The 144,179-nt window shown below is 39.1% G+C and overlaps 1 non-coding gene and 1 pseudogene across 1 annotated transcript; one reads left to right on the top strand and one right to left on the bottom strand.

The window, feature by feature from the left end:
• Positions 1 to 31,585: 31,585 nt before the first annotated feature.
• LOC102439921 lies at positions 31,586 to 121,382 on the bottom strand (annotated as a pseudogene).
• Positions 102,934 to 103,065, top strand: LOC111823621. Its single transcript, XR_002826694.1, has one exon. It is a non-coding gene; the product is annotated as a small nucleolar RNA SNORA51 (small nucleolar RNA).
• Positions 121,383 to 144,179: the final 22,797 nt, after the last annotated feature.

Here is a 144,179-nt window from a genome sequence, read left to right as displayed (position 1 = left end):
ACAGGGAGCCCTGGCTTCTCTACTCCCAGCTGCAGTCTGGAGTCTGTTTGGGGATAATGTGATGATCTGGTGCTGCCTCCCTAGCTTTGCATGTCAGCACTGCCGAAACCCTCCTATTGCTATAGACCATCTCCCAGACTGGACCACCGCTGAGGTCAAGTTTACTCTGGGATCAGATTGCTGACTACCCAGCGTGAAGTTAAACCTCAGAGAAAAGGTTCTTATCTCTAAGTCCACAGAACTCTGGACAACTCATGTATGAGAGAAATATCGACCCATTGCCTCTGGTATGCTTCCCCACCCGGGATCAAACCCAGAACCTAGGTATGTGCTCTGACCAGGAATTAAACCTGCAACCTTTCCATGCACAGGATGACGTTTCAACTACCTGAGCCACACTGGCCAAGGCGAGTGTGCTATCTCAACTGCAATTCCAGGGAGGAGTAGAAGAGAGCTGGACAGAAATGGAAGAAAAATGTCTGAAAAATAAATCAGCAAGTTTATTTGAAGTAAAACTGAAGCTTAATAAAAAATAGTGTGCTTTTTGTTGCACCTGTGAATGATATCCTGTAGAGATCCATTAAAACTGATAAATGGTTGAGATAGTAAATTATGTTTGTATATTACACAATAAAAAATGTGGAAGGAAAAAAGAAATCAGTAAGAACTGAGACAAGTTAGGAATGGTGATTTGATAGGAGAACTTTAGTTTCTGAACATCACAAACTCAGTATGAGAATGGCTGTTCAAACAAAGAAGCCAGTTAGCATGTGTTTAAATTTTTCAATGTCAACTGCAATTAAGTTTGGATATTTCTTCCTTTAAGCTATGATAGCTTAATCAACACAGCAGGAGCAGCAAAGCAAAGGAAAAGACACTGAAAACTTGTGGTAGAGCATATTTTTGGAAATTGATACCTTCCACTGCCATCCTGTGCAATTTGCAAGCAAATGTTTTAATTGGATGAAAATCAATTAAAAATCCATTAAGGAGCTGTCTTAATATCACATCATTAAGTAATAGCAGTTGTTGATTTTTCTTAACCACAAGTGGGGAATGTGAAGAAATTGGAGTGAAGGGACATTTTGGAATGGAGTAGTTGACCTGTAAAACCTGATCTGAACTTACTATAAGTCTGTCTGGCTTGTTTGTTGTACTTTTTGGGATGTCAGTGGTGCTCGTCAGTAGGGAGAAGAAACCTGGACGAGAGAAACATGCACTTTAGTGAACAGGTGTCTTTAAATAAAGAAACGTATGGTTTTAACATGGTTTGATGAGCTGAGGGTCGCATTCCTGGAGATGAAATGGCACTTCAGGCAAAGTGTAGGCTGCCTACCTCAGAGCATCCCAATCATTAATTATGAGTAAACATCTTGTCCTCTTTCTGATAAAAGAAAAGAAGCAATTCTTCCTATTTAATGACTATATGAATTATGAAACCAAAACATTATTATGGTAGGAAAACAAATCTTTAATTTTGCCGAAACCGGTTTGGCTCAGTGGATAGAGCGTCGGCCTGCAGACTGAAGGGTCCCAGGTTCGATTCCGGTCAAGGGCATGTACCTGGGTTGCGGGCACATCCCCAGTGGGAGATGTGCAGGAGGCAGCTGATCGATGTTTCTCGCTCATCGATGTTTCTAGCTCTCTGTCTCTCTCCCTTCCTCTCTGTAAAAAATCAATAAAATATATATATTTAAAAAAAACAAAAAAAAAAACAAATCTTTAATTTTAAAGAATACAATTATTTTGTCTAATAGTTACCGTAGAAATCAATGTTTGTGTATTAACAGATGATTGACATAGTCAACAAAATCACTTCCATAAATAGCTTGCCTTTGCTGAGGGGAGTTGAAGGTAACTGTTGGCTAATATGCACTTCTTGCCTTGATCAATGCTCCCCAGTGTGTTCAGTGGAGAGGAATCGTGCCAGGTGCTGAGACGCCAGGTGAAGAAGGCAGAGACTGCCTTTGCTCTCTTCCGTCCTTAAGTGGCTGTCGGTTCATAAAGGTGAAGTGGTTGGGGCTGCAGAGGTGCTCCTAAAGTGGGCTTAATGTGGGAAGGACACAGGGAGGGACTCACTCTGGAGTAGAGTGGGAGTGGGGTCAGGGGAACAGCTCTGGCACCAGTACGTGACCCTGAGCAAATCACATTACCCATTGGGCATCTGTTCTTTCCTCTGGGAATGAATGAACTGCTCTTTGATCGGAAAGGTTTTTTCCAGCCTTCATTTATGAATGAAGGAGATGGGCTCTTTGCCCCAAGGACGGGAGTTTCTCCCAAAGCAGTTTATGTGCTAAGCAGAGGCCATATTACTGTTCCTTTTACTGTACATCTGCTGGAGCCTGTTGTACAGAGCAAGATGACAGAGTGGCTGAAATCATGGAGTATTCATTCTTTTTCCCTAGGGCCATGGTCGGCAAACTGCGGCTCGCGAGCCACATGCGGTTCTTTGGCCCCTTGAGTGTGGCTCTTCCTAAGCCTTAGGAGCACCCTAATTAAGTTAATAACAATGTACCTACCTATATGGTTTAAGTTTAAAAAATTTGGCTCTCAAAAGAAATTTCAATCGTTGTACTGTTGATATTTGGCTCTGTTGACTAATGAGTTTGCCAACCACTGCCCTAGGGAGAGAGTTATGGTTGTCCTAGATCCCTTAGGAGACACTTCAGAAAACTGAAGGCTCTTCAGTTCTGACAATTGTTCATTCAGTACAATGCATGGATAGGACCAGTGTTCTTACATATGTAAATAATCTTAACAAACTCTGACACATATGTAGCTTTATTATCTTTTCTATTATTCTGGTTTAGCATTAATGCTCTATAATCATTAGTATAACAGCTTTGAATATTACTTTCAGATTTTCAACTGTAAGCATGAAGAATAATGCATTATTTATTTGTCATGGCAATACTTTGAGCAATGCCTAAGACACTGTCAGCATTCAATACGTGATAGCTGTTCTTCTTTATCTGATTACTGAAGTTTAAAAATGTTTCAGTGTTCCGTAGGTCAAGCATCCTCTCATTATTTTGCTTTTCAAAAAACGATTGGCTGTTATCACCGAGTAGTCTCACAGATGACCTTTAGAATGTTTTTATCAAGGCCCAAAGGGAGGGAGAGAAGGGAGTACTATTGTCATCTTAAAGTACAAGTTTCCCCATTTCAGTTACCTGTTGCTGTGAAACAAGTCCCCACAACACGTGGTGCCTTAAAACAAGAACAGTCTATTATTTCTCACAATTCTCTGGCTGGGCTGGGCTCAGTTGGGCAGCTCTTCTGCTTCCTGTAGTGTCGCTGCGGTTGCTTATGTCATTATATTCCAGTGGGAGTTCTGCTGCAGCTGGGCTAGAAGGTCCAAGAAGACCTCTTTCACATGTTTGGAGCCTTAGTGCTCACTGTTGCCAAGCTGCTTTAGGTCTTCTCCATACAGCATTTCTCTTCAGCTGCATAGCTTAGACTTCCTTCTAGCATGGCAGCATGCTTCAAATGCCACAGAGGTGGGAGCCATCGGTTCTTAAAGCCTGGGCTCAGGGCTGCACAGTATACTTGCAAAACATTCTATTAGTCAAGAGGCATACACCCTCCATGGATTTGTCATGGCTGTTCTAGATCTAGTGAAGGAATGACTACGCTTGCAGTTGCATGTGCTGTTAAAAGCCAGTAAAGAAGCTCTTTTGGGAACTGGGAAGGAACCTATTCTGATATCCCACAAATGATACCAGAGAGCCACCATTACATATAGTCTCCAAGTTGTGCATAGTTCCAGCTTCCTTGCAGTTAGTCCAGAAAGCCTGGGTTTCATGTAACTGAGTCCTGCCCTCCCCTATGGAGAAGAGGTCCAAGAGCCCCTGCAAACATTAAAGAAGAACACAGGGCTCAGAGAGAGGCCGGCTTACGTTGGTATGTGACCGATCCAGAAGATGTCATCGAAGACCAGAGTATGGCTGAGATTTGTTCTCGTTATCTACGGTTAGAAGGCACTTGGGAGAAATCTGGGTTAGAAAGAGAACACATGTGGGAACAGACTTTTATGGGAATCTAAGTAAATGCTAATTCTTTACGTAACTCTCTATATATGTCTCAAGTTATAAGCCCCAAGGCCAGGAACACTGTGTTACTCTTCGTCCCAGTTCCCTGCCAAGGCCTCTGTGAGCCCCCGGGACACATCCATGTACGGCAGGCTCTTGTCAGCCAATCCTATGACTTCTAAAGTCCAAATTAATCACTTGGTTCAGGCATTCTTCCACATAAAGAATTCTGAAGTGTGCTATGGGAAGATTTTTGCTCCCCGGTCAGTCTTTTTAGGCACAATGATAAGTAGCATGTCACTATTATTTTCAAGTCGGAAGGCCCTCATCTGAAATCTTCGGAAAAAAATGTGTTCCTTCCAGGGAAATTATGAGGGTTAAGTGATAATTCAGTTTCCACTGGTACTTTGCTGGAACATAATGAATGTTAGTTTCTTTTTCTCCTTTCCAATATAACAATTTAAGAAAAAATATAATCTACAAAATGAGAATAAAGTAATAAAATTCAAAATGGCTCTTGAAGTTTATTAAAGTTGAGTACTCTCGCCTAGATACAGTGTTGAGTGTTTTGTTTAAATGTAGTTTAAATCAAGCTAAAAATCAATCCAAACAACTTTTTCAATTAATTTTGGCACAAATAGAGCTAGTTTGCTCATTATGTTATTACTGTCTGGAATCCTGTTTTCTAGTTTCATTTATGACTCTGAAAAAAGCTTTTTGGTTTGGTCTAATGTGCCCTTTGAGAACTATTAGACTTGAGTGGATTTCAGAGAAGAATTCTGTGGAAGATTTGACTATTATTTTAGGTCTGTTTTGCTCATAAAAATACATTGATGTATATTTAAATCTTTAATATATTAAAATTATGTTCACTATTTCCTAACATTTCCTTTCCTAACAGTAGATTATAATAGCAATGAAATAAAATTCTTTTAGTTTTGATGTTATAGGATTGTGCCCATTTCTTTACTTCTAGGTAGGAAAATGTAACATAATCTGAATGCAAAATTTCGATTAGCATTGTTCAGCCTGGGAAAGAATATTTTCAGCCCTTAGAGCTATCATATAGGATTATTTTTTTTTACTGAGTTCCTGATTTGTAAATGTACCAGACAACAAGAAGTAAATTATTAAAAAGATAGAAAAAGAGGATTGTTCAGCATTAATGAATTATTTTCTCTTTTTTATAGCTTATATATATTTTATTTTTTTCTAATGTTTTAAAGTTACAGTTTATATTCAATATTATTTTATATTAGTTTTAGGTGTACAGCATAGTGGTTAGACAATGATATACTATACCATTGATATAGTGGTCCCCCTGATTTTTTCAGTATCCATACATAGTTATTACTGTATTATTGGCTATATTTCCTATGCTATATTTTACATCCCCATGACTGTTTTGTAGCTACCAATCTGTACTTCTCAATCCCTTCACCTCTTCCACCCAGTCCTCTAACCCACCTTCCTTCTGGCAACCATCAGTTTGATCTCTGAATCCATGAATCTATTTCTGTTTGTTTGCTTATGTATATTGGCATTTAGATTCCACATATAAGTGAAACCATATGGTATTTGTATTTATCTGGCTGACTTTTTTCATGTAGCACAATATCATCTAGATCCATCTATGCTGTCACAAATGGTAAAATTTCATTCTTTTTATGGCAGAGTAATATTTCATTGTACATATGTACCACAGCTTTTTTATCCACTCATCTATTGATGGGCACTTGGGTTGCTTCCAGAGCCTGACTGTTGTAAATAATGCTTCAATGAGCATAGGGGTGCATATATTATTTCGAATTGATGTTTTGGATTCCGTTGGTTATATACCCAGAAGTGGAATCACTGGGTCATAAGGCAGTTCCATTTTTAATTTTTTGAGGTAACTCCATACTGCTTGCCACAGTGGCTGCACCAGTCTGCAGTCCCACCAACAGTGCATGAGGGTTCCCTTTTCTCCACATCCTCATCAGCATTTGTTTGTTAATTTATTGATGGTAGTCATTCTGACAGGGGTGAGGTGATATCTTGTTGTGGTTTTAATATGAAGTTCTCTAATGATTAGTGACATTAGCATCTTTTCATATGTTTGTTGGCTGTCTTGTATGTGCTCTTTAAAGAAGTATCTATTCAGGTCCTTTACCTATTTATAAATGGATTGTTTGTTTTTTGATGTTGAGTTGTATGAGTTCTTGATGAATTTTGGATACTAATTCCTTATTAGATGTATCATTGGCAAGTATGTTCTCCCATTCAACGGGTTGTCATTTCATTTTGTTGATGATTTCCTTTGTTGTGCAAAAACTTTTTAGTTTGATGTAGTCCCATTTGTTTATTTTTTATCCTTTTGTTTCCCTTGCCTGAGGAGATATATAAAAAAAATATTACTAAGAGAAATGTCCGAGATTTCACTGCCTATGTCTTCTTCTAAGAGTTTTATGGTTTCTAGTCTTACATTTAAGTCTTTAATCCATTTTGTTTATTCTTTTTTTAAAATATAGTTTTATTGATTTCAGAGAGGAAGGGAGAGGGAGTGAGAGATAGAAACATCAATGAGAAGAGAGAATCATTGATTGGCTGCCTCCTGCGTGCTCCCCAGCTGGGGATTGAGCCTGCAATCCGGGCATGTGCCCTTGACCAGAATCGAACCCTGGACCCTTCAGTCCTCAGGCCGACACTCTATCCACTGAGCCAAACAAGCTAGGGTTGTTTATTCTTTTCTAAAAAATTTAAATTATTTATTGTTTAAAGTATTACATAAGTCTCCTTTTTCCCCCATTGACCTCTCCCCAGCCACCCCCACTCCAAACACATGCCCTCACTCCCCAAACCCATTGTCTGTGTCCATTGGTTATGCTCATATGCATGCATTCAACTCCATTGGTTGATCTATTCTTTTATTTAAAAATGCTTTTATTGATTTTAGAGAGTGAGGGAGATATAAAACATAGATCAGCTGCCTCCTGCACACCCCCTACTGGGGATCAAGCCCACAACCTGCAACCCGAGAATGTGCCCTAACCAGGAATTAATCTGGTGACTGCTTGGTGCATGGGTTGAGTTTATTCTTGTATATGGTGTAAGGTGTTTAATGAAGCTTATTTTTAAAAATTTATAGTTGTTTCTACAGCAGTTACATTATAGGGGAAAAGGCCAAAGTTAATTCATGAATTATAAAGTCTGACAGGATGACATTGTTATTTCATAATTAGAATACTAAATGTTAAAGGTTTACAATTTTATTTAAAAGCTACTCTCTAGATTTTTAAGCCTCTAGCATTTATTTCAAGTATGAAATTTTAGCAATTTTGATATCTAGTTGAGCTGTAAATTTTTTTATACTTGCAAGTAATGTTCTTTTTCTCTCTCTCCAACTAAGCCTCTGGCAACATCGGCCTGAACAGGAATACAGCAGAAATAAATTAACTTCATGTTAAAAAAATCTCAAAGGACTTATAATACTCACAGTTGAAAAATGCATTAAAGGAAGAGATTATTTCCTTCCATTTGTAAAAAGGCTAGTTTGAAACTATGCTTTTATGAAACAATTTTAATACTCATGATGAAGGTGAAACAGTACAGTTGAATGCTGAATTTATATTCTATTAGAATATCTAGAGATTGTAAAATTACCTAATACAATCTCAGTGTTTTGCATTAAATTTCAGAAAACTTTAATGAAAAGGTCAGCAACTGCTGTCAGAAAATCTTTAAAGCACATGCAGTTTCTGTTCTGTTCTATTATCAGCTTCTTAAAGCCGTCACATTGTTTAAGTCCAGTGAAAGGATGGGAGTCGGCTGAAGTCAGAGTTGTGAAGTACGGGAGGTGAAGTTCATAGTTACTGCCCAGAACTTCCTTATTTGCTGCCCTTTGTACATTCTTGATGTGAGTACCCCCTCATCCCCATTTAATACAGTGCTCATATATAGTCCTTTATATCAACACCTGTTTGTGGATAAGACATAGCCATCAATTTATCCAAAAAAATAGCCTGGTGATTTATTGTATGTCGTTGACTGAGAAATTAAAAATCCAAGTGTTCTTTGTGGCTATCAGTGATCACAGAAGGCAGGTATCTAAAAATACAAGATTCTGTACTTTGCACCAATGTGATAGCTGCTTTCATAAGACCGTCATGAATTACTGAGCCAAAGAAAGGCCTGTGCATCACCTAGTCCAATTTCGTTATTTATGGAGGTGATGGTGGTGGTGGTTAGTGGGTGGGATGAAGTGGACCCTGAGGCCCAGAAATGATGCACTTTTCCCAGCTTCACAGTTATGGTGTCAGGGGAAGATTAAAATTCAGGCCGCTCAAACGCTAGCACAGAACTCAGCCTTGTGAAAAGCAGTGTATCATGTGCTAAGAACACAGGCTCTGGAGTTAGATCTTCCAGGTTTCATTTTGGCTCCAGTCCAGCCCTGGCTATTTATTTAAACTGTGCCTCTGTACCAGTATCAGCCTCAGTCTTATTGAGATTACATTTGCTAAATGAAGCTTAGGATAGCCTGACCTGGTGGGTACTGCATAGATATTGATAATACCACATGGCTTTCAGGAGGCTGATCTGCTCTGCATTTGACCTACATTTAGAATAATTTCAGTGGTTATTGCTTTCAGACCATGCTGCAGTGTTACATGTTTTACTTTTTCAGCCCATTAGAGAGGTGATTCCTGTTGACCTATGACTTGACCCCTGAATAAAAGGCCATTAGGGCCACCATCAGAATGAAACCTTGGGTTATTATCTCTAGTTACTTGTACATACTGAATGGAAGTTCATATAAGTCAGTACTTTAAGCATGGAGTAAAGAGTTCTTTGGAGGGATTCTTGCTGCCCGTTTCCAGGGAAACAGCCCTTTAGTTTAACTTGATATTTTCCAAGTGGACCCTATTAGTGTGGTGAAGTTTCTTTCCCAACTACTAATTGTTGCGGCTGCTGAAACAGGGACACACTCCCTAACCTGTCCTAGTATGAAGACAGGTCGAGTAGCTGGGACTAGAACTACATATTTGTTTTTTCCTATTCTGGTTGGGAGACATTTCATCTCTACATCTGTGTTAACCCATAAACTTCTTGTTTTAGGAATTATTCAAGTGTTTCCAGAAATGTAGTACTATGACTTTATCCCAATGGCTATGAGTTATAGTTGACATGGGTGCTAAATTGTTTTGATTTTGACATATCATTAAAAGATGTTCCATTGTGCCACCTCAGTGAATTACATTACTCATCTGACAGAGGAATTTTTAAAGAAATACTGCCCCCTTGTGTTGTAACATGGCATGTTATTGAATTAGAGTAAATTAGAAAGAAAAGCTGGTAAATTCTCTTTAAAATAGCACATCTCACTTAGAACGAAGGTTAAATACTGTGTACTGTGTCCAATATTTTTTACACATTAACAACTAGTAGCAGAAAAATACAGGCAGGATGCTTATTTCTGTTGTCTAGCATTAACAGGGAGCAGCATAAATGTTACAGTTTAGAAAGATTATAATCTAGTGAAATTTTTGTGCGTCTGTTTTGGTCTTCACACACCATTTTACATGGAATAACTACTACTAGAATATTAATTTATTTGTCAGAGTGCTTTACAGATGATAGAGGACTTTTGCTCATTGGCCTCATTTAGCCCTCAATAACTTCAAATTTTGATATAATTCAAATCTCTAGAAGTTGTAAAAATCACTCCCATATACCCTGGACTAGGCTTCCCTAATAGTTTGTGAACTATTTCGACCCATTCATTTTATCATTAGTACTCTCTTTCACTCGATGAGTGTGTGAATGTGTGTGCATTTGTGCATTTCATTACTATAGGTATAGAATACATTTTTTCCCCAAAACTTAGTGGCATTAAAAACCATTTATTATACAAAATGCATTCTATAGGTCAGGAATTTGGATGGGGCCCAATGGGCATGGCTTGTGTCTGCTCATTTTGTTTGGAAGACTCAAAGTCTCTAAGCTAGAATTATCTGCAGACATGTTCACTCACATGTCTGCCAGTTGATGTTGACTAAATGCTGGTAGAGATTCAGATCCTGTCCACATGGGCCTCTTCATGTGGTTGCTCTCTCTCTTTAAAAAATGGAGTCATTTCATCTTGGACTTATTCATGTCATATTTTTTTATTTTTTTCTTCTTATTTCCTTGCCTGTTTTGGATTAATTGTGTTTTAATTACACTGTTTTAAAAACTTTTCTCTGGCTATTTGGAAGTTACACACTCTATTTCTTTTCTTAGGGAGATTACCTCAAAATTTTTTGTACATACATAAGGTCGTGTATCTGTTTACAGTATTCTAACAAGGTCTAAACTTAATCTAAATAAAAACTTAAGCAGTTTTACTTTCCTGTTTTCTCTCCTACCTTCTATTACATACTAATGTTAAGATCACCTGTATTATAGAACAGATTGTCAATAATTCTGTTTGCATTATGCTTCAAAAATTATTTTGGCTATATGAAGGACATATGTTCCAAGTAACTTTTGAAGGATAGATAAAATAGACAAGCATCCCTGGCTAGTATGGCTCCGTTGGTTGGAGCATCAGCCCATACACCAAAAGGTTGCGGGTTCCAGGGCACATTTGGGAAGATAATCGATTGATGTTTCTCTCTCACATCAGTGTTTCTTTCTCTCGTCTTCTCTCTCTCAAAATCAATAAAAATCATATTCTTGGGTGAGGATTAAATAAGAAAACTTCACTATCAGTTTTCTTATAGGTAAAATTGGGGAAAAAAAACAACAACCCTAACTTTCAAGGTTGTTATAAAGATTAGAAATAATGTTAAGTCCAAAGCATGGCACAGAGTGGATATTCAATAAATGGTTATTGTTTTTATTGTCTTCTATTCTAGCTTTATTTATCCCCCCGCCCCTCAGGAAACTCTTCCAGTTACGTACTGTTCACACTGAGATAAGAGTTCATCTCTTGATAGAACACTGGCCTAGGGTGTATGTGTGTGAATGTAAAATTCTTAAAACCTGAGTCTAGAGATATGCTATTCTTCTCTAGTTTAAGAATTAAAAAATTATTAAAAAATTATAGAATTAGGGAAGGACCATGAATTCAAAAGCAATAAATCAGAGGCTTATCTTTTATATTTTCTCATGTTTAGTCATTTTAATGCATCTTCAAGATTTTTGCTTTCTACAAAATTATTATGTAACTAGTGGCCCATTGCATGAAGATTCACGCAATAGGCCTTCCTTCTCCTGGCTGCCGGCACCGGTTTTCCTCTGGCACCCGGGACCCAGGCCTTTGGTCCGGCTGCAGCAGCCAGGCTTGGCTTCTCTGCTCCGGCTGCTCCCAGTCCCTCCTTTTTTTTTTCCAGTTCCTCCAGTGGAGGCCAGGGCTGGCTGGAAGTCAGGGTCGCCCCTGGCAAACCAGGCCCCCAGCCACTCCTTGAGCGGAGTCCAGGGCCAACGGGAAGCTTGGCTTCCTCCGTCGCCAGGAGCAACCCAAGCCTCCTGCTCGCTCCAGCTCCGTGGCCACCGCCATCTTCAGTTGTCTTCAGTCTTTGCTCCATGCCTGCGTATGCAAATTAACTGCCATCTTTGTTGGGTTAATTTGCATAGTCACTCTGATTGGCTGGTGGTGTAGCGGAGTAGTGGAGTGATGGTTAATTGCATGTTTCTCTTTTATTAGTGTAGATACTTTTAATTGATCTTAATTCAACTCACTTATTTTATGTCACCTTATTTTGATCAATACTATTTCTGAAAATATAAGTATGATATGCCATGTTTTATATATATCATAATTATATATAATACTTTTCATTTTAATGGTTACTTCATATGTATAATTCATGTATACATAATAACCACTAACATAAAAATTGTTTCTTTGTATATCATCTAAAATCATATCTCAGCATATTTTATCAGTGTTATATTTACTTTGGGAGCTCTTTTTTATGAGTGCAGTGCTCATACTCTCCACATTCTGTGGTTTATTACAGGCTTGAGGACCAACTAGCTAACTCCCTCCCTCCTTTCTTGCCCATCTGCTGTTTATTCTACCATTTATTTATTCATTTCTCTACAATTTAATGCCCTGTATTATGCTAAGGATGTGAGAGTGCTCAGTGAGTAATTGTTGAATAATGAACTTGTTGCTTTTCAACAATGACCTGAAGCATCATTTCTATTTAACTTATCTTTTCTTTTTCTATTTACATTTTAGCCAGGACTTAAACATATGGAAGACAAGCAGAGATCACAGTTGTGCCATGTATACAGCATAATCAGTTTATCTGAAAATAATAAAATTCTTAGATTTGATAAAATCAAACCACTTTTTTATAGCTGAGGATATTGAGACTCAATGATGTGAAGTAATTTTCTAGAAACTTCAGAATTAATTTGTCCTAGATTTCAAACCCAGGCTACTTGACTAAGTCAATTCCAAAATATTTGGAGGTAGTTCCCATTCACCAGCTTGGAGATTAATGAGGCAAAGTTTTGTTGCCTGTTGTCCAATTCTCCTTCCTTTCTCTCCCCAACACAATTTCCACCCCCATGTGCTCATATACATGTCAGTACTCTATTTTCCACTTCACTCTTGGGAATTGAGATAGAGACTATGTAATTGCACTATAATTTGAAATAGGTAGCATAAGCTTTACTTTATTTTTCCAATTTAGGGGGTACTGCATTTGAATATTTTGCAGTTTAGTAGGATGGTCATGTATTTTGTATTTATATCATTTATATTATAGAAACACAGCACACTTTGTGGACTATAGTGAGCAAGTTTGAGTTCCATAATCAAATAAGGATTGCATTAAAACCTCCAGAAAAAAATATTTCATTGACTTTGTACTCAAAAGCTCTTTTATATAAGATGATTTATATCTGGCAAAAGAGGCCCAGTTCTGATTAAAAAGCAATCAGCTGAGAGCAGTACGCGCTTAGTGATGCTGTGTAATCTGACAAGCTGTTCCTGGCTTACCCCACTGAGCACAGTGGACAGGAATACAGTTCTCCTAGGAAGAGACAAGCTGTACTTTATTCTAATGCCAAGGACAGATTCCTGCTGTAGTTTCTAGGATAGAGAATTTAAAAAGAGGAACCATCTTTTAAATATATATATACAAAACTCCATTTCTTTCCCTGATTAACCTCAGGGTTTTTTAGTTCCCACAGAGGTCTCAACCATTGGGTTATTACTCTTTGAAAATTCAGCGGCTTACGGCCACAATTTTGAGAATATTTATGACAGGTAAACAAAATAAATTATTTCTGAAAGTAAGAATCAGGGCTACCCCTTTGCAAAACAGATGTTTGCCTTTCACATCCAGCTCCTCATTTTATGTTCACTGCTTTTGTTGTAGGCACAGGCATGGATATTTTCCTTATGGATTCATCCCTCACACACATGCATGTGCTGGTGTGTGCATAAACCCTCCTCTTCCTCCTCACCCTCTTCCTCTTTCTCCTCCACCTCCTTTTCTCTCCTCCTCTTCCTACTTTCTTCCATTTGGTTTATTGGTCCTTGCTCATTGTTTTAGGTTTCTTCTGGCCTGGAACCAGCCACTATGACCCAACCCACACAGGTTATGGTAACCCTCTGACTACCCAAGACTTACATGTATGTGCTCCCTTTCTCTGTGGCTCCTTTTCTTTTGTCAACACTTTGACAATAGAACTGTTGGGTAGCTCATCTCTTAGATGGGTGCTCTCACTTTATCCAAAGGCAGTTAGTTGATCTAAATGCACTATTACTGTCATGTGAAGGATAGAAAGCGAGGGGATTTTATCTTATTTTCTACAGCATGTGAACTTTCATATATGAATTTATGATCAACCTTGCAGACATGTGGGACATGTTAAGCAGAAAGAGAAAGGTGGGAAGGAGAGATCCCTGGACATTTGCATGGCCTGATGATGTTCCTCAAGGCACATTTTATATGTAGCCTCTGGTAACTGTGGGGTATATAACATTGCCCACCTTGAAATTTCCCTAAGAAACTGGATTAGATGTTATATCACTCATAGGAAAAGTCTCCTTTCCTCTCCTCTTCCTTCTTTTCTTTCCCCCCTTTTCTTCCTCCCACCCCCAACTCTCATTACTTTCCTACTATTTTCGAATATATATCACTGCTTATGCTTTCATTTCTTCTCTCTGGCTATGGATTAGATCTTTGAAATTCTGACGAATTTTCCAACTTTATTTTCTCAATTTCCTGTCTTCATCTTCAGCTCTTCTCTGCGACTTACTCTCTTTAAATATAAACATGTAATTTTAAATGTCTAAATTGTTCAAATTAAGCTATTTAATGTTCTGATCATGCCAAGTCAGTCTGTAATGGAATTAATATAGATAGCAAATGTAGATAATTGCAGTAAAATTATGCTTTTAATTATTTTCTTCCATAAATCTAGATAATTACATTAATGTTCCATTTCAATTGTGCTTGTAAAGGAAACATCTGATATAAACTTTAAAAATATAAGAGGCTAGATGGGCATGGACATGCCAAATTTAGGCTCACCAATTTTAGGCTCAGGGAAATAATATGTATTTTTTAATTAGCAAGAGCAGGTAATATAATTTAAATTTATACTACTAATATGTTTATCATAATATTGTTTAAAATAACATTTGAAATATTATAAGATATTTAATAATAAATAGTAAATAGAATATTTAAAATATCAAAACTTGAAGCATCCATATATGGTATTGAATGGGAGGTTAAGAAAATTATATACTTACTGTGTTGAATATAATGTTATCTTTAAATTTTTTGAGGAGTTTTTATCCTACATATGGTCCTGATGTTTGCTTTACATTTGAAATGTTTTTTTAATTAACATTCATAATGGCCTAGTAGGAAGACCAGATTGAAGTCCTAACTTACAGGGTTAAGAATTGAACAACTATTCAAATAATTGGTCAAAAATCAGGTTTTATAGTTGGAACCATCTTTTAAAAAGAGATAAAGATTGTATGCAGCAATCCATAAACAGTGATTCGAAAAACTGAAGAGGGACCACAGGTATCTTATAGAAAATGCCCTCTTGTTTCCAACATTGGTGCTTACTGTTTAGAAATAACACATTAGCCTTTGATTTTCTCTGTAACATTAAATGCATACTATGGAACACACAGATCCTATGTGTTATAGATCAGTGAGTTTTAATAAACTCATTCACTGTGTAATCTAACCATGTAACTTTAATAAGATACAGAGTATTTCCACTTTTCCAGAAACTTCCTTCACATCCCTTCTCAGGCTATCTCCACGATTGCTGAGGCAGTGGCTGCTCTGAATATTTTTACCATAAATTTTGTTTGCCTGTTCTATGATGTCATATAGGTACATTCATACAGTGTACTAGAGGCCCGGTGCACAAATTTGTGCACAGGTGGGGTCCGGCTGGCCTGCCCCAATGGGGGCCAACCAGGGGCGGGGCCTCCCTAGGGGGGAGGGGCTGAGGGAGGTTGGAGGGGGCCCGATAGGGGCCCTGATCAGGCTGGTTGGCCGCCGCAGTGTGCGTCATAACGACCAGTCATTCCAGTGGTTCCGTCATTCTGGTCGCTTGGCTTTTATATATATAGATACTCTTTTACGTCTGGTGCCTTTCACTCAGCATGCTTTTGTGTGTTTCAGTAATTAATTCCTTTTTATTGTTGAGCAGTTTTCTATTATATGAATATACTACACTTTGCTTATCCATTTGCCTGTTGATGGACATTTGGGTTGTTTTTAGCTTTGTCTACTATGAATAAAGCTGCTAAGAATATTTTTGTACAGAGATTTTTGAGGATATATATTTTCACTTGGATATATATTTAGAAGTAGATTTGCTGGATAATATAGTAAGAGCTTATTCAGCTGTAGGAGAAACTGACAAATAATTTTCCAATCAAAGCGATAGGACACCTTTAAACTCCCATCAGCAACGCAGGACAGCGCTCATCACTTGACATTTTCATCAGCATTTGGTGTTGTTAGCCCTTCTAGTAAGTGTGCAGTCATATCTTATGGTGGTTTTAACATGCATTTCCCTAATGACTAGTAAGCATTATTATCCTTTCTAATATCTTCCTTCTTGAGTGTCTAAGCATTGTCAATTTTATATCACTTTGTCCTTTGTCAAGTATATGTATAAATACTTTTTTCTAAGTCTGTGGCTAGTCTGCTCAAGTCTTACAACTTGCATTGATTAAAAAAATTTTTATTTTTTGTAATGAATAATTTATCATTTTTAATGGCTAATGTTTTCAGTGACCTGAAAAATTTTGCCTACCTCAAGATCATAAAAGATATGTGACATATTTTTAGAAGCTTTTTTATGTTTTGGTCTATAATCCATATCAATTTAATTTTTATGTGTGGTGTAGGTTAGGGGATGGGACTCTTTTTCTATAGATATCAGTTGTTCTAGCATCATTTAGTGAAAAGATTATGCTTTCCTTTAGGCACTTTTGTTGAAAATCAATTGATCATTTGCATGTGGGGTTATTTCTGTGTTACACTCTATTGAGCTGTTTGCCTAGCTTTACACCAAAATGAACTGTGTTGATTATTGTAGCTTTGAAATGAAGTAGTTTGGAAAGCAAGTAGTGAAAATCTACTTTGTTAAGATTTTTTTTGTTTTGTGGCCCAGCATAGAGTGCCATGTTCACTTGAAAAGATTATGTAGACCTTATTTGTTAGGTATCATTTAGGTTAAGCTAATGGTGTTTTTTAAAACTTTTATCCTCACTGCTTTTTAAAAAACTTGTTTTTTTTTTCTGCTAAATACCTATAGATAGATATTTGTTTTATCCATTTCATTATTATATATTGTATCTTATTGTGGTTTTAATTTTCATTTCCATAATAAATAATGATGTTGAACATTTTTCATATGCATATTGGCAATTTTTCTTCTGTATCATTGTTTTTAAGGAAAATTTTGTGTTTGTGACTGAGAAGAACCTGGTGGCCTCAATATTCTTCCTTTCTACTACTATTTTAGCTCCCTGCCATTCTTAACCAACTGTGCATTGGAGGGATGCTGCCAAAGAAATATAAAAAGAAGCGTTAGCTGATATAGAATTAATTCATAAAGCCTGAGCTGGAGAAGTTAACCTCTGTGCACAAGGTTCCCTTCCTGCATCCTGGGGAGGTTGGCTCCTACTATAGGAGGTGTGACACTATCACTGCTCTGTGTGCATCTCTGTAGAGTTCAGGTCTTAAAGTCTGCTATTCCCTTAGAATAAATCCCGTGGGAGTGGATTTTTAATCTAAAACCATGGAATGATCTCTTATATTACAAATAGCATTTTGAATTATTTTAAAATTATGGGGTTTTTTGGTATGTTTTTGGTATGGTATGTTTTTTTCATGAGAAATTTTTTTATTGGAAGATGTTAGATATATTTTAAAAGATGTACAAGGTGCTGTTGTTACAATGCGAATTAGAACTGGTGAGATGCTTTTACTACTTTCACAAGGTCAGTTTTCTCCAAATAACACTGAGCACCAGTATATGCTTTTTGTAATCTTTCCTATAACCAGATTTGCATGCACACAAACAATAAAGGCAAAAATAAAATCTATATAATTTTAATCTTTTTAGTATAGATATTTTTCTAGATATATTTATATTTTATATATATGTATATTTACATGTATATACATATACTTACTTTACTAGGTAACCTTAGGCATGTAAATCTGATATGTAGGCTTCAGTTGCTTTTTTATAAAGTAGAAGAGTAATAATCTTGTTGCACAAAATTCTTGTGACAATAAAATAAGAATATGGAATATTTATGTGATAGGGCTTATCAGGAGAGGAAGAGCTGGGCCTCTTATAAAGTCTATGGAGAGGAGAGGAGAGGAGAGGAGAGGAGAGAGGAGGAGGAGGAGGAGGAGGAGGGAAGAGGAAGAGAAGAAGGAGAAGAAAAGAAGAAGAAGAAGGAGGAGGAGGAGGAGGGTGAGGAGATGGGAAGAGAGTGAGGGAAGGAAGGAGAGGGAGAGGAAAGACAGAGAGAGAGAGGAAAGAGAGAACTCTTCGATGTCTCTTCTTATAGGAGCACCAGTTCTATCATGAGAACCCCACTTTCATGACTTTATTTTAACCTAGTTACTTCCCAAAGGCCTCACCTCCAAAAACCATCACCTTAGGGTGGGGTCGGGGTGGGACTTATTTTTGGTGGAGGAGAACACAATTCCATCCACAGCACATATGTAGCATAAAGAAAATATGAGGAAGAAGAAAACAATCATAAACAACTATAGAATATTATCTATGCATTATGCTATTTTAGAAAAATTATTTTGCTTTGAATCTATAAAATGTAAGCCATCAATTTTGGTGAAACTTAATACTTACAATTTTTAATGAAATTTCTGTAGTGATATGGTGTTGGTATATAAGATGCTTTCTTCCCTCCCTCCTGTTCAGATCAGCAGGAGATGTATATTTTTGAGAGCTAGTTTGAGCTTGTTCCGCTTGTGTATTTTATTATTTATCACGGATTTCCTCCAGTACTTTGAAGGGCTTGGTAGGTAGTGCCTTACAAATAAGATGAGTGTTGCCTCATGGCTCCATGCAGAGATGATTGGCAGGGACAGTTAATTGAACAAGACACTCCATTGTGATAAATTTGGAAAAAAGCTTTGTCCCATAAAACTCAAGGGCATGGGCCAGGTGACTATCATAGAGTTGTGTTTCTCAAAAAAGGAGCCTCAGAGGCGAATGCAAAAGCATCCTAGGACATTTGCTTAAATGATGTGAAAGAAGAGAGTATAGTTTTGGGAGGGAAATATGATTGAATTGGATTTGTTATGACAAAGTAGCAAAGGGACACTAACATAAATACAGGAGGTCTAAGAGTCTTAATTTCTATTGTGAATTTCTTATTTGTAGCTTACATGCTTAAAGTATTCATGGCAGAATGATGAATTTTATTTACTTACTTTGAAAATACTTACATTGTACTTATTCTTTGTCAGTCCCTGTTCTAAGTGATGGGATATCTTTCCCAAGCATTTAGTATCTCCTAAACCAAAGGAAAAAATTATATAAAATTAGAGGAATTGTACTTAAGAGAAAAGATAGATATTTTTCTAATAATAATGTACTCCTTCCCATCTTAAAAACTATCAGGATACCCTTAAGAAGAGGATTTTGTTCCACTTTCAAATATTGATGCACATTTAGTTAATGTGAATTAAACCATAGAGAAGAGGAGGGGGAAGGGGAGGGGGAGGAGGAGGGGGAAGGGGAGGGGAAGAGGCGGGGGATGGAGAGGGTGAACAATTGACATGAGGGCAATTCCTCCCATCATTGCCCTGGACTGGAGTTTGCTCCAGAGTGTGTTTTATGTGATCTGCTAATCTGCTGTTCCATCCTTCTCACTCAATTCCTCTGGGCATCTTGCATTGCTAGTATTATTCTACTATTTGAAGTTATGAAATTCCCATGTACCATGATCTTTCTATATAATAAAGAGGTGATATGCAAATTGACCCTCATGCCCTCGTGCCATTACAAGATGGCTGCCCCATGTTGTCACAAGATGGCCACCGCAAGATGGCTGCCCCCACTTCATCACAAGATGGTCGCCCCCACATTGTCACAAGATGGCCGGCAGGGGAGAGCAGTTGGGGGCGATCAGGACAGCAGGGGAGCAGTTAGGTGTCAATCAGGCTGGCAGGGGAGTGGTTAGGGGGTGATCAGGCTGGTAGGCAGGTGAGTGGTTAGGAGCCAGCAGTCCCGGATTGTGAGAGGGATGTCTGACTGCTGGTTTAGGCCAGATCCCACAGGGATCCCCCAAGGGGTCCCAGATTGGAGAGGGTGCAGGCTGGGCTGAGGGACACCCCCTCCAGTGTACAAATTTTGTGCACGGGGCCTCTAGTCCCCTGTATACTAGCCAACATGTTCTCCAGGTGCTCAGTCATAGAAAAAGTGGCAGGTTCCAATACTAGAAAAAGAATGGCTTTTTAGATTTAGAAAAAGCAGGTGGGTCTCCAATGTTTTACCATTTTAAAGGATTATTAAGGGTAATTTTGACAAAATGTGAGTTTTAAATTTTCAAATCTTAAAAGCTATCTTTATTATCTCCTCTCCATCTAAGATCTAATTTTACTCAGGAAAAGCCATTGGCTTCTACAATGCACAAGAACGAACATGTAAAGTTAACCTGCAAAATCTACATGTAAAGTTAACCTTTCCTGTGCTCCTGAGACTAGACCATCTTTTCAAATGACTCTCTCCATATAATTATCTGGCAAACTTTTTAAAACAGTAAAACATTAATTGAGATACAACAGATAAAGAAAGTGCACAAATCATAGGTGTACATCTCAATGTTAGTTCACAAGGTTTTTGAACAGCCTGACTTAACCACATCAGGAAATGGAATTTTACCAGCATCCAGAAGCACCCAGAGGCCCCTCACTATGCATTCAAGTCATTATCCCTTTTGTAATGATAACCACTACTCTTTGTTCATTCTCATCACTGTGTAGTGTAGTATCCCATTATATGATATGCCATAACCTATTTCTGTATTCTACTGCTGGTAGACATTTGGGTTGTATTTGTTTTTTAGCTGTTGTGAATGGTGCTACTATGAAGACTGTTTTGAATATCTTTTGGTTACTATTTGCATGCATTTCCATGAGGTGTACAGACCTAGGAGTCATGCTTCTACTCAGCTTTAGTAAAGACTACTATTTTCCAAAGTGATTATATCAATTTATACTTCTCCCAGAAGATTATGAAACACATCCTCATTAAAACCTCAGTATTTTCTGCTACTTTGTAATTTATACATTCTGATGTGTCTTGTTATTCCTTTGTGGTTTGATTTCATTTTCCTGATGATTAATGAATTTCAGCATATTTTCATGTTTATCCCTGATTTAGATAATTATTTTATAAAGTTTTGAGGTCTAGTTTTTGTGCTACGTAATATTGACTTGAATGAATAGATATAGACATAGACATAGACATAGACATAGACATAGACATAGACATAGACATAGACATAGACATAGACAGATATATAGATATAGATACAGATATAGATTCATACTTTGGATACAAATTCTTGTTAGAAATATGTATGGCAGTGGTCCTTTACCACTCTATGGTTTGTCCTTTATTCTCTTTGGTGTCTTAAGTTGAGTGGGAGTTTTAAATTTTAATGTATACAACTGTATCATTTTTTTCTTCTTACGGTTTTCACTTTTTGGGTCCTGTTTAAGAAATCTTGCCTACCTCATGTCCATGAAGAATTTCTTTTATTATTTATTCCAGATGTGTTATAGCTTACCTTTTATATTTAAATCTAGAATCCATCTGTAGATTTTTGGGTGTGCTGTGAGCAAAACATCAAGATTTCTTATTTGAAAATACAGATGTAAAATTTTCCTACTATCACTTTTTATGCAATTCTAATAGTTTAATTTCAAATTTTATTTTTTTATGTTTGCTGTTGGCTTAGAAAAATACAATTGTTTTAAACGTTGACCTTATACCCTTAACCTTGAAAAATTTATGTATTGATTCTCATAGTTGGTAGGAATTTTCAGTTTTCCAATATACACCATCATAAAATTTTTAAATAATGAGTCATTTTTTTTGTCCCTTCCAACCCTTATTTATTTTTCTTCCCTATTGCATTTTATAGGCTCTCCAGGATAAAAGTTGGATTGAAGTAATGATAGGAGCACCTTTTCTCATTCCTGATATTAGAGAAAAGGCGTTCAATAATTCACCAATAGAAATGTTGTTTGCTATAGTGTTGTTGTAGGAACAGTATTAGATTAAAGAACTTCCCTTATACCAAGTGTGTTCATGCATTTACTGAGCTTCTCATATGGTTCTCCTCCTTTATATTATTGTGGGAAAATCACAGATTGATTTTCAGATATGAAACTAATCTCATGTTCTGAAATAATCCCTAGAGTAATGATGTGTCTAATCCTTTTTATATATTGCTGGGTTAGATTTGCTGCTGATATTTTGCATCCAAGCTCAGGAGAGGTTGGTTAGCTGATTTTCCTGACTTGTAATGTTCATTAGCTTTTGCTTTATAGTGACCTCATAAAATGAATTGGGAGGGTTTCCTCTTTTTCTAACCTCTGGAAGAGTTTGTGCAAGATTGATGTTGTTTCTCTTGATGATGTCACATAAGCCTAGAGATTTCTTTGTTTGAAGGTTTTAAATTACAGACATAATATCTTAAAAACTGAAAGAAAACCCAGACTGGGAGTTGGATGGAATAGGCTGTCATAGATTGAGTACTGTGTGGTCAGGAACATCTCTGAAAAAGAGATATTTGAGCTGAGAACTAAATGAAAAACAACTGGCCTTGTACAAACTCAGGGACAGAAGATTACTATAAGGAACAACAAGAAAAACGTCTCCAAGGTAGAAATGATCTTGGCATGTGCAAGAACTACAAGATTCTAGAATGGCTTAAACAGAGAATGAGGGGACCAGTGAGATGTAATCAAAATATACACAGGCTCAGATCACTTGTGGGCCTGTAGACTGTGATTAGGGGCTGCATTTGATTCCAATGCAGTGGACATCCATTAGTGCAGTGGTTCTCAACCTTCTGGCCCTTTAAATACAGTTCTTCATGTTGTGACCCAACCATAAAATTATTTTCGTTGCTACTTCATAACTGTAATGTTGCTACTGTTATGAATCATAATGTAAATATCTGATATGCAGGATGGTCTTAGGCGACTCCTGTGAAAGGGTCGTTCGACCGCCAAAGGGGTCGCGACCCACAGGTTGAGAACCGCTGAATTAGTGGGTTTAATATAGGGAAAGAATATGGATGCTGTTTTAAAGAATCATTCTGGCTGTGATGCTGAGGATGGTTTATGGGGCCCTGGAGAGGAAGAGGGAGATCAGGTAAGAGGGAGATTGGACACTGATGTTTACCTTTGCTCCCTCCTGTAACTCAACTAAAATGACAGAGGAGGGACAAAAAGGAACGAACTCAGAAAAAAATAAAACACTGTAGGTTGGGAGGTGACAATAGCTACATTATACATATTGAGCAGGAGAATGGGGTTTTATTCTCTCGAGCTTTGGGTGTCATGTTAAAGAACAATGGGGTTAAATGAAAGTGTTCATATTGAATAGAAAATCTTCCAGCTCTCCCCTTTCCTCCAGTCAGCTGAGACTACTCCTAGACAGCCTGATATGCCTCAGGCAGGAGATTGGAGCATTCATCCCTGAGGAAATTTAGCAGCTCAAGATTTTGTCTATTAGACTTCTGTGAGAGGCACCAATTAGCATTACCTTCTGCTTTTTATCCAATTGAAAGAATTTACTGGGTGATCTTAGGACATTTAAACTCCTCAGAGGTTTTGATAATGGTTATGGAAACTATGCCCTTATTTTGATCCTTGCTGAAACTGAGTTTAATGAGCTTTCCTTTTTTTTTAAAAAAAAAACACTTTCTCAATTTTATATTTTACTGTGTTTTGTGTGTTTTTTTTTTGAAAATTGGTTACCTCTTTCTAACCTATAATCTCTCAAACTTTGTACTCACTTTCATTCTTTTCATTCTTACTTCTTATCGATTTCCTGCAATATTTTGTCAAATACTATCCACAGAAACATATCATAAATTCAGTTCTATTTTTCCCACATCTACCTTTGGAATGACAAGATAACACAATCTGTCTCCCAGTTCAGAATTTTTACCAAATATTTTGCAACTACATAGCATGAATTACCATTTTCCTGCCTCTACTATCAATTCCTTCAGCACCTGCTACCCATGAATTACACCAGTGTTACAATTTGATCTCTATTGTTGTGGTAGTGCCCCACTTGTGGCATCAGGGATTAAATCAGTCAGGCTAGCATAATTTATACTGTGTTGACAAACAGCCCCCAAATCTGTGTGCCTATATACAAGTACATATTTTTTTGCTTGTTCATTCAATGCCTTCTGCTGGTCTAGGTATCTCTCTTGAGCTGCTGTTTTCCATGTATTCAGTATTACAAGCTGTTTTTTGTTTTAAATATATTTTTTACTGATTTCAGAGAGGAAAGGAGAGGGAGAGAGCTATCAATGATGAGAGAGAATTCATTGATTGGCTGCCTCCTGCACACCCAACACTGGGGATTGAGCCCACAACCCAGGTATGTGCTCTGACTGGGAATTGCTCCATGACTCCTGGTGGTTCACAGGTCGACGCTCAACCACTAAGCTATGCTGGCCTGACCAAGCTTTTTTTTTAAAATTTATCTTTATTGTTGAATGTATTACAAATGTCCTCCTTTTTAACCCCAATGACCCCCTTTACCTCCCCACACACCCCCAGGTCTTCACCACACTATGCACTATTATCTGTGTCCATGGGTTATGCATATATGCATATGAGTTCTTTGGTTAATCTCTTCCAACCCACCCACACTTCCCTCCCCCCCTCCCCCCAACACACACCTTTTCTCAGATTCATCAGTCTGATCAATGTTTCTGTGTCTGGATCTATTTTGTTCATCAGTTTGTTACAGAAGACCGGAGAAAAACCAAGCAATGCTTAGAGAAAGGGGAGTTACATTTTATTATAATTATGCGCAGGCCCAGAGAAAAATGTGTCTTTCAAGTTCTGAGCCCCCCAACATGGAGGAAACTTTCCCTATTTATACTTTTTCTAGTTCTTTGTCTTCCAAATTTGGAATGAGACTTCTGGGCCTTCTGAGAAAGAAGGCCTGTGTGCTGGGAAGGGGCCATGAGACTATATCTTAAGGCCTGGCCTGGCGCCAGCACTGACAACTCTGTCTGGGGTATAGTTTATGGCCTCTCTGGAATGCGAGTAGTCTTATTTTTCTTATTATTTAAGCAAGCAAGTGTTTACAGAAGCCAAAATAGCAGGGTTAAAATTTCAAATAGCAGTTTTATATAAGATGGATGCTTCAAGTTTATTTTATTAATTAGATTCCACTTATGAGTGAGATCATGTGATAGTTGTCTTTCTCTTGCTGGCTTATTTCACTTATAATACACTCCAGGTTCCTCCATGCTGTCTCAAAGGGTAAGAGATCCTTCTTTTTTACAGCTGTATAGTATTCCATGGTATAAATGTACACAGATTTTTTATCCACTCATCTACTGATAGGCACTTGGACTGTTTCCAGATCTTAGCTATTGTAAATAGCATAACATTTAATATTTTTTTTGTATCAAAAACTACTCTATAACTATAATAGGGGCATAGGGAGCAGAAATGAATGTATGTGTTTGTGTTGGGGGGGCGGTGTATAAGAGATTGAAATAATTTTCTTCTAGCAAGTACATAGATATCTGAAGCAGACAAACAAGAAATATAACATTAGCATGTTGTTTAAAAATGTTGCAAAAAATCCCGTAAGAAAAAATTAAGATATGAAAGCAACTGCTTCTTTGGTGTGGCAGTTGGAAGTGAAAATAGTAGACTACTGGTGTTTTGTTTTGTCTAGTCTAATTTTTTCTCTCAATTTGTCAGTCTTTTCCTTTAACGGTCAGTACTTTTAGTGTCTCTAGGCTAGTTTCAGGTGTACTGCATATTGGTTAGACAATCATGTATTTTACAAAGTGTTCCTCCTGATATTTCCAGTCTAACTTTTAAAACTATATACCTGTTAGAAGCCTCACAAGTAACTAAGAGAAGATAATGTCTTAGATGAGAAGGATAATAATGAGGTAGTAAAAAAAAAAGTCTAGATTCTGGATACATTTTGAGAGTAAAGCCAATGGTATTTGCTGACAGATTGGTTGTTGTATAGTAGGGGTGGGGTTAAAATGGATGAACAGGAGTTTAGTTTTTGATGTGGTAAATTTGGGATGCCTAAGACATCTAGGTGCAGAGGGTAGGTAGAGAGTTAGCTATGAGTGGAGTTTTTAGGGGAAAGGTCTGGGCAGGAGAAACACTATAGGAGGTGTCAGGTTTTAAAACTTTAAGACTGGTAGGTCACAGAGGGAGTGAAGAAACAGTTTAAGGACTGAGCCCTGGGGCACTGTGAAGGTTAGGGAGAAGAGGAAGAAACAGTAAAGAGGTCTGAGAAGAGCGAGCCAGGGAAGTAGGAGGAAAACCAGGTAGATTGCATGTGCTGGAAATCAAAGTCGTTCAAGGAAAAGAAAGTGTCAGATGCTACCAATAGATCGAATAACATGGTTTGAGATTGACCACATACTTTCATATTTTGTAATTTAAAAGAAAAGGAAAAATATTATTTGTCATTATATGAAAATTAAAATATCCCATCAATCTTTGCCTAAGGTTTAAAGTAAAAATAAACAATCAAAATATGTATTTTTTAAAGTAATTCTTACAATTGTATCCTTTGAGAAAATATCAAGGCCCTAGGTGAGGGAAAAGAGAACATGTGGCAGAACCTTATGAACTTGATTCTATTTTAAATAATCCTAAATTAGCTCTAGTGGTACCCTAGAATTTTCTTTAGTGTAGTAATGAGTTTAGTCTTATAAAATGAAAATGAAACTATTTTTTATAATCATTTTTATGTTGTTCAATGAGAGACAAGGCAAGAAATGAGACCCACATTCTCATCTAAGCTCTGATACGAATCAGCTCTAAGTTTAGAGAGAAATAAGCAAACATGTCTGAGCCTTGGTTTCTTTGATGTTGTGTTTTTTTAGACGCTATGATGTTGTGCTTTTCAGTCATAGGAGTGCTGTCACTGCTACCTCCTGTGCAGGCCCTGCGATTCCTAATTCACATGACGTTGAGGGGTCTCCAGCATTAATAATTTAGGGAACTGTCAAGGCTTAGTTTCTTCTGTTTACTCATTTTGGGATTGGTTGTTTTTGTTAAGAAACAGCCAATGCATGAAATCCTGAATCTTTTCAGTGAACAAGCTCACCCCCAGTTCCTCACAGACACCTTTTCCTCTTCTCTGGGACGTGGGTCACAGTTGTGTGTAAGAAGGATCCAAAGGCTAATTGGTTTCTCGGTGCTGGGGCGATGTTGCTATGTCTCTTTTAAGTAGAAAATCAATATATTTTAGTTGACTATCTCTTCCAGGAAGATACTGAGGGTGATGAGACATATAAGACATCATGCAGCTCTCAAAAACTTTATAATCTCTGTATAAACAGAGACAAGTGAAGTGCTCATGAAAGCAGCTAGCAATGTGAAGAGTGATGGGGACAGTCACTGCTGTAAGAACTCACACCCAGGAGCAGTCCTGGTGAGCCAGGATAGTCAGGAAAAGCTGCCTGGGGGGGGGGGGGGGGGGACTGGGTATATTTTGGTAGATTTATTTAAGTGCTAGGAAGTGTCAGGGAATGCGAGTGAGGAGGAGATGGCATTAATAAAGACCCAAGAGTGGTCATGGGAACAATAAAAGTAATAAAAGCACAATAATTATAATTAAAAGCTTAATAATGTTAGCCAATCAGGACCCATTCCCTATTCCACCCCCACTATGGGCCCTACAGTGTAGGATATTAACTAGCAGATTATTAGGAAATTCTTATAGGTTTCAGCATCCCTCATAACATGAGAATCAGGCATTGTCCTAAAACAGATCTCTCTCAGGAGAAAAGCTTTCACACAGATTTGCTAGCATCCCAAATTTCCAATACTTTTCAAGACTCAGATCCCTTTCCTCCCCATATATCTCAGAATCACCCATATTCTCATGACAGGAGCACTTGGCATAGGGATGGAGGGAGCATTATTGGTAGGAATCGCAGCCTTCAGTTTTGGTTTGGCAGGTCTGTGATCTCACCTTATGAGCCCTTGCCATTTTTTTGTCTTCAGTAGGGAAGAGTCCTGGCAGCCTGGCACAGAGCTTTAAAAATTTGGCCTTGGCATCAGACTAAGTTAAAATCTTGACTCCACCACTCACCAGCTATGTGACTTTGGGCGAGGTAATAAGTGCTCTAAGCTTCATTTTCTTCACATGAAAAAAAGCATAATGCTTACTTCGTTGCTTTTTGAAAATTGAATAAGCTAGTCCATATAAAGCACTTGCCACAGTTTAAAGCACATAGTACTTTATCATTGTTGACTATTTTTTACTTTACTTGGCACTAGGCAAAATATTAGTGCCTCACATCAGACTCCAAAATCCTAAATGTATTTTTTATTTTAGTCATTTTAAAAATAAATCTGGGAATACTGTACCTTAGTCTGGGGGTTTAGAAGTTTTTTAAAATATGTATTCTATTTTAAAAAATAATGAGCACAAAACAAACATTAGGTGCTCATTCAAGGTCACCCTATGTTAAGTGGCAGAAAAATATTAGAAGAAAGTGCCCATCAGTTCTCAAACTTCTTTATAATTAATACTATTTTAAAACAATAATCATAGACAACATGCATTGAGCACTTACTATGTGCCAGGCATTGGACTGATAATTATAAGCAATATCTCACTTATGAGGTAGGAATTGTATTATCTTCATTATTGCATTTTTTCCACTTTTATTCCAAATAAGGAAATGGACTCAAAAGGCTAAGCAACTTAAGTGTACAGTAAGGAGACAACCCCAACAGTATGAGCTCAAAGCTCTCTCATAACCACTTTGCTGGAGTGCACAGGGCTATTGCAAGGATGTTGGCCAAATGTTCTTGCTGGAGTAGCAGGTTCAGATAGGAAAGTAGAAAATAAGATTGGTTGGGCTCCTTTAAGACAAAGTGAAAAACAACAACAACAACAAAGTTCCCACCCAGAAAAAATGTTAACAGAATTATTGAATTGCTAGAGGTCTCATACATGACATTCCTGCAAGAGTAGGCCTTTCCCCGGCTGCCAGCACTGGCTTCTCTCTGGCACCCGGGACTCGGGCTTCCCTCACAGCCCTGGCTTCATCTGGAAGGTCATTCAGAAGGACATCTGGTCTAATTAGCATATTATGCTTTTATTATTATAGACTAGAGGCCCGGCGGACAAAATTTGTGCACTTGTGGGGGGGTCCCTCAGCCTGGCCTGTGCCCTCTCGCAGTCTGGGAGCCCTTGGGCGATGTTCAACTGACAACGTAGGCCCACTCCCCCCCGCTGCAGAGGCGGGAGCCCACTGACCACCAGGGGGCAGCTCCTGTGTTGAGTGTCTGTCCCCTGGTGGTCAGTGTGCATCACAGCAACTGGTTGTTCCACTGTTTGGCCAATTTGCATATTAGCCTTTTATTATATAGGACTAGAGGCCCGGTGCACAAAAATTTGTGCACTCGGGGGGCAGAGGGGGTCCCTCAGCCCAGCCTGTGCCCTCTCGCAGTCTGGGACCCCTCAGGAGATAATGACCTGCTGGCTTAGGCCTGCTCCCGGGTGGCAGAGGGCAGGCCCAATCCCTAGGTGAAGCCCCTGGTCGGGCTCAGAGCAGGGCTGATTGGGGAGTTGGGGCGCCACCCCCTGTCATGCACAGAGCAGGGCAGATCAGGAGGTTGCAATGCCACCCCTAGTCATGCTCAGGGTAGGGCCGATTGGGGGGTTGGGGCACCGCCCCCTGTCACACTCAAGGCAGGGTCGATGGGGAGGTTGCAGCGCCACCCCCTGTCACGCACAGAGCAGGGCCAATCAGGGGGTTGGGGCGCTGCCCCCTGTCACGCACAGAGCAGGGCCCATCAGGGGGGTTAGGGCTCCGTACCCTGTCACACACAGAGCAGGGCCAATCAGGGGGTTGAGGAGCTCCCCCGTCACACACAGAGCAGGGCCGATCAGGGGGTTGAGGAGCTCTCCCCTGTCACTCACAGAGTAGGGCCGATAGGGGAGTTGGGGCACCACCTGCTGTCACACACAGAGCAGGGCGGATCAGGGGGTTGGGGCACCACCACTGTCACACTCAGGGCAGGGCCGATGGGGAGGTTATGGCTCTACCCTGTCACACACAGAGCAGGGCCCGTGGGGGGCGGGGGGGTTGGGGCACCGCACCCTGTCACACACAGAGTTGCATGGTGATCAGGGGGTTGGGGAGCTCCCCCCTATCAGGCACAGAGCAGGGCTGATCAGGAGGTTGGGGCGCCTTCCCCTGTCACAACAGAGCAGGGCGGATAGGGAGGTTGTGGCCCCGCCCCCTGTCACACACAGAGCCACAGGGCGATCAGGGGGTTTGGGCGCTGCCCCCTGTCACGCTGATCCCGGTGCTGGGAGGCATATTACCCTTTTACTATATAGGATAGAGGCCTGGTGCACGGGTGGGGGCCGGCTGGTTTGCCCTGAAGGGTGTCCTGGATCAGGGTGGCAGTCCCACTTGGGTGCCTGGCCAGCCTGGATGAGAGGATGATGGCTGTTTGCAGCTGGTCACACCCCCTTCAGGGTGAGGGTCCCCACTGGGGTGCCTGGCCAGTCTGGGTGAGGGGCTGAGGGCTGTTTTCAGGCTGGCAGGTGACTGAAGCTCCCAACCTGTCCTTTTTTTCTTTTTTTTTTTTATTCTGGACCAGCTTTAGCTCTGAGGCTTGGCTCCAGCTCTGAGGCCTCGGCTGCTGAAAGCAGGTATCTGGTTTGTTTGGGTTCTATAATTGTAACACTGTTGCGGTCCTGCTCACTCCAGCTCTGAGATCCCGGCTGGCTGAAAGCAGGGATCTTCGTTAGTTCTATAATTGAAACAATGTTGCGATCCTGCTGGCTGAAGCCCGGCTGGCTGAAAGCAGGTTTCTGGGGTTTGTTTAGCTTCTATATTTGTAACAATGTTTCTTAAACTGCAAGCTCAGAGGCCAGCAAGGCAGGCGGGGAACGTTGGCTTTCTCCATCACTGAAGCAAGCAAGCCTCCTGTTCGCTTCAAGCTGCCTGGCTGCCGGCCGCCATCTTGGTTGGCAGTTAATTTGCATATCGCCCTGATTAGCCAATGGGAAGGGTAGCAGAGGTACGGCTAATTACCATGTTTCTCTATTATTAGATAGGATAAGAAAACCCCAATATGCAAATCGACCAAACCGAGGAATGACCGGTTTCTATGATGCACACTGACCACCAGGGGGCAGATGCTCAATGCAGGAGCTGCCCCCTGGTGGTCAGTGTGCTCCCATAGGGGGAGCATTGCTCAGCCAGAAGCCTCTCCTGCCTCCACAGCAGTGCTAAGGACCCTTTGAGGGGTCTTGGACTGAGAGAGGGCACAGGCTGGGCTGAGGGGACCCTCCCCACCCCCAGTGCACTAATGTCATGCACTGGGCCTCTAGTTGAATTATAAAGTATTAGCAGATATAACACTAGAAATAGGTCATGGGCAACTCTGAAGTCTTTTACCTAAGTAGTATAACAGAAAGTTACAGTGTTGACCAAAAGAACACACAGGTTTCTCATTAAACTTTGTTATTTTAATGGGTCTCAAAATTCTGTGACAGAGTTTTAGTCATGTTGTTTCCATTAAAAAGTATTGATTTTAAAAATTGATAACTTAAAAACTGCCACACACACACACACACACACACAAAAGAACCAAATGGTCCACAAAACATTCTCCTTTCCTTTTGAAGGTTTTACGATGCATTGTAATCATTCACCAGTCTTTTACTATTAAACTTAAATGGCCAATTGAGACAAATAGTTCTGAGATCGTTCTTCCACCACTAATTAAGATTGGGGTGGCAGGTGTTGGGAATAATGTTCATTTAGCCTTCTGAGCGTCTGGGCAGACTTGGTGACTGCCAACTCCAGCTGCTTTCTTGTCCATTGCTTTGATGACACCCACAGCAACTGTCTGGTTCATGTCGCGAACAGTGAAATGGCCCAGGGGAGGGTAGTCAGAGAAGCTCTCAACACACATGGGCTTGCCAGGAACCATATCAACGATGGCGGCATCACCAGATTTCAAAAACATAGGGCCATCTTCCAGCTTTTTCCCAGAACAACGATCCGTCTTCTTCAGCTCAGCAAATTTGCAAGCAGTATGAGCTGTGTGACCATCCGGCACAGGTACGTGTCCAGCAAAGGGGGGAATCAACTGTCTCTACATGGTAAAAGCTATGGGAAGGGGGGGTCTACACTAAATAGGGGTAATACTAAATAGGTTAGGACAGATAAGCAAAGGGTAACTATTTTTTATGTGTTGTAAGCTAGTTTCTAAAGGCCAAATTCTGTAAAGTTCACGTGTAACATGTAAACTTTTGTAGTTACATCAACATTGAGTAAATTTGTCGGTATGTCAAATTTTAGTTTTCCAGTGAATTCCTGTAAATGTGAATTCATGTTTACACATGCTGAGGTAGCTTAAGAACCTGAAGTGAGGCTTAAATAGTATTGCGCACTGTCTTGCTGCAGTTAATTGCATCCAAATTCTAGGAAAAATAAATGATGCTGGAAGCTGAAAAAAAGAAAAAGATTGGTCAGGTCATTTGGGGCTGAATTACGCAAGGTTTTAAATGCAAAGGAACTCTAGGGAGTCTACCATGATCACTCTTGAAAAAATACTAGTTAATCTGCTTGTGCATTAGGGACATTGTCACGTGGAACACACCTTGCTGCCCGCTGATAGGCTTACATCAGACAGATGGTCAGGAAAGCAGCACGTGGCCAGGTGCCACGGTCCGTAGTGAGCACGCCATAGATGGTAGCCGTTCTCCTTACTACGCTGTGGAAGTATTCTTATCTGACCTGCATTTAATAAACCTGCCAGATTAACCAATGCTCTTTAATTTCCTTGCAAAACATTTTGGCTGACACTCATGAGATGCCACGGCTGTGCTAGTGAGGTCAGCTCTCTGCAGGTGTCTTGATGTTTGTGCTTCCCGAAGGTGAAATGTGCACTCCCCACACCTGCGTGTCAGTTACATTGGTTATTTTCATCCTGTAATCGAAGTAAACTGTTACACAAACCAGTGGAACATGAAAGTGGGAAGAAAGGGACATTTCTATATAAACCTCGTTGAATGCTCTGGGTACCCTTGATAAAGGCAAGTCATTAAAGGGGTTTGTAATTCTTACTTCACTTTAAAAGCACATTGCATCATGGGTATATTTTATGATCTAGATTGAATTTGGGAATATACAGAATTAACCTGATCTTTCCATAAAAAGAAAAATACAGGGTGATTTGGCATGCAGTTCACATGATAAATATGAGCATTTTTGTTGTTCTTGTTTACTCAAAAATTGCTATGGCATATCTCTTCAATATCCTGTGTTTGGGTTACATTTCTGAAAAAAAAGGAAATAAGAAATGAAATATTGTGCTTTTATTTATGATGGTGACCTTTCTATAAAGTATCTCATCAGCTCCTGAAGGAAGATGAATGCCCTGTGGTTGATACAGAGTCAATGCAGGGTCTCAAATTTAGAACTTTTCTGGTTTAGAAACTATAAATTATTTATGCAGTATTAAGCTTTTTAAACCCTGTTTATGACAGTTTGGGATTTTGCCAATCTTGGTCGAAACAGTATAATTTATCTTGTGTTCCTTCAATGTACAATGCATTCTGAAGCCCAAGAAATGTTAAATACATTTTATTTTCTTCTCTGCTGTGCTGAGGTCAGGGAGGCTAAGCTCTCAGGCATTCTTTGAACATTTCTTGGCCCCCTGTCTGCTCTCAGTGTGCTAGGTGTTTTGCTTTGTTTAACTTTCATATCGAGCCTTTATTTTATGTGACATTTTCACTTTATTGAACTTCTTAAAGAATCCTTTATCTCCCATTAATTATTTCTACTGAATTTTTATACATTGTAATTTCAGTTATAAATAAGAGAGTATCTTTCCAAGTAAAGAATTCAATTCTTTTTAGATCCCAGTGTCTTTCAGGAGTATGAACAATGAATTAGTCTGATTTGGTTTTATTGCAATGTATGAAGCATTAACAGTAAACTTCAAAAGAGTTCAAGGTTTCGTTGAACAGTTAAAATTTGGTATTTATTTAAATTTTATTTTAACATATTAACTATGAGATAACGCTAGTATAGAGAGTTGGATTTTTGTTTGCTTTCTTCATTTAACAGTGTTTTCAAGATTTATTCATGATATAGAAGTAATTTTTTTAAAATTCCAAAAGCTATGTAATGAATACACCACAATCTATTAATTCTGTGCTTGGTGAATATTTATGTTGTTTCCAAGCTTTTGCTACTAAAACAATATGTATTCTTATGTTATTAGCAGTTCTCTCAAGTACACTCATAGAGATAGAACTGCTAAGCCAAACAGTATGCATATCCCCAAATTGAATTTTTATTGAGGTATAATTGATATATAACGTTATGTTAGTTTCAGGTGTACAACAAAATGATTTGGTATTTGTATATATTGCAAAATTATCACACTAAGTCTAGTTAACATCTGTCACTATACATATTATTAACTATAGTCACCATGCTGTGCATTATATCCTCATGACTTATTTTTTTAATATATTTTTATTGGTTTCAGAGAAGAAGGGAGAGGGAGAGAGAAATAGAAACATCAGTGATGAGAGAGAATAATTGATAGGTTGCCTTCTGCACGCTGCACATTGGGGATTGAGCCTGCAACCCAGGCATGCACCCTGACCCCGAATCGAACCTTGACTTCCTGGTTCATAGGTTGACATTCAAACCACTGAGCAACACCAGCCAGGCTTGACTTACTTGTTTTATAACTGGAATTTTCTAGCTTTTGGCCCCCTTCACCCATTATTGCCTGTTCTCTGTATCTATGAGCTCATTTTTTTTAAGATTCCGTATATACTAGTAAGTGAGATCATATGATACTTGTTTTTCTCTGTCTGACTTATTTCACTAAGCATAGCACCCTGAAGATTCATCCACTAATTTTTTTATGCCTGAATAATATTACATTATATACGTGTGTGTGTGTATGTATGTGTGTGTGTGTGTGTGTGTGTACTGCATGTTCTTCACTCATTCATCTGTCAGTGGACACTTAGGTTGTTTCTGTGTCTTAGCTATTGTAATTAATGCTACAATAAGCATGGGGATACATATATCTTTTCAGATTAGTTTTTAAAAATTCCCTAAGATAAATACCCAGAAGTAGAATTGGTGGACCATAAAATAGTCTGATTTTTATTTTTTTGAGGAGCCTCCATACTGTTTTCCATAGTAATCGCACCAATGTACATTCCCACCAACAGTGCACAGGGCGCCCTTTTCTCCACATCCTCGCCAACACTTGTTGTTTATTGATTTATTGACAATAACCATTCTCATAGGTGTGAGACAATCTCTCATGGTGGTTTTAATTGACAGCAAATGCCTTTTTTTGAAGTTGGAATTTTTTTGCATTAATAATTTTCCTACCTATGCCCATATTTTTCTCATTCTTGGACAGCTGCTTTGGTTTTTCTTCTAAATCAGTGATTCAATTTGTAGTGTACTAATCTCACAGTAGGAATCCAGGCATGGCTTAGCTAAGTCATTCATCTCATAGTATTTCATAAGGTTGTAATCAAGGAGTCAGTTGGAGCTGCATGCTTATCCGAACTCCCCACTGAAGGAGGATCTGCTTCCAAGCTCATGGGCGTGGTTGGTGGTAGGATGCAGCTCCTCGGAGGCTGTTGGCTCCCTCAGTTCCTTGTCATGTGGACAATTACATCATGGCAGCTGTCATCTCTGAGAGAGAGAGAGAGAGAGAGAGAGAGAGAGAGAGAGAGAGAAAACCAGCCATATATGGAGCCAAACTTTATAACCTAATCTAGGAAGTGACATTTAATCATCTGTGTTGTATTCTACTTGTTAAAGTGAGTCACTGAGTACAGCCTAAACTTGGAATGGGGTTTTACCAAGAAGTGTAATAACAGGAGGCAGTGGTCATTGGGGACCATCTTGGAGGCCGCCTACCACAGGAATTTTGCTCGGTCACACAGTATGACCCCACTCCAAGTTCTCTGCCTCCCATATTTAGTCAGATTATCTGATTTCTAGGTCTGTTGGTTACTATTAGGACTTTTAATGATATTTTTAAAACTTTATCTTGTAGTCTATGACCTTAAATTAGTTGATTTTCCCTCTATGCTCTTTAAAGCTGGGTTCCCATACTTCCATCAGGTTCCTTCCCCGTCTCTACCTCTCAGACCATCAGTGTTAACTTGCAATGTAAACATTGTCAAGGCTCGTAGGATTTATGATTTATCCTAGAATTAAAACTATGTTTTCTGTGACTTGCTGGGGGGGTTGATTTTGTGAAATAAAAACCAATAAACAGAAATTACCATACAATGAATATGTAAATATTATTTACCACAGAAACTACTCTGGGGAATTTTACTATTTCATTGATCATTTTCATTCTTCTATTTTCTCTCCTCCTTTTCCCTCCTCTCCCCCTCTGTTTCCTTCCCTTCCATTCCCTTCCCTTTCCTCATCTCTCTCTCTCTCTCTCTCTCGCTCTCTCTCTCTCTCTTTCTCTCTCTCATTCCTATTATTTTGGAGGTTGAAGCTCCTGGGACTCCTTTATATCACCTGTCATTTCTCTCTTATTTCCCATCTTCTGGATTTTGTTTTGTTTTTGCTCTTTATTCTGGGAAAATTTCTCAACCTTCTCTCTCAGCCTTTGTCATGTATTTCAGCAATCCACATTTTTCTTTCTGAGATCTCTTTCCTATTCCATCTACCTATAATATTTGAAAATTTTAAAGTACATAAATAAATGAAATAAATAGTTGAAAAAATATAGGCCTATTAAATTCTTCTGATTTATTCATTTTAATAAAATAATGAAAAAGACACAGAAAAAAAAGTGTACATGTTATGTCGTGTCCTTTTATACAGGTGAATAATTCCATCAATATGTAAAATATCACTTTGATGTCCAGCAAGCATGATGTAGATTCTGAAGTTCAGAGCTTTCACTGGTGTGCTTTCCTGTGCAGGTTCACCCCGGCTCAAATTATCACCTCTCTGCTAATGACAACTGAATTCACCTACAACTTTGCCTTTCTCTTCTAGTCTGCCTCTAGTTTTGCACTCCATCAACCTACAGAACATGTTCTACTGCCTGTCTTGTTACTTAAATTTGACATGCCCCCAAGCCAGACTCATCATCTTGGAGCCACCATTTTCCCATCAGATTAGCTCAAAACCTTGTGAAGTCAATGTGATTTTCAAAGAGGGAAAACTTAGATGTGTAAAATGTAACATTCTTTATCTTCGTATAATGAAATGTAATTATATTTTCACCTCATGCAGCACTCCTTCTCATAGGGACAAAGCAACCCAATCACCTGGAGGAAAATTCAGTCGCTTTAATGATGTCTTAATCATTAAACTCAATCAAATTCAGTGAGCCCCCAGTCACTCATGGTTAATAATTACATTATATATAACACACATACATCTATACATCTATACTTATTATACTATCTCTTTTTATGTTTATATATAAAAATATTTTCTGCTCTTTTTCTTTTCACTGCAGAGGTGCCTTGTTGGCAGAGAGAGGGCCCTGTCTCAGTCTGGCTCTGCCCCACACGGCGATGAGCTGAGCTGTGTCATCTTCCTGCCTCCATTCTCGGTTGTCAGCATCAATTCTTACTTTTGCTAAAACACATTATGGGAACTGAGGGTCCAATGTTACTTTCTGCTGCCATATTTTTTCACCACCATTTCTGACACTCCTTTGGGCCACCAAATGTCAAATAACCTCAGTTGCTTTGGGATTTCTCTCCAGGGCTGTCAAAATATAAGACCATCATCAAAACATGCGTGCCCGAGACATCACAAGCCTGATGCCATTGTGGTGAACGCAAAGGAGGGTACTGTTTCACTCCATCCTTGGGTCCCTAAGGATAAAGGAGGGTTGTACATTTTTCTGACTCTTTCTGATCTACAACACTTAGGGATGTGGAGGGGTCTGAGGAATGGGATTGGACAGTGTTCAAAGTTCTTCCTCTGAGTATCTAAGCTCTCTTCTTCCCACCTGATTATCCTTTGCCTCTCCAGGGAGAGTTTGAATGGAGGGAGGGCTGAAAAAGGCTTTCTTAATTATTTTCCTTTGAAGTTTTCTGTTATATGCACAATGAAACTTTATTATTATTATTAATTTAAAGAAAAATATTTGGTGGGTGTTGTTGTTGTTGGTTTTTATCCCTCTTTGGCATCTTGAAATAGTGCAAAGTCTGCCTCATGTCCCCCAACCCAGCTGAAAGTGGGTCAGGGCGTTAAGATACACGTGGAGAAAACCATCAATTAATACTTCCAATTGCTTATTAAGTTTGGCCTTCTCTTTAATCCCTGCCCCCCCCTTTTTGGCTTCTATATCCAAGCTCCAAGACCTCTCTTTTCTTTAAAATGCCTTTCCTTATTTGTGCCTTCCTTTCAATCCTGGCAGCTACTGCCCTAGTGGAGACCCCATCAAATACCGGGATTACTGAAATGGCGCCTCTGCAGACCTCAAATCTCCTGCAATTTGAATCTCTCTTCTGTGCTGTTGCAGAATACTTTAAAAAATATATATCACTTCTATCATTTCATTCCTCTATCAAAAGATCTACAGTGGTTGCCCACTGGGTCAAGTTCAAAAATATTTGCTTGACCTCTGGGCCAAGCATAATAGAGATTCACTGTATCTATCAAACCTTATTTTTCACTAGTCTCACCAAGGGCTTTTCAAGTTGGTTTCCTTATTTCCTTTATTATCATGAAAATGTTTGCCTTTGAACTTGTGCTGCATCTTTTGCCAGTAACGTCTGCCCCTTGTATTTCTTGTTACTCCAGTTTTAACCATCTTCCAAGACCCAATTGAAACCTCACCCTTTTCCTGGTGTTTCTTCCCCAATGAAAACAATTCACATTGGTCTCTCTTGCCTTGGATCAGTGGTTCAAAACTTTCCTGGAGTTTAGAATCACCTGGAGGTGGGAGGGACTTTCAAAAATCCCAGTGCCTGAGTTGCACTCCATACCAAATAAGTCAGGACACCTAGGGGTGGGAGGCAGGCATCAGTATATTTGAGGTCCCCAGCTGATTTCAATGTGCAGCCATGCGCAGCCATACCATAACTTTGCACTTGGCTATGTTTGGTTTAATATTGGCATCCGATTTTTTTATTACCTGTCTGGAACATCATACGCCGATGGAAAGGAAACAGGTTTTATGCTGATGGACGTAGACTGTTGGTGCCCCCCCCCCCAGATCCCTTTGTATCCTTTTAACCCATTTGCTCGCCCCCTCCCCCGGCCATGGCATGGTTTGGATTTCAGCGGCCAGCACCTCTGAACTTGGTTTCCTGGGCCGACATCAGGCTCCTTTTCACATGAATAATGTGCTTGTGAGGATGAAAGCCCAGCTCCTTTGCCTCTAGTTTGGATTCATTTCAGAGTTCCCTGTAGGATCAGGTTGAGGCTACCTCCGTGGGACACGGTCGGAAACACGTCCTCGAGTGGCTTTCCCTGCTGTTCCGCGTTCTTTACTCCCTCAGTATTTCTCCCGGGAGCACCTCCTTAATCAGTCACTAGCTCACGAATCCCCATCTCAGAGTCTGCCTCTTTGGAACCCGACCTAAAAACCTGGTCTTTCCTTCACTGAGCACATATACAATTCAATGAAGATTTATTCGTACAGGGATTCTTGATACAGGAAATAGAAATACAATTTAATAAAACCTTAGTTGAAGGAACTGAAATATAATATATACAGTGTTCTCTATAGATTACGTATATACTTTCTTAAATGTAATTTTAGAACTGGACATACTGAAATCTTACCTAGGGTAGGGAATATGGGCTAGGTAAAACTTTATCAATAATATTTATAAAAGTATCTGAGGAATGGTGTGGGGCCAAGCAGTTAGGCATCAAGGCCGTTGTGTGTTACTGCTACCACACTCAAACAGCAGAATGGGAGAGCCTGCATTTCATGTCAGATGACAGGTGCTGAGAGGACTTTTCTTGACGAGGGCTTGAGAATTTGCATCTCAACCAGTTCCCAGGTTGGCCTCATGACATTAGAGTCAGAAGACAAGGGTCAGGACAGACCCCTATGGGTCCTTAGTTTCACTAGCCTGGACTAGGTAAAATTCTATTTTTATGAACCATAAACATGATCAGACTTCAGTGGACTCTGCCTGAGATATTCAGAGGCAGGAAAGCAGCAGTCAGCTGGTCGTGTTTGAAGCAGTGATTAGAGAAGTAAAATTGCTTCTCGTTAATGTTTAACTTATGTTCAGCAAATAGTTTCCCTTAAGCTATGAGCTCACCTAAGGAAGAGTTTTGCACTTAACATTTGGTGGCCAGTGAAGCAGATTTTTAACATTTTGAATTTTTCCCTTTCGATTCCTTCTCAGGGCTAGCAGCAGCGACTGAGCATTTTTCTTTTCCTCCTTATTTTATCTCTTCCTGGTCTATAGTAGAGTGTAAAGAATTCAATTTATTCAACTGTTTATAAGGTGTGTGGGTATATGAATCATTGTACATGTATACAGAACACGAGCTTTTTTACTCTTATGTGTATATAATTTATCAGTTATTAAGAAGAGATTTAAAGTTTTAACATATAAATACAACAACAAATGTTTTGCTATAATATAATTTTTCCATTTCCACTGCCTATTCTTATCAGACTTCTCTACAAAAGCTGTGTACATATTTCTCTGTGTATGCAAATTCCTCAGCTGATAGCTTTGCTCTGTTTTCATAGAAAATGTCTTTCGCATAGCCACAATTTACTGTTTTGTTTATTTATTCTTTTCAGTTGTATCATAATTAGCAAATGATGTGGCCCTGTTTCTGTCAAAAGCAAAGCACCTCCATTTTAGGCTGTTTGACATAAAACGAAATTCCACTAGATGGCGCCATTGGAATGCACACGTATGTATCTTTAGTCCCTGTACATCTCCACAAAATCCTCAATTTGAAACCTGTTGTAGCTTGTCCATTTGGTTTGTGAATCAGGTCTGCTCCCTGCGAAACTAAATGGATTGGGATGATTTGGTGTTTAGGTAAGAGAGCATGCAATGTTTCCCAGAGGCCCCCAGAGAGCACTAGGCAAAACAATGAAGAGACGTTTTGAACAGTCCTCGTCCAGTTACAATTTGCTTTCAATATTTTTGTATTGGTTTCAGACGCATAGCCTAGAGGTTAGATAATCATATAATTAAGTGTCCCCCCGATATTTCCAGTACCTACCTGCCCCATACATAGTCATAGTCATCACAAATGTATTGACTATATTCCCTAAGCTGTACTTTGCATAAAACTACCAATTTGTACTTCAGACCACTTCTTTGCTGGTCTTCTTTGGTTTCCTTATGTAACTCCACTGATCTTGTAGTGACATCTTTGACCCTGGTTGCTGCCCCAGTCTGTAGTTACTTCACCCAGTCTTGTCTCCTCGGCTGACTGAGGGGACTGATGGATTTATTAGATTCCTGTTAACGGTTCACTGATCTTTGCCAGTTTGTCCAGTGGTTCTCCAAGTGCCATTACTGGGCCAGCAGCATCACCTGGAAGTTTGTTAGAAATGCGGATTCTCAAGCCCAAAGCCAGGTCAGCTGACTGGGAAACCCAGGGAGTGGGGACCCAGCAATATGGGTTTTCACAAGCCCGCCAGCTGATTCTAATGCACACCAAACTCAGAACCGCAGTGCTAGATCCTTCCTGACAACACAACTCTCACCCATGTGGGCTAACCTCTCTCCTGAAAGTCCTTGAAGGGGAGGACACAGGTGGGTGAAGGAAAATTGTGAAGGCGAGCTGTGCCGTTTGACCTACAGAGAGGGCTGGCTCTGCCTTCCTTTCAGGTCCTGTCTGTCACCACAGAGCACCTCCCTTCCCACGAGGCAGGGGAATGTTCAAGCCCGTTTCTTGTATGTAAATGAAGTGGGAGTGCACATTAGCCATTCACTTTGCTCTTTAGAAAGAGGGGTGAGCTACCCAGGAAGGCCGCCAGATGGCAGCCACGTCCCCGCGCCGCCCTGCGTTACTGAAAGGCAGTTTCTGGTGGTTACTGTGGGCGAAGAAAGCGATCCAGCGGCAGCGGTCGTTTATTGGCTGAGCCGGGCTGTTTGTCTTTTTCTCTCCCGCAGCATGAGACAGGACCCAGAGGGAGAGAGAGCCAGGAATTGATTGGAGGTCAGAGAGCTCCTAGCAAGTCTGCGATCCCCCACTGACCCCCGTTTCACCGAGTAAATGTGGGGGAGGCTATGCATTTTCAGCAGGAGGTGGGTCTCTCCTGAAGGGGGCTCCCTCCAGGAGTCAGTCCTAACAGGTGCCTGGAAGAGCTCTGTCTTCTGTCTTTTTTTTTTTTTTTTTAATAAACGCCGAGCACCAGCACGTACAGACCACCTGGGGAGCTTTCAATCTGGATGACCTGACGGCACCCCAGGCCAATCCCCTCAAAATCACAGGGTAGCTGCAGGGCGGCAGGGCAGTTTTAAATCTGCCCAGGTGATTCTCATGTATTTCCGGGGCTGGAAACATTGCGATGAATCTTGTGGCAAAGTTGTTTCAATGAAGAGACCTTGGCTGTTGCCTCAGGCCCTCGTGTAAATTTCAATAATGAAGCTTGTTGTCTTGGGCAGTTTTGATATTCAAAATGGGGAGATTTTGTTGTAGACAGAAAAGCATCGCTGGCCGTCTCCTCCAACCTTCTCTCTTTTCCCTTCCTTCCTTTCCACTCTTCCTCCCTCTCTCCTTTTCCTTCCTTCCTAAAAATCCAAAATCGTGGCTACAAATGGGAGCATATCATCCCTACTTAAAGGGAAAAATTATGACCAAAAATATATACTGTCATCGGTGTTCTGAGTTTAAAATATTCCAAACCACAACGCCCTTTCCCCTTTTGCCATTGGTCACTCGGTCTTAGGTGTCCTCAGGCCACATCCTATTTTAAAGGACATGATAGTAAAAATTTTACTCCGGGCTTGGTGAAAGGCTGCTCTTTTCATCTCCTCTGCTCGCTGATTAGCTGGAATGAAAACATTGTATAATAACTGCTTGCATAATTCCGTAGACTTACTCACAGGAGTTGGAAATTGTTCTGTAATCTCAAGCTCCTTTTGTACTGAACCAGGTGAATTTTATGAATATTTTTTATGAGTAGGTGTGAATATTTTCTTTTAATTTATTCTGGAAAATCTTATATATTTCATTGCAAACTTCTTCATAATGGGTGGAATGAAACCCAGAAGGAAACCTAGTTGTGGCATGTGAAATATGAAATACGGTTCAACTTGGCATAAAGGCAGAGATGAGGCTGAGTTGGTCCTTTGCACCAAAGGGGGGCCTAAAAAGCATCTTCAAAAGTTCCAATGTAGGTATTACAATGTAGATAATTACTAGTTCTTCCCTCGGCATCACCTTTTGAAACGTACAGGTCACTAAAAGAAATAATGTGTTAGGTCCTTCCTCTGCAAAAGTTGTTCTCTGTGAGTGGAGACTGCATGAGAAAATTGGAAGGCGCAGGAAAAGGGAGCCCAATGAAAGAGAAGAACCAGTTGGGAAGAAAGGAGAGCAAGTTAAAGTCATTTGGACTTAAGCGCCAAAACAATGGGAATTTTGAAGTGGTTCATTTATAGGATTAAAGCTCATTTCCTAAGTGATAACTTACTGGTTGGTGGGTGCCTTACAGAACAACAACAACAAAAAGCTATGGGCTAGTAAGGTGTCTTCCATTTCAGACACGTTTTCTGGATTCCAGCGACCTCTCTCCCATTACTGTGCACGTGGCCCAGGCAGTGTGCCCTGTCAATAATTTAGACAACTTCCTGCATTTGGACCAACATTAGTTAGGAAGTGATAAACTTTTGAAATCATGGTTTAGATTCAGTTTACATTTAAAATGCACACAGACTCCCTGGCAGACAATAATCCCTTCTGTATGAGGGATGGACAAAGTGTTGGAAAGACTAGTCGGTATTGACTATAATTTGCCCTTGAATTGGTAAACCCCTATTCCTATGGCATTATAAAAAGTTCAGGCACCAGTGGCTTTCTGTCTGAAGACATAAACATATTCAATTAGTGGGAAGCCACATCTTTTGTTTCAATAGCTGCTTTTATTTTCTGTTGTTGATATGTTAAAATAGTTAAACACTTGCACTCATCTCATCCTATTAAAGGAACTCCACTGGGGAACAGTGAGGTAGCATGTTTGGTGACAGCAGGCTGAGTCACCCTGCTGTGAGAAAGAGATGAATAATGTTTTTTAATCTTACATATATTGACTTTCTCCGTTTAAAACATATACACTATTACCGAAAGAAGCTACTGCATTCTATATTTTGTTAACCGTTTATCTTTCTCACATTTTCATTATCAAATCAAATGGTACATTTACTTACATGGTTCTACATAAAATGAAATTGCTGCATGACATTTCTTATTGTTTATAATTCCCATTCTGAAGGATCTAGTCACGCATTCTTGAAATTCTATAAACGCTTTCGGTCTTCATACTAATAGTTTTCATTTTTCTTTCTTGCCTATTTGGCTGACGAATCCTTTCCCATTTTGAGCATTATCTAGCTTATGTTTCATGATTTACCTGCTATTTGTCAAAACAATTTTTAGAATGACATTTTCTATTTTCCCATTAGAACACAGCATGAAGAAGAATTGGATATAAAAGATCATATTGGTGAATATTTTCATTAGACAAAGCCATTATGTGAAAACGCAGAATCCCACTAAAAACAATTTGAGAAAATCAATTACTTCATGCATTTAAGAATAGCCAATATTATCCTAAGATAATATTACTTTTTTGGAAGCATAGTATTTCCTTCTAAAAGACTGCAGCTGAAATGTTATTTATTTTATATCGAGACTAATTTTTTTTCTAGATTGTGTTCTTGGGGATCATGATTAATTGTATGGTTCCTGCAAGTTTATTTCATTCTAGTGTAGTCAGCAATTTTTCTTGACTCTGGTGTAGTGTTTGATAATATGTCATGTCACAAGGGCATTTTTACCAAATAGTAGCTTACTCAAGTAATTAATTTACTCTTATTTTTTTCCTTGTTAGTAAAAGAGAATAATTGACCATCTTGGTTATAACTTCCCTAAATACTAGGAAATGATTCATAGATTCAGATTGACATTTTCCTCATTTAAAAATCCCTAAAATTGGGATGTACCTAATAATCAATGACACCTTACAATTATAATTGACATTTTATTTTTCTTAGTGACATAGAATAATGATGCATTACACACTCAATGGCATCATAGATTTAAAAATGACACATGATGAATTTAAATTTGGAATTAACAATGATTGAATAATTGTATGTTTCCAAAGGGATTTAAAACCAGTTTTTGCTTTAATGGTTAATTGTACAATTAAGATTCTTATGCATTTTTACATACCAAAACCCCAAAATAATCTGAGTGTGAGGAAATAGAGAGCAATGGAGAGTGAAAATCCATCGCAGTTTGGAACCAATCCAGGCATGCTGGGGACATGGAACACTCTGGCTCTCACGTATTTTGCTTTGAACAAGAGTCTCAAGTTAATTGCTATTAATTGAACCTTTATTTTCTGTAAGCACGAGGGTAGAATTTTATGTGCTATTCCTGGATATCCATTTTTTAAAAAATCATAAAACATTAAAATTGATTCTGAAAATACATGAGGAAATCTTTCATATATATGTAGGCTTTTACAAGTTTGCATTGGGTATTAGAAACTTTTGTTAGTGACTTTGGGCCCGTTGCTTAATATGTGCTAGAATGGTGCTGAAACAGGACACTCTTGCAGCTTTAATGGTTAATTGTACATTAGCTGCATTTGCCATTAGAAGTAGACTGCCTGAAGCTTTAACAGGTGAAGACCAGACTAAAGTCTTCCGTTGTAGGTAAATGTACTTGTGGTATGCATGAATAGTTATCATTGTTCCAAAACTGCTTTTAAAATAAGGATCATTTATTATTCATCATCATTATTATTTTTTTCCAATACAGTATTTATTGGATGCCGATGGGAACATTTTGTAATAAATATTGGGGGAGGAACATTTCTAGCTTGACTTCTTCAGTGGGCCCTTACTCTTCCATGCCAATAAGAAATCAAGCCTCTATTTTGTCTAATCTCTCCTAGCTCCTCTGTGCAGCTCCTGTGTCCAAAGGCCCTGGTGATTGATGTGAGGGAGTGATCCCTTGGTTCAACAACACTGAATGCATCCTAATGCCAGGCACGCCTTTAGACTGAGGGTACAGCAGAGATCAAAAAAGACAAAAATCCCTATCCTTACGGGACTTCCCTTCCAGTAGAATGAGGTCAACTCTAAATCCAATAAATACATACATAGTATGTCAGAGCATTACATAAGTGCTGTGCAGAAAATAAAATAGAATACGGAGGATGGGAAGCCCAGGGTGAGGGAGATTCTAACTGTAAGCAGGGCAGGGGGCACAGCTCACTGAGAAAGTTGCCTTTGGGCAAAGACACAGGAGGGGAGTGAAAAGTAGTTCTAGGGTGAGTGCAGTGCAAGAGCTGAGACAGGAGAGGGGCCAAGGGGGGTCAGGGAAGCAAGGGAGGCCAGATTTTGCATGAACATTGGCTTTTACCAGTGGGATATCGGGAAAAGGGACTGTCACTCTAGGGATTTAGCCGAGGAATAACACAGTCACTGACTTTTGAAAAGCATCAGCTGGCTAACAATATGAGATTTTATTGTCATTTGAGCAGCCTTATTTAGGATAATAGAAGCTGCCTAAGTGGAGGGTCCTAAGGTAGGCCGATGTTTTTGAGTGGAACACATGGAAAGCGTTGTGAGATGAAATGGTCCAGTCCTTGGGTCAGAAGATGTTCCTCCCCACCAACAATCCTGTTTTAGGAACTATATCAAGGTCCTTAAGGAGCGGGGCTGTCAGTTCTGTTTCTGTTGACGCCTCACACTTTGTGCCCATGTGTGCTCAGGCACGGGCCTGTCTGCCTCTTTGCAGACTGACTCGGCTGTGGAAGCTGAGGCCCTGTGTGCCCAATGGCATACATGCCGAGACTAAGTCTCCAGGCTCCAGACTTGTTGGTAAACAACTCAGCCCATAATGGCCCCTGCGCTCAGTGCTGGGAGCATAAAAATAAGTAGCGAATGACTTCTTCCCCCATGAGCTCATGCCCTGGGGAAGATGTAAGAGAGCTGTGTGTTAGGATTGTTGCTGTTCTTACTAGAGCAGAAACAGAAATATAACTCTTCCATTCAGTATTCTTCTGTCAGATCACTTTCTCTGACTTCTATTTCTTTTTCTTTATCTCTTTTTAAAATGATTATTTCATTTAAGACAATGTGCTAATAGGATATTCTGAAGAGTCTCAGGAAATGTCTTCTCATAAATGTAGTCTATCTAAGTAGTTAAATATGTAATAGTACAGTTAAATCTCTCGACATTTATGTGGCCTCTTCCATCCAAAGCCTAGACAGACATTCACTGTGCAGCGTAAAACTCATATCCCTCACCCTGTTTCGCTGAAGTCCAATTGATGTTTTATCTTCAAATATTTTCTTTGATTTTTGCTAGAAACTACTGAAAAGTCAGTTTGTTTCCCAAAAATAAAATTTAGAATTTCTGTTTAAGATTATTTGGGAAAATACGGGAAAACCTTTTTCAAGTAATTGATCTTGCCCTGAACTGATTTCTTAGCTATATTACTCTCTTTGGTTCTGCCTAGGGCCGTGGTCGGCAAACTGCGGCTCTCGAGCCACATGCGGCTCTTTGGCCCCTTGAGTGTGGCTCTTCCTAAGCCTTAGGAGTACCCTAATTAAGTGAATAACAATGTACCTACCTATATAATTTAAGTTTAAAAAATTTGGCTCTCAAAAGAAATTTCAATCGTTGTACTGTTGATATTTGGCTCTGTTGACTAATGAGTTTGCCGACCACTGGCCTAGGGTAACACAATATTTTTTGCCACCTGGTAACCATTTAGTGGCTTGCTATCTGTCAAATTGGAATCATTAATCTAAGATCCACAAAACACACTGACCTCATCAAGCACTATCAGCCACATTAATCACATGGTGAGCAGTAATTAATACCCTGGCTGCACATCTCAGCAGATGCCAAGTGTAACTGTGCCCAGAGACTGAGCCATTTGGTGGGTGGTCTAAAGGTGGGATTCTTTTAGGGTGAATGAAGATATATTGGTAGGAAACTTGCTTCCCAAATGGATGAGAAAATCAGGGATCCCTTTCCTTATTTGTCTAGCAGTATTGCCTCAGGCAAGTGCAATGGTTATATGGATTTCCTTGATGGCCCTAGGAAAAACTAATTATCTTTACCCTGCACTGTCACAGTATCTTTGACATATTTCCCTTAATTTAGTTATCATAGAGATTTTTCATTAGACATCTCCCCTCTCTCCTACTTGTCTGAGCATCCAGAAGGCTGAATATATATGTATAATATTTCTAACCCTGGAGTAGTATAATTCCTGGTACTATATTGTTATATATCTATTAAATGAATAATTGACTATGCATATCAATATGCAGTATATACAACCTAACAATGATAAAAGCATGTATTTCTCTGGTGTAGACTGATTGGTGTCATATTTATATTCTTGTTGCCTAACAGTGTGTTGGGCACAAAGCAAGTGCTCAATAAATGCTCATTTAATGTAGGCACTTCTCAACAATCTTCAATAAGATACCTCTCCCATTTCCTAAAATGATAATGTGCATGCTGGCACTGGAGTCAGCTGCCAAATGAATTTTTAAAAGACATATTTATGTCAAAGTAAAAGTATTTTGTAGAAGGTTTGGAACTACACTATAAACAATGACAACAAACAAGCCTAGAGGTACACGTATTGTAAATGAAAATATGTGTGTAATTTCACCTACAGAGAAGAAACAGCAAAAGTCCCAGATGTGTTTGCAGAGTTCTCTGAGAACTTCTGATCAAAAGGAAATACAGTTTGGCCAGTGTGGCTCAGTGGTTGAGTGTCTACCCGTGAACCAAGAGATCATTGGATTGATTCCCGGACAGGGCACATGCCTGGGTTGTAGGCTCCATCCCCAGTAGGGGGCGTGCAGGAAACAGCCGATTGATTTTTCTCTCTCATTGATGTTTCTATCTCTCTATCTCTTTCCCTTCCTCTCTCTCTAAAAATCAATAAAAATATTTTTAAGAAAAGGAAATACAAAAGATCCAAAATATAACTTTCTTCCCTAAAACAATTGAAAACCTCACAGACACACACACATAACTAACTCTAGAAACATTATGTTACACTCATTTTTACTGAGCCAATAATATAAAAACATAATAAAACATATCTTATTTACATCCAGCTGAAATAATGAAAAAAAATACAGTTTTTAAAAAAAATGTTGAGGGACTTACATAGTTTATGCTACATAGACAGGTTTTGTCAGTGGAACTAAGTCAATTATACATTAAATACTTATTAATGAATCAATGAATTTATTAATCTGGAGTTTTCCTTTTTGTTTTCAGAATGTACCATATATAAAGTCATTTTGAAATTCTATTGTGATTTTACTGAGCTTTCTTTTTAATAGAAAAAGTATAAAGCATAATCAGCATCTCAGGAGCTAAGGGAATGGTGATCGATGAAGAAAATGCCCCTAATTTACCCTGGTGATTTAAAGCGGTCTAAAAATTCTAAACAAAAATGACAAGTACCTATTGTAAAAAGCAAATGGTGCCGATTTAGGCATTCAGGACTTGTCTTTCTAATTTAGTGGCTTGCACTTTCTGACCTGCCACTTTACTCACTTGATATTCTTATCAATTATTCATTTGTTTGGTGCATCCAATCAGGCAGTCAGCTGGTTTGGTGTCTCTGTAGAGCTCATGGTCTCCTCTTCCTTTCACGTCTGTGGGAGGCCCGCTGCTTTAAAAGCACCCAATTTAGAAAAGCAAACACAACTCTTCCTGTCCTTCCCACTTTGTTGGTTTCCATTTTGGAACAAAATTACAGATGAAGTAATTAAATTCAATTTTATTTCAGAATTAAAATGCATATGTTCAAAATGGGTTATTAGTTAAAGTAACAATTTCATCAGTTTTAAAATAGTCTTTCATGGCTATCCATTTCACCACTCTTTTAAAAAACATATTTTTATTGATTTCAGAGAGAAAGGAAGGAGAGAGAGATAGAAACATCAATGATGAGAGAGAATCATTGATTGGCTTCCTCCTGCATACCCTCTACTGGGGATCAAGCCTGAAACATGGCACGTGCCTCACTGGGAATGGAATTGTGACCTCCTGGTTCATAGATTGACGCTCAACCACCGATCCACACTGGCCGGGTCATTTCACCACTTTTAACCTTTTTAAGCACCAGCTTTGTTTTTCTATACTCCAGGTTGCCCTTTCAGTACACCAAGTACCCAGGGTTTGGGACCATTTTATTTCTTCACCAGTATCAAGGTTTTTTTTTCCAAGGGTGAAAGTAACAGCACTTGAACTCATATAGCCAAAACATGAAAAGTGGTTATTTATACCTGTGACTGTGGCACGTACCTCAACACATTTTTGTACTCCTCACTTGAGGGCATGTTTAGAGAGAGAGGTAGGGAGAGAGAGAGAGTAAAACATTGATGTGAGAGAGAAACATTGACTGGATGCCCTCATACACACCCCAACTGGGGATCAAACTTGCAACTCAGGTATGTACCCTGAGCACGAATCGAACTGGCAACTTTTTGGTGTACAGAATGACACTCAACTAACTGAGCCACTCTGGCTGGGCATGTCTCAACATTTTTGTGTCAGAAAGCATATGTCATCTGTATTTGCCTTAGGAAGACGTGCTGGAGACACTTAGTATTCCTCTTACTAAATAGAAGTAATTTCACAATTCTCATCCTGAGAAGGTGCCTTATCGTAACACACGTATCTGGGATATTTACCTTAGGTTCACTATAAAGAAAATTTAGAATGATCAAGCCCACAGTTTATTTTTCAAGGATTCTGAGAAATGGTCTGGGCAAACACAGTTTCACAAATCATGTTTCCACCTCCTGCCATGCCTTTTCCTGGATTGAAGCCCATCAATTTGAAATGTATTAGCACTATTGCATGAAATGAGGTTTGAAGGATATTTGAGGAGTGAAACCTAAAATTCAGTAGGAAAAATTGAGAGGATTATATTGAGCAAAGCCTAGAAAATGGTAGTATTTGAACTGAGATAATAGACAATGGAACAAGAAAGCTATAAGTTTGACAAATTACTGTATAAAAGTCAGTAAAAAAGCCAAGTTATCAGAATTTGGTGCTGATAATATGTGGGTTAGCTGAGTAAAAGGAGAGTACATACCTGTATGGTTTTCCTGATATTTCTATATGAGGAGCATACAGTGTTTTGATTGCTGATTCAGTACATTATAGGTACGTGATTAAAGGAAACTCTACTGGCATTAAAGCAAAAACTAGAAATGTCAGATGGGAAGATAAGCACTGCCTAGCCACAGAGTTGTAAATTTATACATAAGAGAAGCCAATCTGAAAGGGATTATCTGTTTAAAACAGAAAGCAAAATAACTTATTCAGATCTCTTTTAATTAATTGTGCTCAAGATGGTATGAGTGAAGTCAGCTCAATTCATAGCACCGTTATAGCATGTTGTAGATAGATAAACATAAACTTATAACAATAAAACATGTATAGGAATATGACTTTTTAATTATATATATATTTCTTAGAATAAAATCTCTGAAGGACAAAATCGTTTTATAGTTCTTGTTTAATAATTAGCATAAAATACAAAGTGGATTGTGGAAGAGTTAAAGGAGAACAAATATTGAAAATGATTTTTCTGCAAGCACAGCAGCAGTTTGAATGCCAGCTGCAGCTTCTGCAAAATAAGCATGAGCATTTGATCCTGTCCCATAGTAGTTGTGGATGGGAGACATTGTGAAGGAGGACAGGGAAAGGTCACAGAGGAGTGTGTGTATGTGTGTGTGTGTGTGTGTGTGTGTATGAGTGTGTGTGAGCATGTGTGTATGTGTGTGAGTGTGTGTATGTGAGTGTGTGTGAGTGTGTATGTATGAGTGTGTGTGTATGCATGAGTGTGTGTATGTGAGTGTGTGTGTATGCATGTGAGTGTGTGTATGTGTGTATATGCATGTGAGTGTGTGAGTATGTGTGTGTATGCGTATGCATGTGAGTGTGTGTATGTGTGTATATGCATGTGAGTGTGTATGTGTGTGTATGCACGTGAGTGTGAGTATGTATATGCATGTGTGTGTGTGAGTGTATGTGTGTATGTGTGTGAGTGTGTGTGCGAATGTGTATGTGTATGTGAGTGTGTGTGTGAGTGTGTGTGTGTGTGTGTGTGTGTGTGTGTATCTTGAAGGGCGGGATGGAAATAGGGAAGGGACATGGAGTATAAGAAATACTCCCAGAGGTGCTTCCCTGACTGCTTTGCTTTACACCTGCATCCTAAGGCAGGCTAAATAATGTGTGACTTGCCAAAAAGAGAGAGAACAGAAAGATCAGTAGTAACTGAAAGTCAAGAAAAACTCCAAAGGGAAAAACGGATTTAAAAGCACGAGTCAACCAGCAAACTGGGAAGCTTGAGTGGGCAATATTGCTACTGGTAGAAAGTTCTGGAATATGCGGGGTCAATCATGCTATGGAGGCAAGTGAGTGCCGTCCTGAGACAGGAGAGCTATTTCTTGGAGCATTTAAGCTGCAGACTGGAGAAGTATCTGCAGACAGCAACAGAAGAAGGGCACCAGTGACCCGGTCCCAGAGTGAGTGACGAATGGCTGAAACAGCCCTCTGCCCAGATGCACACTCTGTACCAAGTGCAAATTGAAGTGTACAAATGAAGAGTTGGGTTCTCATGACTGGCCAGGAAGGTTTTTCCGCACAGCAGTGCAGAACGATGCATGAACATGGAAATGCAAATGGTGGAGATTGATGAATGGTAAGAGTGTAGCCATAGCAATAGTTTGGTCCAGAGACCTTATATATTAGAAACTGGATTAATGGAAGCACTTATAGAATCTGAGAAGTTTCACAGCTTGTTATATTTGGAGCTTCTACTTCTGTCAGTAGAAGACCAACCTGATAAGAAAACTAGAAAGAGAACCACTGGCACTAGGACTTTGTGTGAAGAGAAACTTGATGAAAAGAGAATCCCGTTTCAGAAATAACTGTTATTAATTATGTATGTGCTTACATCAGTCATTTTAGAAAATCACATATGTTATCTAGTATAGCCTTTTTCTTCCAAAATTTATTTCTTTTTTATAATAATTTAAATATTATGCCCCAAGTTGGAAAACTCCATTAAGTTACAAGGTAAAAATATTTGAATCTGGGTGACTACAAACTGATCACACCATCAGTTGTCTGTTTCATTTATCCATCCATCCATCCATCCATCCATCCATCCATCCATCATCTACTTATCCAGTCAGCCAATATTTATTGTATACATATACTGTACCTGATACTGGAATACAGGAGTTAATGAGATAGCCTGTCTACCCCGAGTTTACATTCTGTAGGTAAGAAAACTACCACTTATTTAATGCAAAGAAACCAGTGCCTCAAGAGAAGCCTGCACAGTTGCTATTGGAAATGATGGAAGGCTCTTGAGTTTGTATACTGAGACCTAAAATAAATGAGACCCCAAATAAATTTTCTCCTACCTGATATTCTGGGCATGAAATTGCAGGGCTGGTATGGTGGTTCCTTTGTATTGAAGCTCTAGGTCAGTGATGGCGAACCTATGACACGCGTATCAGAGGTGACACACGAACTCATTTTTTTGGTTGATTTTTCTTTGTTAAATGGCATTTAGATATATAAAATAAATATCAAAAATATAAGTCTTTGTTTTACTATGGTTACAAATATCAAAGAATTTCTATATGTGACACGGCACCAGAGTTAAGTTAGGGTTTTTCAAAATGCTGACACGCCGAGCTCAAAAGGTTCACCATCACTGCTCTAGGTTCATTCTATCTGGTTGCTTTGTCTTCTCCAGTGTGTTCCTTCATCCACATGGGCCGTGATGGTTCCCACCCACATCCTCACTCTAGCCCGTCAGAAAGGGAAAGTGGGAGAGTTGAAGCCACTGAGAATTCTCTCAAGAGCACACAGCTCAGAAGATCACATGTCATTGGCCAGAAGATACTTCTATGGCCATATTTAACTGAAAGGCAAGTGAGAGGTGGGAATATGGAGTGGCCATGCCTTCAGCTGAAAGTTGAGTTTATCACTATGAGAAACAAACAAATTATGAGTGAGGGAGAAAGTAACTAGCAATCTCCGCCAGAGAACACGTGTCAGTGTGAGTTAACAGAGGGTCTTCAAGCAGGAGCTGGAGTGTGCTGGGCCACACTCCATGGGAAATGGAGCTCCGGGATGAGCTGGCTGTTAAGTGACTGTGCACCTGGACCCGAGCAAAGTGTCTTCCAGTCAGTGCACCACTTACTTGCACACTTGTTCCCCTTCAGAGGGATGAACGGGAACCAGCCGTGAGTGTGATAAAATGGTGCTCAAACAGAAACTATTTCCCTCTTTGATAGAAGGATATCATTCTTATGTTAAAGGAGCAAATTATTGAAAGGATATGTGCTCATAGTCTTTGGCCCTCCCTCTACCCTTTCAGGGGAATTCTTTGTTGTCATTGCCAGGTTTCTGGGCTTCTGGTGTACTTGCTAGGGCTCTGGGTAGAAATGCAGCATAAAGAATTTGCTTACATAAGAAAATGCTCTCCTGTAGGTCAGCAACGGTACAGAAGGTTAGGGTGGAGGCTGCTGTAGGAAACACAAAGATGGAAAATTTAGGGGGTTAATTGCTCTAATTCATGAAGTTAAGAGAAAAATCTATCTAAAACAGACTATAGAAAAAAAAAAGTCTGAGAATTATGTGTTGTATTCTTTGTCCCTCTTTTTGCTGCCTCTTCAAGATATTTCAGTAAACTCATCTATTCTTTGATACTTTGGGTCATCTAATTTTTATTTCTTTTGGATATAACAACTGTGCTGAGAGAAGATTTGAGGCTGGGGTAAGAAGACAGCATTTTATTTGAAGGACTTAGGATATTACTCTTGCCACCAAGTGGTTTTTGCACTTTTTAAAGTGCACTTCCAGCCCCTTGTTTTTTGAACTTATAAAAACCAATACACTGAATAGGTGACTGTCCATATAATGAAAGTTGGGTTCCAGAAACAAACAAACAGACAAACAAACAAACTCTTTTCCCTGCCCAGTTTCCTAGAATCTTTCTTTTGATATTCCACCTTTGGGTTAAGCAGTGACTGACTGATAATTATCCACAGATGTGCCTGTTTCCTCCATGAAGGGATCTCTCAGTCTCTAAACATTTTAGTGTATATTGATTTAGATTTCAGTTATCTGATGACTAGAGGAGCTAAGACCTCATAACAGAAGTGAGAAAATTTCTACCTGAGGGAAGATATTTGTAAAAGTGGGGAGATGAGGGTATCAAACACAAGTTTCATCTATTCTTTTCTTTTTTTTTTTGCCTAAGGCTAAGTCAGCCACAAAAATTTTAAAAACGCAAATAAAGATAACCCAAACATATTTCTTCTCAAGGAGTGCCTGCCGTATAGAAGTAAAAGGCAATATTTCTGCTCAGAAAGACTATGTTTTTATCATGGAGTATTATTTCTCAAGACAAAGTTTAAATCAGCGGTTCTCAACCTGTAGGTCACGACCGCTTGGGGGTCGAACGACCCTTTCATAGGGGTCGCCTAAGACCATCGGAAAACACAAATATAATTACATATTGTTTTTGTGATTAATCACTATGCTTTAATTATGTTCAACTTGTAACAATGAAATTGGGGGTCACCACAACATGAAGAACTGTATTAAAGGGTCGTGGCATTAGGAAGGTTGAGAACCACTGGTTTAAATGAAAGACACTTGCCGTAATTTCTCTAGGTGTATGTCTAACCCTTGCAACTAATATGAGAAAAGCATGGTAGGAAGCTTCATGAAAACCTATTTTCATAGGATGGGTTTAAAAATTCATCATGTTTGTAAAAGTATGACAATTATTTACCAAACTTGATAGACTTCAGGGCTGTTTGGTGGTCTTATTTCATTTATTTTCTGTAATCAGTCTCTCTCATTCTTTTGACAAGTGAATACAAACAGCACTTACAGACTGACATATTTTCCCAGAGCAATCATCATTGGATTTAATGATCACCAGCGATGATTTCCCTCCCACCCCCTCTTTTTCAGCCTTAATTCCAGACTCGAATGAAACACAAAAGCAGGTTTATGTGGCAAGCCCCATTTGAGAGTTAAGTAGAGTTCAAAGCCCTTGGGAAATGTCTTGTTTATAAAACTCTCCCTTCCATTAACACCACCTGACCTTCTGGGTGGTCTCACATTGCCCTCCGGGCCACAGATAACAGGCCTCAGGATGACGAAGACTGTCTATGTCACAAATCCCGATAGCAGAAAACCCAAATTATCTTGTCACCATTTCACACAAATGAAATAGGAGCCCAAGATAAGGACAATGACTGTATTCCACAAGGTGGCAGTGGTCTTTGTGCAAAGAATAGAAGCAAACCTGTTCACTGAGTCTCAGGCCAACTGTTACAAAATGTTGCCCTTGTGAATTCAGTGCTTGTGAAAGCCCTGTCCTGGTTGTTTTCTCCGCCATGGGCTGAGGTCTCAAGAACAATTAGTCCTATTTTCATAGGAGAGGAAAGAACGCTGCATATATAATATAGTGCCTTATATAATGTCTTTCTCTAAGGAGCTAAAAGTATTTTGCAGCTGTTATTTAATTAACCTCACACTATGCTCTGAGGCAGGAAAAAGGAATTGCTGTATATCCTATTTATCACAGTGAATTTAAATTATTTACTGATACCATTCATAGGGGGAAATGGTGGTACACGGAATAAAACACTTGCTGAGTGCTGGTGCAGAGCCCTAATCATTAAAACAAGCTGATTTTCTATAGCACGTGATGTTTAAACCTAGAGATTTTATTTAGTCCATATTACAAAATGAATTTTTTTCACAAGTGCAGATCCCCAAACAGCGAGTTTTCCACTTTGATTTGAGCATTTAAGTACTTTAGCTTGCGAGTTTATTGCGTAAGAATACTGGGGAGCCTATCTGGCATGGCTCAGTGGTTGAGCATCGACCTATGAACCAGGAGTTCAATTCCTGATCAGGGCACATGCCCGAGTTGTGGGTTCGATCCCCAGTGTGGGATGTGTAGGAGGCAGCCGATCAATGATTCGCTCTCATCAGTGATGTTTCTTGTCTCTCTCTCCCTCTCTCTTCCTCCCTGAAATCAATAAAAATATATTTTTTAAAAAGAATACTGGGGAGCTTGTAAAATGCAAAAAAAATACCAGAGCCCTGTCCACAGACATTCTGCTTTCATATATCTGGGATGGGGCTTAGGAATTTGCATATTTTAAATATAACTCAGATGATCTGAGACTTGTGGTTTTGCTCACACTTTGAGATACTGCTCTACAAGTCTTTAGTAATACTAGAGGCCCGGGGCATGAATTCATGCACGGGTAGGGGTCCGGCCAGCCTGCCCTGATCAGGGCTAATCCAGAGCGAGGGGCTGTGGGCGGTTGGCCAGCCGGCCCTGTCCCCTGGTCAAACTCCTGGTTGAGGGGACAATTTGCATATTAGCCTTTTATTGTATAGGATACTGATAATATAGAGAAATTGACGCAATATTCTGAAATTAAAAGAACCTCATTTCTTTGGAGAAAGATACTCTGTATTAAAAACTTGAAACATAACACTTTCCCTCAATTTTGAAGGGTAAATCCGTAAGTGTAAATTATGCTTTATTCATAAGTGTTATTTAAAAATCATTTGACAAAATTTTAAGCATAATTACTTTTAAACTGTTCTGTCAGAACATAACTACAGTGATTTAAAAAAAACACACCCATTATCATGTGCTTTCTCTTTCTCTTGAAGTTCAGTGGTTACTTTTGCATAGGTAACAGATTCTAGATTACCTAGAATCTTGTACATTCAGAACTAGAAGGGAGATGAGGTATAAAAGTTAACCCACTTCTGGTAGAATGAATCTGCTCTCCTTCTTGTCAGATAGAAGCCTGCTGGTTCAGTTGGACTTACATAAGCTCTTACAATAGTTAACAAAATGGTCAATCTGAATCACTGAATCAGCGGGCATTGTGTTTTGAAGAGGTATGAGTCCATGATGCAGGATTTTCAAAGGAGACGGTGGGAGACTGGATGAAGATGGCTGTGACTCCTTGTAGCCCCTCACTGGCATTGAGGGTAAAAAAGGACCAAGGGTTGGATTGTGAAAGACAATTTTTATAGAGGGCTGTGCAGGGATTCTCACACCCTTCCACAAGAGAATGAGGCATTTTCTGCCTTCCCTCAAGAGGTGATTTAAGGAGAAAGCAAAGACTTAAATTGGCATCCTGGTGGTTTGGTAAACATAAAGATGAATGTAGTATTCCTACCTGGAAATTCTTAGGGCATAAGAAGGACTGGCAAGCTTTGACAGCCAGATTGCTCTCAGAGTAGCTGCTTTTTATGTCATCATATTTCTGCCAGTCCTTAGCAGTGTCTAGCCCAGGGATGGGCAAACTTTTTGACTCGAGGGCCACAATGGGTTCTTAAACTGGACCGGAGGGCCGGAACAAAAGCATGGATGGAGTGTTTGTGTGAAGTAATATAAATTCAAAGTAAACATCATTACATAAAAGGGTACGGTCTTTTTTTTTTTTTTTTTTTTTAGTTTTATTCATTTCAAACGGGCCGGATTCGGCCCGCGGGCTGTAGTTTGCCCACGGCTGGTCTAGCCTCTTGATGTGTACGAGTATTAAATGTAAGATAACCTTATTTTTTGTTTCAACTTGCATTTCTCTGATAACCAATGAACTTAAGCATCTGATTAAATGGTTGTTAATAGCTTGATATTTTTCTTTACATTGCTTATTCATAATCTTTGCCCATTTTCCACAGGTGTTGCTATTTTTTCCTATTGACTTGTATAAGTTCTGGGTAGATTCTAGTGTATGTTGGTGTGTACAGCATATGCTGTGTAATTCTTTGAACTTATTCTTTTAGCTGTTGTGACTATTTCTCCCATTCGGTCAATTGTCCATTAACTTTGTTTGGGGTATCTTTCATTGAATAAAAATCCTTAATTTGGATGCAATAAAATTTATTTGTTTTTTGTCTGTGCAATTTTTTTAAGTAGTTCTGTCTTCCTTAGGATACAAAGATGTTTACACATATTTTTCCTATTAATTGCAAATTAATTACCTGCTATATGTGTTTATATTTATGTAGAGATGCACAAATTATTTTTATTCTGCTTGAGTCTTATTTTTATTCCCTGGATCAGGCATAAACCGGTAGTCAGACATCACCCAAGGGGTCCCAGATTGGAGAAGGTGCAGGCTGGGCTGAGGGACACCCCCCCAGTGCATGAATTTTGTGTACCAGGCCTCTAGTCTATATATATAAAAGCCTAAGTGACCTTTACAACTGGATGACTGGTTGGTAGCTATGATGTGCATTGACCACCAGAGGGCAGTGCACTCCCATAGCCAACCTTCCATGGCCGGTCACCTCCCATGGTCCCTTCCCCAGTCGGCCCCGATAGGTCCAGATTGCCGGCCAGGCCGAGGATACCCCAGCCGTGCACAAATTCATGCACTGAGCCTCTAGTTTAAAATTAAGCTAGTATTTCTCAATGTGCCGTCCATGGACCACTTGCATCATAGTTACTTTGAATATTCATTTAAAAGGCAGATTTGAGGCCCTTATTCTATACCTGCGTATTCAGAATCTCTTGGTGTGGACCTGGACATCTTTATTCTTAATATGACTTATGAGATATTCTGAATGTATAATAAGAACTGCTTAATACCACTAATCTCAGAGTACTACGTTTGAGCTTTAAATTAAGATCTGAGCTTTAGGCAGCACTGACTATGTAAAAAACATTAAAGGATTCAAATTCTAATTATGTGACGAAAGTCAATGAATAAATTCTTTAGAAGAGATAAGCTTTTTCCTGGGTCTAAATTTTCAAAGGTTATATTCCTATCTATGCTGAATCTGCACGAATTCTTTTGCAGAGGAACCTGAACAATATAAAGACATTCTCTTTAAAAAGGTTTTAAGAGAATATTCAGTAATGTTTTTCAAGTGATCTTTGGTTTATTTAATCTTAATAGAAACTAAGAACAAAACATTAAAGTAAATGCATGAGTGCGTTTTTGTAACTGAGTTTGAATTTGTTTTTACACTGTTTACTCTGTGAGGTATATTCTTGAGGAGAGGAGGGGTGATAATGACAGTCATTACAGAGCTCCCTCTTAGGGAGATCCTGGTTCAAATTTTCATGTCAAGATGTGGTGTGAATGGAACATTTGAAAAGTATTAATGATGAGTTAGAGGTCACCTAGGTTGTTATAGAATGGGAGGAGTATGGGAAGAGCAGCTTGTAGTTGACTACTGGAGATGGAATTGTTCAGGACTCCTGAAGCGTTCCTTCTTTCTATTCCAAAGCTTTCCATCACTGATCAAAGCCTAAGGAGTCCAAGGTATTGGCCTTGTCAGTTATCTTGGGACTCACTTCTGATAATGTCACAGTTACTATATTTTGCTTCAAAAATACTTAGTCACTAATTCAGTGTACCTGGAATTATAGAATTCTAGAGTATGAGAGACATTTAAAGTATATATAGCTCAATTCTTCATTTTATATGAGAAAATTGAGGCCCAAAGAAGTAAAGTGATATGGCTTAACATAATTTATTTATTGACTCAAACCCCTGAGCCAAAATTCAAGAGGAAATCGAGGACAGTGCTTTATCCTAGAGAAAATTGGATTTGGGACAACCCCGAGGTAGATTTTTTCTCCATGCCTGCCAACTTCCACAGAAGGGGGATTGAGTGAGCACTTTAGATGCATAGTCTTCTTTTTATTTACTTTTTAAATCTTGAGTAATTGTTGATTCACATACAGTTGTAAGAAATAATGCAGAGAGATCCCATGTACCCTTTACCTAGCTTCTCCCAATGGAACCATCTTGGAAGACTATAGTACAATATGACACCTAGGATATTGACATTGATACAGCCAAAATATAGAATATTTCTATCATTATAAGGCTCCCTCATGCGGCCAGGAGATGCATATGTTAATAAATGTTTTAACATAAGATCTATTATCAGATTATGTATAAGATTAGGTCAAAATTTTCATTTCTTAAGGTTTCTGTAGTAAGTCTAGGAATCCCCTTGCCTCCCAATCCGATGAAGTGAGCTTCAAGGAGAGGATCTTTCTCCAAGAGAGAAAGAGCTCAGGCCTGCCCTTCCCCGTGGTAGGGGACTCTAGAGGGCAGGGAGACCTATTTGGAGAAGGTAGTTAATGATTCCAGAAATGGTTGGAACTTTCTCAATTTCTCTGAAAAAGTTACCAAAACAAAACTAGGAAGAAAAAATAAGATAAATTTATCAAACAATAAAAGGTAATATTAATCAACTGAAATGTGCAGAGTTACCATAAATTAAAGCTATTCTGAAGTGCCATCCTTATTAAATTCTGAAACTTTGTTTAAAATTTGGATATCAAATAAACATTTAAGAAAAATATATTTAAGTTGAATAATCTTAAGAATGTGATAAGAAAATAGTATGGGGATTTGGATTTGATAAATACACTTTTAGTTAAAATTCTTGCAGCTGTTTGACCTCAGTATTTGTTGTGTAGGGAGTTATTAAGCAAAGTTTCAGTTAAGCAAGATGAATAAGCTCTAGAGATCAGCTGTACAACATTGTACCTATTGTCAACAATAGTGTATTGTATACTTAAGATTTATTAGGAGGACAGAGCTCATTTTAAGTGTTCTTACTACCAAAAAATACGTTGTGTAGACCTGAAACAAGCAATTTATGTATAGAACCCCAGTGAAAAACTGAAAACCCAAGTGGGGACACCTATATAGTTGTTGATGATAAAAATAGAAGAAAATAATTTTCATTAGAAAAATATGGAAGATAACATTTCTGGATGACTGAAGATGAATTGGATCTAAATTTATTAGGAGGATGATTTTAATGAAAACATTTCATTAAAATATTTTGTTAAAATTTCATAATTAACAACTGTCAGAGATAAGATAGTTATTTCTAATACCTGTTAAGTCAAAACAATAGAAAAATCAGTAAGGCCAATTCCACATCTCAAATAGTTTATAGTAAGAGTAATAGCTCAGGATAGCTCTTCTTAACTAAGTTAGGGAAAATTGGAACAGACCATTATATAATTTCTAAGTTAGATGTAGAGTGAAGGAGACATTATTTTTATTTTTATACAAGCAAACAAATCAATGAACAAATTGCCCTTTTAATGGATCCTGGAGAGAACTGGGTTTTACCTTGTCCATGATAAAGCTGTCTTCTCTTATTTCATTATTTTATTGCTTGCTCCACTGCCTGACATCAAGGTTACTGGCAGCTCACTCCTAATTTCTAAGCACTGTCAACAGCTATTTCTCTTCCTTCAAAATGGGATTGAAGTTCTATGAAATGATTTGAAGTAATAAAAAGTTATCCATCATAAAACCAAACAAGAACGAGAAATAGAATCTTTCCATCTCTCTTTAGCAATCTTAGGATGGCAAAAGTCTAATGTTAGCTAAATTGCTGTAAGTATTCAGGAAATATCAAGGGAAGTTATTAGAACTAGAATACAACACAACTTGCATTTTTAACTAACTGAAGATTTAGGGAAAAAATGTATTTTTCATATGATTTAATCTTTTCTAATTTTCTCACAACCATCAACAGTAATTTTTATGTTCTGATTGAATTTACTGAATATTTAAAAATCCTATCTTGTAAGCATACACACAAAACCTTTAGTATTTCATGTGTTTACTAGTCTTGTTTTGCTATTCATTAGGGAAGAAGGCTCAACAGTCAAAACTTCATTAATTGCTTTAAATATTTAGCTCTAGTCATTAAATTATTAATGAGAAAATAAAAGTGACAGATAAGTTGTTCAAATTAGAGCAACTCCCTGTGGGGCCAGGATGGGGGCTACTTAAGCAGGTTCAGCAAATCCTGCATGAGTGAGATGCCAGCACATTCGCTGGCTGGGATAGTACAGAGCAGCAGGCTCATATGGCTAGGAAGTTAGTGAAACAGATGTGTAACTATAATCCTCTGACATGTAACAACCTGGACCTGGAGGAGGTAAGATCGCCCAGGATTTTCAGAACAAAACCTTTGACCTGTGTATAATCAGGTAATCAGCAAAAAGCCCTAAAAAAGTATCCTTCTTCTCAGTTGAAGTGGCTTGAAAGCATGCCCTATGCTTAGGGTAACCCCATGTTTTAAAGCCGCCTTTATTAAGTCAGAACCTAAATTTTCTTATGAAAACCAAGAGCTTCTCCTCCACTCTCCCCCCTAACCCACCCCCAGAGGTAATCATCTTCTGCAGTGAGACAATACCATGTTTTACCCACATGAGTCCCCTGTTCTGCCTCAGGAGAACCCAGGGTCTTTGCGAGGTAGACTCCCTATTCACTGTGAGGGTACCAACACTGGATTATTCTTCCCATTCCAATTTCTTTCTCCAGTGGAATAATAGTAATAATTGAATACTTTTGTTTTGCCTTCTGAGGAAAGATAACATCACATTTAAATTACTTTCCTTAGTTTATTAATTTTTCATAATTTTACTTTCTGAATTTGTCCTCACATAAACGCATACTCCAGTGTAATTCTAGGTTATATTTTTCTTATGGTTTATAGATAGAAACCTTTAAAATTTTAGAGACAAGAATTAATTACTTGAAACTTCACCATCTCTTTTGACTATTTTAGCTTATTACCATGGTAGCCATATGCTCTAAATGTTAACCTGAAAATAATACAAATTAAGAAGATATGTTTTACCTCCTTTTCTGCCATATCATTGTCTGGTTAGTCAATGTGGGGAGTATAAGACCAGGATCACAGATTCTCTATTATTTAATATTAAACACATGGATTTGAGAATTTAGGTAAAATTTTCACCTTTTATCAAGTGCCTTTGATTAACAGGATACTGTGTGAAGGTAGTTTGAGGGACAAGGGGAATTTGGAGATTAGAGATCACTGTCTTTGGTTCTCAACAATTTCTCTCTAAGGGAATGCAATTTCACATGAGAATTGCATGAAGATCATCAATTGCACAGTGTAAATGGTTCTTATTGCATTCTCTTGTTACTATATTTGGATAATGAAAGATAATCTCAAATTGGTTCTGATATGCATGTGTCACTAGTATAGAGTGAAGAGTTTAGGCAATAGATCTGTTTTATTCAATGTAGTGATACCTGCACTTATTTTCTCTTTTCAATGTGAATCATATATAAAATTTTCCTGGCATTATGAAGGAATCAGTTAGAATATGATGGTTCAAACCTAGGCTTCCCTATTGCCACTTCTCCATCATGTAAGAAAATGATAGCTTAATTCTCAGCTGAAAGCACAAATTTGAAGGTATCTCATAGACCAGTGGTTCTTCAGGTCTTTTGCAGAGTTCTTGGGCCGGGCAAGTAAGCCTGGGACCCATCTACTCTTCCACTTCTGGTAGGGAAAACATTGTCGTTTCATTGCATGAGTATAATTTTCTTGAGATATTAGGTTTGACTTGGCTTTGGAAACAGGAGAATAAATAATTCTGTATTGAGCTGCGACACCTGTAAATTTGAAATGAAAATATAGTTATTGGAAAGGTATAGCCCATAAGTACTGTTAACATTACAGGGCTAACCAATAATCCTGATCAAATTTAATTGATAAATGTAGACTAATACTAATTTATAATTGATAGGCAAGAACAGTAGTAACTGAAAATCTTAAGTCAGTCAAAACAAAATTAATGATCTATGGAAAAATTAAATGGTCTATCTGAAAATAGTAGACATTCTAGCCATATATTTGTATGCAGGCACACAAGGAACTTGAAGATTTGGCCAGTGTGTGGCAGGTAGGAGGTTCCAGATTTTTTTGTTTTTTGTTTTTCTCTCCCAGCCATCTCTTTGTGTGATTTCACATTGAATTCTTGATCCTGTTATATTCTTCTGAAAGCTACTATATATTACATTTTTCTTATTATAGATTAGTTAGTTAATAACTTCCTTGTATTGGAATTTTTTAAAATAGGGTATAATTAACCAAATCTTAGCTATTATGTTTAATAGATCCTAGTGCTGCCCCCTTGGCTACACTCTGTTGTGTATATGTTTTTTCCATCAGACTTTTGGTAAAGGGTTATGGATGATCTGAAGGTGATGCCTAAACTTAAAATTGCACTGAGCAGCTACTGTAAATCTCTTCCTTGTTAATTATGTGCCATATATCAATGACAGTAATAACAGGTAGTGCCGATGATCTTGAGATGTTTCCAACCAAATACATGATGATTAATCCCTCTGAGTTTGGTTTCAATTAAAAAATATATACTCAGGCCTGGGGTGGGGTGGGAACTGAGTGGAGGGGAGCTATGGGGGGAAAAAAGAGGGGCATCTGTAATAATCTCAACAATAAAGATTGATATATATATATACTCAGTTTTCATACAGAAGCATGATAATATTTTGATTTTTCCCCCTGGTACATCTGGACCATAGATCTGCCAGCACAGAGTTCCTGAGACGTGTCCTCATAGCTAGTGTTTGGGGTGGCCATTTACAAAGAGACTTAATGCAGGCATTTGGCTTGATTCATGAGGAATCAAAATGCCTTGTATCTAAAGGAAGAGGTCGGCTTCTAGTTTAGCTTCTAGAAGGCATCTAGCTGTGCTTCCTGTGTAGCTGCAGGTCCAGAATGTATTTCTCACCCTGGGGACAGACTATTGCAAAATGGGAGTCCTGGGAGAGGAGAGTCACTCTTGCCTAGTGTTCTTCCAAAGTTTACCAATCAAATAAGTGCTCTTCCTGTCTAATGGGAAATAGAGAATGAAAGAAAGGGATAGAGGGATAGCAGGACAAAGGGTTAGAGGGATAGAGGGACAGGGAGAGGGAAAGGTTGAGAGATTGGGAGAGGACTTCCTTCTCAACATTTCTGAGCTGAAAAGGCAGTCATAATTACTTCACAATCAAAAGTAGGAACATCTGAAGAGGAAGAGATGGTCCCCACTTTAATAACTAACATTTGATGAGCATTTATTATATACCAGGCACTGTGCTAAGATCTGTATATCTGTCGTCTTATTTAAAGCTCATAGTAATCCAATAAGATGCTTACTCTTTGTTTTAATTGTCTAGTATTCCTTTTCCCTGTCTTCTGCTGATAATCCTTTCCTTGCTTAGGAGAATTGATGTTATCTAGTTCATACTGTTCCAGTAGAGCTTCCAAATAGGTACTCACTGGAGTAGACATGTGGTTCAAGCTGGGCCACTGTTAGTTCTTCCCTCCCCTCCAAGGCTTAGTGATTTGTCCGAAGGGTGAATGTATGCTTCAAGTAGTTGGAACTTCAAGTCATGTCATCTACACATAAAGATACATTTTTTCTTCTTTTTAATATTTAGACATTATTTTAGAAATTAAAAAATTTGTAGTTAAGCTCAAAATAGGCATTGATTTTGTAGAATCCTCTGAGAGGTCACAGAATTTTTCTTTAAATTTTTCAAATGATAAATTATGTTAAGAGCTTTCCTAATATTCTTAATCAGAATTTCATCCAGAGCCAGAAATGTAGTAGATGCTGTTAGGTAAAAAACAAAGATAAATTCATGAAGGGCTGATAGGAAACCCGGTGGATGATTTACTGTATGTGGAAGTTAGCAATGGCTATAAAAGCAGTCTATAAACCCATTCATGAGAACAGAAATGGTCTTGAAAATCTTGGTCATAGATTTTGCAATTGCAAAGAAGTTATGCTTTTATGTGAAGATTTAATGTTTCTTTATATTTTAAGCACTTGATTTGTTCTCATTTTAATCATTACTGTCATTGTTACCACAATTTAACGTGTTATGTTCCTGGAAACTTTTAATTCCTCTTTCTGATAATCTGTCCTTGTTCTAGTCTTTTACACCATTTCCCATCACATTACTCTTTTCATGCAAACCATTAAAATTACACAAACATAGCAGGCTTAGAGTTTTGTTTGCCTTTAGGTCTTCCTTCTGCATTTTTTCCTTTGACCCCTCAGCTTTGTTGAGATATAATTGGCAAATAAATTGTGTAAATTTATACAACATGATCCATCTACACTCTTAAGACCACTTCCCCACTGTAGTCTAGTTTTCAGTTAAGTTTCCAGATTTCATTTCAACCAGTTTACTAGGTACTTCTTATCCCCACAGAATTAACTATAAATGAACATAAATTTTATATTGGAAGTAAAGTTATTTTAATGCAGTTTACAGGGAGTATTTTCTTTGAGATTTAGGGTGTAGATGAACGAGGTAATCTTTTAATACACTGGCATTCCTGTGATCCTTGGCTTGTGTCATCATTTTTATTTTATGGAGGTGGGAAAGGGGGATGAGAACTAGACACCCATTGATTTACCTTAAGTTACATGGACTTTGTCTTCATTTGAGTGAGAGAGATGAAAATACCTGACTCTTCTGCTCCCAGGATCATCTTTCTTCTTGATTTATGTCTACTTGAGGTATAATATTCCACACAGTGCCTTCAGAGGTTATTCATAGGTAAATGCCCAGTAGACAATCATGTATTTGATCTATGTAGATTATTCTTATAGGACCTTATGATATTTTATTAATCACAATATATTGGCATGTGATCCAAAATGTCAAAAAATCATGCCTTATAGATTGAGAGCCTATATTGCATGGAATAATTGTGATGAATTACATTGGCTAATTTTATTTGTATTATAACACAGCAATCACTGTGCCTGAGTGACCTAGAAGTTCCATATAGTAATTAGTTGGTAGGCCCCATTAAGAGGCTCTATTAAAATTGTGAGAAAATAAATAGAATGACAGTCTCTATACTTACAAACCCAGGTCTCTCTTCATGAAATTACATTGCTAGACTGTCAAAACATTCTAAGAAAAGAAAAAGAATCTTTTGTGAACACATCTGTCCTCACATTCTTGTCAGTCAATACTTTCATTTCAAAGGGATAAATGCTTTCTGTAATCATTGCAATCTTTGCTCATGTGAGATAACTTTATTCTGTCTTTTGAATAAGAAAACTATTGGCTTATTGAGTTCTCTATATACTAAGTGATACAATGTCTTGGAAAGCACCTCATTGATTTTTGTTGAGTGAGGTTGCTGGTTTAAACTTCGGAATATAAGATTATTGTTGAAGTTTAAGTGTTGAAATAGTCACTGTGAGGAAGGTTGAAGACAACTAAATAAAATTTTAAGTGAAATTCAGGATGAATTGATAGCTGCACACGATATCAGTAATTCAGCAATAAACATAACAAACCATTTCTATCCTGATTTTTTTCCTCAGCCATACTGAAAATAAGTGTTTGCAATACAATAGCATTGGTTTTTGTCCAAAAACAAATAGCTCTTCCCCCAAATCATAGCAACTTGAAGATAAAAACAAAACAAAATCTTAATTTTCATAGAACAATTTTCTTGTGTAGTTATCATCCTCCAACATAATTAGATTTTTATGTAAAGATTCCAAAGAATTTTCCAGGTATAAAATATTTTAGGTAACTATGAAGCAATAAAGTAGTAAATAAAAAATAAGACAAAATGAATTTATATATAAAATAGTTTATCATCAGTTATGCTAGCAGATGTCTTGAAAAGAGTGTTTGAAGTAATATTATATGATTTAGCTGCAAGTATGTGTGGCCATAAATTCAAGTCTGGAGTTATCCTTCAGTCACATAAAATATTGAACACAGCATATCATTTTAAAATGATGTGTAGTGCACCATGTAGAGAGCAAAATGACAATCTACGGTAATACTTTCTGACCCAGCTCTCTGACAAAGCCACAGTTTAACTGGTTTATTGACAGGGTAGATTATTATAGATTAGAGTGGTCCACAAAAGATGGCAGCTCCTGTTCTTTTGTAATAGTCCGACTGAGCTGTTCTTGACAACCTTTCATCCAAGCAGCTCAGCACATTACTAATAGGTACTCTTACACCTAAATATTTGTCTGATAACTTCTTATTTTCACGGGGTTTGGAATCTTAATTCATGTTCATCAGTTATTCCTATGAGACATTCTAGCATATTCAAGTCGTTTAAAAATGAGTTGCCAAGGCCTGGGAAGTCTGATTAACCCCTCCAGAGAAATGCCATTAGCCCACCTGCCCTCCAAAACTCAACTCTGTTTTTGCCCAATTGATTCATATTTAAGTAAGGGGGAACACATCAGTTAGCCTTTTCAGAACCATTTGATTTTGGCAAGTTGCTTTACCTTCATTTGTTTCTGTGCTTGCATAATTATGAAGATTATCACTGATTTTTATCCCACTTTACAGAAGGCTTGATCTAATACCTGCATTATTTTGCTTATTCAGAAAAGATCCATGTATATCAAATATAATTAAATACTTCTTTGTTATTGCAAACACTTTAAAGAAAGGGTTTCATTTCATGCTTGAGGGATACTATATTTTCTTAAAAACCCAAAACTCTTTGAATTCTCTTCATATGTTTTCTGTGGAATATTTAGTAACTGAAATCTCCTTCATTTAAAGTGTCATGAACAACAGATGGTTCCCCTAAAAAGACTAGTTTTATATTCGATTCATTTAGCAATAAAGCAATATCCTTGAATTATATTCAAAGTAAATTTAGTGCTGGTGAGTACAGATCAGAACAGAAAGCCAGATGAACCAGAAGATAGGAGTGGAAGATAATAAATAATGTTTACATTTAAATATTTTCATTGTTGTCTTAAATATTAAATCCTGGTCAGAATTACAGTGGTGAGATTTTGGTATCTTTAAGTTCACCCCCTAGCCACACACTAAGACTTACACACGCGTTTCCTGCAATGACTTCTTAAGGCAGATGTGTCTTTAGGATCCTTGAGTGAATTACTCTTAAGTCTGGACTTCATTGGCTTGCCTGGGTCTCCCCAGGCTACCAGTCCACACTGCAAATTATGGACTTGCCAACCTCCATAATCATGTGAGCCACTACCTTATAATAACTACCTTTCTGTATATATACACATCCTATTGATTCTGTTTCTCTGGAGAACCCTATTACAAATTGAATCTCAGTTTGATAGAGTCTATGTGGATTAAGAAATGGAGACAGAGTGAGGAGTAGCACAATTGTGGTGAGAAGATTGTGGCTTCACACTAGATTTGCAGCTAACCACCTGTGTGATTTTGGGGCATCTCAGTGAACTAGAAGCTTCCCCTGTATTAAAATGAGGGGATTTAATCATATAAACTCATATTCTTTCCAGTTTGAACATAGATGACTACATCCCTTGGCCTGGGAGAGGCCTATAGTTTCTCTGGTACTTCTTTCATCACTACCATGGTATTGAGGATTATAGGGGAAATGTACACATGGGGGATATTTGTTGAATATAAAGGAGTGAGTGTCTGTCATTAATGAATTAGCATAAAATGGCAAGCTCCGTTCATCTTACCCCATACTCAATCAAAATCAAAATAATCAGGTAATCCATTCACAAAACAAGTTCTTACTGCAAGCAATTTCTTGTCCATGTTAGATATTTTGTTTTAATACCATTGATAAAGAGTATAATAATTTTACAAGAAAAAAAGACAAGACAATCAGTAAACCAACCTTCATGAAGGAGGTCTCCCAGGAATGGGAGGTGAGACTCCCTGAGGCATCAAAGAGAAAAAGATGTGGATATAATTGCTGCTGTATCAGTGCCTAAAGCATTTCCTGTTTCCTGTTACATGTTTTTATTGATCAGTTTTGTTAAGCGATTTTTTCTTTGCTTCATTTCCCACTTTCCTTTTGAATCTTGCTTTTAAAAATTCTATAATTAATTTCGCTTTGTTAACTATTCTTCTTTTGTTCTCATTGTTTCTGGATATTCTTTTATAATGCAATGGAAATTCAGTTTTAATTAGTTATGTCTACTTTTTATCTACATATTGGTCATTGTCACCAACACGATCATGCTCATTATCTTTACAGATGTGTATGGATTTGCTGTGTGCTACCTTTGTAGACACCAAGTAGTTTATAGAGAAGATGCAATTTATAAGAACCTGAAGAAGAAAATAGAGCAAATAAATGAAGGATTATATAAAAATGAAGTGGGTGTTTCATTTAATAAAATAGTACATCCCTTTATCATAGTTATGAAAGAGTTCATTGCAAACAAATATCAAACACCAACAATGCAGATCTAGAAGCCATTTCCACATTTTAAGAATTACCATTAAATTGTCTCATCCTAGTGGCTGTAAACTGTGTGGTCCATATTGGGACAGTAAGTCTGTTCCAGTCCTTTTATAGTGTTTGGAGTATTTGCATGTTCCACCAGGTATGCAGATCTCTGTCCAGCATGATTGCTTACTCCCATTTAGGCCTCCCAGGGTTACCAGTAGTGGCCCCATGTGAGCTGCTTGTTGGATGTGTTCAGGGCCACCCTCACGCCCCTGGGGAAACTGTACAGTCATGTGTGATAACTCAATAGTGAGCTATGGGTCTTGCATCACCCCAAACATGCTCCCCCATTCTGCAACATACAAAATAACAACAACAAAATGCTCCTAAGTTAGTCACTCTCCCAGTCCACTTAATAAAGGTTCTTCAGAAAGCCAGTGATACTGATTCACAAAATAAGACAACTCCTTCGCATTATACTCCCTAGTTTTAGTGGGTTTTTTTGTCCCCCACAACCTTGACTACCTTTTTGGTAACCAGAGGTAATTGAAGTGCTATTTGTTTTTCCAGCATAATTCTTCACTTTGGTAATGGCTCTTAAGCTAGAGGCTGTAGCTTAGACAGGACAAAGTCTGAGCTTCTTTACTCTGATTTTAGCCATTACAGATAAAAATAGCCAAGGGATTGTATATTTGGCTTGTTTGCCATGACTTTGCATTTTTTTTGTGTGTGTGCTTGGGTCTGATATTTCTAAATTCCATAGGTAACTTCTGCTTCCAGTAACTGATGGCAGAGCAACTGCTGTTTCATTTCACAGGTGACTTGGTAGCTGTCTAGGTATGTGTATCATTCCTTGCCCCCTCATCCTTGTCTGAAATAATGCTTTCACCATGCTTTAGTGAGTCAAGGTCATTCTAGAGAATTCCACAGCTGATGACAACTGTATTATCTAAATTGATACAGAAAAACATATGACAAAATTCAGCCCTTATTCATAATAAAATGAACTCTCAGCAAATCAAAAAGGGAATTTCTTCAATCTATAAAAAAACCAAACCTGCCCTGGCCAGATGGCTTAGTTGGTTGGAGTATCGTCCCATACACCAAGAAGTTGTGGGTTCCATTCCCGGCGCATATCTAGGTTGCAGGTTCAGTACCCAGTTGGGGTGCATGCAGGAGGCAGCCAATAAATGTTTTTCTCTCACAGCGATGTTTCTTTCTCTCTCTAAAATCAATAAAAACAAAAACAAACAAAAAAGACCATATCCTCCAGTAAGGATTAAAAATAAGTAAATTAATTAAAAACCTGCTCTCCTGTCCCTCAACCCTTACAATTAACCTCATACTTAATGGTCAAAGAATAAAGATCAAGAATAAAGTGAGAATGTTTACTCTGATACTTCTATTTTAGATTTCTGATATCATATTTTTCATTTCTAGAATTCCTTTGGTTCTTCTTTTTTTTTTTTTTTGCAGCTTCTAACTCATTGCTAAAATTTTCTCTCTCTTCATGTATGTTGTCCACATTTCCCCTTGGATCTGTTAGCATTTTTATCAGATATTTCAATGTCCCTATCTAATAATTCCAACCTCTGAGCCATCTCTTGGTCTTCATCTATTGATTCTTCCTGTCTTGACCACAGACCACATTTTCCGCCTTCTTTGTGTGTCTCATTGCATAGATGGCACATTGTACAGAAATATGCTGCACACTGAAGTTAATATTTACCTCATAAAACAGGAAGTCTTTTTTTTGGTCACACTCCTACAGTGGCCCCTAAAGTAATATGGTTCTTTGTTGCTGTTGAGCTGGTCTGTTATTTTATTTAGCTTTCATTTGATTCAGTTCATCATTAGCTTCAACAGCTTAGGTGGGATCAGGACTTTCCCTTCAATCCTGTTCAGAGACTAAGCCACTAGCAAGATTTTAGAAATTTTTTTAGTACGTTATGGTGAGCCACCCGCTTTTCTATGGGTCATCTTTCTCTTATTTATTTTCTGGCTGCCAGCTTTATGAGTTGCTGGGGAATTGCCAGGTGAAGAACTATGAGAAAGAATTGTCACGTGGGTGCAGACACACTCTGTGTCTATGGTTCCTTTGAATTTTAGGGTGTAATTCCATATAGTGGGTAAAAGAATGTTGAAAGTTCCATTCATCCCTCCTTAAACCCATCTGTGGTACATTTGTCCTCATTCTTGTCACTATGCCTAGAATATAAGCAGCTGTGGCTCTTTTCTCCTATTAAGGGCTTTTCATTTCTTGAATTAATCCATTTAGGTTTCTTTGTATCCTGAGATTTCTGATTGGCTTAAAAATTATGGTTGTGCAGCTTATTTGGTTTGTTATGGTTGTTAGGGTAAGAGGATGGACACTTTCAACTTTCTACATTCTAACCAGACTTTTTAAATTATGCTTTGTTTTACCTTTTTACCTGAAGTTGAATACTTTGGTTATTAAGTTTTACTTCCTATTAAATAATGAAATCATTTAAAGCTATGGGTTGGCATGTGAGTTAAATTTTGCCTCCACCCTGTAAATTTTTATATGTAATGTTTTATTGCCATTAACTTCTACATCTTGTTAATTGCAATTTTAATATCAGTTCTCCCTAAGAGCACTTAGAATGTGGTGTGTGTGTGTGTGTGTGTGTGTGTGTGTGTGTGTGTTTAATTCTAGTTTTGTTACTTGTGATCAGAGAGCATAGAAAAAACAATTGCTGCATTGGGGGATTCCTGGAGTTCTCTTTATGACCTAACTGGGACTCTGTATTTTTATAATTGCTTGGATAAATAAATGAAACACTATTTCTTGAATGCTCAACTATGAAAGATGAATATGCAAGATATGTATGTGACTTGGCCACAGATTTAACAACTATTTGACTTCCATCATTCTTGTTATTAGTGTCAGTTTTCCCCAAATCCCACAGTAGGTTTCCTATAGTCTTAATTTTCAGCATTGTTAAGAGTGTTCATCCTTTCCTGAATTTTCCCAGCTATTTTCTATGGAAGCCAAATGAGGCTGATTTATGCATTTCCAGCCAGGAACCATCTTTCTGCATTTGCCTCCATTAAAATTTCTAATGGTGGTTGGCAAAATATAGGGAAGCTATTGGCTCTTGAAATTTATTTTTTTATATTAGCTAATTTACTGAACTGTCTTACTAATTTAAATAAGTTTTCAATTGATTCTCTGTAATTATCTGATTATACAATTATATCCTCTGGAAATAATGAAAACTTGGTATTCGGTTTTCCAGATTTATTGTTTCTAAATTATCTCTTCTGTCTTGTTTCACTGTTAAGTATGATTTGGCTATTGGTTCAAAATATACAAATGCTTTAGCAGTCACTGCACTGTTTTATAAAAGTTCACAGAATAACTGCATAGTGATCAGTTAGTGAACATTTAGATTTTGCTAAGTGTCCACATCTCTACTTTCCATATTCTTTTCCTTGTTCCTGAGCTTTAACATTTCTAGCCATCTGGATCCTTTCTTCTTTTAGGATTTCCCCAAATCGCTATACTGGCTCAGAGATCATGTTTCTAAATTCCATAGTATCTCTAGTTAGAGTTAATCTGAGCCTATGGTTTTAAAGTCATGGAGAGTGGCTACCTGCTCTCTTCTACGATAGCCTCACCTATGGCATGCTTCAGTACTCTCCCTAAAATGCTTGTCCCACCCCTCTATTCTGTAGGTTGAAGAGTATGAAATTGTCCTTAGATGAAAAAGGGCATCTATGGAGAATCCCCCTCAACCTACACATACACATTAATCTAATATAAGCTGTCCAAACACACAAGCTTTTATTTATTTATTTATTTACTTTTAAACCTCACCCAAAGATATTTTTGCCATAGATTTTCAGAGAGAGTGGAAGAGAGAGGGAAAGACAGAGAGAAACACTTATGTGAGAGAAACACATTGATTGTTTGCCTCCTGCATGTGCCTTGACCAGGGCCCAAGGCCAGGGAGGAGCCTGCAACCAAGGTACATGCCTTTGACTGGAATCGAACCTGGACCCTTCGGTCCACAGGCCAACGTACTATCCACTGAGTGAAACCAGCTAGGGCTATTTTTTAAAATATATTTTTATTGATTTCATATAGGAAGGGAGAGGGAGAGAGAGATAGAAACATCAATGATGAGAAAGAATCACTGATTGGCTGCCTCCTGCAGGCCCCCTACTAGGGATCAAGTCCGCAACCCAGGCATGTGCCCTGACTGGGAATCAAACCCTGACCTCCTGGTTCATAGGTTGATGCTCAACCTCTGAGCTATGCTGACCATGGCCCTAACACTCAAGCTTTTAAAAATAGATTTTTGTGTATTCTAGGTACAATGGATAAATAAGTAAACAGTAGGACCAGTACTGGTCTCAGGTCAGAAATTATAGTTAGGAACTTGGAACTGTTACTCTGAACCTAATTCTGGACCATAAGAAAGAATTGGGCAGTGAATTGGAAGTTCTAGGACTTGGGGTAGAGGGACTGCCCTCCAAGTCCCCATGCAGTCCTGGAATGGTACCAGTGGGTGGGTACAGATGTCTTAGTTTTAGGATGGCATATTCCAAATAAGAGAAGATGGGCATACTCTTGTAGCCTGAAATTATAGGCAGAAAAGTCTCCAAAGTTTGAGAGCTACCAAAAACAAAATGCCCAATATGAAATAAAAAAGTCCATGTGAATCAAAAGATTTGAACAGATGAAGAAAATGGTGCTGCTGTTCACAGAGCCTTCTAAGGAGATTTAAGATATTTATGAAAGACAAAGGAGATGCATCACTATAGACTTATGTGAAAAATCAATATGGTCCTATAATATTATCAAGAAGGTCAATAGTGAAATAAGCAGAAGTTAGCAAACAGGGAAAAGAGGGTGAGGGGTTCAAGGCACAGAGGCTTGGTTTCTGTGGGTTATATTTTCAACTCCTATACCAAAGACTATGAAGTCTACTTGGTTTAGTGTAAGATCTCAGGGCATCGCTCTAGGCCAGGGGTGGGCAACCTTTTGTGAGTGCGTGCCAAAACCAGCAAAATCTCTGACTCAAAATTCTTCTGCGTGCCAACCCTAATTTTTTGAGAACATGTTATGCTTACTTGATATCTTTTAAGGTGTACGTATGTGAAGAACCTTGAAGAAATAATAAAATTCATTCGAGCAACAAAAACACAGTATATGATGATGAAAAATACATTTATTTTTTAATGTATACATGTACACTGATAGTCCGACAGAAAACTTTATGACTCTGTTTGATATCATCAGTGGGACTTTTGCTGCTGCATCACTGATGACAGAGATTTTACATCAGGTTTATATTTCGTGACCTTCAGAGATATGCACGAGCTACTACTTTCATCCGTCAGGCTACTCCTATTATGAGACTTAACAAAATTCATCACTGAGAACAAAGATTCACAATTGTAAATGGAAGATTATAAGAGAGGGTTTCGCGTGCCAGCAAAAGTTACTGGCGTGCCATGTTTGGCACGTGTGCCAGGGGTTGCCCACCCCTGCTCTAGGTCCTGTCTTCATTTTTTTTCAAACCTGCTTGCTTTACCTTATTTTTTGTGGTGGCATAGCTAGATTCTATCATTCTACTGTAGGCTTAGATCAGTGCTTTGAGAAAGGTTCTCTGTAGTTTGTCCTCCTCTTTGCCCAGAAAGTCTTTAAAAACAAACATTTTGTTATAATTTTTGCAATCATACAAAAAAGTAGAATTAACACACATATAACTCCCACTTACATGTTGATATTGCTGCATCTTTATATACACCAAGAGCTACACTGGTTTAAAGTAAATTATAGATCTGGAAAATTCACATTGCAATAAACATTTCTATTTTTTAAAAAGACTTTCTCCTATATAACTGCAACATCATAATCTCATAAAATATCCCAGAGTATCATTTAATACTCTGTCCATATTCTTTTCTCCCAGAATATCTAAATGTATTTTTAAAACCAAAATATGATCAAGAACTATACATTAAAGGTAAATCTCTTAAATTGTATCTCTTAAATTCCTTTTACTCTAGAATAGTTCTACCTCTTCTTCTCTCCACCCTGCCCCAATATTGACTTTTCCACGACTGCAGGCCAATTTTATTACAGAAAATTTCATATTCGGATTTTTTCAAACTTTCCTTCGTGATATCTGTTATTCTCTATTTCTTCATAACTGGAAGTTAAATGTTAAAATTTTATTAGAGTTAGTTGACACATGTTGGCTGCTGTAGGTGCATCATATCAGGAGGCACTTGGTATCTAGTTATCCCACCTGGGCATTGTTTTTGGGAAATCTCTTGGCTCCATGCTCTGCAGCTTCAGGGTCACTAATCTCATCCCTGTCCATGCCTTAGCTCTTGGGCCTCTAGCCCAGGTGTGATCTATGGAACATCCAGACTCTATCTCTAGTCTGTCATGCCCCTTGGGTAATCCCCTTCCCTCTTGGGATTACAGGCACCCCTGAAACGACATTAAATGATTGTTTTTCTACAGGAGATAATAATGGAATGTCATTCAGGGTAGTTTAAATTAAATCTAGCCTAGAGGCAAAAGACTGCATTTATTGTATCTCAGCTGCTATTCTTGCATTGTTTAACTTGTGATTAGGTATGGCTATTAAGTGGGGAATGCACATGAAAGTCTTTAGTGCTGTTTTATTATTTCATTGCTGGCATCTATTTCTATGGCTAGACTAAAGAAAAATGTATATGCAATCCAACTCTCTAATGTTCCAGCTTTATGAGCCCCAGGTTGAAACTGTAGTTTGTGGTCGAGATACCTGTCAGCCCATTGATCCTCTGCTAGTGATAGCTAAAAGAATAGTAGAAACTATGTCATAAGGAGCACCTGTCTCTTTAATAATTTACAGTATGGTACTAAATAAATAAAAGAGTAAAACGAAAAAAAAAATCCCCAGCTTTATTTTCTCTGAACTTTCACATTTGTGACGCACATACTCATGACACATCTGCTTGTTAGAACCTCTGATTTATAAGTAGAGAAAATGAAATTATAGTTATTGAAGATGTATATTTGTGTTTGCAGCTTTACATTGGTGGTGACATAGATGTGCAGGGCAAATATCCCAATTATCGTGGGTGTAAAATCAGGAAAGAAAATGTTTTACACTCTCAATAATTTATGAAAATATTCACCTACTTCTATCAGCATTATTAATTGGCTCAGTGTGACCCTTTGTGGTTTATGCTAATAAGAATAACTTCATCTATTATACTAGTTCTCTTTTACTCTAATTCTCATTTTGTCTAAATCAAACTTGGTAACTTTTTTCTGTAAAGAGCCCGATAGTAAATATTTTAGGTTTTTCCACAGTGTCGCAGGGAAGGAATTTCAGGGACACAAGTGTAGGAGGATTTGAGTGATAGTGGCAATATTTATTAGAGTTTCCTTGAAAAGGCTGCCACACATGACAAGCCACTTTCCTGACAGGTCCAGCAGCAGAAGCTGATTGATGTTGTCGATCAGCCCCCAGACACACTACGCCTGATGTCTCATCCACCAGCAGATGGTTCAGCTCTGTCTTGCTGTGGGAGAAATCCAGTTTCTGGGGCAGTACGCCCGCACTTGGGCCCACCAGGCCCAGGAGGGTCAACAGGACCCAGAGCTAACTCACCCCTCCATCTGAGGCTAACCTTGGGCAAGTTACTTAACTTTCCTGTACCTCATTCCCTATCTGCACATCCTGCACCAAGGCTCAATGGCACTGGGCCACCATACATGCTGTAGTCCAGCCTGCACAGCTACTAAAGAGAAGTCTAATTACTCTGAGACTGCCATGCCAGAGGGTCCATGTGTGGATGTTCTGGTTGACAACCCATTCCTAGCAAACAGCCAACATCAGCTGACAGCCATATGAGTTGACCTACCTTGGATGCCCAACCCAGCTGAGCCTTCAGATGACTACAGCCCCAGCCAAAACCTGACTACAACTGCACGAGAGACTACAAGTGAGAACTGCCTAGCTGAGCCCTATAAACTATCAGCAGAATAAAATGATTGCTTTAGCTGCTAAATTTAAGGGCAATTTTTATGCTACAATAGTAAACTTATAATTTAAGGTAGCAATTAAAAGTGTGGGCTCAAGGATTTCCATATTTAGTTTGAATCTTGGTCCTGTCATTTAATTGATGTTTGAGCTTTGACGAGCTAACTAATACCTCTAAGCTTTATTTTCTTCATTTGACACAAGGATGATTATAGGGTCTATCTCATAAAGTTGTCAGGATTAAAGTAGAATATGCCTGATATATGGTAAAGGAGTGGCTGCACACACACACACACACACACACACACACACACACACACACAGGGCCTGTGCAATAACATGGGCTTCCATGTTCAGAAATCAGTGCTCGGCTATTAGCATTTTTGAAGAAGGGGATTTCTACTTTCATTTTGCACCAGGCCCTGCAAATTATGTTGCCAATCTGGCAAGCCCATGCACACCCACACACACAACTATGAAGTATTAAACAGTATTCTTAAGTCTTATAATATTTCTGACTGCCATCCTACAATTATGTGTTTCCAGAAATTAAAGCAGATCAAGGAAACCAACTGGGGAATTCTCTCAGTTTTTGTAGGTCGGGAATTCTGAAATGGCTTGTCTGTGTAGATTGGCTCAGCCTCTTTCGTGAGATTGCAGTCCAAATGTCAGCAGGGATGTCAGTTATTTGAAGGCTGGCCTGGGCCGAAGGGTCTACTTGCAAGCTCCCCCATGTAGTTGTTAATAGGAAACCTCAGCTCCCACCACCTGGATTTCTCATTACATGGCAGTTGGCTTTTCCAGAGCAAGTGATCCCAGAGAGAGAGAGAAAGAGAGAGAGAGAGAGAGAGAGGGAGAGAGAGAGACCACAGTGTTCCTATGCCCTAGTCTTGGAAGTACAGACCTGCCTGTTCTGTTGGTCACACAGACCGATTTTCATATGGTATGAGAGGAGACTCCACAAGGGCGTGAATGGCAGGAGGCAAAGACCACTTGGGGCCATCTTAGAGGCTGCGATACTATAAAATAATATTGTTAGTCACTGTTTTTGGTGGAAGTGGAGTTCTTAGAGTGCCTCAAGAAAATGAATTGAATTTCCTGAGGCCCCCACAGGAGGAAGGAGTTTTGTGGAAAGTTTTATTGATGATGTCAAATTAAGGAGGTCCCCCTCCCCCCAAGGTCACATTTCTGACTTGCAATGGAAGAGGTTCACATGGCTTTGGGGAGAGAACAGGTGAGTGCATGGGTGAGGATGAGTATGGAGCAAGAGAGAACAAGGGGAAGAAAGTTCCTTTGTCTGGGGTTTGTAACCAGGAGTTTAAACAATTAATTTTCAAGATTTTGAGGGCTTGCTGTGGCACCACACTTTTAGCAAATGATCTTTCTTCCAGGCTAGACTGACAGGCAAGCACCTTCCCTACATCACCCCGATTTCACTGCGCATGTGTCCTCTCCCTTTGTTTGATCCCTTCCCCCAGTGATCTGCCGGAATGGACGGGTGGATCCCTGGGGAGTGTGATGCTGTATCTTCCTGGTGAAGCTGCCCAGATGACCATGCTTATAACGTCTGGCCTCCCCCCTTGCTCTCTTCATATTATTAATATTAACTAGCTAATTATGATGATAATTTTCCCAGAGATCACTGAGGCTTCACAAAACATTGTGTGACCCATTGTGCCAAACTTCATCTTTAAAAGTTGGGGTGTATAAATTAACTGAAAATAAATTATTCAGATTTTTGGAGGTGAATTATTCAAGAGAATTTAAAAAAATGAATCAAGTGCCATTTTTTTTTCCTTTTCTCTATTCCTAAGGAAGTGAACCACTACAGAACCAATTATTTTACTCTTTCTTTAATTCTACAAGTAATGAGGAAGGGCTCCTGTTACATTGTTAATGGGCTCATTTTCCTACAATCAGTATCATAGAGAACTTCTTATGAAAGTTCCATCAAGCATACTATCCCTGGTGTCTAAGAGAAGCCCATATTTTAGAGGAGAGTAGATTAACAGACTTGAAAGAGGATGAGATTTTTAGAGTTCAGACCTGCAATCAAATTCTTGTTCTCGGTACAGACCAGCTATCTATGTGATTTGGGTTAATTGTTTAATCTCTTTGAGACTCCTGTGCCACAACTGTAAAATAGGGAAAAACAATATCTAAATTGAAGTCTTGTTGTGAAGATTAAACGTAAAAGCTAATAATCTCTCTACAAATATTGGTTCCACTTCCTCATTAAGAATATGCAGAAATGTGTTTCCAGGGATTAGAATAAAAAGAGTTAGAGAACTGTGGAAGTATAGGCCTTTATTAATAGGTACCAGCCTAGAAACTCTCTCCTTGCTGTTAGAGAAAATTTGATTACAAAATACTTAGTTTGCCAAGGGATATATTATCCTTTGACCTCTAAGATTTTGCTGTTAAACAGCTTCTTTGGTACAGTTTTTTTTCAACACAGTAATATACTCTGTACAATCACATGTCAGAATTGATTCAAGTTTAACCAGGATGATAATTGAATTTTTGTTCTGACTCCACTATTGGTTATTCCTTTGCTGCCAGTCTTCCCATCTGTAATTCTATCCTATACTCAGCACCAGATTAACCTTCCCAGGACACCGCTTACATGCACTCCATTCCCAAATGTAAAACCTTTAGACATCAAGATCAAGATCAAATCTAAATTATTTAATGAGAAATTAAACATCCTCAATAGTTTGGCCCTATTTTATCTTTTCAGCCTAATTTCCAACTTCTCTCTCATACATGTTCCCCTTCTCATGGTCTCACCTCCTATTTTTTCTCCCTTTTTAAATCTCATTCTGTAAGGCTCTCCTTATTCTCTTTGCCTATCAAAACTCAACCCAATCTTAAAAACCCTTCTTAAATATTATTTAATACAATCTCCTCTCCATTACATACACAAATATCTGTAAAACAGAATAAGATCCATGCCACAAGCATAGTTCAAATTGCTATGTTAGGGAGAAGAGAGACACCACTTTCAGCCTGGGGCTTGACAAAGGGTTCCTTGGAGTAGTTAATATTTGAAAAGGTCCCTGGAAATGGCTTAAAATTCTAAAGATTAGAGGAGGCCAGTCTTCATAGAGGAAATGGTATGTAAAATGAAATGAAAGTTTGGAAAATGTTTGGTATTCTCAAATAATGATGAAAAATCCAGTTTAGCCCTAGGCATTTTGGCTTAGTGGATAGAACATCGGCCTGCAGAGCTAAGGGTCCCAGGTTCAATTCTGGTGAAGGGCGCGTACCTTGGTTGCAGGCTTCTCCCTGACCTGTGCCCCAACGTGCAGGAGGCAACAAATCCATGTGTTTCTCTCACATCAAAATATCTCTCTGTCTTTCCCTCTCTTCCACTCTCCCTAAAAATCAATGGAAAAATATCCTCGGGTGAGGATTAACAACAAAAATCCAACTTAGACAAAACAAAATACACACAGAAATATTTTGATAGATTGGAATCTGATTTAAAGGCCATTAATAATGCCAAATTAAGATATTTGCACTGGAGCTCTATTTCAAAAACATTAACCTGGCAGAGGAGTGTCAAAGGTGGGTGCCCAGCCAAGAGGAGTTGGGAAGATTAATTAGGAGACAACTGCAACCAATTAGGAGAATTTAATAGGGTTTATTTTAGGGTGCTTGATAAAGAAATGTAAAGGAAAGTACAGAAGTAAAGTGAGGGAACAGATGTAAAAGAGGAAGAATCAACATCAAATATTGAATGAATGTGTGAACATAAGAAACATCCAAACCTGTAAGAATTTTTGTGACTTTATTTGAGCCAAATTGACAAAAATTGACTAGAAGCAAAATCTCCACAGATTTCGAAAATGCTCCAGAGAATGGCAGTTTTTCCACCTTATTTTATACTTCACAATCAAAGGAGGAGGCATCAGGGGTTACATGAAATCCGTTGGTGATAGATTAGGGAGGAGAGAGAAGGGGGAGCAGGGAAATCTCTGGGATTGGATAGAAAGTAAAAGGAATAGACAGACACTTCATTTACATTGGTGGGTACCAGATAGTTAACAGTTAACACCACATGGTAGCAGCAACCATGAGGGGTTCTGTGGACTCCTGCTCTGGTGGCAAATTGTGCCCTGAGTGCTCTAGATAAAGGAAATTACCCTGACATTCCAAAGGTTTGTTACATAAATGCAAAAAAACAATAGACAGGCTCAGTTAAGGTGAAGATTGACCTTTGTCAGGGAAGATACTGACTGCCTAGGGCATGACTACCTGCCATGACTCCCTTTTTGTTAGAAAGTTTTAATTTCAGACCATCCTGTGTGGTTACTTAGGTCTCTGAGTTTGTAAAACATGCCATGCAGGGCTCTCCCGAGCTTGTCAGGTTTAGTATTTGGCCCATTTTCTGTCCAAAAATGGTTGAATAGAATGTGGACTCTCCACATAGATGGATATTAAATGCTTGCTATGACTATGGGCCTTGAATCAGACTGCTCAAGGTTGGCACCTTGACCACTTCCAGGCTGAAGTACCTTGGGAAGTTTCTTAAACTATGTCTTTCAGTTTTCTCATCTGTAAAATTGGAATGAAAAGTACTCAAATTAAATGTTAATATCCTTAAAACACTCCAAACAATGTCTGGCACATGCTAAGCATTCTAAATGTACTTGCTATTATTGTTATGTGCCATTATTGCTATCACTGTTGTGCTATTATTATTGTTACTAGAGGCCTGGTGCACGACATTCGTGCACTGGAGGGGAGGTCCCTCAGCCCGGCCTGTGCCCTCTCGCAGTCCAGGACCCCTCGGGGGATGTCCGCCTACTGGCTTAGGCCCTCTCCCTGTGGCTGGTGCTGGAGGCTCTGCTCCTAAGTCACCACACAGACATCCCCCCAGGGGTCCTTAGTGCTGCCACTAGAGAGGCTCCCGCCACCGCCCCTGTGCTTGCCAGCCATGAGCCCGGCTTCTGGCTGAGCAGTACTCCCCCCGTGGGAACGCACTGACCACCAGGGGGAAGCTCCTGTGTTGAGCATCTGCCCCCTGGTGGTCAGTGCCCTTCATAGTGACCCGTCATTCTGCCATTCGGTTGATTTGCATATTAGCCTTTTCTTATATTGGATAAGAGCCACTTAGCAGTTTGGGTACTGAGAACCTGACCTATGGCAGCTGTAGTACAGTCAAGAGGATGGGTAAGGCTCTAACTGGTTTGGCTCAGTGGATAGAGCGTCGGCCTATGGACTGAGGGGTCCCAGGTTCGATTCTGGTCAAGGGCATGTACCTTGGTTGCAGGCACATCCCCAGTAGGGGGTGTGCAGGAAGCAGCTGATCGATGTTTCCCTCTCATCGATGTTTCTAACTCTCTATCCCTCTCCCTTCCTCTCTGTAAAAAGTCAATAAAATATATTTAAAAAAAAAAGAGGATGGGTAAGGAAGTCTTCGTGGAAGTGGCAGTTCCCTAGCTTTCATGGTGACATGTTCATAAAATCAACATAATAAATATGTGATGATTTAATTATCCCAGAATGTTTTTGGTCCAAACAATTTTTACTTAAGTAAAAACAATATTCTTCTGTAATAGACACCTCTAATTATGAAAAGTACCAAAATTTTCCAGGAGAAATTATATAGGTCTCAGTGTACAATTCTATAATACACCATCTGTATATTGTATTTTGTGTTCACCACCCCAAGTCAAATCTCCTCCCATTACCATTTATGCCCCTTTACCCTCTCCTGCCTTCCCCCATTCCCCTTTCCCTTTGGTAATCACCATACTGTTGTTTGTGTCTATGAGGTTTTTTGTTTGTTTGTTTGCTTGTTTTTTGCTGCTTAATCCCTTTACGTCTTTCACCCAGTTCCCCAAACCCCCTCTCCTCTGACATCTGTTAGTCTGTTCTCTGTATCTAAGAGTCTGTTTCTATTTTGTTAGTTTATTTTGTTCATTAGATTCTACATATAAATGAAATTACATGGTACTTATCTTTCTCTGACAGGCTTATTTCACTTAGCATAATACTCTCCAGGTCCAATCCATGCTGTCGCAAAAGGTAAGATTTCCTTCGTTTTTATGGCTGAGTTGTAGAAAGGAATAATTTTTTCTTGAATAATAAGACTCAGTTTTGTAAGAATATTATTTTTCCAACAATAGTCTATACAAATTTAGTGCAAACTCAATCAAAATCCAAATGGTTTTGTGTGTGTGTGTGTGTGTGTGTGTGTGTGTGTTTACAATGAAAAATTGATCAATTGATTCTTAAGTTCATTTGCAAAAATACATATTCATGAATATGCAGGGATATTCTCTATTATACTTATAATGAGGGGTGATGAATTCTCATAGTTATAAAAATAGAATGTATTAAAATAAGACTATACTGGCCAGAAAAAAAACAGAAATTGACCTAAATATTTATCACTAGCCCTGGCTGGTTTGGCTCAGTGGATAGAGCATCAGCCTGCAGACTGAAGGGTCCCAGGCTCGGTTCTGGCCGAGGGCACATGCCCGGGTTGTGGACTCGATCCCCAGTAGGGGGTGTGCAGGAGGCAGCCAATCAATGATTCTCTCTCATCATTGATGTTTCTCTCTCTCTCTCCCTCTCCCTCTCTCTCTCTCTCTCCCTTCCTCTCTGAAATCAATAAAAAATATATATATATTTTAAAAAATAAATAAATATTTATCACTAGAGGCCCAGTGCATGAAATTTGTGCACTGGGGGGGGGTGTCCCTCACCCAGCCTGCACCCTCTCCAATCTGGGACCCCTTGGGGGAAGTTTGAGTGCCGGTTTAGGCTTGATCCCTGGGGGATCAGACATCCCCCTCACAATCTGGGACTGCTGGCTCCTAGCCACTCACCTGCCTGCCTGCCTGATTGCCCCTAACTGCTCCCCTGCCAGCCTGATTGCTCCCAACTACCCTCCCATGCCGGCCTGATCTCACCCCCAATTGCCCTCTCCTGTTGGCCTGATCTCGCCCCCAACTGCCCTCCCCTGCTGGCCTGGTCACCCCCAACTGCCCTCCCCTGCTGGCCTGGTCACCCCCAACTGCCCTCCCCTGTTGGCCTGGTTGCTTCCAATTGCCCACCCCTGCTGGCCTGATCTCACTCCCAAATGCTCTCCCCTGCTAGCCTGATAAACCCCAACTGCCCTCCACTGCTGGCCTGATCTCACCCCCAACTGCCTTTCTATGCTGGCCAATTTGGTTCTGATTGGTCAGTTTCTATGCCAGTCAGTGTCAAAAGTTCTGCCTCCTAGGCAGCTATTGACTCCTCACAGTTCACCCAGATTTGGTTCTGATTGGTCAGTTTCTATGCCAGTCAGCGTCTCTGGGTGTATCAATGGGGCCTGATCAGAAAGGCGGGACTGATCAGCAGCCCTGGTGGAGGCCTGGAGAGAAGTGGAGGTGGCAGCTGGAGAGAAAGAAAGAGGCAAGTGCTGATCAACAGCTGCCACAGAGGCTACAGATCAGACCCTGCTTCTCTCTTCAGGCCTCTCTCCAGGCCTTATTCACAGCTCCCTCAGCAGTCAGTGCTGGGTCACTGCGCCTGCAGCCGCAGCAGTCAGTGCTGGGTCACCAAGGCAACCCAGCGCTGACAGCAGGACTGACTTCCAGTTGGTGGAGCCTCTGGTGGTGATGCACCCAGGGTTTTTATGTATTAGGATAGTAGGTTTTGTTTAAACGTCATTAGAGAAAAAATAGTTTACATATCAAATAATATTAGAACCTGAATAGCCATTAAGAAAAAAGTAAACTAGCTCAACTGCCTTATTTATACTGAGAAATAATCCCTTAAGGTGAAGCATATGAAAACTGCTAATATTTGGCATTTTTGACCCACTATTTGAATATAGCTAATACATGAGTCAAAATTTAAATGAAAAAACTAGAATAAAAATGTATTTATTTAAAATTTAAAAGTATAAAGATGTTTCCAAATAAGACACAGACTTCAAAAGCCTTATTGAACTTTTGGCCAATTTGACTAATTTGGCTATATAACTGCATTAAAATATTATAAAATATAAAAGAATTAGTATAATGTGCTTTTATTAAATTAAAAAAAATTGGAAGCTGGAATGTATTTGCAACATGTGACAAACTAATAACTTCTTTGGTTTACAAGTGACTTGTACAAGTCAATAATAAAATGCAATTTCAATAGAAAAGTGAGCATACAATATGAAGAAGTGTTTTTAGGAGCAAAAATACAAAGAGCCAATAATAATATAAATCAGATGCTCAACTTCACTCACAAAGAAATGCCAATCAAAACAATAATAATCTACTATTTTCACCTATAAACTTTTTTTGCTCATTTTATTAGGTTATTTATGATAGCATTATTCACTCAGGATGTGTTTATCAATTTTTGTTGCATTCAAGACACTACATTAGGGCAACATAAAATGAAAAAGTTTGAGGGTACATGAAGATAAGAGAAGGGATGAATTAAGGGCAAATCAAAAAATGAGGTATTTTCACCTATCATAAACTAGGTGGCTTAAAATAACACACTTACTGTCTCACAGTTCTGGAGGTTCCTTCTGAGGCTGTGAGGGAGAATCTCATGCCTGTCTCCTGGCTCCCGGTGGTTTGCAGGCAGGCTTGGGTGCTCCTTGGCTTGTAGGTGCATCACCCTGACCTCTGCCTTCATCTTCACGTGGCATTCTCCCTGTGAGCCTGTCTGTCTTGGTTCAAATTTCCCCCCTTTTTAAGGACAGGGTCATAATGCATGAGGCTCACCCTAATAAGTTCATTTTAATTTGATCATCTGCAAAGATCCTATTTTCAACTAAGGCACACTCACCAGCAGTGGGAGTTAGGATTTCAACACTTTTTGGTGAAGTTTGGTGAGGCTGGAGGAAGCAGGCATTCTCAGATAGATGTTAGGAATGTGTATTGGTCTTATCTTTTGGAAGGGAATTTAGTAATATCTATGAAAACTTCAAATGCACATGTTTGTCCACGCAGTTCACACTTAGGACATTTTTTCTATGGATATGCTCATGGACAGTCTCCAAATGATGTGCAGTGTGTCTACTGCAGCATTATTTGTAATTGAGGAACAAAATAAAATAGGACATACCCTGAATGATCACAAATTAAGGACATTGTTAACTAATTATGGCTCATCCACACTGGAGCACTACCTGTCTCTTTTTACTTTTAAAAAATATATATTTTATTGATTTTTTATAGAGAGGAAGGGAGAGGGATAGAGAGTTAGAAACATCGATGAGAGAGAAACATCAATCAGCTGTCTCCTGCACACCCCCTACTGGGGATGTGCCTGAAACCCAGGTACATGCCCTTGACCGGAATCAAACCTGGGACACTTCAGTCCGCAGGCCAACGCTCTATCCACTGAGCCAAACCGGTTAGGGCCTATCTGTCTCTTTTTAAGAAATAGAAAAGATCTGTTTACTCATTGGGAAAGATCTCCAAGATGTATTAAATAAAAATATAAAGCACATAATAATTGTTTTATATCATTCTTTGGCCTAAAAATTTTTAAAGATTAATATCCGGGATATGCCAATTATTTTCTTGAGGGATGTGCAAGAAACTGCTAACAGTGCTCATCTATGTGGAAAGAGCCTGGGTCTGGGGATGGAGAAAGAAACTTTTATTTTTATACCTTTCAGTAGTACTTGAAATATCTTCCCATTCATATATATTATTTATATTGTTTTTTAAGATATATTTTTATTGATTTTTTACAGAGAGAAAGGGAGAGGAATAGAGAGTTAGAAACATTGGTGAGAGAGAAACATCTATCGGCTGCCTCCTGCATGCCTCCTATGGGGGATCGAGCCCACATCCAATGCCCTCTTCTGGAATCAAACCCAAGACCTTTCAGTCCCTGACCCTGGACGCTCTATCCACTGAGTCAAACCGGTCAGGGCTATATTGTTTTTATGTCACCAGAGCTTATATGTGCTGTGGGATTGTGGGGTGTTTTTATTTTCTCATTATTAAAAAGGAACTAATGAATGTTAATAAAAATATAAAAGGACTCCCCTCACATATTGCATAAGGTAAGAGATTTTTGTTAGAACTTTCCCAGTGAGCCATATTCCCAAAGAATGTTTAACGATTGCTGAAGTGTTATATCCCATAGCTTTATGAATTTACATTTGATGACTATGGTATTACTTCATTTTTAAGTATGGAAAAGCATTGAGCAGAGGTAGAACTCTAACTGGGAAAACTACAGTTAGAAAGGCTATGTTATGCATATTACTTTTATCAACATTGAAAAACAAGAAAACCACAGTATTTATTTTTGGGCAAAATCCAAAGACTAAACAAACAGGTTTTTTTGTTTTGTTGTTGTTGTTGTTTTTTAATAAAAAGGTGCTTTCTTTTCCTAAAGCAGTGATGGCGAACTTTTAAGTATGGAAAAGCATTGAGCAGAGGTAGGTTCTATACAGCTTTAGAACTCTAACTGGGATAACTACAGTTAGAAAGGCTATGCTATACATATTACTTTTATGAACATTGAAAAACAAGAAAACCACAGTATATTTTTGGGCAAAATCCAAAGACTAAACAAACAGTTTTTTGTTGTTGTTGTTGTTTTTTAAATAAAAAGGTGCTTTCTTTTCCTAGAGGCTAACTAGTTTGCTACAGAATCTGCCTTTATTTGCTGTGACCAGGTAGCCAACCTAGGTAGCCCACTTTCTGTGGGAAAACTGTTCATACATATAATCACGGTCCCTTTCTTTGTTTCCTGGATGTGTTAGTCAGATTAGTTCCAACACAGTGAGTTGTTTCTCTATTAACACAGTGGACGAATTGTTTTAAAGTAGCTTTACACATTGAATAATTTAAGATATTGTGCTAATCACCTCTGAAGAAAAATTGCAGAATGCAAAATATATGAAGTGTTTGGATATATACCAAGAGTCTACTCAGAGGGAATAGAAAAATCCTTTTACCAATCTAATTTACCTTGATCAGCATTCCTGTAGGTCACCAAGTTGAAAGTCACTTACGCTTTGCAAAACCAGCTGAGGGTTCTTTCACTTACTGTGGGTGTCTTCATGTCACAGGGAATTTCATCATTCAGAACATCTCCCAACCTAAGGTTACATCATCTTGTATTCAAAGTCTTTCTTTCTTTCTTTTTTTTTTTAAATCAGAGGATTTTGAAATTTTGGATTCATTTTTGATTTGGATTTTGTCCATCTCTGAGGTGGGTACATCACATTCGTGTCTCAACAGCCAGTTTTCAAATCTGTCAAAGTCATTTTCTTACACAGTCAGGTAATTCTGAAACAGCTGTGTGGTCCGGGGAGGCCTGTGCAGGTGAAGTTTCATAAAAGTACCTCTCGGATAGTATTGAGCACTTTTGCTGAATGTGTAATTTACATTGCTTAAAATAGGCCCATGGGAAAAGGACTTTCATGTTCTTTCCATTTCTAAACTTCAAGAAAATACCTGGTTAAATGCAAGATGGTTAAAAAGTAATGATGCCTTTTCTGTACACAGCAGTTCCTGTCATTGGTTAATCTCCTCGTCCTCTGGTGGCTTTGTCTTTATATTTATATTTATCTTTGTTGATGGTACCACCCCCCTTTAAGTCATCTCTCCCTTCCCTTCCCCTGACCTCTAATACATTTTAACTTCTAGCACATTTTATAAATTTTATCTCCACAATGTTTCTTAAAATTACATATTCCTCTTAAGAAATTTGATGGTACCACATTAGTTCTTTATATATATACTAGAGGCCCGGTGCATGAAAATTCATGCACTGAAGGGGGGTCCCTCAGCCCGGCCTGCCCCCTCACACAGTCTGGGAGCCCTCAGGGGCGGGAGGCGACCCGGTGATCAGGGAAAGGCGATGCCCCCATCACACCTCTGCTGCTGCCACTGCCGGCAGCGTAAGCCTGGGCCGGCTCTGGTTACCTGAACCTCGGGCCAGCCCTGGGCGGCTGGACAGCCGCCATCCTAGGCTTGCCTGCACCTCGGGCCGGCCCGGGCAGCTGGGGGGCTGAGAGGACTGGGGGACTCTGGAGGCAGGTGTGCAGAGCGGCTGGGCACCTGCCGCCCCAGCAGGGCTGAGGGGACTGGGCACCGCCATCTTGTGGCTGTGGGAGCCACCATCTTTGAGGGCATGGCAGTCAATTAGCATATTCCCTCCTTATTGGCTGTGGGTGCAGCCATCTTTGAGGGCCGGGCAGCAATTAGCATATTCCCTCTTTATTAGATAGGATATAGAGCAGGTCCTTTGGCATACGCACCGAGTTACATGATTTACATGATTTACACATATTGCTTATTTAGTTGCCATAATAATTATGTAAGGTATGCACTACTACACTCATTCTATAGCAAAAGAAGGAAATGAAACAAAATTGTTTAAGTAGTTTATCTAAAATCACATAAGTTGATTTTAAAGCCCATCCTGCTTCATCCTTTTTATATTCAGCACTTTACCTTGTGGTGTGTGTGTGTGTGTTGTGGTGTGTGTGTGTGTGTGTGTGTGTTTATCTTATTCCACTTTGAAGGCCATAAGTATTTTTAGGATAGGTCCATGTATAACTATTCCCATTTCTCTCCTTATCTCCTCTTATCCCTTATCTTTTAGAGTCATATTTTTATAAAGTGCTCTGAAACATTTGGTAATAGTTTACAATCAAATGAAAGTCTTTGCTGGGTAACATCTGAGACAAAATAAAGGCTTTTATCTCTACCAGGAATCCCTTTAGTAAGAATTAAGGAATGTGGCTAGATTTGTGAGCCATTTTATTCTCTAAAAACATAAAAAAGAATTCTTAATACATGGTATTCATCTCTTCAAACACATGAAATTCAAATACAAGTGCCTTGGCTTTCAACATTTGAATTTGTATGCAAGATGTCATAGTTAACGTAATTTCTCTGTCAGAAATGGTTGGATGTACTCACTGGTTTTTCAAACTCCCTCATCTATAAGCAGATGTACTTGTAGCGACAACTGCACTCTCTAAAATATATGGAAAACTTTATTAGCTCACCTTGAACAGATAATTTTTCTTCCCAGCTCTGTGCCATATATAAGAATAAATATTGTATTAGCCAAATAGACATGTAGGACAATTTGACATAAGTTTGCCTGTCCTCATAATAGTTTGTTCTTAACGATCCCAAGCATATATTCTCAGGAATTACATAGTGTCAGAAAAATGATGATAATTACAAATCCAATGCTAGAATTACACAACATATATCATAATCACAGCTAGAAGGATTGCCTTGAAAAAAATAGGTCCGCGGTCACCAACCTTTTGGACCTCACGGACCACCAGTGGTCCACGGACCATCGGTTGGTGACCGCTGCTCTAGGTTTTTGCCATCCTTTTTGTATTTGAAAAAAATCAATCTGACAGTAGCTACTAAAATTGAGAAGAGTAACAGCTTTAGAATCCTAAGTCCTGGGTTTGACTGTTGGCTCTTTACTTATTGGACATGATCTGGGGAAAACCACAACTTCTTCAGGCCTTCTTCATTTTATCTGAAGAATAGCAATCTTTCCAGCTACTTTCCTACTGGTAGACATGCTCTTGCTTTGCAGACCTTTTTGCTCGTATAATGAGGTATTAAATATACTATACATAAATCCTTATGTGCTGTTGTTATTGTTTCTTTGAAAAATTTCTAACTCTGAGATCGCTGGATTGACTAGGCAGGGGAGAGTTTTTCAATCAAAATGGAAACAAAGCTATTATAAAAAAGTGAATTATTTGACTAGATAAATGTATGCTTAGAAATTATAAATAAAGTAAACTGATAATTGGTAGATTTGGAAGAACTACTTACAAGGCAAAAGGCAGACTGAGTCACACTTTTCTGATTTAGTGGGCAGTTATACAGATAATACATAACTGAACACCTTTTCTTATCCAATCAGGGGGTATCAGTTTAGGGAATTTCCAGTACCTATAATATTTTCCTTACTTGGAACTAGATACGATGAACAGGCTTAGATAAATGTTTTTACTTTTTTATTTTTAAATTGGTACCTATGTTCCTCACAAGAACAACCTAAAGATAAACATTAGAATGTCTATAGTAGATTTAAGACAGGAGAAATGCAAGTTATATATATTAACATTAGTATTCTTTTTGACACAGCTAGCCAACCAACCTAAATTGCTGTTATCAGCACAACGTGAATGACTGTGGCCTTACTTCCCCCCTGTTATTCTGTCCCTAAAGTCACAGTGAGCATATGTGGAAATAGCCAGATTAAATGTAAACACAAATGTTCGCTCTAGCTGTGCCCAAGACTTGTTACAACAATCTTTGAAAAGAGAATTGTTGTGCCAAGTAAAGACATAAACTGATAGTTAATAATTCAGGCATGTTAGGCTTTTGTTTTGTTTTTAAAATCTTAGCTCTAAGACACTTCACATTTGATAACCAAGTGAGAGTTTCCTTAAAGTAAACAAATTAAGCTATAAATGTTGATGATCTAAATATGCCAGGGGCCTCTGAAGGTCTGTGTGTGAGCCAGGGCGAGATTATTCACTTTCCACGTTGACAGTCATCCCTGGAATTATGGAAAACAGCATGAACTCAGCTCTGAGAATGGGGCTGGAGGATGAAGCCCTTTTTCTTTTTATTGCTTTCCAAGGACGGGCATCCCTCTTGCCCTCTTTACTGCGGTTGTCCCAGATGCATTTATTCTGTGTGAATCTTACGTGGACTCACCATAAGGTTAAACACGGGCTTGTGTTCTGTCCACTTGGAGGAACCAGGTGATGCTCTTGTGGATTTGGGTGTGATAAGCAGAATTTCCAAACAAATAGTGGAGGAAACATTGTGTGTGGTGAACGAATTAAGGGAAAACTGGGAAGCACTTGTTGGAATAAGAAAAATGTTAACTTCCATTTATGTCCTACTGAAGTTTAGAAGTGATTTGTGAAAGAGGTTAATTTCAGCAATATTCAGGACATTCATAGCATATTCAAATGCATTTGTGCTATGTTGGATTCAAAGCACATGTGCGTGTGTGCAATATATATATGACATATTTACCAAATTTAAAGATTATGCTCTGTGAGTAGAGAACATTGTTAAAATGTATATTTTTTTGCGTTTCTTTTCCTTTTCTTTTTAATATATTTTATTGATTTTTTTACAGAGGGGTAGGGAGAGAGATAGAGAGTTAGAAACATCGATGAGAGAGGGACATCCATCAGCTGCCTCCTGCACACCCCCTACTGGGGATCGAGCCTGCAACCCAGGCATGTGCCCTTCGCCGAAATCGAACCTGGGACCCTTCAGTCCGCAGGCCGACACTCTATCCACTGAGCCAAACCGGTTAGGGCTTTTTTGTGTTGCTTAATATTGCTTTTGTTATATAAAGAATCCACTTCTAAATTTTGTTACTTACTTATTACTTCAGGTGATTTATCCTCCAAATACAAAACATTATTATTAATAAACAGAAAGGACACCTGTGTAGAAGTGTCCATTAGAAGTAGCTCATTTATTTTAAAAGTTCAGAAGCATCATTTGTAGTTATATTCAGAAGTTACATTACATTTAAATAAGGATGCTTAAAATACTTGTAGTATTGTATAATATTTTGAATATACAAAATAATGTATAAAGTAGCAAATTTAGAAAAATATTATCTGTTAACCATCCAGCATGGTTAACATATTGATGCATTTTCTTCCTCATTGTGTGTGTGTGTGTGTGTGTGTGTGTGTGTGTGTGTGTGATGCTCAAATACATATATACATATATTTAAAAATATAAAGTATCTTTTTATTGATTTTAGAGAGGGAGAGAGAGATAGAAACATCAATGATAAGAGAGACTCATTGATTGGCTCCCTCCTGCACGTCCACATTGGGTATCGAGCCTGTAACTGGGTATGTGCCCTGACCAGGAATTGAACCGTGACCTCCTGGTTCATAAGTAGACGCTCAACCACTGAGCCACACAGGCTGGGCTACATATACATATTCAGTTCAAAGTTAAAAATGTACCTAGTATAAATGGAAATCTACGGAATAGAGATGTTGATGTCCTTCAATAACTAAAATCCCCCTTTCCCACTCCCCAGGAATCATTCCTGCTGAAGCTGCACACTCATCCCACAATTTCCTCTCACAACAGTGCTCTTGCCAGACTAAAGGGTATTTAGTTCCCAGAAAACATCCTCTCTTAACTCTGTACCTCTGCATTCTATTGCCTCTGCCTGAACTCTCTTCTTCCCCATCCCTAAACTTTCATTTAACCTATTTCTGCTCAGCCTTTTCTATCGAGGCTGTTCCTAACCCTCTGCCCTAGATTAGAGGACCCCGTTGTTGCTCCCACAGGACTTCAGATTACTCACTCTTAATACATACCACACTTGATTGCCTGCATGCCTGTGTTTTACACTAGATAAGAGGCTCTGTGAAAGCGGAGATTGCATCTTTTTGTTTTCTATGGCACACTCAGCATCAAGCAGCCGCATAGTAAGTGCTCAATAAATATGTATTGAATCAACCAATAAAGCAAACCCTCCTTGTATCATTCATATCTTGCTTGGGAGCTGACTTTCCCGCTGTGCAATGATCTACAGACCACTTCTCTGCATGAGATTTATGTCCCTTAAAACTCTGATCTGCAGATGGGAAACCTGTCACTGAAATCATTCTGTCTTTATGTTAGAAACCCTTTATTATTAAATATCTTTATGTCATGCAGCAGTTTCATTGGTTTCATCTCACTTGAGGATTCTGAAAACACTGTGAATAAAACTTTGATGAGAGGTCATTTTGTTTCATATTTTAAATTAAAGATGAAAAAAAAAACAAAGCTAGAAACCTCAGGAAGTATTTTATGTTTTCTTAGCTTTCTGAAACTTTACAAGAGAGATAATTTACATTTATAGTCCCAACTAGAGGCCCAGTGCACAGATTCCTGCACGTTGAAACGATTTAATTAGAATGTGGCTGGCGGGGTGGGACTGGGCTAGACACTCACTGGACACGCACTGAAGCCAACCTCCCGTGGTCCCTCCCTGGCCGGCCGCACCTGGGTGGCGCCAGGGCTCTAAGGGCATCTGTGGAGTGAGCGGGGTCCCTCCGGCAGGTGGGGTCCCTTGACCTGGCCTGTGGGGACCAGGCAGAAACCAGCAGTCCGACATCTCCTGAGGGGTCCCAGAGTGCAAGTGGGCACTCTGCAAAGTTGCTGTTGCTCAGCAACTCCTGCATTGAGCATCTGCCCCATGGTGGTCAGTGCATGTCATAGCCAGACCGGTTGGCTGGTCGGTTAGTCTTTTATATATATATATATTTAGATGTACTGCTTAATAATGCGGATCTTGTAATCAAAGAAAAAACGATAATTTCAAGAGAAACATCAAAAGTGCTTTATTCAAAGTAATGTCCATCACTAGCTACACATTTCCCCCATCTTTCAGGTAATTTGTGGATACCATCCCCAATAGAACTTTTCTTGTTTTGAGGCAAACCATTCAGAGACCCAATTTTCCACTTCGTGCGTTTTGAAGTGCTGCTCAGAAAGTGCGTGTGCCATCGATCGGAACAAGTGGTAATCTGAAGGAGCAAGGTCTGGTGAATACAGCGGGTGGGTTAATACTTCCCAGGCAAGATCTTTTAACGTATCTTTAACTGGTTTTGAAGTGTGTGATGGTGCGTTATCATGAAGATAACTTTGCTGTGTCTTCTGACCCACGTTTTACGATCAAAGCGTGGTTCAAATTGACCTGGACATTTGTCTTTCACATCAAAATCATCACTTTTAAAGCATCTAAACCAGTGTTCACAAGTATCTTGAGATGGAGCATGCTCACCATAAGCTTCCTGAAGTATATGATAATTTTGGCAGCACTTTTCTTCAAAATAATGAATTAAAACTTCCCACAAATGCTCTTTTTTTGGCACAAAATTCGACATTTTTAAGCATAAAAATATCTATGATGTTAACACCTTCAGAAAATTTGACATATGAAGTTTTGAAGCTTGTTGTCAATACAACAAAATAGCATACATATCAAATCGCATATATATCAACATACGTGTAACTCCATCTATTGAAAAAATCCGCATTATTAACCGGCACACCTAGTAGATGTCTAGCATATACTGAGGCCTTGATCAATGTTTTCACACAAAAGAATCAGGATGACTCTTTGATATATTTGTAAAGAATATTTTGTGACTAACATATATTAAATGGCTGTTAAATGTAAAGTCACTTCTCAGTGACTTCTGTCAATGGAGGAAACCATTGGTGTGGATAATTAAAAACTGGAGCAGTTGTGTTTGATGAGATGGATGGGGACAAACACTGTTTGGTTGTCAAACTCTCTCAGGCTCCTGGAGCCTGATCTTCTGGATAGGTGGTTGGGTTGACTGGATTGAATGGCTCATATATAGAAACACATTATAAGTTTGACTTTAGTTTTTACTTTCTTCGTGGTTTCAATTCATCTCCTAAGGGAAAATATAAACTGATGAAGAAAAGACTAGGGAAGATTGGAAGAATAGTGAGGGAAAGACAGTACATTTGAAATATGAGATTTGATTTCATATTTAGAGTTATTGAATGTCTATCCAGCTGTTGTGGCTAAGCGGTTGAGCATTGACCCAGGAACTAAGAGGTCGTGGGTTCAATACCTGGTCAGGGCACATGCCCAAGTTTCAGGTATTGTAGTTTCAGCTATTTATTATAGTTGTAATTTGCTAAGAGAGTAGAACTTAAATGTTCTCACCTAATCTGTATATATAAAAGCCTAAGAAACTGAACGACTGAAAGACTGGTCAACTGGTCACTGTGATGCGCATTGACCACCAGGGGGCAGACACTCAACGCAGGAGCTGCCCCCTGGTGGTTAGTGCGCTCCCACAGTGGGAGTGCTGCTCAGTGAGCTTATCTAGTGGCAGTGGTGGCAGGCCGCTCTCCGACTGCCTACTGCTTCGCATACTACTACATCCCTTGGGGGATGTTGGACTGCCAGTTTCAGCCCGATCCCTGCAAGTCCCCCAGCCTGGCCTGTAGGGATTGAGCTGAAACTGGCAGTCCGACATTAACTGAGGGGTCCCAGATTACGAGAGGGCACAGGCCGGGCTGAGGGACCCCACTGGTGCACGAATCTGTGCACCGGGCCTCTAATAAATAAATAAGGTGTTAGATGGGTTCATTAAGTAGATGGGAGCTCTCCTTTTACAATGCATATGTCTATCATATCATGACAATGTACACTTTAAATATTTTATAATTTTATTTGTGTACTAGAGGCCTGGTGCACAAATTCATGCACCAGTGGGGTCCCTCAGCCTGGCCTGCGGGATCAGGCTGAAACTGGATCTACGGCATCCCCTGATGGGTCCTGGATTGCGAAAGGGTGCAGGCCAGGCTGAGGGATCCCACCGGTGCACGATCGGGGCCAGGGAGGGAGTCAGGAGGGCTCCAGGGCATGTCTGGCTTGTCTCACTCAGTCCCGATTGGCCAGACCCCAGCAGCAAGCTAACCTAACAGTCGGAGCGTCTGCCCTTTGGTGGTCAGTGCACGTCATAGTGACTGGTCGACCGGTTGACTGTCTGCCTCCTGGTGGTTAGTGCATGTCACAGTGAGCAGTTGAGTGGCCTTAGCATATCATTAGCATATTATGCTTTGTTTGGTTGAACGGATGACCAGACGACCAGACACTTAGCATATTAGGCTTTTATTATATAGGATTTTACCTTAATACAGCTGAAAAAAAGAAAAGAAAACTGAAAACAATTCTATTACTATGGAATATATGTCTAAGTATTTGTGTGAATATGTTTATGTCTTAATTCACACACATACACATTAGTGTTAACCATACAATTTGGCTATTTAGCATATATTATGACTAATTTTAAAAATGATCAATATCTACAAATTTTCTAGGACACATATTTCTTCAGACTTGTGTTATGACCAAAATCTGCTTCTGATTTAAATTTATTTGTAACTTTTTCTCAGTAATTTGAATTAAGTGGATAAATAAATTTTCAGCAAATTCCATTAAATGCAAAAAAAATTTTCCAAAATTGATGCCATTTTCAGACTAGAAATTATAAATTATCATTTGGTATTTGAAGCAGGGAATTTCATTAAAGTACCTGATTGAGACAAAACAAATGTTCTCTGTGTCCTGAGATTAAAATAAGATGTGAACTTAGCTGAACATCAGTGGAGGAAAAGGTATGGAGCTAAAGCTTCCAGCTTCTAAATTTTTTTCATCAAGTGATGTCTAGCCTCGAAGATCAGTAATTATTCAATCAAGCTCATGTACCCCAAATCAAATTCAGAAATGAAAATCGAATAACGGCACTCTGTCCATGAATTCTCTTAGATTCAAGCCCTGACATAGCAGGGACCCTCAAGGATTTCTGAGGGAAACCCAAGGTTATTGTTTGTGGCATCTGAGTCTCTGGTGAAGATTCAGTAAGAAAACAGATGTTACACTAGAGCTTTGTTTCGTGAAGAATAACAGATGAGTAAATAGAGGCTTTCAATATGAGAGCAGAACACAGGGTGATCAGAATCCCAATCACTTGGTAGAAGATGATAGAATAGAACAGTGGAAGGATGAATTAAGTGATGTGCTGTATTTTATCAATAAAACTAGTGGCAAAAGATATATTTCTTACGATTATTTAACTAGGAGAAAACCCCTGAAAATGATACATTTTGCTTATAAAGCAGTGTGAAGTGTGATACATCACACGGTCAGTTTAATGGTTCAGTTTGCTGCATTTATATTAGCATTAAGATTAGACTTTGGATTCATTCAAAATGAATGAAAACATAGAAAACAGATTTTGACTATTAATCTGTTGCTGCTTGAAACATGTTGTCATCCTATGTTCTCCTTGTTCTTTAGGCTGGAGCAGGTCTGAAATTGAACAAATGACTCTTTGTATCAGGGACACTTTGGTATTATGCTCTATACATGGGCTTAAGCATGTAAGGTGTTTTCCTCTAGAAACTAAACCATGATTTCCATTTCGAATGAAGAATATGACATCTCCTAGGTAATAGCATTATAACTCAGTTTAGGGTAATGAGAGTGACAGTTCAGTGTGACATATTATTTGAAGGAAAGTTTTTAAAATTATTTATTGCCTTACAAATGATGTCATGTGCTTAATGCATTTACTGTACACTAGTACCAAAGTAAGAACACAAAGTGCATTCATTGACATCGTCATGTGCCCCATAATGATGTTCTGGTCAATGTCGGACCACATATTCGATGGTAGTCTCATAAGATTATAATTCTGAAAAATTCTTACCTCCTAGTGATGTTGTAGCCATGGTAACATCATAGTACCACACATTACTCATGTGTTTGTGGTGACATTGGTGAAATTAAACCTGCTGTGCTGCTAGTCATATAAAAGTATACTCCATACAGTTATGTACACTGCATAATAATTGATAGTGAGAACAAATACTGTTACTGGTTTATGCGTTTACTACACTGTACTTTTTATTGTTACTTTATAGTATATTCTTTCTATGTAAAAAAAGTTTGCTGTGAAACAGTATTTTATATTGTTTCAGCAGCAGCCTCATACAAATTGACTTCATTTTCTCTCATGCTAGATTTAATCTTGTTTTATAAATTTCGTGTATCTCAGTGTGTCGTGTTTAGAGTGTCTACAGTAGTGGACAGTAATGTCCTAGGCCTTCACATTCACTCCCCAGTGACTCACTGACTCACCCACAGCAACTTCCAGTCCTGCAAACTCCACTCATGGTAAGTGCCCTATACAGATTTATAAGTTTTTATTTTTATATCATATCTTTACTGTATCTTTTTATGTTGAGATGTGTTTATATTTACAAATACTTACCAGTGTGTTACAACTGCCTGTAGTATTAAGTACAATAACATGCTGTACAGGTTTGTCACCTGGGACAGTAGGCTATATACTATGTAGCCCAGGTGTGGAGTAGGCTATACCATAGAAGTTGGTGTAAGCGCACTCTGTGATGTTCACACAACCACAAAATCTCCTGATGACGCAACTCTCACAACATATCCCCGTCCTAAGCAGCTGTCAGGCGCAGCAAGAGCACTGCATAGCCCTGCTGCTCTGAGTTGTTCCGAGTCCATGTATTCTTCTAAATTCTTCCCGACTAGGCCAGAGTAGGTTCCTTCTCAAACCCTACTCACTACACTAACTGTTGGGAACTTAGTCCAAGTTCCTCCTTTATCTTCTGCTCACTAGTTACAGGTGTTGGGCCCGAGCCCCTCTGCCTGGGGCTGACCTCCTAGGACGTTGGGTCTTAGATGTAGAAGCCATGAAAAGTGGGTATATAAGAATGAGTCTTTATTGCAGAAGCCAGTGGCCATATAGGCATCAGACAACACAGTCTTTCACAACAAAGTCCATATAGCTAACCGCACGCCAGTTGGCAAATACATATCTTTTTTACACAGTAGTAGCAGTCTCTGGACCCACAGCTATGACCTGAGCAGCCACATGCTGCCTCTAAACTCACTGCCTTAGCAGCTTCTCCTGTCTCTCCTGCCCAGCACACTGGCTGGTCCCTGCAGCCTCACATAGTAAATACCTCTGAGCTTCTCTCTCAGCACACTGGCTGGTTAACACGGTAGCTCTATCTGAGCTCTCTAGAAGCTCTTAGCCATACATCGTAGCAGTCCCAGCTCTCAGCTCCGTCTCTCCAGCACACTTCTTCACACTCCAGCACACTGGCTGGTCAGTAACTTGTATATTATTCCAGAGACAAAGAAGGCTTCGTGCCAATAGTTACACCGATTATATTGTGGCTACAGAAGGACACACATGCGCAGTCTACCGTGGGGTTGTTGTGCTTGTGTCCTTGCACCTGCTTATGGTATCTTAGCCTCGGTGCAGAGTGGCCTTGGACATTCGGGGTATTGACAACAAGGCCTCTGTGCTCTAATTGGTCTCTTGACTATCAGGCGTCTCTGGTGTGGTTCCCACAGCAGCACACGACTGTCATCAGTGTGCAAAGGCACTGCTGCAGGTGACAAACCTGCAAAAGTATGTCTGCCTCCCAGAAAGTCAAGTTGGACTTTCTTCTTCCTCTAGGTATGAACTCCCTCATAAACAATCATAAGACAATATTAAAGGGTAAACAGGAACAGATTTCTTTTTTGTGGTAAGTTTTATTGACATTTTTACTGACTATTATAATAAAAACCGTGTAAACTCTGTCACCGTGTAGTATGTCCCGACGGAGAACAGTGGTTAAGAGCCTGCCTGCAGGGCTCCTGTCCCAGCTCTGCAGCTCACTGACAGGATGATGTAGGCCATTGCTTAACTCTGTGCCTTGTTCCCTCATCTTTACAACAGGGATAATCATAGTATTTACTATATAGATTTAAAAATGAGGATTAAATAGACTAACATATATAAAGTACTAGGGACTGACGTATTCCCTTAATCAATACTAGTTATTATGTTAATGCTCCATATTCCTGGTATTGAGCAGAATGAGGGTGCAGAAATTCAGAAATACACCTCCTTGGGGAATGATTTTTTAAAAATGTAGGCCACTTTTTTCCTTTTTAAAATGAAAGATAATTTATATTTTTAAGACCTTCATAAAAAAAATCTCATGATCTAACTTTGCAACTACTCCATTCTTATGAGGAAATCCTTTTACATTTGTTTATCTGACTTTATTCTTAGAGACATGTATCTTGATCATTCTCTTTTCCACCATTTAAGAGCATTAGTGATGTTCAACATTTTCTACATAAATAATTGGATTTCCCACTGTCAACTCTCTTTATAAAACTGCTTTCAGGCCTCCTGGTGCTTACCACAGGCTGTGTTCTTACACTGACTGTACAGAAATAGGAGGCAGAGTAAGCCCACCCCATACACACCGCAGCTCAGGCCTTTGGCCTGGTCTGTATGGTGAATGGGGAGACATTGAGGAAAAGAAAAAAACAATACTGCTTTCAAAACCATCAGTCACTGCCTTAGACATTGATCAAATTCTTGGTGTTCATTCTAGTATGAAGAGTAGACATATAAAGCATTTTCTCTACCAAACAAGGCATGTAACTTTAAACAAGATGAAATGGAAGTTTAATGATATCACTACCCTGCTGAACCCCCTCAGTGAGGGCCTTTGTCCTGAGGAGGAGTTCAAGCTCCTGGCAGGGTTTATAGGCGTGGTCTATGGCCTCCTTTCCTTCCCTCCGTCTTCCCATTCTCTTCCACAAAAGTGCACATTCAATGAACTTTATCCATTACAAGCTTTCCTCAGCTCCTCTGCTAGATCGTGTTTTTTCTTTCTTCCTAGTCTACATCCTACTTCATTATGACTTTACTCATAGTTCAGGTGGGTCTGATTCTAGACATTACTTTCTCTAGGTGCTATCTCTGACCCCTAAATTCTGGGGCATGTATCCCTCCCATGTACCCTCATCACAGCTTCTATTATGTCAGCTATCACACTTTTTATAATTTCTTATTTAATTACGTGTGCCCTCTTGAAGTCAAACATTCTGCAGGTAGGGACCACGTTTTGCCCATCCTCCATTTCATCGCCATCACCTCGCAGTACACATCACATACTAGGCATTCACAAATATTCTGAGCGACCGATCAAATGAATGAATGAGCTCTTATGTTTTCATTTCCACTGCCAGGTAAATAAAAACTTTTCAGAAAGGTTATATCCATATTTAAACAACATTTCTCACACTTTGAAAAACATAGGAAAAAAGCAAAACCTTAATTTAAAAGAGTTAAGGGGTTTTCTGTCACCTAGCTACAAAGCTAGAAGGGAAATCCCATAATCACTGAAGTAAATTTCACTTCTGTGCCGTTAGTATAGCCTGGGGAAACATAATTTTTTTTTTGTTCTATTGGAAGAAATAAAATATACCTATCTAACAAAATAACTACTGAATTTTAAACTAACTATAAATATTCCAAGTGAGAAATTGCCTTGATACTGACGATATAGTAAAGATTTAATGTAAATGGTTATATGTAGTTCATAGTTAAAGAACAGGCTTTATACTCATTGTTTCATTTTATCACACCTATTCAATAGCCTTGTGATACCTTTTTATTGAATATTGATTATAGTTTTGAATACTTAGTAAATGAATGAAAAATTACAATAAAGCCGATATTGTTTCAAAAAATAATACCAAATGCTTCCTAGAAACCTTTGGTGATCCTTTTTAATATTATTATTTTAAAACTGATTTTTTTTTACTTTATATTCAGTCACTGGGTTCTAACATGTGACTACAGTGATAAACACCTGTAGCCTTACCTAACATGTAAACATTCTCACTAAGTACGAACCTCAAGCAACTCCATCTTGGGCCTGATTTATGGCCTATGTGCTCTTTAACCTCAAGATAAATCTAACAGCCTTCAGATGAAATATTCATGAAGTTTCATAACATTCATTACCATTTTATGATTCTTTTAGTTGGTATAACAACAGGCCTTTCTAGCACTCTATTAAATCAGGAGGCAACTTCGTAAATCACTAGCCAGGTGCATGAAACCATAACTTCTTAATGTCTTCACGGTGCTGCAAAGTGTGCTCAAGCATAGGGGAAATTCCCGCTGCCATTGACAGCGGCTTCCTCCAACATGCTAATTTGTCTGGGAAAACTCTTGTCTGATCTCTTTCCAGTTCTGGGTTTTCTGAACTTGACAAGTTAGTGAGAAATCTTTGCAAACCTCAGATAAAAACATGTGACTGTATGTAAAAAGTGCGAAATCAGTGACAGCACAAAGCCCGCTTTGCAGGTTACTACTAGCAGATCGTGTTCTGGACAGGCAGGACAGAAATCTGAGGCCCAGGCTGCGTGGGAGGAAATAGACAACCTCTCCCCAGACTCTCTCTCACTCTCCTCTTTAATTTCAGTGTAACTCCTTAGAATTTGTTTCTAGATCGCTGGATAACTTTGGTCTCTTATTATTATCCTGAAAAGTAACAAGACTAAAATTTGTAGTGCTATCTATATATCCTGATATATAATGCCAATTATTATTATGAAAACCTTTAAATTATTTTAAAGAGGTTGCAAGTCATATTTCCTGGTCTAAAGGAATGATGTCTTTAGGTTTCAAGAATTAAAACTTTCTTCTCTGTTTTATTGTTCAAAACTATCCTAACAAAATATTTAGTGCTTATCATTTAAAGGTGAAACTTAAAATTAAAAGCCAGTGATTCACATTATGCTGTTTAAAGGGATTTCAGCTGTTCTTTGGAATCAAGCCTTGGCCATATTAAAAAATGAGAATAATAAACACAACTGGGCATACTGTGTATCTTTTAATGGATTTTTTTAGTTTATCACGTTTGGGAATGTGATATTTGGGACAAAAGAAATTTCGAATCCAGAAATCTGGGTGAATGGTGGTGGTGGTAGTGGAGAGGGGTTGAGAAGTTAAGAAATGCAGTTTGTCAGAGAATTTTTATCATGATGGGAAGTGTGCTGACAAAGAATCAGCAACCCCTTCATTGCCCATTATACCTTTATCATGGGATAGTTCAGTTCAGAAATTAATGGGAAAGCCATTTTAAACCTCTTAATTGCTAACTGTTTTTATATCTGCCCCCCTCAGAGGGTGTTGCATGCAGGCCAGATGGCTGCAAATGGTATTCTGGTTTACAAGCATGGAGATTTTTGTATCATTGCCAAAGTCATTGTCAGAATGTCCTGTATCAAAACAAAACAAAAAAATAAATCCTCTGTTTCCCAAACTTCTGAAAATTCCACAATAGCAGTAAAATACCCACCTCCCTGTAGGTTTTGGCAGCTAAAATGAAAAATTATCCATCCCTCAGCAGCTTGTTGTTTGAACTAACTGAGCAGTGGGGCAGCCAGAAAAGGAACCGCCTCATTGAGGAGCTCATGAATTTTCAAACAAGCAGCCTTTGGAATTCAGAACCGCTCATAAGGGGCCAAGCCCAATGGACTTGGCACAGAAATCAGCCACTCAAAGGATTGCATGGTAACTGGAGGGGTTTGGAAAATGCTAACTGTATTCACCCTCAGGAAAGGGGGAGGCAGTGCCTATGCATGCATAGGGGTCTAGCTAAAATGCATTGGAGCAAAGGCAGTTTGACCTACAAGAATATGGGGAAATATCACAGTAAAGTAGGGGTGAATGATTTCAGCCAACATAAGGTGATACCAACCAGAAGTATTCACAATAATAATAATAAATTCACTATATCTTAGACCCACTCTATCTGAAAAGTGTTTTGAAACAAAGTTATGTGGTTGAAAGTGTATTGTTACAAATAGATGTTGTCAACATATACATTTCATAATGAAATTCTTATGAATTATATAATACCAGAAGCCCAGCGCGCGAAATCACGCTGCCTCACCCACCTGCGCGGCCTTGCCATGCTCACAGCCCCGCCTACCAACGCCGGTTCTTTGGTCGTTACAGCGTTAGGGCCACAGGCCTTTTATAATATAGATAGCAAGCTCAGTTTTCCTAGGTCCTCATTCAAAATCTAAATTATGTTCTGATTATCTCCAAAATTGATGTTTTATTTTCTTATATAAGAATGATCAATTTAAAATGAGAATTTTCCAGAGGGTGAGTTAGAAGAGAGTTTTGCTCAAGCCTTAAGAAAGCTACTTTGAAAGCAAAGCATTGAGAAAAGCAAATAGCTTTCTTATGTTATTAGCTGATGTTAAGTACACATAACACAACGAGGACTCTTTACAGTTATAACATTGCTTCTGTCTCTTATGTATCATGTGTTACCCCCCGAGCATTGCTCACATATAGTCTGCTTCACTGCCTGCCTCTTCGGAGTTCTCAATTTTGACATTTAGGAGAGTTGGATGTTGTTGCCAGTTGGGTTCTCCAGAGCAGAGAGTGAGGTGGTGTTTGGGGATACAGGTGTTTATTAGAGATTGATGCCTGTAAATGGAAGCAGTGGAAGCAGGATTGGGCAGAGGGAGAAGTTGGGTTATGATCATGCCTGGCAACACCTTGGCCAACCTAAAGAGGGCCCTGGAGCAAGCACTGCTCCTTAGAGAGTCCATCACTAGGTGAAGGCTGCCTAGGGAAGGTGTGACCGTGGGGCAGGCAGGCCTTGGAAGCTGAGGCAGTCTTTGGTGGGGCTGGCTGTTGGAGACTGCCTGCCGATCATACTTGTCACAGCTGGTCAACAAGTATTCCTGAAAAGGGGGATCTGAGTGATGCCTCTGTATCGATCACATGGGCCAGGAATTGGAGAATCAGCCAAGGCTCAAGGAACAAGCGGGGGGCACGAGTGTGCACAATGCAAGGAGATTAGAAAGGAAGGCTAAAAATCATAGCTAGGGGACCAGAAATTACAAGCCAGGGACACAGGCCCAGGTCCCAGACCAGAGCATATTGCCAGGAAAAGCTCTAGATGCAGCAAGGGGTTTGACCAACTGGCATAGGCACCAAACAACAGGGGAGAATTTTGATTCTGCGCCAAAATGCTAGTTCCCCTATCTCTGCACTGAGGGCAGGCAACTGGTCTAAGAGCAAAGGAAGGCCTGGTTTCCTAGATGAAGGCAATTAAAAAATGCTCTCCAAATTTCCAGTTTACTTGCTAACTCAAAATCAAATAGGACTTTACCGCTTACCTTCATACTGTGGATTTTGAGGGTCTTCCATGAATCTTTGGGGGGGGGGAAATGTCCATGATTTTGAATTAAAAAAATAAATAGTTTTTGACTATTCAGTGATTGTGAATTACAATTACTTTGTTAACAATATAATGTTTCTTCTTGCCAGGATAGTACCTTTATTATCGTCAAATAAAAAACGCACACCAATTCACCATTAATTTATTTGTTCAACAAATGTAACTAAGTGTCTACCAAGCACATGCCAGGCACTGTTGTAGGTAGTTGAAGTGAATGGGTCAATAAAACAAAGATCCCTGCCTTTGTAGACCTCCATCATATACAATTGATAATAAATAATATGGACAAATGAAAAGTAAACCAGGATTAAAGGAGTCGGAAGGATAGTAGAAATAGGAGAAAAAAAGGATTTTGCCCTTTTACAGGGTGGTGGAGGCGGGTGTTTTTGAGATGCTGATGTTTGAGCCGAGCCAGTGATGTCCATGGGAAAGTGGTCCCAGCAGAGGGGTTCTCTGGTGCAGATGCCCCGGGACCAGCCTTCCGGGTGTGTTCTAAGGCCGGCAAAGAGGCTTGTGGCTGGAGCAGAGTGAGGGGTGAGGAGTGGGAGATGAGGTCAGCACAGTAAGGGAGACGAATGTGGGAGCAGATGGTGTAAAGCTTGGGCTTTAACCCCAGTGGACAGGCAGAGCAGTTGCATTTTTGAGTGGAAGATGTTTAGCATCTGATGTGTTTTAAGGTCTCATTCTGGCTGCTCTTGGAGAATACACTGCAGAGGGTGGGGGAAGCAAGCAAAGGTCAGTTCAGAGGCTGATCCAGTGATCCAGGTAAACAAGATGTTGCCTTCCTTTTCTCTGTAGATTGAAGAGAAAAAAAAGAAAAGAAAAGCCCTAGTAACACTGCTGCTAATGCTTTCATTGGACTTAGATCTGACACTCAGAGTCAGCAGAGCAACTGCACTTTAAGAGAAACTGTCTGGTGTTTGGTAACCTTTGTTCTTTCAGGACGAAAAGGTTACATGAAAGAGCAGAGGGCCGCCTCTCTCCTTTGTCCTGCGCTGTAGCATTGCAGGATCTGAAAGACTGTTCTAGTATTGAGGTTTCCACACTGTCCTTCCCAGAATTCCGGTCCACCATTCTCAATGCAGCTTGTGTCCTCGGAACTGAATTTTGAAGCTGAAATACCCAGTAGGACATGGACCTTTTTTTCTTCTTCTTCTTCTTTATATAAAGACATGCATTCATGAAAGTCAGATAGGAGTGACCGCATTAGTGGAGAGGAAGGAAAGGATGTATTCCATTTGGAGCCGCAGTGGGGTAAAGGGATGCGCTAAGTGTGGGGAAGTTTGATGAGTGAAGAAATAAGTTCAAGGAAGTGAAGCTTCCTGGGAGGGGAGGCAGGACACATCTCCACCAGTTCAGGAAACCAGGCGGTGAAAACGGTACTGCCCAAACTGCGGTACATGGGCATTTCTGAAACTGGGTTTTGATTCTCTTACTTTCTTTTTTTTTTGTGGAAGTAAAACTTATTAAAATTGGTTTTTGATTAAGCTTCCCTAGACACTTTATCTTTTGCCACTTGTTTAAAAAACACTATATTTGATTGTCAAAGGCCCTGTGGGTGGCTCTTCACAATGTTTTATTTTATTTGATGGACAAAGGAGTACTCTGTGTGTGTGTGTATGTGTGTGTTCCTCTTTAGCATACAGTTATATGAATCTGTCGATCTTACGTTCTTTAAACACAACATTATTTTCACAGCCCCAAATCTCAGTATTTGATGGGTAAAGAAAAGTTGAAGACCATAAGCATGGGGATTCATCACTTTTCTCTGCTGTCGGATGCCACCTGCCATGTTTGTGGTTCCTCCACCCAATGTGCAGGCTCTCTGCCTCTGTCATAGGACCTTACCGTGGGCATTGTAGGCACTAATACCATACCATCTAGTTGAAGTTGAAAGAAAGGGAGGGAATGAGCATGAGCCATTTATCTCCTCCGTTCATTTATAAATCCCATTTAAGCTGCCCTACAATGCAAATTCCTCCCAAGGCCACCATTACATAAAATACACAGACTTTGTTTTCTTTATTTCTCTTTGAAATTCAAAGCAGTGAATGGATATCTTTAATCATCGCCCCTTGGAGAGCTTCCCTTAAGGCCTGGGGAAACACTGATGGTGCTGAAAATTAAGAGGGGAAGGCCCACTGCCAGGATGGGGAGTTCTGACAGCTCTGCTAAGTCTGCAGAAGGAAGGACCGAGGGAATCTTTGGGCCCACTTATCTCAACTTCTTCCTTTTTGGTCAGGAATACTTTCAATTATACTATTTGATGCAGGACCTTGTAAACCAAGCATGTCAAACTTGCGGCTGGAGGGCCACATGCCTCGTTGACATGCTTGTTGTAAACTAACCACTTTTGATCACTTCATTAAGTGTAATCTGAAGTGTGGTAAGCAATATGAGGACAGGAAAAGGCAATGGAAGACTTGATCCTTTCAAGAAAGTTTTAGTCATGACAGAAGAATACACACACCTTCATGAAGTAAATTTGAATAATGAAACATTATTATATGTCTGAATATGTGCCAAAGATAATATATTTTGCAATAAAATTGGAACTTTCATGAATGACCTCCAAAAATATAATAAACTAGAGGCTCGGTGCATGAAATTCATGCACAGGTAGGGTCCCTAGGCCTGGCTGGTGATCAAAGCCGATCAGAGTCTTCCAGCTGCTGACTGGGGCCTCCATTCCCCGGTTGCCAGCTGCTGGCTGTGGCTTTCCTTCATTCTGAGCTTCCTTCATTCTGGTCAGTGAATGTCATAGCAAGTGATTGAACTCCCGGTTTCCAGGTCAAACTCCCGAGGGGACACTTTGCATATTAGCCTCTTTTATATATAGATGAGCCATCATATACAGGGAGTAACAGAAAGATGTTTGTCTAATTGCTACTTTAATATCAAATACAAATTGCAACAAATGAGATATTTATTCAAGATGTTTTCATGGAAATAGCTGAGATATCAGTAGAAGAGGTTTTGGAAATTGAAATGTAGGGATACAATGCTAAACATCATTTTTTGTAACTCATGTAAAGTGCTAAAATTAAGACAATAAGATGGATTCCAGATAATAATTTTATTTGGACTAAACAGTTTTAGACCTCAAAGTATTTGAATATAATGAGCAAATTAGTAAAGATGTTTTAATTATTGGGAGGTTTCATCTAAAAAGCCATATTTCTGGCTTTTCTCGAAAACTTTAAAGATCTAGCTCCTCACCCTGGCCGGTTTGGCTCAGTAGATAGAGCATGGGCCTGTGGACTGAAGGGTCCCGGGTTCAATTCCTGCCAAGGGCACATGCCCACGTTGCGGGCTCGATCCCCAGTGTGGGACATGCAGGAGGCAGCTGATCAATGATTCTCTCTCATCATTGATATATCTATCTCTCTTTCTCTCTCCCTTCCTCTCTGAAATCAATAAAAAAATATACATATATATTTTAAAAAGATCTAGAAATATACATATATATTTTAAAAAGATCTAGTTCCTCTCAGTCAGTATTCTCACAGGCAGTGATCTCCCTATGCTGAGTGGCAGGTGGTCCTCCAGGTTCCACAGCGCCTTTGGTCCACATTGTTCTTTATTTTTCTCCCAGAATGCTTTAGTAGTTCATGTTTATTACCTAGTTCCCTATTGGCATTAGAATTTGTGATTCCCCAATGAAGTCCAACCTCCACCAAATTTGACCTGCCTTTTGCAACGTCCTTCCTACTTGAATGCGTCACGTAAATCTTGCTCCTCTAGGCAGCCCATTCCAGTGTTGGACACCCCTTAGTTTACTACTAACAAGCTCTTTCTCTGCCATTGAGCCTAATCTGTTTTCTTCTAATTCCTATATTTTTTTCTAATTTTATCCTTTAATTTCTTTTTTTCCTCCTTTATATGATACACTTTCAAATATATACATCTATCAAACAATGCCAAGAAACTTCACCTCCAGAAAAGTCCTTATGTTCCATACTGACCTTGAACATCCCTTGTGTTCTATACTTTTTTTTAGTTCTGTAGATATTTTCAATTAAATGTTTTATTTTGAGTTATTATAGATTCAGATGGAGTTATAAGAAATAACACAGAATGACCCCACATACTCATTATCCAGTTTCCTCCAATGATAATATTTTATAAAACTATAGTACAATATCAAAACCAAGGTGTTACACCCTTGCAATGGTCACGCCTATTCTGGCCAATTACCTGTTCCCAGATGTGACTGACAGATAAGCATCTTCCCCCATGTTACCCAGACCTTACTGAACATCCGTCCAAATTACCTTTGTCCAGTCCCTTCCCCCATAAATCAGTGGGGAACAGACTTGGAAAGTGTTAAATTATTAAAGCTGTATAAATGGCATACCTGTATTATCTAGTCTTTCCCTTATTCTTTTTCTGTTAAATAATAACCAGGTTATTACAATGGTATCATGTTAATATTTTCTTCTTTGTAATTGTTGAATAGTATTTCATAGTATGGATATAACAGTATTTTTAAGCATTTCCCCATTGAAAGACATCTGGGTTGTTTACAGTTTTTTACTATTATGAATAAAGTTATAAATATTCATATACAGGTTTGTCTGTAAACATAACTCTTCATTTCTTTGGGATTAATGCCCAGGAATACAATTTCTGGCTACTGTGGCACTAAAATATTTATTCTTTTAGGAAACTATCAAACTTTACCAGAGTGACTTACCATTTTATATTACCCCCAGAAATCTATGAGTGATCAGGTTTTCCATATCCTGATTAGTATTTGGCATTTTCAATATTTTTATATTAGTCATTTTGATATGTTGAATACAATAGTTATACATGTTTAAATCATGTTAATTAAATTTAAATAAAATTTTAAAATTCAGTTTCTTACTTGTACAAAATCTATGGAGCACATTTCAAGTGCTCAAAAGTCACATGTGGATAGGCCACGATTAAAATGATAAAGGGTGGAACTCTCCATTATTGCTGAAAATTATTTTGGACATCGCTGCTATATTATTGCTACTTCCTGTTCCTTGCTATCCTCTTGGCCTTTGGTTTTTTGGATTGAGTATTGTCTATTTTACTGTTTTCTTATTTGGTCCTGAAGATCTGTCCCATTCTCCCTTTATTCCTGCCTCTGGTTCTGCCACCAACCTTAGTTTTGAAGAATTGTTGTGAACCGTCACCAAAGAACTGACCTCTGACCTCCCCTTTGGTTTTGATTTTGGATTTGTTACTTAGTACATAATGGCCTCAATCTACTCACCCTGAGCTAGGACACTCAGCTCCTGATTTGGCCTTAACAACTGGTTTGTTTTCTTCTAACTCTCTCAGAGTCAGGCTACTCTAGAATTTTCACCCAAAGCTTTTCTGTTCTGGATACATATACTCTGTCTTTAAATCAACAGTCCTCATGGAATTGCTCCTACCTCTTAGGATCTGAAAATTTAGGCAGTAATGTTTTAACCTGCTATAATTGGGCTTCATATTTAGAGTTATTATTGTGAAACAGTATTTAAAATGTAGTTAATACAAAATGAACAATATTTTAAAAATACTGCAAGTGGGGAAATGGAAGTGGGGAGCTTATATTAATAGGTACTTGGAAAAAAGCTGGGACATAAATTCCAGGTAGATGATAAAATTTGTAAAATTTTCATACTGTACACAGCAATGATATACACAATTTGTAAACCACCGAATACTTTGCGCTACTGGCAAATATTGGTAGTGTTTCCATCCACAAAAAAATTTTCTTAATTAAAATAGCAGTAAATTTAGCTTCACAACATTTAAAAATAAAATAACCCAAATTTCTACAATTGATCCCTTTAAAGAAAGAGGATCAATTCGAGATGACCCTAGTGATTAATTATATATAAAAATGTTAGTTTTTTTTCCCCTTGACATTAACTTGTCATTTCAATGTGCACAGAGAAAAATTGCTAAGGGAGGAATCCTGCAATAAAGAGAACATAGAAGCAAAGGAGAACCAATTAAAGTAGGTACATTATTAGGAAATGTAATCAATCCTTAATTATCTAAGGACTTACCAGCTCGTGTATGTATTTATTCATCTGTTAGGGAACTGTGGAAAGAGTAAAATGGAAGTTTAATCACTGATTAAAAGCCATTTTAAAACCTAATTGCTTCACTAAGTATGGTGCTTTTCACAAAGTGGGCACTTAATAAAACTTATGGAATTGTAGGTTGAGGAGAGATTGGCTACCACAAATGAAAATCAGTCAGTGAATTTAAAGTGCCTCCTTTGTGAAAAGCATGCTACTAAGAATTCCACATAAAATAGAAAATAACTTATAGATTCTAAGAAAAAAATAAAAAAATAGATGAATTAAGAAACATTTCTATAATGAATGAAAAGCAGAAGTGCTTGTGACAGTTTCAGACGGTTTTGTGAGAGTCTGTATAATATTATATATACATTGTTTGATAGTTGAATATTAAAAAGAAACATAGAAGGCATAATTACAGTATATTAGAAAATTTTGATTTTTAATTAATAACTCATATTTCATGAGCTCATCTAATAAAACCCAATTTAAAGTAAATTACATTAAACTCTAAGGTTTTTGTTGTTGTTGTTTGCTTGAACCACAATAGAAATCCTACCGTGATATCATTTAAGTACTTTTGAAAACAGTAACCTGAATTATGTGCTCATGATTTTCCCATCTTATTCAGAGACCTGTCCATTTGAAATGTGCACGTTGGAGCTGTTAAGTTTAGTTATGGTATTCAAACAGCCTCTGTCAAGCTCAAAAACCAAAATCAAAAGCATTGTTAAACATTTGTTTTTCAATTTACAATAATCTAAAAATGAAATTGTTTTATTTGCATTAAATATGGGAGAAAGATTGACCAAGTAAATTGTTTTAGGAATCTCTATTTTTTTGAAATTTGGGCAGGCCCCATTTGTACTTAAAATATATCTAGGCTAATGACTGCATTTTTATTGTTTCTGTTGTTCTTTTTGTAGGTGGAGGTAGATGTACATTTTGGTGTTTTGTTTTGTTTTTCCTATCAAGTTTTCCTTCTTTAAAACTGTCTTTCAGTTCGGCCCCTGCTGCAGCTAATGTACCTTGGGGTGAACACCTGACCCAGAGACTAACATCCCATGTCTGAGGCGGCTGGGAAGCAAGCTCATCCATGATGCTGAGTACAGTATCCCGCCTTACCTGCCATTTCCCTTTCTGTGGTCTCAGTTACCTGCTGTCAACTGAAGACTGAAAATAGTGAGTAGAAAATTCCAGAAAGAAACAATTTGTAAGTTAAATTGTAGCTGTTCTGAGTAGTGTAAAGAAATATCACGTGAGGTCTTGCTGCCTGGATCCCACCATAAACAGGACTCATCCCTTCGTCAGCATCAGTGTCTCCACGCTGCACACGCCTTGCCTATGAGTCCCTTAGTGGCCATCTTGGCCTCAGATCCACTTCCTCTGTATCGCACACAGCACGTCTGTTCAGGTCACCCTATTTTACTTCATAATTGCCCCAAAGCACAAGAGTAAGGATGTTGGCAATTCTTATATGCCAAAGAGAAGGCGTGAAATGCTTCATATAAGTGAAAAAGTGGAAGTTCTTGACTTAACAAGGAAATAAAATAATGTATGATGAGGTTGCTACGATCTACAGTAAGAACAAATCTATCCATGAAATGGTGAAGAAGGAAAAAGAAATTTGTGCTAGTTTTGATCTACAAAACTGTGCTTGTTTTGACCTTCTGGGGTATCTGAGAAGGTCAGTAGTAACCAACATCATTCTCTTCACTTCATCTATCATGTAGACATTTTATCATATCATGACATCACACGAAGAAGGGTGAGTACAGTACAATAAGATGTTTTGACAGGGACCACATTTATCACAGTATATTATTATAATTGTTCTATTTTATCATTAGGTATTGCTGTTAATCTCTTACTGTGCCTAATTCATAAATCAAACTTTATCATAGGACTATATAGTAAAAGTCATATATAGATAGGTTCGGTACAATTCACAGTTTCAGGCATCCACAGCTGTGCTTGAAGTAACAGCCTGAGGTGAGAGCTGACATGATGATGTGGCCACGTTGGGTCATGTGCAAGCCCAGGTGGCTGGTGAGAGGGGAGTAGAAACGTGGGTGAGTTCTGGGAGACAGTCTGTGATGCATGCCTCAGTTCCTGCCTTCAGTTCGTTATGAGATCCTTGCAGTCTTTATTTCCTCTCTCAGAATGCCCATGAAACCTGCATTTTTACCTTTATGTTGGGCCCTATTTTCATTACACTGGATTTAGAAGATTTCTATGTCATGCAATTGAATATGCCCTTACTAAATCACAGGTTTGTACATTCTTCCTGAATATTTTTCTTGATGTATCCATATCTGTTTCTTTTATTTAACCTACAGCTCTTTATCACTTTGGATGTAGTTATTTTTTCATTAATTTATACCTAATTAAGATGACTACAACTACGACTCTGATTGTTCTCTTTACCATTTAGTGTTTATCATTTGGAGTTTTATGCCGCAGTTTGTAACAATTTCTAAATTTTATAATATTCCTTTAAATAATTTTTCTTTATAAATACTATAAAACAATGAGAAGCTTAGAGGCGTTTGCTGATTCTGAAGCTTGTGTCACAAGTTATAATTTTGATATCTCTAATCAGTAGGTTTTTTAGTGTTGCTGACATTTTTGTTATATGAGCCAAAATCAATCTATATGCCATCAGTACAATAGTTAGTAAAAACTGTCTGTTTAACCTCCTATAGTTAGATAATTATGAACTTTCCCCTCTTCTTTATCAGACTTAGTGTACGTACAGACAGCTATTTTGTACCTACCTATTTTACCTTCCAGCTTAAAGATATAGAGTTGAATATGTGATAGTGCTATATTTCCTAAGACTAATCCTAAGTAGGGTGTTCATACTATAAGATATAAAAATCAAGGTCAAAGTAGCATCATTTTTTTTGCTAAAGTATAGGCACAATTATTTTTATCCCTTAAACATTTACAATAAGAAATGGATTATTTGAAAGGGCAGCATTCTATATAAGTGGGACATAAACAGTAACTCAACTCTTAGCCTAAAGATTACACTTAAACTGTGTGAATTTATGTCTTACTTAGAACTAGGTCAGCAGTTCTATACCAGAAATTGGTAGTACTCAGGAGAGTGGTAAACCTTTTTCAACTTGGGTTGAATTTAAATTAAACTCAGACTTCACAGAGACTGCCTTCCCGAAAGACAATAAAGCCAGGAAAATAATCAAAATAATATATAGAGGTTCATAACAGATTTGAATTCATGAAAGATTAATAAAATCTATGTGAAAGACATTTTTTTGCTGGGGACTGCGTAGTATTATAGTTGGATGAACATTTTTGAAAGTCTGGAAGAAGGTGGCATACATCAGTGGTGAGGAGCATGGAATTGTGTGTCCAAGAGCTGTGGGCTGAAGCCCTGAGCTTCCTTTTTTTACTACGTGGCCTTGAGTTAATCACTGAGTATCTCTCTTTTTTTTTAAGGGGGTTAAAATTAACTTTATTTTTCAGCTTTTCTTCATAGGGATGTGTTAACAAAAATAGCATGGTACAAAAAGGGTACTGATATTGGGCTTAGTTAAAGAAGATGCCTCTGGCAAAGTGGTAGGAAGATGAAAGTAACAAAGACAAACACAGAAGTTAGAGTTTTTCAAAAGTGAGTTCAAATGTCAGGTCTGCCACAGCCTGTGACTGGAGGCAACTTGTCCTATCTAAGCCTGTTTTCTCATCTGCCATTGGATTTGAGATCACTCATGTTACCACAGTGACAGTGAGCAGAGCCTTTTGTCACTGGTGTGTTCCTTTGTGGCCATGTGAGGCCACATTGGACGAGGCTAAGGAGAGAAGGCCACGTGTTTGAGGTGCTGTGAGAATCTGGACTTGGCTTCACTGGGTTTGCTCAGCCCGGGCCCAAAGCCAGACAGCTTGACAGGCTGGTGACACCACACCCAAAACTTAGGTAGCAGGGAACAGAGGGGTGGGGAAGGATCAGCACCTATGTTGGTGTGAGGAAGCCAATGAAATGGAACTCTTCAATTCTGCTTCTAATTTAAGGCAGGTTCTGCCCAAATGAGAAATATCTGAACTTTTCTGTTCTCCCCGTCTCTCTGTTTTTTAAATTTTTCTTTGTTTTGACAAACCTCTAAGTAAACCTTCCCTTAGATGGTGCCTCTAGTCCCATTCCAACATGCCTTAGCACCTTCATTCCCAAAACTAAATGCAAACTCTTCCAGGGTTCTGCTTTCTCCTTCTAGTTTGAGGTTCCCTCCTCCGAGTGTCCCTAATGCTTAACATGCTTATAGTAGAGGCCTATTGCATGAAATTTGTGTGGAGGGGGGTGTCCCTTAGCCCGGCATGCATTCTCTCACAGACCGGGACTCCTCGGGAGATGTCCGCCGGCAGTCAGACACCCCTCTCACAGTCCAGGGTTCTCGCAGTCCAGGACCCCTCGCTCCTTACAGTCCGCCTGCAGCAGAGGTGGTAGAGGCTCCCGCTACCACCACTGTGCTCGCCAACCATGAGCCCGGCTTCTGCCTGAGCAGCACTCCCTAGTGGGAGTGCACTGACAACCAGGGGGCAGCTCCTGAGTTGAGCGTCTTCCCCCTGGTGGTCAGTGCACGCCATAGTGACCTGTTGTTCTGCCAGTTGTTCTGCAGTTTGGTCAATTTGCATATTAGGGTTTTATTATATAGGATGATGTTGAACAGGCAAATAATCCTCTCATGTGGACTGAATGACCATGGCTATTGGGAGGGAGGAGGGTGTGAATGCTGATAACAAGCCCTGGAATTAAGGTGAGACTCCTGGAGCACATTCCTATGTTTGCTCTCTAGAGATGCGTTAAACTGTTTTTATCTTTTAAAAATCAAGAGATTGAAAAATGGCATTTCAAGTATTAGACTGATAAGAGATTATCCTAAACTCCTACCTGATCTCCAGCAGAGAAAGATGCTTGGACAGAGTTGATTAAGATGCCTAAGGACAGCAACAGATGATCATGAACTTCTATGTTTTTATCTTCCTATTTTTGGTTTAGAACTCTGAAGTGATTACATTTAACCCCACTGCTCCTGCTCACAAGTAATGCTATAAACTTATGTTAAGAAAATTTCTCACAGCCTTTCTATTCTTTATGATGGAACTTGTGTTTTCCTCATGACTGGTAATTCAGTATCTCCCAGCTTGGTCACTTGTAATCACTGACTGCTATTGCATTGAACTTGGAATTATAATTAGGGAAGCAAAGAGAAACCATTAGGAGTCCCCATTTGTTTCTAAGGAGGAGAAAATGATGTTGCCCCATCTGCTCACTTGTTTATGGAACAAGTGTGCTCCCTGCCCTAGGAGTGTTTTGCTCCTTGGGTGCTGGTTAGAAGAGGTGAATCAAAAGCTAAAGGGAGTTTCAATGGCCAGCAACTCTCTGCTAGCCATTTTGGCAAGACCTAAGACCTAATGCTCTCTTGGTACTCTGGATGGAATGTGGGACCAACATCAGTAGTGGCAGGATCTTTCGGGGCTAGATGTCTTCAATACCACAGTCCTGGCCTTTGCCCGGCCTCATTCTAAAAGTGGAGAAATTGCTTCTCCGGGAGCCTGAGGCAAACAGAGGTCACAGTCTTAAAGTGAGCTGAACTCCCAGGCACTGCGTTACACCAGGCCTCAGAATTCTAAGCACTAATGCTTCCTTTCTAAATCTTGCTCAAAAGGTTCAGGTGTTCTATCTCCCTCCATCCTGGAACCTCTGAGGTTTTCAAGCAAGTGTGGAGAGGCATTGAGAAGTGGACTAGTAAGATGAGCTCATCCTTTTTTTTTTGGGTGGAATTCCACTAAGTCTGGCTTAGTTGGTCCTCCCTGTTCTTCTAACACCTTCCTGACTTCCTCTTTTCTCACCAACCGTCTGCATCTGACACACTAAAAAAGAAACAAAACTTGCATCCCCGTCCCAACAATTCCATTCCTTCTTCAGGGGCTTGCATGCTCCCCTCCCTTTTTGGGTCATAGATCTGCCTAGAACAGTGGTTGGCAAACTCATTAGTCAACAGAGCCAAATATCAACAGTACAACGATTGAAATTTCTTTTGAGAGCCAAATTTTTTAAACTTAAACTATATAGGTAGGTACATTGTTATTAACTTAATTAGGGTACTCCTAAGGCTTAGGAAGAGCCACACTCAAGGGGCCAAAGAGCCGCATGTGGCTGCGAGCCGCAGTGTGCCGACCACGGGCCTAGAAGATAAAGGGGAGCGGTTTGAGCCAGAGTCTTTATCTTCTCAAACCAACCCCCTCTGAATATTAGAATTGTAGTGGCATTGCCCCTCAAGTTCCCCTCTGCTTTGGCTCCAGAGGATCCTATTCCAGATGGGAGCGGTTGTTGGTGAAGATAGGCGTCTAGCCAGAGTTGCCTGGACTCCTTCAGCGAGTGAACAAGCAAAGGCTGAGAGCAGGGGCTTGGACTGGTACTCTATGCCATGCTTGGCACACTGGGACTTCACCAGGGGAGCTACTTTGTGGTAATTATGTCGAAGTGTCATGGTGCTCAAAGATGGTGCTCAGTCTGGAGCTGAGATGTCCACTGAACCAGTCATTGACGGTGGACTTGTGGACATTGCATGCTGCCTGGAGCTGGGTGGAGACCCAGTACCTGTTCAGGTCGTGATCAGTGTGCATGGGGATAGGATTCATCTGAGTCACCCACACAAACCAGTTGCTGTCCAGGAACCTGACCATGAAGAAAAGGCCCAGGAGGCCTTCACTTCTAATAACAGCACATAAGTGAGGAAGCTGCTGCTGGAGAAGGTGATCATCCAGGGCAAATCCATCCACTTCCTCTGCTGGATAACAAAATCAAAAATATACCACTGGAGGCAGAGAGGCAGCAAGGCTGGGGGCCCAGTCAAGAAGTGTTTGTGCTGGTGGTTGCAGGGCATGTGCTTTTTCTTCTGTTTCCCAAGCTCCACAGAGAGGATCTTCCCTGAGGCAAAGAAGAAGGGGTGCATGGTGATGTCTGGGCATTTGCGGAGGCAGTGGGGCTTGGCATGGTGTGGAAGTGCATGTGGTTCCACCAACTAACGGGCAGGGGCCCCGTTCAGGTGGGCCATCACAAAATGATGTAGCAGGGGGTTCCACGTAGTGATGCTGAAGACAGACAGGTGCCCCAGGTCATGCTGCAGCCAGCCAGCCTGGGCCTGAACTGCACTGAGCAGCACCGCACAAAGGAGGAGGGCACGAAGGACATCCCAGAAAACAAAAGAAGGAGCCAGGCAGCAACATCCAGCAGCAGGACGTGCAGCAGGTGCAGCAGGAAGAAGACACAGTAGGCCTTCCTGAGCCCCATCTGTTCCACTGTGGCCCAAGCTCCCAGAACTCCTGGGTCAGTTCTTCATTCTTAGCGAGCTCAAAGTGGGGCTGCTCTGGAGACAATTCTCCAATCAGGAGAGAGTTCACGTATTTCCTCACAGGCCCATATTGATGTGGAACGCCACAAAGGGATCCCTACCATCCTTATCACATAATGACTGATAACCCCGAATCATAGTATCTTAACTCAAATTTTCTTATCTTTGAAATGGAGATAATAGTGCTTCCCTTCTAGGGTTAGTGAGGATTAAATGAGATAAGTATAGCACTTAGCAAAGTGTCTAACACAGGGTAAGCTCTCAGTAGCATTAGCTATTATTGTTATTATTATTATTACCACCTGAAAATTGTGTATAACAGTGTGATCGATTTTATGGAGGTTTTAAGGGTCAAGAGTTAAAGTGATGCACTGTAATTACATCATATTTCTTGCAATCATTATGCTTCAATTTTTTGGTAACATTGCTTCAGATATAAGCCAAGTTTCATCATTTTCTTCAAAGCCTGCCAATAGGCTGTTTTGTTATGAGATTCTAGAGTAACCACTAAAGATTAGGTTATATTTGAATGTTTTTCTTAATTTCCCTTTTTTGGAAATCACAGCTTGATGGCTGTAATTAAATTAAATCAAATTAAAGTGATGATGGGTTTAGATAATTTTCTAACCAATGTATTGAGATACTGTGCTATTTATAACTTTTTTCCCCATCCCCAAATTCCTCTATACTTTCTATTCCATGTAAATTACTCAGCTGCTGCTTCTTCTTCTTCTTCTTCTTCTTCTTCTTCTTCTTCTTCTTCTTCTTCTTCTTCTCTCTCTCTCTCTCTCTCCTCCTCCTTCTTCTTCTTCTTCTTCTTCTTCTTCTTCTTCTTCTTCTTCTTCTTCTTCTTGTCTCTCTCTCTCTCTCTCTCTCTCTCTCTCTCTCTCTCTCTCTGTTTGTGTGTCAGGGTAAAATGGTAGTGGCAGGGTGTGGGGCATCTTTGTTGGCCTCATACTTCTAATGTTAATTTAGATTATGCTTCATAAACTAAGCTAAAGAGTTTAGACTTTACTCTGAAAGCTAAAGGAACCCATTGGAAGAGTTTAACCTGAAGAATGTTGTCTCCATTTGCAGTTTAAAAAGATCACTCTGAAAGCACTGAAGATGGTGCCCCAGAGAACCCACTGAGGGGCTGTGTAGAAGGAGTGGAGCTGGTGAAAGATACTGAGAAAGAATAGACAAAAGAGATGGGAAAAGTGTTTGAAGAGAATGGAGTCTCAGTAGCCAAAGGAAGATACTGTTTTATAAATGAGGGTGTTCACAAGAAAATCTTATATCACCTTAACTCTCCCCAAGAAAGGGTAGCTCTCACCAATATCTGTCAGTCCTTTGTCCATTGGGAGCAGTGAGTGAGGAGATTGGAGAAGGCAGGAGTCCCACGTTAGGGGTTGAAGCTGGAATGTAATCAGTGTCAGAGAATAATTCTCTTGTATTCTGCAGCTTTCTAGCTCTTGACACTTTGCTTGACAGTCAAGCCTAAGAGAAACTTATGATCAGGGGAAGACTATAGTTTGTAAGGTCAGTTTTGTTTCCATCTTTGTGAAGTCACCCCTGTCACCATCCATTCCTCCTTGTTATCCTCTTTGAACCACAGTGAGCAATTCAGATTTTGCTGCAGATGGATATGAAATGGGTGAAGACTACATTAAAAAATCTATCTACTATGCTGAATTATAAATGTATTCCATATTATATTCCCCATCTCAAATTGTATTCATTTATATAATCCACCGAAGTTATAGATGCAGTCAAATGTCAATATAAAAATGCTCCAAATAACACAATGCCAGCAGTAAAAATATGACCCAGATATGCATAGTCAGAATACCCTCTAATTATTAAATTACTGAGGAGAAATTAATGCCCAGTATAAATTTGCTTCTACATTAAATGCCCAAGGAATTGACATCCAAAATTTAGCTCTCCCTTATGTTTTATTTTGCTGATTTTCAATTGAGTTGGGGTTTTAAGTAAGTGAGGATTCTTTCAGGAGCTGCAGTCTATAGTGTCTTCCTCTGATTCCTTTAAAGGAGTTGAGAATCAGTAGAATACACTGGATCATTGCAATACTACTTGCTCATTCATATGACTAAGAAAGCTCAAAAATCTATAGGCCCACAGTAGCAATCCTAGCAAAATAATATAACCAGGGGTTAAAATATAATACCATCCAAACCCTCACCACAGATGTCAGTCAAGAGCCATGCATTTAGTGGTAACTGGAGAACAGATAGAGAAAAAATGATAGAAATGATAGAACTAGTTTTGGCTTTAACTTCTCCATGATAGTGATCAATTGGCTATCAATAGTTTCCACTTCTGCAATCCAGAGTTTTCATAGCTTCAGAAAAGTCCATTGAAAACCAATAACCATGTGCTTCTTCAAAATAAACTTTCCATTTTTAAAATTGCCACTTTCCTTATTTTTGGTTAATCTGTATTATTTCAATGGCTTCATCTGTACCACTTACATTCTTTAAGCAGGACTAGATTTTTTTTTTAAGATTATGGGTCATTTAGCAGTAGCTAAGAAACAGGGTAAGTCTGAAAACAAGCAATATTAGATTTCTACCAATGTTCAAGACTCCAAAAATCTCAACCCCTACTGATTAGGAGATGCTGACTCCAGCCTTGTACTTCATATTTCAGGCTGAGTCAACTTCTAATAGTACGTGCATGACAGTCTGCTCATCCTGATAGTGGCCTTTCCTGGTTCTAGCAAAGGTCTTTCTCTTGCTGTATGGGCTCAAGTCCCAGAATAAGTGATAGTTCATCTCCAATTTAAATTCCTGAAGGGAGTCTTTCCTGACCTCAGGAAAGAACACTCTATTTGTCCTTATGACCAGATTTCTGTTTGTTTCATTTAAAGACTCTGAATTGCCCATCATGACTGCTAAGACAAATCTCTGGTTAAACCTAACTGTGGTTTTCAGCTCACACCCACCAGTTAAAGTTTTGCTTAAAGCTCCAACTGGCCACTTGCTCACTTGTACTAGAGTTCAGCTGCATAGCCCAACCCTATTAACACTAGCCATACTCATGTAGACTGCAACTACAGTATAAGCTTCTGCTGACTTCAAAATTCAGAGCTAAGAAGGTGTTTGTTTCAGCCACAGTAGAGTGTTCAATCTGTCCACGTCTTATTTTGATCTAAAACAATTATTAAGGCTTGATCCTATCTTCACAATTTTCCAGTAAATACATCTTGTGGTGGGATTTAGGATGACAACCACACTCCTCCCCTAATTTCATGGATTCTGCACTGAAAAATACACATACGATGCAGATAAGGTTATCAGCATTATTTGTTGATAAAGTGAGATTGGGAAATTTGACTCAGATTTGAGGCCACATGTGTCCCTTCTTATTTACTCCTCAAATGATACTCTTCTTCTCATTAGCTGGCACAATGGCTGGAAAACTTCAGTTTCGCCTTTCCACAGTGCCCTACTGAGTTTTGTGCATGGAAGAAACAGGAGGAAGGAAGAACATAAAGTAAAACTTGCAAGTAGGCAACTTAAAAGGGGCAGGAGAGGGGTCCATGAGAAGTGGTATTTTTACTTCCTCAACTCTGCTTATTATCAGTCAGGTGCTCACCAGTATTGGGGAGGTTTGGGATATAATGAGTGGAGACACAGACAGTGGTTTTCATCCTAATATTTCTACAGGGATGGACATTTCTACTCTATGACCTTAGATGTATGAGAGGACAAAGAGGACGATTTCCTGCAGAAGAGATCAGCTCACAGTGTCAAATCTCATACACAAAGGTCAGGGTCAAGAAAGATAAAGACAGAAAAGTGCTCATAGACTCTAGCATGGTGGAGTCCTTTGTCATCTTAGAAATAGCTCTTTCTGTAGTGTGATGATCCTCAAACTCAAGTGTGCTTCAGAATCAACTGGAGGGCTTGCTACAACACAGATCGCTAAGCCCCAGCTTCTCAGTTTTTGATTAAGCAGGTTTTGGATGAGGTTAGTTGAATTTGCATCTGTAACAAGTTCCCAGGAGATATTGGTGCTGCTGTTCTGGAGGCTGCATTTGGAAAACCACTGCTATAGAGGGCAGGGGGCCATTATGGAGTGAATAGACTGTGAGAAAGCAGAAGCAGGGTGTGTTAGCTATTCTTCCAAAAAACTTGGTTATGAAGAAAAGTAGAGAGAAATAAATGTTGGGACTAGAGATAATATGGGGTTGAGGATGGATTTCCTTTACGTTATACAGATATCCTTATTCCCATGCCATTTATTGTAATGGAATTCGTTTTGTTATACATTTACAACTGAACACTATCATGGACTATCTTTTTGTAGAGAGTGTATGTGCTATATGTACCTTATGTTTGCTCTGCCAGATCCACTCTCCCTTGTTTTTATCATGCCTTGGGAGCTCCCTTGCCATATGGCTTCCTGTTGGGTTTGGCCAAAGGGGATCTCAGACAGAGATTAGAGGGAGGGAGAAAAAAGAGAGGTTGGTGTATCTACTCTTCTGGCTTCCTCCCTGCCAAGTTGCCTTGGGCTTTCTCTGTCACTTGACAAAAAGCCATTGCTTCTCTCAGAGTGACCATTTCTGAAAGCTCCTCTTCTTCCAGATTCTTGTAACTGCTGTCTCCTCTCTTGTTCCTGTTATCTGTGTTTTATTCTATACCCTGTTCATATCTTTATTAAATAAATAGTCCTTTATCAAAGCTTCCTTGAATCATCCTATAGTGAGGATATCATAGGGCAGTGATGGCAAACCTTTTGAGCTCGGCGTGTCAGCATTTTGAAAAACCCTAACTTAACTCTGGTGCCGTGTCACATATAGAAATTTTTTGATGTTTGCAGCCATAGTAAAACAAAGACTTATATTTTTGATATTTATTTTATATATTTAAATGCCATTTAACAAAGAAAAATCAACCAAAAAAATGAGTTCACGTGTTACCTCTGACACACGTGTCATAGGTTCGCCATCACTGTCATAGGGGGTGCTAAATGATATAAGGATTCTCCGTGTGTGTGTGTGTGTGCATGTGTGTGTGTGTGTGTGCACAAGTGCATGCATATGTGTGTTCCTGTCCATAACACGCATTTTCTTTTGGGTTACAACCTTTCTCCACTTTCAGTCCATGTGGTTCAGGTGGGAATGACTCTACCCTTCTCCAGATCCAGGAGTCAACAAGTGACCTGGGTATTTTGGTATATTTCCTAGCCACAGTTCAGCTCAGAGAAGGGCATTTGATCTAATCTGGTTCAGTGAAATTCAATCCCTAGACTAGATATGTTTGAAAGAGGTGCTTTCTTTCCCCTGTGATGGCTAGACTGGTGCTGTGTATGCATGGATCTTCCTGTAGGGATGAAGGCCTACAAAGGAAAATGGAGATGGAAGAATGGGATGCCTAAGGATATCTTTCAAAACATGCATTCAACTAAATATGACTACTTTTCAAGTGTTAATATTTATTTTGCTTAGACTATTATGAGTTGACTTCTGCAATCTGTAATAGAAATTGATCTAATATATCTCTTATTCCTCTCTCATCCCATGTTTGTTCCAGATTCCACCTTTCGGCTATGAACATTATGCTTCTTTGAACTTTCTCTAATTCACTAGATTCTTCCTAAATCTGCCTTTCTTTATTTCGCAGATGTATTAGTATGTATATATTCTCTCTTGAACAATCTCATAAAAAATGTATTAAAAATAGGTTTTACCCAGAGGAAAAAAAATGACCTCAAAAAGACATTGGTGGTGGAGTTAAAATACATTTGCAACCTTACTGATACACCTGAGGCTTTAAGATAGAAGAGAATTGGTGTCATTTAAAATCTATAGACCCTGAACCATGAAAGTACATGAAGTTATGTGATTACTTCAAAACTATGCTTTGTTTATACTTTTAACTACAGCTCTACTGGTTAACCTATCATATCTTGAACTAAAAAGATAATAAGCTCACTTTCTAGACTGTGAGATTTACTCACTCCCACTACTTAGCAACACTCACCAGGCACCAGTGAAATAGAAATATATGTCTTAAGCTCCAGAATTTGTTAACACTTTTAAATATAGTTTCTGATTCACTAAAAATACATTTTAAAAATATGTAAACTGCTGCTGTTTGAAATGAAAGAAATATTCATTCATTTAAAGTATCTTTTAAAAAAGCCTTAGCTCATGCTATAAAACCTGTTAAGTACAAAAAGGAAAATGTATTAATTTCCAGATTTTTAAAAAAAGGAACAGTGGAAGGGAAAAGAAAGAACTAGTTCTGTGAACCTGAAATATATTTTAGTATTTCAAGACAATTTTTTAAAATGTTAGATATTTGCTTCCAAGTAAATGGAAAGTAATTAATAGCTTCCTATCAAAACATGTCCTCCTTAATATTAACTATTTGTAGATATTTTTTCACAGTTGTTTCACAATCTTCCTCCTTTTTATGACCCATTCACCCAGGTTAACACTGGGGAGTGATCATGAATTCCCCAAGGAATGGGCAATGGCTACAGAAGTGCTCCCCACCCCCTTCGCCCCCTCACTTTTCCTGGCAGCTGATTTCAGCAGCTGTTGGTGGTCCCTGGCAGAGGTTCATTCAGTTAGGCCCTGGGACAGCTGCCTGGGGTGGCAAGTGTTCCCATAGGCAGCTGGAAAGAGGACAGACAGGTTCTATCTGCAGCTGCTCTCGGAGATCTAGATTTTCACCAACAGCCCCTGTTTCTAAGTCTGCCACCCAGGAGACTCAAGCAGAGCAGCAATTCAGCTCTTACAAGTAGCATTATCACCAGCTCAGACAATGGACAGGAGCTCTTCATTGTCAGAAGAATTCATACAGGAAACTCAGTCAGTGAATTCATACAGGAAAATGTGTTTGATCTATTCCTGTCACTTTTAAAAATAATGACAGCCCATTCAAATTTCTGTGTAACTCAGAGTGGTGGGAAGAACCATGCACTGAAACCCCTGCTCAGCCCGTGGCCCTCATCCTTGGCTGCTCACGGGAGTCACCAAGAGCATAAAACATTGTGAATGCCCAGATCCTACTCTTAGAGATTCTGATTCTGATGGTCTAAGCGGCAGCTTAGACATTGGGATTTTAAATAGCTTCCCAGGTGATCATCATGACGAGTCTAAGTTGAGAAACACTGCATTATCCCAGCTTGTTCTCTGTCAGTGTTCCTAGCATTCCCCTGTTGTCTTCTCATGCAAATACAGAGCATCCTCCTTTGTCTCACCTGTACTCCTGCTTTACACTTGGGTTCATACCCAAACACTTCTTAAAAATTGCCACCTGGCAGTTCTTGTCTTATGCCTTCTATTTCCCACTGGTACTTTAGTGTCTGTCATATCAGTACATCAATTTTTGTCTGCTATCTGCCAGAGATTTATAGGGAGTGAATCATTCCTACAATCAACAGTATAAGGGGTATGCTAATTTTTCTTCCTCATCATCTTTCCCCCCCGCCCCTTATTTTTCTTGCCCGTCATGGCTTGCCCTCCCTTAGGTGGAAGCCCTCAATGAAACGAGGAACTCAGACAGACATTTGCTTAGACATCGTATTCACTTTAGGATGATGTTCTACTCTGGTATGTAATAATTCTCAGAAAAAAATGGAAAGGCTTAAGTAATTAAAAATGCCCTTCAGTACAAGTAGAGCAGAGAGGAGAGTTCCCAGAGGACGTCTTGTGCTCACCTGTAATATGGAAAAATTAAGCAATAAAGGAAAATGTCTGCGATCATAGGAAGAAATGAAAAATTTAATAAACAAAAAGAGCTAGTAATTAGGAGTTAGTAAAAAGTAATTAGCAGGCAATGTTCTCCTCTTTACTTTTCTGTGCTCTGAAAATAAAGCTATAAATGAATGAAACAAGAATGTCAGTCTGACCTCTCATCAAAATTGGCTAAGATCAGACTGTCAAACCTCAGCTGGAAGGTAGGGGAGGGAGGGGGTAAAGGGGAGAGATCAACTAAAGGACTTGTATGCATGCATATAAGCCTAACCAATGGACACAGACACCAGGGAGGTGAGGACATGAATGGGGGGTGAGGAGGGCAATGGGGGGATGAGGACACATATGTAATACCTTAATCAATAAAGAAAAACAAAAAACGAAAGTGGCTAAGATTTCCTGAGGATGGGTCTGTATTGCCAAAGTCCACCTTGGGATCTAGGAATAAGGTAGCTTTTCCACGTCCACCAACAAAAGGGGGAAAAATAATCATGTGACAATGAGTGTTTTCAGTGTTGGAATTACATAGATCACATTTCTACGCATTTTTGTTTCACAATGTAATAATTTAACTCATCTACTTTATTGTGCTTTTGTGGGTAAGGTCACAAAATCACAAAAACAAACACTGATTATGTACTAGGTAAGCTTCACAAGAATGTCCCATCTAATTCTAATAAATTCCTTCCCTATAAAATAGGATAGTTAAATACATTCTACAGATAGCACACACACATACACACACACACACACACACACACACACACACACAAGAAACAGGCCCAAGGAAATTAAATAATGTGTGCACTGTTACTCAGAGGAATGTGGACTCACAGACACTCAAATCTAAAGCTGAGTCTAAATCAGGAGAGGCTTCTGATTCAAGAAGTACATCTTAAATTCCAGGTTTGAGATGTTACTCTTTGGTGATACAAGCTGTAGGTATAGCTTTATGCTTAAGAGATTAGACTGTGGAGATAAATAGATGAGAATGTGAATCCTGGGTTCATTAAATATTAGCCTCTATATATCTCAGCTTTTTCATCTAAAGAATGAAATTTTACTACCCATTTTATGGTAGACTTGAAGGGTTAAATAAGGTGTTTTGAATAAAACACTCAGGGAGGTAGAGAGTAAATATTAAAAAATGGTAATAGTTATTTTTTATATTAATTTAGTATTTAGCACCTAAAATAAGTTAACTATATTTTTCATACTTAAATTGTTTGATAGTTTTTGGGGCTTTAGCTACTCATTTATTATTCAACATGGATTAACTGAGTATCTAGGATTGCCAGACACCATTTTCAGCACTGAGAATACATTAGTGAACAAACAGATAAAAGTATCTGTTCTTATGGATCTCACATTTGTGGACTAATTATCTTGCTTTTCTATTAGCAAAAAGACCCAAATAACTATTAAAGAACAAGTGCCTTTAAAACAAAGTCCAGCTTATCTTTTTCATTTTATTTGATGCCAAGTGTTTCAAAGAGATTTTTTAACTTTAACCACAGAGTATGAATTTCAGGCATGAAAAGATTAAGTGTTGCTAACAGCTATTCCAAATTAACCCATTTACATTTCTTTGCCTTAGAAGAGGTACTAAAAATCAATTAGTACCGTATAATGGGGCCTGCATAACTGTTTTATTCATTCTCTGGATCTTTCACCTGAAACCATCACATTTTAAAATATGGAGTCAATTGATTAAGCATGGTACATGCACCTTAATGTTAGCAGCATGAGATGTGCTGTGGTAGTTCAGTCAGGAGTGAGATAGAATGAGGCTCTTGAAAGCCAAGTGCAGTGGCTGATAGACCTCAGATGGAGGGGGCATGCCATCTGCTTGGAGTTTATTGTTCTGCTATCAGAGCAGCAAAGGGCCAAAGGAAGAGTTGGATGGAACTGGACATTCGAGGGTGAACACCTTCAGGTTTTGCTTGCTCTTCCCGGTTTCTATGTACCTTTCTGTCTTTTTCCCCCCCTCCCACTCCACCTTCCTCTTTTGCTCCAGGAATTAGAGCATAGAAAAATCTGAACTAATTTGAAGAATACTAGAAGATCTTGAAAAGAATTTTGGGAAGAAGTCCCACAAAAATAAGATAACATTGTTCTGTGTAGGTTAGAATTTTGGGGGTTTTTGAAAACCATTTTAAAATTTAAACTTCCTTTAACAGTTTAGTCAAACTGTTCCTCACCTGCCTCATCTCCCATGACTTCACTCCGTGAGGTCCCTGTCCAACATGACAGTGTATGAGGCATGTGCTGGGTCCCCCCCTCTCAGCCTGTGTGCATATCCGTTTTCAGTGTTTGCTAACATGCTGCTAACTGATCAGGCAAAAAAAAATCTGTCACTAAATAAAGGAAACAACATTGTAGATATACTTTGAGGTAGATATACATCGTAGATATACTTTCATTATTTAATGAAAAGTAACTTGCTTTTTTTACTTGAAAATGCATGTGTTGTATGTTTCTTATTTCCAATGACAGCAAGAATGGTTTTAATCAGTGGTTCTGTTGATTTTGCTAGATTTGCACATGCAAATCAACACTCCTCCATCCCCTCATTCTGCCACAGGAGACTGTGGCAAGTATGAACTATTTGCCCTCTGACTTCCCGGGGAGGTTGGCCAGTCGGGGAACGTCAGTGAGGGGGAAGGGGCTGGCCATGGGTAGCTCTTTACTGAAGAGTAAGGGATTACCAGAGGAAATTGTAGGATAGGAGAAAAACATATTGAAACTGTATGCGAAACATCACCATTACAAAAGTTTAAAAGAAACATTTTCGCACAGATTTTCCTTATGGGCAACCTTAATTCCTAATCTGGTTTTCCATCCTCTACACCTGAGAGAGTAAGAGCTCTTTAGATCGTCTTGGGTAAAGTTTAATTTATTTGTTCAACTTACTCAGAAGTGCTGGTCTTGCTTTATAATTCTTGCCTCTCTTACTTACAAGATGTAGCTAAGGCATAGCATAGTGGAATGCTTCAGTTCTATCTGAAATAAAACCATGGAGGCATTCTATAAAACCACCTAGAGAGGGTGTTTTTTTGTTTTGTTTTGTTTTATTTCAAGGTAGCTAACCCTAGCAGAGTTTCACTTTCCTCTTTTCTTTTTTAAATCTCGTGGAAGGAATTTTGGAACACTCACACACACACACACACTCCAGGGGAAAGCAGTAATTCTCATAGCCTTAGCTTAAATCCATATTAAAGAATAAAAACCTTTCCCGAAATCTAACTCAATCTGTACAGTTTACCCTCTTCTCAGTGGAGATGATGGTTCCTGCAGATAGATGACTCATTTCTTTCGTTTACTCCCTGCTTTCAGAGCATGCTCACAAGCTTACCTGTTCATAAGAAGTACATAAAAGCAGGACCCATTATTGTGCCTTTTCCAATAACAAAACCATCTACTCTTTAGGAAAAACAAAGAAACAACCCAAATAACCAACTATGGGAAGCTTTGAAATGAGAGTTTTTCCTGTACCTTGAGCCAATTTAAATTTCCAGGAAGGGTGCTCTTTTCCACTGGTCTCTGTAACAGAATTTGGAAATTTTTAAGTATTTATTTTCTCCCCTATACAGAGGATTCACCCAGTCAGTGGCCTGGGAGGGAGATTGTCATTCCATCTGCACATGGAACAAAAATGCTTCATATTTACCTCCTGTGCTCAAATTTAAGCTCCTAAGAGCATACATGGTGGGAGTCTTATTCACACCTTAGCCCTGGGGCTAGCACAGTACCATGCATAGAATAGGCCCTCAGTAAGTATGCATGGAATGAAGAAATGGAAGAATGAAGGAAAGAAGTTTGGACCTAGGGAGATACGAAGACAGAGAGGTTATATAACTTGATTGAGGTCACACAGGTAATGAGTGGAAGCATTGGAAGTGGAGCATAGGTTTCATACCCAACCCTTATGTTATCATACTCCGACTGAGACATTATCTAATTCACTGCCCTGGGAATGGGACATGCGGCTACTTTGCCCCAGTAGGAGATTTAAGAAGCCTGCTCTAAGACCTGTTCTAAGGATAGTAAAGGGAAAGCTCAGTCCCAAAGCACCTGAGGAGCTGGCAGAGTATCAAGCCAATGACTTGGGGAGAGGAGGGGTTCTCAAGAGGCAAGGCCAGAATCCAGGTACAACCTATGATTAGAGTATGAAGAAGAGAGTCCTAGGACAAGGGAACTGTAAGTATAAAGATACTGCCAACAGAACATGCTTGAAAAAGCCAGGGACCAGCAAGGAGCCAGCACAGATACAGTGGAGTGGACACATGGTGAGAGTTGAGAAGCAGGCAGGAAACCATGCCTCTGGGAAAGTGTCTGGGTTTGACTCCATGGCAACAGGAGGCCGCTAAAGGGCCATAGAAAAGGAATAACCAGGATCTGATTTTCACATTGTAAAATCATCCTGGCCACAGTGTGAGGAAGGGGACATGGCCAGAGGAAAGAGCAGGAGCCATTAGGCCACTGCACACGGCCTGCAGGAGACCACTGAGACGGAGAGTGGGCTGGGACTGAAGTAGCCCTTTACCCAGGGCGCCTATCTGGATCTGATTAGAAAGACTTTCTTTTCTGGGTTCCCATGTTCCTTCTCACATTCAGCGTTTTCTATGATCATGTGTCTGTATGTCTTACGTCCCTGACGAGATTAGAAGTCACCTGTTAATCTTTGCATCTAGCATAGAACCCAGAGGGCCTTGCTCAGACCAGACACAGAGTCCATTTTTCTCTGAAGGTGAAGTCGCTATTTCAGTAGAGATTCTGATGGGAAAAAAATTTTCATGGTAAATTCATAGGAACTGACTATACGTTTCAGATTTTGTCTGAACGATTTTTATTTATGTGTTGCCCACAGCACTTAATATTTTCTGCCTTATATTATGGCTATTTTCATACTTAGCTTATTTCCCCTACTAGATCATGAACTACTTGAGGGCAAATGACTAGTTTATTATTTCATACCTCAGTGTACATAGTGGGTATTTGATGTGTATTTATTAAATAGGTTAGGTCTAGGGAGATATTTTTTCAATTTATGTCAGTTGCATCTGGGAGTGGTGTGCTGCTCCTTTAATGACCAGAACATAATCTCCTCCATGGAGCCAGACATCTGTATGGCTTTCTAAGAAACCTCTCAGCTCTTTGTATGGTTATGACTAAAGAGGGTGGTAGGGCAGTGAGCATTGGAATTGGTGCTGGAGAGTGTTTTTTCACTAATTATCCTTACGTGTTCACACCTTGCTTTCTTTTAGCTCACATTCCTCCTAATTCGTTCTTTGGTCCTACTGTCAGTGATAATAAAGTAGAAAGTAAAAATAGCATGTTTTATTTATGGTCTTGTTCACAGATATAAGGTTCAAGAGATATATGGGAGTCCATGGGGTAGCAGGGAACAGAAGAGAAATGAACAGCTACATGTGTTCAACACTGGGCTGAAACAAAGACCCAAGGTGGTAGTCAGCCCGAGATGAGTGAACCCAAGAGCAGGATGGGTCTTCCCTCCTTGGGTTTAGTCCTCTACCTTCCTTTGCCCTATGAACTCGCTAGGCTGCGGAGGAGACGAGGAAGGCACGGAACAGGCTATAGCAGGTGTGAACATTGTAAGGAACATTTGCTGAGTGCCTCCTGAGGACCGGGTTATTCTAAGCACTTCTTATTAATAAACGCACTCGGTGCTCACAATGACCTTAGGAAAGAGACTGCGATTATCATCCTCCTTTTATGGATGAGGAAACTGAGGCACAGAGGTAACTTACTAACGTAATTAGCCCAAGGTCAAGGGAAACTGAAGGGGAATTTCAAGAGATGTGTCCAGAGCTGTTTATACTCACGCAAAGATGCAAAAAGAAACAGATCATAGGTTCCAGAAGAAGACCTGGAATTTTTCTCCTCCTGTGTCTCTCACCCGCACAAAGTCAGTCACTGAACACGGAAGCCAAGCGACAGTTTGAGTGGGAGGAGAAAGTGCTTCATAGCAGCATCTCTATTCCACTCAGGAGTTACACAGGCCCTTTCTGAGGCAGCCCACTTAAACATGTTGACTTACCCTCCTTGGAAAATGCTTATAGATATCATTTGCAACAGGGAACTATTTATAAAGACTCCAAACACTGTGGTGGACTATGACAGCAGCTAACTATAAGGTTACTAAGGGCATGCAAATTAGAGCCATTGAGGGCCAGGAAACAATCTTCATCAAAAATTAGAAGGAAGATAAGCCATAAGAAAGCAAGAAGAAAAATCCAAATATTTAAATAGTACATTTGACAGAATGCAGGGCACTTGTATGGCAGCCTAAGAAAACCTATCCTGGGATAAAGCAAGAACTCATTATAACTAGGCCACATGCAAATATACTGATGTCTTCAAAAAATGAAAGGGACTAACTCAAATAACAATGAAGGAAGACAAATATGCACACGGGAAGGCATACCACTTAGGCATGTATTCCTGCTCTGCAAAAGCTGCTGAGGCTCAGACTTAACAAGCTCAAGCGAACTGGGGCTGTAAATTCACACAAACTCCAGATTTATAGTCCAATCGCTGTCTAAATGTTAAGTACCACTTAAAGATGCAAAACAAAACAAAATCCTAGAGGAAAACGATCTGTTCACTCCTTTAACAGATTAAAAAGGAAATAACTCACTGATTTAAAAGGTAACAGGGATTAGTGTGATGCATGTCCATTGTTTGAAAAATGTAGCATTTAAAATTGGTCTAGAGGTTTAGGGTATGGGTGGGATGAAAACCAGTTTTTCTTGAGCTTGAGTGCTTACTGTTTAGGTAAGTGTTACTGACCCCATTTTAAATTTTAGATAATTAAGACTCAGCGATGTTTAACAAAAGAGAGAAACTTGTCTGAAATCATAAAAGTTGGTATATAATAGAGCCAGATTGACAGTAGACTATGTGTAGTTCTTTCTGCTACACAGCTTTTCTTTTCTTTAATAAAAGCTCAAATGGAAGGCCAGGTTACTGACAGAGGTTAGACCCTTACAGAAATGCAAGGGTGCAGCTCAGCATTGTAAAAACAGGGCATATTTTCCTATTATCACTGAACTGGCTGGCATATTTCAGTGTTTTGAGATGATAATATAATATTGACAATAAAGTGGCACTTTAATCACTTGTGCTGATGCAGAGTAGCACATTTTTATTTATTTCAATTGTTACAAAAATCCTCCAAAAACCTAGCATTCAGTTTATACTTGGCTTCCAAGATTGGCAAAGATTATTTACGTTGTAGCCTGATTCCTCTTCATCTCTGTCCTCCATAGTCCATGCACCTGTGCCTGCTGCCTGCCAGAAGAGTGTGTGTGTGTGTGTGTGTGTGTGTGTGTGTGTGTGTGTGTGTGTGATCAAGGAAGGAGAAGTTCTGCCTGTTGGAGAACTTTTTTGAAAGTGATGAATCTGTGGTCCTCTTCGTCAGAGGATTGTTCCTCAATCATCTAACAGCAGCTTTGCAGTTGCTGCCAAATACTGCTGATGTTCTCCGACAGAAACTTCACTGTTCTCTGGGCGCTTCATATAGGATTATTCCCTGTGCAGTTTCCTGGGTAGATGGCCTTATTGAGACATCTTCCACTCCACAGTTTTTTCTCCCCATCCCCAACTACAGAGAGCAACCCGTTCTTCATTGCCCTGCTGTTGGGTTCCCTCATTTCAGTGGACTGCCCCTTGAAGAAAGGTCTTAAGAGAGCTGACGCTTTGGCAACCTCATGTTGTGCTTACCATCAATTTTTCTACTTTTAGTGATGGAAATGCCTTCCCCTAGGAATAATTGGATGACTTTGCTCTTGTTACATTCACATCTTCCTATTACCATGCTGGTAATTAAAATTAGTACTATGTTGTTATTAAGCTTGCAATCTATTGATTAAAAATTCCGTATTATAGCCATCACTTGATTTATCAAGATGTACCCTAACATCAGAGTGTTTTTTAAAAATCATCTGTATCCATTGTCTCTCTAATTCACCCACATATATACTGTGTTTGGACATCTCTTCCCCTTTTCCCTTTCCTTTGGAACTTAAAGTGTATTTTGGAGAGAGGAAACAAAACCTATGCATTTCCTAATATGAAGCAGTAATTGTGAAAGTCTGTTTTTGTTGGGATAGTTCTGGGATTTAAGTACAACCTTTTTGATACAATTATCTGAACTCTGCCTCCAAAACATTGAATATTGGCGAGGGCAAGACAAAGATGGAAGTCAGGTGGATGCATTAAATCATCATTTATGCCATTTTATAATCGCTGACAATTATAGCACCACCTTGACTGACATTTAAAATGTGTTGCTCTTCACTTAATCAGCAACTTGGGTTTAGTTGCGAATGCTAATCAGAAAACAATAACTTTGAACTGACTGATACTCAATATTATTGAAAGCTCAGCTACTTTAAACAATATTTAAGGGGATTACCTGATGGATATAGGTCCCTCTCTTTTTCTAAGTACTCTAAAATCTATCTAGATGAAGTAAACTACAGGACAGCTGGGTATACAGACTACCACATACAACCTACACAGTTGCTTGTTCCTAAATGACATTTTATTATACTAAGTGATGATAATGGTGTAGGAAACATCCTTCTGAAATAGGTGTGAGAGTTTCTGAAAGGTGTTACTGAGAATGTTGTCCTCTTTACAAGGTCCCATGGAAAAACTTACTCTGCGATCTGTCAGAATTAGTCATCTCGGTAATTCTACTTGCACCATCCCCAGTTTGCTCGGTGATGTTGTCCTCAGCGGGTGCTTTCAGAGTCTCCCAGGTGCCTCCTGCTCCTGCTGACACGTGCTGCTGCCTGATGTCCATAAGAAAGAGACTCTATGGGGTCAAATTCCCCAGAAGCTGATCCCAAGAGAAGAATATAAGAGCAAGTGATTTATTAAAGTGTTTCCAAGGAGAAACTTGTAAGGAAGTGGGAGAAGCCAAGCAAAGGGACACTTTTAGGCAAAGTGAGAAGGATCATTTCAGCTTGATCACACACACACACACACACACACACACACCCTCTGGAATTAAAAATACCTAGAGTTTTTCCTGAGGAGGCAAGGCAGCCAGGCTTCCTGTTTGTGCACGTCACTGATCGGCTAAGGCTGCCTCTGTGGGAGTATAAGCTCCCAGGCATTTCCAGCTCTGCCAGGTGCTCCACTGGCTCAAGGGCAATCCTCTGAAGAGAGTTGCAGGTGCCAACCTCTATAAGCAAAAACACAAAGAAGCTAGGGGCAGGGCACCAGGCCAGGTAAAGGAACCCCAAGGCTCTAGTCTGAGCACTGACAGTGTCTGCTGCAGGGGCTATAATTAGAACGGTTTTCCCATCTTCCTCTAACATCAGGCAGATCTCATCATGCATTCCATCCTTCTCTCCCAGGTCACTCCTGGATATCTCTCTCTCTCTCTCTCTCTCTCTCTCTCTCTCTCTCTCACACACACACACACACACACACACACACCACGCTCTCTGGTGGAGATTTCCTAATATGACTTAAACTTGTCCCCTTCCCAGTCACTCCATATCCTTCTACTGTGGCTCTGGAACTTGGCAGACATCCCTACATCCCCAACCTCATCCTTAAATGTTCTCTTTACTGCATCCTCTTATTTACAGCTATTGTTCATAATGGAATCTGTCACCATGAGGGTTCCAGTTTTCCAGAAGTCTTTTCAATAGTGGCTGCTATTCTCTTCAGATCCAGAGTTGGAGTGGGGAGTTCTCCTTGCTCCCCATTGTTAATTTTGGACCATTTCTTTCCTCCCCCTAATCCTGAAAAGCCATTGATTTAAAAAAATGGCATGCTGTCAGACATCAACACCTTCAGCTCCTCCCTGTCATTTTCTCCTGATCTTTTGGTTCAGTGGTTCTCAAAAAATGGCTGCACTGAGGAGTTTTAAAAAATACTGATGCCTAGGCTCCATTCTGAGAGATTCCAATGTGGCCATCCTGGGATTTAGGATTGAGAGAAACTCCCTAGATGATTGAAGGTGAAGTGCATCTTCAGAGCCACTGTTGTAGTCATCCCTTCTCATTCATTGAAGATGTTAGCACCTGGCTCTCTTTACGAGTAAACTGTCACCATTTTCACAGATTTCAATGTCCATGTTTATCACTTATTCAGTTGTATTGGGCCCAACACCTCCTCCATAACAAATATTTTAAGTTTTATAACATCCATTGTTATGCTCCTTTTACCATTTTTAAATGAATTACATAGATATCCTCTAACAACATACACAGTATTAAAACATCAATATAATTACCCAAATGTAATCTGAGAAAAAACAATGTGTAATATAAATAATATGTACTTCAATATATGACTGTCCAAGCTCAACTGTACAAGAAGACATACACAAATAGTAATCTTCTTGTAATAAATATAGAATTACAGGCTGAAATGGCTGTGTTATAATGTATAATTAAATACCATGCTGTCATAACATAATTTTTCTAAAATGATAAATTAACTTTCAGAAATTTTCAGGTAAATCCATAAAAACTTCTTTGATTTACATGGCATTTGCACTAATTGAAAAGGTAAAATGTATATCAAAACTGTGCAAAAATACTTTATGTTAAAATAAGAACTAAGCTTAGATCAAATAGTCTCCCCCCCCCCCACACACACATACTTATATGATTGTTTAACCAGGCATTCAAATCTACTGAGACATGAGGCAATTCTTTGCAATTCTTTGATAATTGGGATCATCCAAAATAATTGATATTCTGGGACCATCCAGAATATAGGAAGACTCTTATCATCCCCAGTTCTTGGCCACTAAATCCCAGGAGTACTCTCCCTATTATGAGAACAAAGAATACCTGCACAACTTTCTAAAACACCTTTAAGAGGAAGGTATTACCACGTTGAAAAGTGCTGACATGGATGATTCTTAGCCCTCCTGGCCTCTGGGTTCCTGACCCTCCTGGCTTCTTCCATCTCACAGGCCTCTTCTGTCTTGGACCCCCCTGTGCTTCCCAAACTGTGCACTAGTCTGTCTTACCAGGTTTGACCAGGGAGGCTTTAACGTAGGGGCTGTTTAGAGAAGTGAGTGCAGGTTAGTGGGAGCGGTAAAGGCCTGTGAAGCACCGGGAGATTCCCACCCGCAGGAAGCTGTTACCACCCTTAGGCCCCAGTGTGCAACTGCAGTAAGACTTAGGCCCATGACCAAGGGCTGCTGCTCAGGAGTCATGTTTGCAGGGAGGTGGGGAGGGGCTGACATAAACAGCGGCCACTATTGAAAAGACTTCTGGAAACTGAAACCCTCAGGGTGACAGGTTCCATTATGACCCACTACTCATTTGCTCAAGATAAAAACTTAGGTCACATACAAGAAGCAACCAGTGAATGAATGAAGTGAAGTAACAAAGCGATGTTTCTCTCTTCACATCAATAAATTTTAAAAAAGTAAAAATAAATTAGATCATATTATTCCTTATTTAAAATCTTTAGTAGCTTCTTGTTTAACGCAGAATGAAATCAACTTCAGTCATATCTGTGCTCAAAAGTTACCTCCTCAAAGATGCCTTTATTGCCTACCTGGTCTAAAATAACTACCCTCCTCTGTTAGTCACTCTCAATTCCATTCCTTAATTTCCCCTATCGTTTATTACTACCCGCTGTTATAGTATATATGTTCATGTACTATTTGTCTCCCTTACACATGTACTATTTGTCTCCCTTACAAGTATGCAAACTCCAAGAGGCAGAAATTTTGTCTATGTTGATCTGCACTTTTACCCTTCATCTAGTAGATACTCAATAAATATTCATTGAATAAATGATAAAGTGTTCTTTAAAATATATATAAGTATAATTTATGAAATAGTTTGCCTTTCTTTTTTCTGCAGGGTACTGTAAAACATGTACAAATATATTTTTGACTTCTTTTTAACAAAGATAAATAATTTTGAAGCATGATTTTAGATATTAACTTCACTTACTCTTGGGTTTATCTTTTCTTTCCTACTTTCATTTTACATTCCATCTGATTGTCTCTTACTTTTGTTAAAATCTAAATTTATCTTGTTGTATACATTTTTGTAAACTGCCTTTATTTCTTTCTGGAATAATATGTATCAAAAATTGCCCAGATACAGTGACTCAGTGGCTGGGCATTGACCTATGAACCAGGAGGTTATGGTTCCATTCCCTGTTGGGCACATGTCTGGGTTGGGGGCTCAGTAAGGGGCATGCAGGAGACAGCCAAACAATTATTCTCTCTCATCATTGATGTTTCTCTCTCTCCCTCTCCCCTCCTCTCTGCAATCAATAAAAATACATTTTTAAAAAGATGTATCATAAATTAATATCTATAAGGAGTGTTTTGAATAAGTATTAGATAATCTATGTAAACTTTGTATATGTAAATTTGCCACTTTCCCAACATGTGCTTAAAACCTTTTTGGTTCCTCTTATTTTTAGAGTAAATCTAGACACACAATCTAGGATTGAAAGTGTACATTACACTGCAGGTTTATTCATGGTAATTTTCACATCAGATGTGATTGAGGTTTTATGTCTAAGTATGGGCCAAGTCAGTGTCAACTGAGCATGAGTGGACAGCAATTTGTTTGATTAAGTCTGGAGGCATATCATGGTCAGGAACAGGCAGCAGAGCTCCTTGAAAGTGTTCTTACTAAATTTAAAAAAACCTAAACTCCAGGGTTAAGTGGAAAGTTGAGAGAACAGATAGGTATTAGAGAAATCACTAGTACTTGGTTTCACGATAGCGAAGATAAACTCCAATAAAAGATGTTCCTTGAGAACCCAAGAGGTTATTCATCTTCAAAATGTAGGGCAATCTCTGATAGTAACAAAAAGAAAATTAACTTACATTTGTATGAAACTTTAAAATGTTTGTATTAGTTCCACCTATGTAAACTTATTTGATTTTTATAGCACAACTGTGAGGAAGGTGGGGTAAATATTATTCATTTCTACTTTACAATCCAAAAGCAGACATTTAAAGGTGTTAAGCAACCTGCCCCAGGTCTCATAATTAGAGAGGTGTAGACCAGAGGTTCCTGATTCTTCCTCCTTTCCTCTTCCAAAAAATCTGTGTTCCTCCCCCAAGCCCAGCAGACCTGAAGATGTCCTAACATTTTAACCTCCACATCATTGTTTACGCTGGAATACAAACCAAACGTACCGTCTTCATTGTGTAAGGGCTTTACTGATTACTAAGTTCAAAGTGGTCTTTCTGTTACCTGATGTATTATAGCTTTTGTTATGTGTGACTTATTAGGTATTAATTAGTTCCTAAAATATAACCAAGGACACTTCAGCTTCTGAAAATATCTGCTAGCAGATAAAAATTTTTTTAATTGACTTTTCTTTTTAACTTTCATGTCTAAAAATCTATCTCCTTAGTTACTGAGTTTCTTCAAGAATGAATTCTTACATAGGGACTCTGCAGTGGAATGCAGGTGTTCAATAAATACCCAGTGAACAAATAAATATGTAAATGTTGAAAGTCAATTATGAAATAGCTTTTATATTACTTATTCCTACTTAAATTGTGTTTGTCTAGATAATACAAATGGTTTTGCCAGGTGAAGTTTTCTGCATGACAAAACACTTTACATTAGTTACAGACTTCGCATATTGCTATCTACTTGAGCTAATTTGTGTACAGATATCAGAGAACCAAATTTGTTCATACTTTTAAGGCATGATGAGGTTATTCTTCAGACAGTCACATTTCATTACTGGAATGGAAGCCTGCATTTGACCCAGACGTGCTGTCATTTGTTTTGGATCCACATGTAAATCCTCAGATTCTTAATAATGTACTAATGCTTGATCTTTAAAATACACTGAAGTCAATTAGGTATCTTTATGAGTTTCTCTGCTCCTTGAGAATTTCTATAAACTTGATTTAAGCCACAAATGCATGGCCAGAATGCTTTTCCTAATTTCTATAAATTCTCAGCAGAGAATTATGCCTCGTTTCCTCCCCTTGTCACTTATGTGAAAAGCTCTGAGCCTTCTCTGTCTTTAAAAAAAAAATCTAGCAGTGAGCATTTTGTAAATTTTGTAGGTTTTAATGCAGATATGGTGTCTCTACAGAAATCCCATCACACACTACACAGCCTGTCTTCTTGCTTCACCTATACTTTCTTCTTTATTTTCATCTCTTATTTTCCTTTCCTTTCCGCCCTCTTTCTTCCCATTTTTATTAAGCAAACAGTTCATTGTCTTGTCTCAAGCAGAACAATTTACCCATACTCAGGACCTGTTATTTCTCACTTTCTATTCCAAACAAAGTTATTGCTGCGTGTTCTGAACAAGGGGCTGCTCTCTTTCTAAGAATTCTCACACCAGCTAAAACATTTGTTTTTCTTGTTACACATGTATCTTCATGCTGGCCACATTCATTATATTTAAAAATCAAAGCTTGACAATTCATGGATAGGATTTAAGGGAACCCAGAAGCTGAAAGTACTGCAAAAAGGCAACCTCCACAAAAAATATGGTATAAATGACATAGTATCATCAGAATAGTGACTAATTTAAGATCTATTTGACATCATTGTAATTAGCTAGTTATTAATCATAGGAAATGAGCAAAAGGAAGGCCGGACATTACAAGCATGGCCATTTGGGCAACTTCACCGGGAAGCTGCAATCTCACACTCCCCAGGGAACCAACGGCCCATTCCCCACAGATCACTGGGGGAAGGGGTCCAACAAAGGGGAGATAGACGCCTGCACAGTAAAGTCAGGATAACATACAGAAGATGCCTGTCAGTCAAACCTGGGAACAGAGATCATTGGCCAGAGGAGGCAGGGCCAATGCAAGCCCACGAAAATTTGGGAATACATAATCTCCCCCAAAGGAGTTTGTTCTCTTGTTTTGCTTGGCTGTCTTGGTTCTTGGCTCTCTAGTTCCTTTGGTTTCTCACCTGCCTGTGTTCCTTCATAGCCATGTGGACATGAAGACCCCACACATATGGCCTAATGGGCTGCAGCGGGGAACATAAACTAAGCTAGCTTGATACTGGGTTGGATTACTCCAACAAGGAACGGAAACTCTGGACGCTGGCTTTGATCAGTTAGCTGCTGCAGCCACAGCTAGACTTCTATGGTGGGATGAAGGGAAATGGGACCTTGGAAACTCATGGGTATAATTCCACAGAAATCAAGCTGTCTACAATAGCTCATCTTCCTGTGGGGGCCCCTGGAAATTCTTATTC

This window comes from Myotis lucifugus, unplaced genomic scaffold (genome assembly GCF_000147115.1).
Source record: "Myotis lucifugus unplaced genomic scaffold, Myoluc2.0 scaffold_5, whole genome shotgun sequence".
In the NCBI taxonomy this organism is placed as follows: Eukaryota; Metazoa; Chordata; class Mammalia; order Chiroptera; family Vespertilionidae; genus Myotis; species Myotis lucifugus.
The sequence above is the reverse complement of the archived record's forward strand: the minus strand, read 5'-3'. Positions and strand labels throughout refer to the sequence as shown.